Raw genomic sequence first — 144,179 nt, forward strand, 5'->3', positions numbered from 1 at the left:
AATGTTTCTTACTTAATTCACTTGAAAACTTTTAAAAACAAAATATACATAAGTTTAAATTGGCAGAGTGCTTGGCAGAATACTCTATTCATCATTAGATGAGTAAATAATTTAAAAGTAGTCAGGAATAAGAAATAGATTAAAATATGAAAAAGTATAGGTAAATAATTTTTAATTAGCCAATTTTAAACAACTGTAATTAATAATTATTAATTTTGTATTTTTTAAAAAATAAAATTTAAATAATAACGAATTAATAATAATTAATTAATATAAAATGCAGTTCAAAAATATTTGTTGACTAGACTTCTTATTAATTAACTAGTAGAATTATTTAAATATAAATCAACACATTACTAAATGATAAAATTGTGGCGGAAAAATCCACCAATAGTGACAATTTCACTAAGCAAAACAACACGTTTATGTAAGTAATGATAAAATTTCGCGCCATTTAAATTATTTTGGTGCCACAATTTTGTGATAAATTTAGCTGTCATATATATTTTTATGTCCGACGGTAAAATTTTTGAGAGTTTTAATTTTAGGTATTATCGTCGAATCCTCCCACACAAAATCCAACGGCAACTATAATGGAAACAACCAAAACAAAATCCAATGATATTGAATATATTTTTGGTAGTGATCATCTTGGTTTGCTCCTAAAAATGGATTAATCGAGCCAATAAAATCACAATTTGTTTTTAAAAAGTTCAATTTAATTCAGTTAGGATAACTCACGAGTTAAATGAGTTTAGATTAAGATCGCATAGATTTGCTCATTTGGCCTTTCTTTTTTTACTTTGTATATAAAATTTCTCTTTTCAAAAACACATACTATACTTGTGTCCCTAATCTTAAAATCAATGTGACTCCCAATTAAGCATTATCAATCAAGTAATAGAATTCATTCCCAGGAAAATATACTTTTATGAGATTCTAAGGTTTGTTGTTGGAGTGGGGAGCTGGGTAGAAGAAAAAGAGGATCATAGTATGAAGGTTGTTTACTTCAGTTTTATAATTTTTATCTAATCCACATCTTATCTGAAAGTAACTTGCTATCTTATAGTATGTCTTTATTTAGTATTAAAAATTCGAACCGAACCAGTCGATTCAACCAAAAAATTAATAAATTGGATTTCAAATTGAGAAAGTTTAGGGATTTAGTATTTTTATTAAAATTTGGCCAGTATTTAATCAGTAAAAAAAAATGGCTAATTTGGCCTGTAACACTCCTCTTCTAAATCAGTCCAATTTAGATCTAGGACCATTTTATTCATTGAAGTAGTAAAATTCGAATTGACCAATCAAACCCATCGAGAGCCGGCCAAACTCGGTTTGAACCGAATCCGTGGGTGACCACGCGCCTGGTAATGTCACGCTGATATTAGCACTTGTATTCATAGTTATCAAATCCAGACCGGACCGGCCGGTTCAACTGAAAAATTGGCAAACCGAATTTTGAACCGGTCCAGATTAACAATTTAACCGAATAAGCATACGAACCGATCAAATTCGGAAAACCCGATCAAATCCGGTCTAATCTGAGAATCAAACCGGACCGGTTACTCAAATTTCAAAAATTTGATGCATATGCCAGCACTGGGGTTCGAACTTGAATCAGTCAAGTTATAAAAGGAGGCTGCTACCGCTAAGACAAGCTTACTTTTTTGTGTTATATTCTATCTTTTTATGAATATATTATTAACTATTAGATATATCCTAATTAATAATTTATATATTAATTCTTTTAGTCATGCAAATTTAATATATTTTTTATCTTTTTGTTCTAATGAATAGTGTTCATATTAATTTAATTTATTTTTATTTTATATTTACTCTTTCTTAGATTAATTATTTTTAATTATATCATTATTAAAATAAAAATTAAACTTTGTTAAATATCTATAAATTAAAAAAAAATAAGCAAAATTTTTTTTTATTAATCATGACATATTTTTGTTACTGATAATTATATAACATCTATTAATATTAATATTTTTTAACATATATTTGAATAATGTAATAGATACTAATTAATTAATGAATTAGAAAATAAGTTAATTTGATATAAAAAAATTATATAATTATTTAATTATGACCGGATCAACCGATTGAACCAGTAATCCACCGGTTGAACCAATGACTCAGTGACCCAATAACTTGGCCGGGTCGATTATCGGTTCGGTTCTAATAACTATGCTTGTATTATGCTTGCCACTAGGCTAGTACATAATGTATCATCTAAGATATTGTATTTTATATCAATCCCGCTACGTTACCAACAGCATTTCTGCTAATTTCTGCCAACTCTTATTTATAACTGTGTTTAATAGAAGTGTCTTTATGGATGTATCTAATAAAAATATTTTTTTATAGCTGTGTTTAATAGAAATATCTTTATAGATATATTTTTTAGATGTGTCTTTTTATATATGTGTTTAAAATATAATAATTAATCATTATTGACAATAAATTAACAGATAATATGTTAGTACCCTATATTTTTTCATATATATAATACGTAAAGTTGATTAAATTATATCATAAATATAAAAAACAAAAAATATCCTTTTATTAATAACTAACTTATTTTATTTATTTATTTATTATTATTATTATTATTATTATTATTATTATTATTATTATTATTATTATTTAGTCTAAATCTAATTTCAATAAAATACTTGAGGTGAAAAATTTTAATTTGATACAAACATACAAAAACAAAACTAAAAAAATACTTATCTTATGAAAAAAAGAAAGATAGAATTTTATATAATTATTTAATTATATCGATCAAGTGAATAAATTCAATTAATGACTCAATAGTTGAATCAATAATTTATTAATTCAATAGTTTAACTGGTTTGATTTTAACAATTATATATCTTTACTCTAACAGTTAACTCAACAGGACTTTAAATATAAAAAATAAAAAATATTATTTTATTAATAACTAATATATTTTATTTATTTATTTATTTATATTATTATTATTATTATCTCTAAATCTATTTTCAATAAAATACTTGAGATAAAAATTTTTAATTTAATACAAACATATAAAAACAGAACTAAAAAACACTTATTATATGAAAAAGAAAAAGAAAAAAATAAAATTTTATATAATTATTTAATTATGTACTCACTTCAACCAATAATTCAAGGGTTGAATCAATAATTCGATAATTTAATATTCCAATTAGTTTGATCACTGATTCAATTACTATCTCTTTACTCCAAAAGCTAACTCAACGGGACTTTGCTTTCCTATACAAAAATATATGATTGTATGATAAACCTTTTTGTTTGTACAGATATATATCAGGTAAAAAAAATTGGCTAAAATTTTATAGTAATTGTTTTTAAGGTTTTAAAAACAAATCGGTCATCAAATTGATGGAATTAGAAATTCAAAAGTTTAAGTATTCAACAGAAATTAAACTAGATTTAATAAAATAATATATTTATATATATTATATATAAATTAAAAATTAAATATATTTTGTGTGTTTTGTTATTTTTAAACCAATTAATTGCTAAAAAATAAATCGATTCATCCACTTTGTTGGTTTTTTAGGTTTTTGCATTGATTGGTTCGTGCTAATCGATTTTTACATATTGAATGGGATTGATCTGCTGGTCGGTTTTGATTAACCAGTTTAAACCAACTAATTTAATTTTCAGAACCATGATTTTTTTCATTCTGGAAGGAGAAAAAATGAGTCAAACAAATCAACTGTTTAACTCGTTTAAAATACAGAAAAAATTGTCCTTTTGACTCATCACTTGTGTCGAGTCGATTCCAACCCAGCATCCATCTTCTAAGGTTTGAAACAATAGTTTCAACTGCAACTTTTGTGCAAATTGCAGTGATGCCATGTATGCCTTCAATTATGGCTAGCTTGTTAATTTAGTCTCCTTTGTAAGAAGTATTTCATCATGTGTATCGTAGTTCTATGTGTTTCAATGTTTTTGGTTATTAATTTCAATTATGAAATTGATTTTAGTCACTAATCTCAATCATAAAATATGTACATGATGATTGAGATCAATAGCTAAAACCAGAGGAACATTTGAAATTATGGTTCACCTCTCTTGAGCTTTATGAACTACTGCTACAATGGGCATGAGAATATGTAGTTAAAAAATCAAAGAAGGAAATCATGAGAGATGAAGGCTTAGGTTTGATGACATAATTGTTTATTTTGTATTACGTATTGGGTTCCATGAAAAGGCACTATATTAGTGCATTACAGTGAATGGTACATTATTAAAAAGAAAAGAAAAAGCATTACACTGCACGCAGCATCATAATAGATGAATTCAAAGACCACCACCAGCAGCAGTGGCACCGGTAAATCCTTGACCCACACCTGCACCAACTGCAGCTCCACTGGCAGCACTGCTGAATCCTAACCCGCTTGCAGGTTCTGATACGACAACAAAATTTGTTCCAACTGCTCCAACTCCAGCTCCTAACCCGCTTGCAGGTTCTGATACGACAACAAAATTTCTTCCAACTGCTCCAACTCCAGATCCTAACCCGCTTGCAGGTTCTGATACGATAAAACCACCGCTTGCAGGTTCTGATACGATAACATAGTTTCTTCCAACTGCTCCACCTTCATTCCCACTTGCTCCAACTCCAGAGACTACTTCGTCTTCTTTCAAGTTTCGACATTCTGCTATCCCTATCACCAAAACAAATATCATTACAACTGCACCCACATTCTTATGTGCTTTCCCCATCTTATCTTATCTTTCAACAAATAGATATTCCCCAAAGCACTTGCTTTGATTTTTGCTTCTAGTTAGAAATAAATTAAAGCTTGGCAAGCAGCTATTTATAGAGGGGAAAAAGAAACGGACAGATCTACTAGACTACTACCAATACATGCCGTTAATGCAATACGTACACTTATAATAATTGATAAATATCAAGTAAACTTGCATGGCCGAAAGATTGGAAAATTTTCAGAAATAAATTAAAAAAATTATTTATTTTTCAATTATTTATTTTTCAATATAAATATTTTTATTTTTATTTTTTAAAATATGTTTTTTTTTTTTTTTAAGTTAGAGCAAATTTGTTCGTTACATCGACGAATTCTCACCCACTGCATCACATCAGCGAACTTCATGCAAAAATACAGAGTTCGTCCAGGGGGCATGACGAATTTCATGTATGTTGAGTATAAAATTGCTAAGTGATCTCTCTATTTTTTCACTTTTCACCCGCAGCAAACTCTTCCTCATTTTTACTCTTTCTCTCTTTTTCACTCTTACCCTCTTTTCTCAAGATTTTTTCCGTAGGTTAAATTTTAAGTAAGTCATCTAACCTATTTTTTTATTTTTAAATTATATTATTTTTATATAATTAGTTTAGAATAGAATTTTTTATATAATTAGTTAGCATTAGATAATATTAAACTTATAATTATATAGACTTAATAATTAAAAATGTGAAGTTTATTATTTAAAATAATTTATTTAAAAATATAAAGATAATAATTTAGAATTAATTATTAAAAAAATATAAGGATAATTATTTTTAGATATTTACTTAAAAATATAGGAATAATTATTCAGGGTTACTATTTAAAAATTTTTGTAGCCGGTTGCCTTGAGATTTAACCATTCTTGCATGATTGTACTACTAGATGTGTCGTGCTATGGACTTTAGGCAGCGAAATTTGAATGGATGCGGAGGGTTACTTCTATCATGGACATATCATCGCATCCTCAGTTGTCTACCCTCTAGTTTTGAACAGCGAAAATTTCGTTGATGGAGAGGTATATCATGTATTTAGGAAGTGTATTTTTTATTTTATGTAAGTTAGTGTAAATAAGTATTTATTGTTGTGTGAATTTTAATCCTACAATGTATGATAAGTGGGTGGGTTACGAGCCGCGCAATAACACTGCGGAGATTAGACTTTGATCTTGGAGATAGATTCTGAACAACATCAGTATTTATCTGGTATGTGATAAGTGTTAACAAGAAAGTTAAATATGTTGTTAAGTCTCAGCATTTCTCTGGTATGTGATAAGTGTTAACAAGAAAGTTAAATATGTTGTTATGTCGAATGAATTTTTTAATTTAGAGATATTTAACAACATTTAATATTTTTTAATAATTATGTAAAATTAAAAAATAATTAATTTAAGTGAATAAATATAAAATAAAAATTCAATTAAATTAAATATAAAAACTACTCGTTAGAATAAAAAGACAAAAGGATAAGAAGATTTTAAATTTTATATGACTAAAAGAGTTAAGAAAATAAATTTATTAATTAGGATATATCTAATAAGTTATAATATATTTATAAAAAGACATCTATAATATTAAAGAGCATCTTAGCCTGTTGGTTGCAAGATCTTTTATGTTCTAATAGTTCGAGGTTCGAACTCTAATAGTAACACGAATTTTTGACGTGACTAAATTTGTTAAAAGACCTTTTGTATATTAAAACGTCGTTCACTTCTATCAAATATATGTAATAGATTTTTTTGATCATTTTCATGTGTTGTTGACCAATCACATGTACTATAAAATTTTTAACGTCATCACATCTCTTACTTTATTCGGCAAGTATACAAAAGTCGATTGTGCAAAACTAAACACAAAAGATCCATCTTGATCAAACACAATTTCATAATTATAATAGATTGATAATAATTGTATTTCAGACATTATACGAAGGATAGTAATGAAAAGTATAAAAGAAGAAAGGTATATGTAGACGTGAAAAAAAGAAATTTGGTGCATAGAAATTTATGTTACGCTTCGAAACAAGTTTACCGCTGGGAAAGACGAACTTCATATAGTTCGCCGATGTAGTGGGCAAATTTCATAAAAATCAGCAAATTTGTCCATGCACTGAACAAACTTGCTCCAACTTAAAAAAAGCGTATTTCAAAAAATAAAGATGAAATTATTTATTGTGGAAAATAAATAAATTTTTTAAATTATTAAAAAAAAAATTTTTTAAGATTATTATTATTTATTTTATTTATAATTATTAGCCGGTGAGTTCATAATGTCATGCCCCAACGTAAACATCAACTACTTCAATAAGTACCATTATTATTGAAGAAAGTTAAGTAGTATTGTTTACTACATACAGTAATTAATTGCTAATAAAAGTATAAAACTATCGAAATGATAACTATTGGCAACGTTATGTTGAATTAGTAAACAAAAAGTAGTACGTATATTCTTGCCATATATTTAGGTTAAAGTTATAGCTAGATTTAATTAACTTTCTTCTAAAAGCTAAGGAGTAGTTTAATTTTCACATCCAAATTAAATTTGATCTCATTCAATTTTTTGGAAGAGTGGAATCCAATAAAAGTGAATTTTCCGAAAATTTATTTAATGTTAAGTTATACTATAGATTAGCAAAACTAAAGAATTGATTTACTTTGCTTATTAATATATAAATGATAAAACTGACTTATATGCTTAAAGTATAGATGGATTTCTAATAGATCGAAATGATTCATGTACATAGCAGGTAAAAATAGTGAATGCTGGTTGTTGGAGTTGATGTGTCAAGATCAAGGAGTAAAATTGTAAGTGGCCATAAGATCTCCACAAGTAACCGGGAAATACAATTATGATTTCATGAAAAAGGCTCGTATTATAATTTTATGCGTATAATATTTATAATTATATATTTATTGTATATAATATTATTCAATTATTCATATAATAATTAAAAAATATATAATAGAATAATTTTAGATTATTTAAAATTAATATTTTATTATTTTTTTAGGCTGCATTTATTTACTAAGATAGAACACTGAAACAGAAACATAAACACACAAAATTATATTTGACAGATAAAATATGAATATTGTGTATATTTTAATTTGTATTCATTCTAATAGAAAGAGCACAAAAATACTAACAAATGACATAATTTATTTTTTATTTTTTTTATTATTTATTATTTCTTTATAATTATATTTTTTATTATTATATTTTTTTATTCAAAATTTTTTAATAAAAAATAAAAATAAATTAAATTTTTATAATTTTTTGTTCTACTCTATTATTAAATAAAATATGAAAATACTAAATTTTAAATTTTTATCTTTTTATGTCTTGTTTTCATAATTAATATTTTGGCTTATTCTATTTATATAAAAAAACACAGTCTTAAATATTTATCTTATTTATTATTTTATATATGTATTTGGTCTTGTTATCCATAATTGGCAAGCATTATTGTCCCACCATGCGGACGAATTAGTTTTAGGAAAGGAAAGGTTTAGCGGCAGCAACTTTTGTGTTTTGTAGCCAATACTTAACCATTAAAAAAAAAGTGAATAATCTTTTACCATTAGATATAATCTCACATCTTTAAAAAGACTATTAATGGCCAATTGATGGTTACAAAACATAAAAATTGCTGTCCCCCTAACATTCTTCTTAGGAAAGAAAAAGTCTAGGGGCCAGTAACTTTGTTAAATTCTGGCTAGCATATAACCAGTAAAAAAAAGAGAGTTATTGGATAAAATTTCATACCAATCTCACACCATTAAAACCATTATTCATGGTTATTTGATGGTTACAAATCATAAAAATTAATGTCCCTAGCATTCCTCTTAGTTTTAATTCCAAAACTATTTCTTGTAATTTGCATGTGAGATTTATTATTTTCAGTCAGCATCGGACGTTCACAATTTCACATATCATAATAACTTGTCGTGTTTAAGTGTTTAGCTATTTTTATTTTTTTTTCTTTTGGTATGGAGAAACATAGCATTCCTAGCTAATAGGCATACATCAACGAAGCAGATACGGAATCCGTTTGGTTATTTACTTATTTAAAACTTAGAGAAAATGTCTGTTCTTGGTTTTTTGGTTTACGGATATTTAATTTTTTTAAATTTAAAAATATATTTAAATTTTTAATTTTTTAAAATATAGACTCATTGATTTATGGGTCTAAATGTCTATTTTATTTTATTTTAAATTTTTTTATGTATACATCTATATCAATTATATTAGTATAATAAGAGTTATATTTAATTTTATTATTAAGTCTAACAGATCAAAGTAAATATAAAAGATGAATATGTCAAAATTTAAAAAAAATAAAAAATTTAAATATATTTTTAATTTTTTAAAAATTTAAATATTCGCAAGTCAAAAAATTAAAAACCTATTTATCTTTTTTTATAAAACTTAAAAAATAAGCTAAACCATTGTCACAAAAAGCGCTCTATATATATATATATATAATGAAAATCTATAATATATAATCTCTATTTCTATGCTGTATATAATAAGACAAAAGAATTTGATCTCTATTTTTTTTTAAAAAATATCCTTTGTAATATAATTTATAAAAAATATTATTTTTGAAATTTAAACTCAGGATCCTTTGTTAAATTTTAAATTATTTACCATCTCAACTAATTTAATTTTTATTATCTTTATATATATATATATATATATATATATATAAAAGATAAGAGTAAATTAATAGTCACGTTAGTGCCTATTAATACACAAATATATTTAACCTGGCTTCGATTTAAATGATCTCAAAACATTTTAAGTTTTTATTAATCTTACTAAAAGAATAAATTTTACAACTTTTAATAATTTCACAAAACAGATTTATTACACATTCAAATAATATTGTTATCTAAGTTCAACTAAGTAGACCTAGCACCAACAATAATCACTCTCATTAAAAAGAGTCTGATTACACTCGCACACATCATTCTTCTAAATAAGTCATTTACATTTACGCGCAGGACTTTACACTATCGTCGTCGTCTTCTTCTTCTTCTTCGCGTTCCTCCTCCTTCTTACTCCTTTTCCTTCTCCTTCTCCTTCTTCTTCTTCGTGTATTTTATCCTCATCGTCATTCTTTTGTTGCTGTTGTTATTGCAGTAGAAGGTGAGGAGAAAGAGTTTTAAATTGTGCAGGACAACGAGTCCAAATGCACCTTAATTCACTCAGAAATGAATCAAAATTATATAATGATTGCGACACAATTAACTCAGAAATTAGAAGTTACATAATTGATTGCAACACAATTAACTCAGAAATGAACCGAAATTACATAACTCAGAAATGAACCGAAATTACATAATGATTGCGACACAATTAACTCAGAAAGAAAGAGAAGTAGAGAACAATGGTAAAGAATTTGCAGATTCGAAAAGCAATGGATGGTAAAGAGAATTTGACACCACTATGTATTTTGATTTAGCTAACTACTTAATGTCATATAACCAACGTCTAATCTCTACCACAATAATGGTAGAATTTCACTATAATTTTAAAAAAATTAAAAACTTAATCCATCTAAAAATTTTTTAAACTTTTCACTAAATTTATCAATTCCTAAGATCATCTAGCCTAGTTTCACTTAAGTGTTATCCCAACTTAAAAAAAAAAAACTACCTAGATTCATCCACAAGAAAATACTATATCAAAAATGACATAAATAGCTTTTCACAAATCTATCTCTTGCCTTTTTTTCTTTTGATTTTTTTTCTATTTTCTCAAATAATGCCTTTTCTTTTACAAAAAAATTAGAAAGAAAAACATGATTTTTTTTAACGAATAAAAAGTGAAGAACAAGATAAATAGAGAATGTTTTTAGAACCTTCAGTGTATGTGCTCTTTTCTTCGAATCTAAAATCTGCTTGATTTCTACTTTATATGAGAGGCAATGCTTTTAAAGATTTAATCTTACATTATTCTAAAATTTTAGAGGTGTTGCTGTAAAGCTGTTGGAGAATATCCAATCAGTAGTATCTGATGATGAGGAATGCTAGAAGACAGTAGAATTTATGATGTTTAGCCATCAATTAGCTATCATCAATATTTTTAATAGTATAAGATGATATCTAATAGTGTAAGATTAATTATTTTTCTTTTAATGGTTAAGTGTTGGCTAGATTTCAACAAAAGTACTAATTCCCTAGACTTTCTCATAATGATCATATGCTGTTTTTGCACTACTCTTTTTGGTTGCCAAGTGTGTAACCATGATTTAAGAGTAATATTATAATAAAAAGAGTAGTTAGATGAAGAATGAAGATTGTTTGTTTAAAAATAAAAAAAATATTTAAAAAAATAAAAGCATCATATGTAAGGTAACTCTACTTAAAAATTTAGTTATAATCTTCGCTCTTCATTCAATTTCACTCTTTACTAAAACGTAACACGTTATTATCTAATCTACAGAAAAATTAATTTGACTTATGATTATATCTTTTAAAAATTAAAAATTTTTCAAAGATCAATTTAAAAAATAAATTTTAAAAATGAATTTAAGTATTAACTCTTTCAAAAATTCTGCAACTATATAGACAAAGTTCTTCTATTATAGAGAGAGAGAATCTAAAGTAGTTCTTCCTTATTATAGAGAGAGAGAGAATCTACAATTATATTTATGTACGATACATTTGTCTAAAATTTGTATTCAAGTTAATTGATTCTATTTCTCAACTTTCTTTTAGACATTATTGAGTAAGAGGAACACATTCAATCTCAATCTCTAACACACCACTCTCAACATTTTGTAACCTAATTGAGAAATGTTGTTTCATCTCTCCTTTGTGATTGGCATTAGCATCATCTTCACAAATGGAAGTGTTTTCTGTGGTTGAACCACATCCCCCATGTTGTTGCATATGCTCATAGCTTTTAGACTCCTCATATTCTTTTGTAGCTATCACTAGAGGTTCAATGTCTATTTCAGCCTCACCCATAAAATCATCGTTTGAAAATTTGTCCTTATCATATACACACTGCAGGGAATATTTACCTTTTTCTATCAATCAGAGCAATAATAAATAAATATTTAAATAGTTATACTAATTACCAAGATCTGTACAATGTTATTGTTTAATTATAATTATGTTTTTGTTCTCAAAGAATTGAGGAAAAAAAACTTATTATGGTCACATATTATTTTCAAAAAAGAAGAATTAATTTTATTTCTTGCCTATTCTATGATATTTACATTTTCAAATTCTTATTGAATGGATTAAGTCCTAATTTCATTTATAACGTTTTATTTCGTTATATTTTTATCCTTTAATTAATTTTTTTAAATATCTTTTTTCTGTTATTATATATTTTTCGTTTATTATTCTGTCACTTTTACTATCAAATTATTATAACTATTATTACGGCTACCACAATTAAAATTGTTGTCCCTGTCTAGAAGAAGATGATAATATAAGAAATGAATAATTTTAGAAGAAAAATAATTAATTTTTACTAAATAATTAAAATAAAAAGATCAGAAATGACATTTTTGAATAAAAATAAACAGTTTTAAATGTTAGAAACTAAAACTACTTTACTTTATCTAAATAATTATTATGCATTTCCATATTGAAAACTTTTAAAAGAAATATTTTAACTTGAATCCCTCGAATATTTTAAAATTTAACATATTGTATGAGTGATGTCTAATTTTAAATATAGTAAACTTGAAGTACATCACATATACAAGTCTAATAATAAAGACAGTTCAATTTCACTTGAAATTTTGTTGGCTTGTAGTTATTTAATTCAATCTGGCCACGTCTACATTCTTTTATAGTAAATATTATTTTGACATTCATATTGTTTTAAAAACCAACACATGCTTTTTTGTTTTGTTAATTAAAAATAATTTAAATACAAACCAGAAATGTTTAATGTGTAAATAATGTTAATGTATTGTATTTCATTAATGAAACTACGAAAATAGTTGTACCAATGTGCTCAAATATTCTGTGCATCATGAGTTATGTAGTAAAAAATATCTTAAGATAAATCAATCGTATTGTATAGTAGATACCAATAATACATGGTCACCTATGAGAATTATTTTTGTTCATTATTTTTATGTATCAATTTATTTTTTTAATTTAATAATTTAATAATATATTTTAATTTATATTTTTAAATATTATTGTAAAGTATAATTTTTTGTTTTTGAAGTTTGGCAAAAATTTCAAAAATATTCCTAAATTTTATTTTGTTTTAATTTTGTCCTAAAAATTTTCGATTTGTATCAAATATATTCTCGACGGCTAAATTTTCAAAAAATTTAAGATCAATCTAACAATAATGCATGAAAATTATTCTTGATTTGCTTGTGTTGAGGAGTTGTTCTTATAAAATTGTTGTTGAATCGGTCTTAAATTTTTTGAAAAATTAGTCGTCATGTGTATATTTGATGCAAATCGAAAACTTTTAGGATAAAATTGAAAAAATAAAAGTTAGAGATATTTTTAAAACTTTTCTCAAATTTTAGAAACAAAAAATATATTTTACCCTAAATATTAATAGCTAATTGATAACTAAAAATAACAAATTCTAATAATCTTCTACCATTCATTTATATATTAAAAAAATGACCACATATTCATACTATTAAACTTTATAAGTAATAAAATTAAATTTGATTCACAATTATAATTAAATTTCATAAATAATATAATTAAACTAAATTTATATCTGTAGTCAAAATACAAATGAGAGTATAACAAATATCATAGCGGTTGATTTTTTTGGTATTTATTATACTTTGATTATACTATTATAAAAAAAATTAATTATATTTTTGTAATTGGTTATTTTGTTCAAAGAATATATATATATATATATATATATATATATATATATATATATATATATATATATATATATATATATATATATATATATATATATATATATATTGTTTATGGTGCCATAAGTAGGAAAACATTTGAACGAAAAAATATTCGGTTTAATCCTCCAAGTTACACTTAAATTTTAATTTAATCTTTAAAATTTTAATTATTTTAATTTAATTCTTAAATTTTTTAATTAATTTTGTGATAAAAACTACCATAAAAATTAACATGATTAAAATTTAAAAATTTAAAAAATTAAATTAAGACAATTAAAATTTTAAGAATTAAATTAAAACTTAAATATAACTTTAGTCTTTAGGTCCAAATTAAATATTTTCTCCTTTTGAACTTACCACTTTAAGGGGAGGAATATTTTCTGGAATTGACAACATTAGGCTTTCATTCCACACTGGATTCAAACTCTTCTTTATGACACGTGTTTTTACTGACTACAAGAATAAATATTGAAAGTGTTAAAATATAATAACTCTTTGTTAGAAGCAAATTCCATTTGTTTTTAAGATAAAAAAAAAATGCTTACTTGGTCACCCAAAGAAAGGACAACATAAGGGTCACTAGACACTACATCTCGAACAACCAAGTTAGTGCCTTTTACCACATTAACCTTAATTAATCCAACAAATTCAACCATACCTGCCTATATATATATAACAATAAAGAAGCTAAGAAACCACATGATTAAGTTGAATTAAAACCAATTAAAGAGGTTTAAGAATATAAACTTTACCAATGATGAGTTGGTTTTCTTTGGAGTTTTATTCTCGTGATCTTTCTTTCCCCAATTATGTCGCAATGCATTCCCAATTCGATGTTTATGTTTTTCGTGTTGCTTCTTGTCCATCGGAGAATCACTGAATGAAGGAGAATCACTTTGAACCGGTGATGAATTACTTGCTTGACAAGGTTGTGATTTGTTGTCACCACCCGTAAATTGCAACAACTCATACTTTCGCCTAACATGTCAAAAATTGAACAAAATCTAATTGCTAGTACAAGTATACTAATGACTATATATCTATCACATTCTTTATCTAAAATTCTCGTTTTAATTTGAAGCATGAATTATGTATAGTATAGGTCTATTTTACTTTACTTTATGCTAAAAGAATCGAACTCTAAAAATTTAGGTAATTAAGTAGGAATTAATACTCATCATATTCCTTCTTAAAAGATAATTCATTCTTCAAATTTTTTCGAAAGATTTTATTAATTATATTAATCACTGAAAGATATAATTATAAGTCAAACTGATCCTTCAATAAATTAAACAATGATGTATCACGGAGCATGTCGACAGTGGCTGAACCACATTAGAAGGAATAGGACAATGACCTCCTAAAATTAATAATTTGTATGTATAAGTTCTTAATTTTTAGTTTGGCCTCCTTTTAACTTTTAATTTTTTTCTCTTCTTAATTTATATCTTTCATGTTGCCTCTCCCAAAAAAATTTCTAACTCCACCTCGGCATGCCAATATGGCAAGTTAATGCCATATATCACAAAATGATTGATCAACAAATTGTAACCATGAACATGTCAACCAAGTTTTTTGTGCATGTGTCATTAACTTACTATGTAGTCATACCACGTGGTTTTTAATGTGATATGTCATCACTTAACGGATGGAATAATTGATTTGACTATAATGGTATCTTTTAAGGACTAATATAATTAACAAATTTTTCAATGACCAGTTTAAAGAATAAATTTTTTATCAAGAAAAAATTTGAGTATCAATTCTAAACAGAAGAGACACGTGAATAATTATATATCTAATAATGATAAGGGTTAAGTACGATTTTGGTCCCTAATGTAGAGGTAAAAAATTTGTTTTGTCTCCGGCCTTTTTTTTTGTTACAAAATGGTCCCGAAAGTTTCAATTTGTTTTAAAATTGTCCTTTTTACCAAATTTTTTATTTTTATTACCAAATTACTCCCTAATTAAAAAAATTATAAAATAAAATAAAAAGAAAAAAAAAGAAAGAAAGGGATGAAAGGGGAGAAAGAGAATGAGGGGTGTTGTTTCTAGGGAAGAGGGAGAAGGGGGAAGGGGGAAGAGGGGGAAGGGGAAAGGTCGCTGTTTCACGCCGCCGCCGCGCGCTGCTCCTTTCTTCCTCAACACATACACTAACGGCAAGAGAGGAGAGTGTAGAGGGAGAGAGAGAAAAAGAAGAGAGGAATGAAGCCCTCCACAGTGCCGCCGACCACCACAGCGTTCTCCTTGTGGCGATTTATAGCCCACCAACACCGCATCGCCGTTCACCGTCGCAGCCCCTCTTCCCCCACCACTGCCACAACCCTTCCCCTCTGTTTCAATTTTTTATTCCTTTTTTTCTTTAATTTTTCAGATTTAAAGAATTTTATTGTTGTTGTTGTTGATGATGTCCTTCTGTTTATTCCTTTTATTCCATTGTTATGTTGATGCTTTTGGTTGCTTCTGTTTCTGCCTGCTTCTATTTTTGTTTCTGCTTTTGGTTCTGTTTTTGTTGTTAAAAGATTTTATTGTTATTGTTGTTGTTGTTTGATTGTTATTATTTTGCTTTTGGTTTTTGCTTTTGCTTGTTTCTGTTTCTGTGTTTGCGCTTCTGCTTCTGCTTTGGGTTAATGTTGAGGAAGAAGAGGGAAGGGAGGGGTAATTTTCGTCCGAAGGACGATTTTAAAACTAAGTTAAATCTTTGGGACTATTTTGTAGCGGAAAAAAGGCCAGAGATAAAATAAATTTTCGACCTTTATATTAAAGACCAAAATCGTACTTAACCCTAATGATAATGGCATGATTCCGATCGTTCATACATAAACAGTTATGTAAATTGTTACGTTTTCTCCATTCTAAAGATACCTTATAAAATCAGAGCGTTCCTCAATTGATGAATTTGGGTCCGGTTTTTTAATGTTAGGTGGGAGGCAAGCTTCATACTTCTTGTTTAGTGTTGTGTTTCCACCAAAATTGAGCAATGTATCAACTTCTTCATCTGTCCAATCATCGAGCTTCAACGATAGAACCTAATATTTGTTTCAAGAAAATGTTACAATTAATTTTAGTTAATATTATAGTAAGTTATCAAATAAGTTTAATATGAAGTCCACTAAAAATAAGCTTTTATTGAGTTTAAATTTTGGATGTTTTATCCAATTGAGTTTTAGATTTTTTGTTTTTAAGAATTTTGAATATTTTTTTTTTCTTGTATTGAATATTAGCAAATTTGTTATTTCTTACAATCTTGGAACAATAATGTGTTATGCAATATTCAGGCTTTTTTTTTTTTACTTTTTTTTTCTAAGAAGCAATAAGATTAAAAATAGAAGATACTAATAAAAAGGAAATAAAGAAAACTAATTAGAATCAACAAACTATGTTAAAAAGGACACCTTTGTTATGTGGACTCCTAAGCTTCGATGAACGCCAGAACACTTGATGCAAATAAATACTCCAAGACTTGTAGATCTGAAATTCAAAAGATGCAATCAATAAAAAAGTTATGCGTTAGTAATTGTTAATTAGACAATTAGTTGTCAATGAGTTATAACTCAAATGACATAGTCTTTTCATATTCAATTAAAAAGTTGCGGATAATTCATTAGTTAGTTAATAATTTTTAAATAAAATTTTAATTCATAATAAATTAGTTCTTAATTTACTGAATTAGGAGATACTATAGGAGAAAAAAAACCTTAGTATAGTGTGTGTATAGAGCAACGTGATTATCCCTAAAATCTAAGAAGAAATTACAATTTGGTTGATTGTGCTAGTTGCTTGTTATGGCAAGTTGGTTTGATGACTTGCTAGAGTTAAACTATGGTTAGGTAGATTGGTTAACTGTGCTGGACAAATACTAAAAGTTAGCCACAAATAAGTCGTTCTATATATATGTATAAAAGTACCTAATAGCTATTTTTTTGTTTTTGAGATTTTTGTTTTTCATATTCTAAAAGAGTTATCAATCAAATTTTGTTATTTATTAACTAGAAAACAGTAATCTTTGCTCCCTAAATATTATCAAAATGGTTGGTTACCGTTTACCACACACCAGCGGCACTTTTCTTTCCCTCCCAAATGAATGAAATATTTTGAGTAAGGAAAAGTATAGGTAGACAATGAGAACACTAAACAATGTGAATAATGGATATGTCGGATGTTCAATTCAATAGGTATGCAAATGATTATGTTCATTATTTTTAATTAAATGGTTATTTCTTTTGATTCGATTTACTTATACACAGTTAACAATGACTGGATGTTCGATTCATTAGGTGTGCAGATGGTTATCCTAATATTAAGGTTTAAGAGATAATTTGAGGTGGAATGTTTTTTTACTTTATTGGGTCAATTCTAAAGTCTATTGTTCACATTGTTTACAAAAGTCATTGTCTATCTAGCAAAACTAATTGAGTAAATAATCATTTCAAACCAAAAAACTTTTAAACATTAATAAAATTAACTACAAAATAACTAAACTAATGTTATAACAAAAACATATGAATTCTATTTAACAAAATATTCAATTATTAAATTTAAAATTTATTAAAATTTTTCTAAAATGTATAGCTAAATTACTATTTTTTTTTAATATCTTCCAAACTCACAAACTCCCAATAACAAGGATGTGAGGCGAAGTCTAACTACATAACAGGAACCAACATATAGCTTGGGATTAAGATTTATATAATTAGAAAAAAAATTAAATTAGTAGATTTTTTACATTTTTTATTAATATCTAATTAAATATGTCAGATATTATGTATGCTATTAATTAAATATTTTACATCATCAATCGTTAATAAAAATTGTTTATAGAGCGATAATAGTACAAACATGATTAATTTATAATCTTTAAAAGATTAATTTAATTGATAAAATTTTTTAAAGATTAATTTAAAAAATAGCCTATTTTTTAGGAACTAAGTTGATGATTAATCTTTTGTTTAGTCCATATTGCAGCACAATTGATAACCTTATTTTTCAATGAAACAACGTTTATGTTTTCTCCTCTAAAAATCTTATTATTTATCACCTTCCAAATATACCATATAATGGCAAAGAATAATGTCATCCACACTTCTTTGTCATCTCTTCTTAGATTCTTTTACATCCATAATTCAAAACAAGTTTTTGCATCACTGGCACACACCCAACACACCCTCCATTGATTTAATATACTCCCTCTACAATCTACGATTTATCACATCCATTGATTCAATTTTTCTAACACCATGAACCACACAAAAAGCTCAACACGCAGAGGAACTAACCTCTTCCACAACTTTTCTTGTAAAGTTAAACAAATTAGGTTCGACTCATAATTCCTTGTTCCTATACATAACATGCAAAAAATATTTGAACAGAAAGTACTTTTTTTTTTAATCATGCCTCCAAACAAGAGAGCCTCTTCTTGGTGCCTTATCCCCTCCTTTGCTAACTCCGCAAGCATTTCGTCTAAGTGTTAGTTTGGATTGGCTTTTTTAGTAAAAAAAATATTTTTTTTAATAAAGTATTTTTATTCAATTTAAAATATATTTAAATACATATTTTTTTAAAAAAATACTTTTATATAAATTATTTTTTAAAAAAAAACTAGAAATATCTTACTTTAAAAAAAAATAAAAACAAAAGACATTTTTAATACTTAAAAACTCTTTTAAAAAATCTATCTAAATATAAAATAATTTTTATCGATTAAAAAAATATCTTTTTTATAAAAATAAAAAAATAAATACTTTTTTCAAAAGTCAATCCTAACTTATCCTAAATCTTCTTCTCACCTATTTTCTTAGAGGTCGTCTCCATTACAAACTTCATCTCTACGACAAATCATCCAAACACTGCAATCACAAATAACACACTTACCGTCTAGGGCCGCTTTATAGTCTTGGATATTTCTCTTTTAATCTTCCAACTTCATCTACAAATCGTGCCAAAATTTAATTTTTGTCCCATCACCAACCTGAATCTCTAATCCCTTCTTATATAATCCAAACATATTCGGTTTCTTATGCTTTAAGCCACCAATATCCGCCCACACTTCCCCATTCTTTTCTTATCAATTGATTTTCAATAGGCCTACTTCCATCCAAGCCATTACATAAATACTATTTTCTTTCACAATAGACATTTCTCTTTATTAAACCTCTACTATTACTTAAACAAGAGACTCTGTTCTTCAGCGTTACATTCCTCGCTCCTAAATATCCTAAATTTTTTAGTCTTTGTATAATAGACCACCTCACAGTTGATATTTCTTTTGTTAGAAATAAGAGACTAAACTAAAGAAAGGATTTATGTATTATTAAATTGTATTCAAGTTATATGTAATGACACAATATAAAAAAATATTTATAGATACTAACAGAATCGAAATAATAAAAACGTAATATCGATCCTATAATAAATATTTAAATATACTAAATAATTAATATTAACTGATCTAATTGATCCTATTTATATTCTAACACCTCTTCCACAAACTTTGCTGTCAATGCTTTTGGAATCTTAAAAATACTTAAGTAATATATTGGCAAATTGTTAAAAACTGATTTAATCAACACTAATTGACAAGTAACAAGTACCTCCCTTTCCAAGCCTTTAGAGTTTAGCCCCTTCTCCACCTTTTTTATTACCGAATCTCATGTTTCCACCCTCTTTAGATTTGCATCCAATAGAATTCTCAGATAACGTATCGGTAAATTAACTAACATACATCCTAACATGTTATGTGCCAATTTAATCTCTTCTGCTCTCCAATTCAAATCAATGACTATCGACTTACCATAACTGATCTTCAGACTAATTCATACCCTCGAATGACATTTTTATAAGAGAAGTGTTAGGGACTAAAAAATTTTATAATTTATAACTATCAATTAGTCATCAGTAATATTTTTAATAGTGTGAGATTACATTTAAGAGCCCCACTGTTAAATGTAATCAGTATAGTATCGTCAACAAACTATAAACATACAAGAGATTTCAATTTCATGGCTATCCTACACCTCCAATCTCTCTCTCTCTCTCCAATGGACTCGCCGCCTCGACTCGCTTTTCCAGCTCACCGACGAGTTGCGTCATGTTAACAATCACTGAATCTCGTGCTGGTAGACATGTCGTATGCAAGGCCCAAGACATTGCCATCGTCCAATATGGATAGGTTTCAATTTAGATTTCTATTTTTTGTTTTCAAAAATGGGGTATGTTATATTGGTGGAAATAATGTGGGGGGAAAATGTGAAAACTCGTGTTAGCTTATTTGAATTAAAAGTTTGAACTTTCGGGTATGTGAATGTTATTATTCTTTGGCTTTTGGAAGCTGAAATCGTTCTAATTAGTTGTACATGTTAATTATGGTTGGGCCTATGACCGAAAGCATAAAGGGTAATGGTGATCACTGTGAAGGTTGAGTGTAAAAGAAAAAAATACTTTTACCTAAAGGAATTCATAAAATATTTTTATTTCAGATTTTATATAATATTATTTAAATGACATGAGTGTTGGACATAGAAATTATTTTACATATGGAAAAAAGAGTGGTGTTTTATTTTAATATAGATGTTTGGAGTGTTTTACAAAATTGTAGATCTATCAGAAAAGGAGTCTATCAGAAAAGGAGTCCAACATGCAGGTAATGTGTTGCTCAACACGCATCCTGTATTTGTTTGATGGGACACAGACACTAATACATAGACATGGGGTACATGTCCATCGTTTGTTTGCTGAGACACGGATTTTTGAAGGACACGGTGACACACAAACATACATAAAATACATGTATTTGGTGTCCTTCAAAAAAGATGAGACACGGAGACACATTGATAAGACACAAATTTTTACTCTTTTATCCTTAGTAATTTACTCTTGTTCTTATTCCATTGGTGATAATGTAGGGGTAAAATTAATATTTAGTTTATTCTGGTGTGTCTTGTCCAATATCACCAAACACAATAAAAAATTTGTGTATCTTTGTGTATGTCTCTTTGTGTATTTGTTTTTGTATCTATATATTTGAAAGACAATAAACAAATGCAGCCGCAGGTAACGTGTGGACGTGTCCACCAAAGACGCAAATGCCACGTGTCAACATCCACTCAGAACGCAGGCTACGTGTAATCTTCGTCCAGCCACGTGTCCAACATCTGTGCAGCACGCAAACTGCGTGTTAACAGCGCTGCGCCACGTGTCGCACACGCAACATGCGTGTTGCCGTGTCTCGTCGCAAGAGGCAGGCCCCGCACCAGGAATAACAGTCATTAATGATAAACGTTGGGGTTGGTAGCACGGATGTATAAGATGGTGGTGGAGCTAGGGTTGTTTTCATTGTTTTCTTTGAGAGTAACAAAGGAGTGGTGGGATTTGAAATTTAGGAATGTTTTGAATTAGTTTACAAGTTGAGAGTGAGATTAATATATTATAATGATACGTGATTATACGTCTCTTGAAAATCATGTTATCAATTATCTGGAACATTTTAATTATGTAAGTTTATTATTTTTTATTAATTTATTAGTATTTACTTGATTAATTCACCAAAAACGTCCATATGCCTATATATACACCAAAAACATCCATTTAAAAAAAAACACACACATCTTTTCTCCATATTTAAATTCTTTAGGCTAGTGGACAATCTAAACAAACTAAATTTTTATAAAAGATTAAGGCATTACTTACGCCCATTTCGGATCTGGAGTTCCACAATCAGCACAAAACTTGTTTTCAGATCGATTCATCAGATTCATTAGTCTCTCCTTTGGACCTGGTATAATGAGCAAAATGAAATATGATGTCAATTGAAACTAAACAAGTAAAGGGCCAACTCGAAATAGAATTTCTTTATCTTAAGAAGACAATTGAGGTTGAATTTTATACCAAATAATATATAAACAATTACCCTAGACTATACATTAAAAATAAGTCATTAATCAATTATATTAAAAAAAAATTTATATATAATACACATAAAAAAAGAGGCACTCAACGGTTGCCTTATAGCCCTCCTTCCAACAAACAAAACAAAAATCAAAATCTACTAACATGATATTCTCCTAATCTCCTTCTCCATTTCTATGCCAAGTTTTTAACGTGTTTTTTGTTTATTTTTATTTTTATTTTTTTTTTTCAAAAACAATGTAAGAAAGTTTGGCACTGATGAGTGATGAGTCCACTAAAAGTAAAATCAAGATATGCTTCTACGTTCAACGATAACAAATAACCACAAGTCACTCATATTTTTCCTTTTACTTAGCTTGCAGGCTTCCGTTGGCATACAACCGTTTTTGTTCTTTTAAGCAGACACGAGACAGAGAACCGATTGAGGGTTCAAATAACCGATGCTATCAAACAAAGATGGGAGGTTCTGTACAACCTTTTACCAAGAGAGCAACCGCCATTAACACAGTTTCGGAAGGAAGACATTCTTTTAGTGTTAGGTTAGATTAGGGGTAATTTAAAAATTTTTAATAATTTTTTAGTATTTGAATAGTTGCGACTGCTGGCACAAAGTTAGCCGATGCTTCTTCTCTAGATACTGTTATTGCTTCTTTTTCGAAAAAAAAAAAAAAAGTTCACGACCCTTAGGTCTTCTGCTAGGCTTCTACCTCCAAGCGGTATTGTTTCGTCAGGTTTTCGTTCATGGCAGAAAATTTTCCATTGTGATCTCAGTTCATGGCAGAAAATTTTCCATTGTGATCTCAGTTTTAATGTGGCTGATCATCATCTCGAACCAGTTACTAATCATTAAAGGTATTATTTTCTTTAGTTATAACTAAATTTTAATTTTTTTATAATTAAATTTGTTGATTATATCATAATTTTTCATAATTAATTTTAGTATTTTATTTTTAATATATTACTAAAAATAAGTGAAATTATTTTTTTATTATAAAATTATAATATAATATTATTATTAAATGATAATTAAATTATAAATTTAATCATCACTCTTATATATATAATATATAATTTTATTGGTACATAATAACATAAAATCAAGCTTGGTTGAGTGATATAGAGCGCTATCGTAATAAAAAAGATGGTTCAACTTCCGTCACCAACATTTTTTTGAGTTTAAATCCAAAAGATTAGTATATTATGGACCAACGGATAGAAATGATAATGGTAAGATATAATAGAATTTGGACTCTTTTAATTTTATTTGTGGGTTTGAAATTTTTTTTAAACCTCAATTCTATTATATTTGTGAGTTGAGAATCTCTCAATTTTAATCCTACTCATATCCTAAAGTTTTAAATTTTATCCTATTTGACTCTATTCGTAAAATAATTAAATTTTTTAAAACAAATATAAAATTTAATTATTTTAAATTTCATACATATTAATAAAATAAAAAATAAAAATTAAGTTTAAATTAAAATTAAAAACAATAAAATTTTTAAAAAAATCTAACATAAAATTACAAATAATATGACAATCAAATTTTTAATAAAATAAAAATAACACAAAATCAAATTTTTAATAAAATAAAAATAAATATTTTGTCACACTTATTATTCTAAGTTTTTATAAGAGAGAAATTGTGAATTCAACACCCACTTATTTCATTATATATATATATATATAAATCCGCATCCTATCCTACCCTACTTTACTCCCGACAGATCAGATAAACAATCCTATTCGAATGCTTATGAGTGCACGGTAGATATGACACCAAGTCTAACGGAGTTTGTCCAATTCAAAAGCCTAAATAGTCCAGAATTTGGACTGGATTAATTTAAAATAAATTCACCTGTTTTTTTTTTTTAATTGAATCGATCGATCTAATCCAAATTTTACAACTATGACAAAATACTTAGACAATTTTTAGTAAACTGAATGATACTTTATAATTCATTTTTAAGTTATAATCCTATGTAAACTTCAAATTTTTAACATTAATTTTTTTTTAAAATTCTCAAATTATAATCCCTAATTCCAATATGAATCTAAATATAGTGTGTAAGGTATTTTCAAACCATCACCATTGCTAACAATTCTTAACCATTCACAAATTCAATCCAATAAAACAAATTAAATCACGCTAAAAAATAATAATCCAAATTCTAATAAATAATTAAAGAAAAAAAAGATAAATAACTAAAAGAGGGAGACTGCAGTGGGAAGAGAAGTAGAGGAGGAAGATGACGGCAATGACAGCATAAGAAGTAGAGCAAGATAAAGACAACCGCAGGTGAAAGTATAGAAAAGAGGTAGAAACGGAGATGAATATTAAACCACTCTTCCACCTTAGCCCATGACAACAATAAAGAAGTCTCACAGTCCACAAATTCAGCCCAACAGAATACACAAATTAAGTTATAATTTTAGTCTTTATTATTATCTTATCTTTATCTATCCTTATCTTATCTTTATTTGCTTTTATTTTTCATAGGACAATGCTCTATATATATTTAGTTTTACCTTCATAGTTTACAATTTTCAATCAATCACCAATCAATAAAATCTCTTCATCTTTTCTTTCTTTATTCTTTCATAATTTTATTATCTTTGCGTATTCTTTATGTACTCTTTTCGTTTTATTATAGTATCAGAGCTCCTCTTGAGCTCTGCTGACATCCATGGATAAACCAACCAATTCAGATCCTAAAATTTCTTCAACCTCTCCTCCCACTATGAATAATCAACCTTCCTACTCTGTCCTAGGTCAAGGAGAAATGACATACGAGCAACTTCATCAAGAGCCTCTTTTGGATCTTTCGTTGTTAAGTCCAACTACTCATTATCTTTGTTCTTTCAATACTTTTTCTATTGTTAACAATTCTTCAAATCGAGATTCAATCTTGAATACTTGGATCATTGATTCTAGTGCCACAGATCACATTGCATCAAATTTATCTTAGTTTATTTCTTACACACAAATTTCTCCTATCATTGTTCATATACCAAATGATTCTCAAATTACTATTTCTTATAAAGGGGTTGTTCAATTTTCACTATTCTTGATTCTTCGTGATGTTCTTTATTTACCTCATTTCAACTTTAATATTATCTCTGTCTCAAAAATTACTTCAGCACTCATATGTGAACTCTTTTTTTCATCTTCTTCTTGCACCTTACAGAGCAACAATTTGGGGACGATTGATTTGGGTAGAATGAGAGAGGGATTATATCTCCAAAAACCCAATTTCGGTAAAAATCAATCCATTACACATTCTATAAATTCTAACCAATCCCCATCCATCACATCTTCAAATATATGACATTTTCATTTAGGACATCTTTTTGGACAAAGACTTAATAATTTACATGAACATTTTCCTTTTATCTCTATGCATCATGATGAGGTTTGTGATATTTGTCATCTTTCTAAGCAAAAGAAACTTTCTTTTTCACAATGTTTTAACAAAGCCAATGCAAGTTTTGATTTATTACATTTTGATATTTGAGTTCCATTTCGACAAAATTCTATTCATAATCATAAATATTTTTTTACTATTATTGATGATTTTAGCCGCTTTACATGGGTTATTTTATTAAAATCAAAAGGAGAAGCGCAAAATCATGTAAAAAATTTTATTACTTTAGTTGAAACACAATTCAACTCTAAAGTCAAAACTATTCGTTCTGATAATGGACCAGACTTGTTTTACATGATTTTTATGCTTCCAAGGACATTATTCATCAACGTAGTTGTGTTGAAACTCCTCAACAAAATGGAAGGGTAGAATAAGCATCAACATATTTTGAATATAGCTCGTGCTCTTATGTTTCAATCTAATTTACCATCATCTTTTTGGTCTTATGCTGTTAAACGTGCTGTTTATTTACTTAACAGAATTCCATCATCTGCAATTAATTTTAAAACACCATTTGAGATTTTATTCAATCATCCACCAAATTATCATGACCTTAAAGTTTTTGGATGCTTATGTTTTGTTTCTACCCTAATGGCAAACAGATCAAAATTTGATCCAAGAGACAAAAATGTTGTGTTTATTGGCTTTCAACATGGTTTTAAAGGATATATTGTTTATGCTTTAGAAGAAAAAAGAATTGAGATTTCTAGAAATGTAATTTTTTATGAAATGATCTTACCCTTAGCCACAAAAAATGTCCAATTTCATACACTCAGCCCAACATTGCCAAACACACCTTCTCAAAAACAAGATTCTGTTAGTCTTCCAGTTGAACCCTCACCTATACCCATTGATCCAACTCCATCTAATTCTTTATTTGCTCCACCAACCTCTCCTTCTTCCTCATTGTCGTTTCCTAACCAAATTGAACCCAGGACTACCGAATCTCTTTCAACACACACACCCATCTCTCCTTCCGCACTAGACACCAGTCCACCATCACCTCCTCATCCCCCGTCACCTTCTTCACCACCTGAGCAACCCAATCCTTGTCATTCCGAACGGCCTCACCGACCTCCAGCATATCTCTCTTATTACTTGTGCAATTCCTCTCTCATCTCTATAAATTAATCTCTCTCAAACTGCAAGTATTCTTTATCTTCAGTCATGTCTTTTTCTTCTCTTTCATCTTCACATAAAAGTTTCTTTTATCTCTACATTCTGACGTAGAGCTAATGTCTTTTAAGGATACCAATCAACATTCTAATTAGCGTAGTGCTATGAAAGATGAGCTGGATGCTCTTGAGCTGAACAAAACTTGGCATCTTATTGATTGCCCTGTAGGTTGGGGTGGAAACTGGTTAGGCCAGGCCAGGCTTTACTCTTAACAGGCCTGGCCGATCATGTAGTTGATTGGCTTGAGTCTAGCCTGCAGCCTGTTATAGACTTTTTTCAAAGTACTAAGCCTGGCCTGTTATTCAGCCTGGCCTGCTAATTTTTTTTTACAAAAATAAAAATAATATTTTAAAAAATATTTTTTAATAAATATATTTATATATAAAATATCATATTTAATATTTATAAGAATGTTTAAATTTTAAAGTATTTAAAATATACAAAATTATTTATAATTAAATATAGTAAATTTAAAATATCTCATTATTTTGTTAATAATAAAAAAATTATTTATATATATAATTATGAGGGATATTTCTGAGGATGTTTATATGACTCTGCCACTCAGATTTACATCTTCTCAACCGAATCAATGCTGCAAGCTACTAAAGTCACTGTATGGTTTACGACAATCTAGTCGTATGTGGTATGACAAACTTTCTCATCTTTTGCTATCTCATGGATATCAGCAGACCTTATCTGATTATAGTCTATTTGTTAAATTCACTGGTGCTCAAATTTCTATCTTCTAGTCTATGTTGACGACATCATTCTCACTGGTAATTCCATTTCTGAAATTGCTGTCATTAAGTCTATTTTGCACTAACATTTTCGAATTAAAGACTTGGACCCATTAAAATATTTTTTGGGTATTGAGGTTGCTCAATCAGCGAAGGAAATTTGCTTATCTCAGAGAAAGTATTGTCTTGATCTTTTGGAGGATTTTGGTTTATTAGGTGCTAAGTCTACCTCTATTCCAATGGATAGTACCACAAGACTACATCAAGACAAAAGTCTCCTACTATCTGACCTTTTTGTATATCGCCGTTTAGTTGGGCGTCTTATCTATATCACCACTACTCGACCGGATATCATGTATGCCACTTAACAATTAAGTCAATTTATGGCATCTTCTACTGAATCTCATCTTCAAGATGCCAAACATGTGTTACGATATCTAAAAACTAGCCCCGGCAAAGGACTTTTTTTTCCAAGAGAATTAGAAATTCAGCTTCTCGGTTTCAGTGACTCTGATTGGGTCGGATGTCCTAACACTCGACGATCTTTAACAGGTTATTGTTTCTTCTTAGGTAGTTCTTTAGTCTCTTAGAAGACCAAGAAACAAACCACCGTTGCCCGCTCATCCACTGAAGCAGAATATCGTGCATTTGTTAACACAACTTGTGAACTTCAATGGATACTAAATGTGTTACAATTTTTACGCATCTCTCCTATTCGCCCACCAGTTTTATATTGTGATAATCAGAGTGTTCTTCATATTGCTGCTAACCCGGTTTTTCATGAACGGACCAAACATTTAGAGGTTGATTGTCACTTGGTTCAACAAAAAGCTCAAGCTGGAGTGATGAAACTTCTCCTCATTCCCTCTTCTGGATAACTAGCTGACATCTTTACCAAACCTTTGTCTTCTCAACCCTTCCATCTTAATTTGAATAAGCTTAGTGTTCTTGACATCTTTCATCCTCCAGCTTGCGGAAACATATTAAACTACTCTTCCACCTTAGCCCATGACAACAATAAAGAAGTCTTACGGCCCATAAATTCAGCCCAACAGAATACACAAATTCAGTTATAATTTTAGTCTTTATTATTATTTTATCTTTATCTTATCTTTATTTATCCTTATCTTATCTTTATTTATTTTTATTTTTCATAGGACAATATTCTATATATATTTAATTTTACCTTCATAGTTTATATACAATTTTCACTCACCAATCAATAAAATTTCTTTATTTTTTCTTTCCTTATTCTTTCATAATTTTATTATTTTTGCGTATTCTTTATCTACTTTTTCCGTTTTATTAATGGAGATAGAGACAAACTGAGAGAGGGAGAGGGAGGCACGATGGTGGCAAAGACCATGCGGCCGTGGATTTACATACTCACGACATTGGAGAGAAATGCATACGTGATGCAAAGTAGAAGCTTCATCAATGGTAGTGAATCTTGTATAAGTAAATGCTAATGGGAAGAAAAGAGAAGCGGAAAAAATGCAGAGACAGACGCGAAGGCAAAGAAAAGGAAGACGATACATAGTAGAGGTAGTGAATAAAGGGCAAAGTTGTCAATAACAACCACTGAAGGACATGGGAGAAGGGATATTGCCATGTGTATACTTAGAAAGTGTCTTCTATAGTACCTAATTTTTTAACTATTTGATGCAAAAATAAAAGGTGGAGTCCATCATTATCTTTTTCACTTTTTTAGACAAATTAGACACTAATATTTTAGACAACATAGGACTTTTCTATTTGGAATTGAGTTATAATAGTTTCATGTTAGTTTAACAGATGCCACCTAAATATTTTGTCACATTATTGTTTCTTCATGGTTGAGTATTTTTATTGTTAAGATGTGTTTTGAGATAGTTTAAGTGTATTTTTATTGTTAACAAAATTAGAAGGTTTTTTTGGTAGTAAATTACTAATTCATGCGCATCTTTTATTCTTAACTATTTACTTTATCTTGACTGATTAGAGTTTTTGTTATACAATTTTAGTAAAATATGGGCTAGTCAATTATTATACTACACACATAAATATTCTACTAACTAAATTGGTAATAAAAAGACCAACTTAAATTCGTAGTGCAACTGCAATCAGGTTCGAAAATTGGTGATGGCCTTAAATGTTGTATGTGAGAGTGTATAATATACATGAATTTGTGATATAATATTTAAAATTGGGAGTTGTTCAATCTCACTAAAAAAATCATAGTTATAAAGCTTGATGCCCAAATTAAAGATGTTTAAAATTCAAAATGTAAATTGATTAACTGGTCAAAACACACGAAACAAACTGAAAGTTATATCCCATTTTAACGTGATTGTTCTTATTTTATGTTGTGTAAAATTTCTGTCATTCTATTCTTGTTAGGAAAAGGCCTAGGAAATTAAAAGGGGGAAAATGTGATATTATATTTGTTTGAAAATATAAAATAAAAACCTAACCTGTTACATCTATATCAGAGTTTTCAGAATCTGTAGACATTCTCTATCCTCCAATAATATTCGAAACCCAAATGAAGAAGTGGTGCTACAAATTGTAACCAGCCATATGCAAACGCTACTTATCTGTATGAAATTATAGAACACACAAAATTCTTAAGGCGTTGCAGAGAGATGCTGAATATGAGGCACAAAAAGAATTGGAATGGATATTCAAATCAAAATTCTTACACATATCAAAATATAATTTATATCTCTCCTCTTATATATAGTTTTGGCATTGAAGGATCGGAGGAGTTAATGGCAGCTTCATCTATGTGGCATTTTGGCAAATTAAATCAAAATTGTAATATTAAAACAAAAGGAAACAAATCTAATTAAGTAGGTGATGGATCAAATAACATACCATTGGTGATTGTCAACCATTAAAGGTAGAAGAAGCCTTACAATGTTTGAGATAATTGCATCTAAAAGAGATTGGGATACTTGAAAAGCCAAATTTGATGGGATTGTATGTGATAGAGACAACAAATCAAAGGTTCAAGAGAACGAGATGGATCAAGATTCTTGATCATGTACATTGAAGTTCGTTGTGGGAATTTCATATTCTCACATTGAAGGTTAGGTTTTGTTTTGTTTTATTTTATTTATTATTTTTTTTTTTTGGGTTAGGTTATTGTTATATTGACAATAGATACATTCACCAAATAAAGAGCATGTGCCATGAGAGTTTAAGAGGCACATTTGGCATTAAAAATAGTTGCTTTATTTGGTCGCTTTCCAAAAATAGTTGCTTTGGTCACTTTCCATGTCAAGCATTTTTTTTTTTAAAAAAAAAACTAAGTTAAAAAAATCGATTTTGTTAGGTAGATAATGATCTTTGTGAATAATGTGAACAATGGGTTCTAGAATTAGCCCAATAAAGTAAAAAAACACTCCACTCCCCAAATTACCCCATAAACCCTAACATTAGGATAACTATCCGTACACCTAGTGAATTATACATCCAGTCATTGTTAACTGTATATGAGTAAACCGAATTAAAAGGAATAACCATTCAATTAAGAATCAACATAACATACCTATTGAATTGAATATCCAGCATATGTTACTAGTAACTACTTAATCAAACCAGCCACATAAGTATTAGACTAACCATCCACATATCTATTGAAGTGAACATCTGCATAATATCCATTGGTGACTAAGTGTAAAATGAGAGGAATTGTCGTAGGTGAATGACGATGGGACATCACAAAACGGTTCATCCAAGTTGGACTCCATTTACGTGCATGTGATGGTTATGCACGTATGAAAATGTAGCAACGTATGGCGCTGGATGTCGACGACACTACACACGGTGAGGTTGCGATGGGGCTTACACAGCTGGCGGCGGTGGGCAGTGGGAAGGAGGATGCACGGGACTGCTGCGGTGCTATCTCACATTGCAACGGAGTGCAAACCGGACGAGGAAAAGCTAGGCGGTGTAGGCGGGAGGCTTGGTCGGCAACGGCGGGAGGCTGGTCGGCAACGGCGGGAGGCTGGGCGGCGTCGGACCGGACAGCGAGGAAGTGCAGCGGTGCCGGAGTGACTCTGCAGACCAGAGATCGTAAATAAAAAATGGGAGATTAGCATGATATTGAGAGTAACTGTACTAATTATAATTTTGTTTAATTACAAATCTTTATTTTTTAAAAAAAATTCCATAAAAAAATTGTCATGAATGCCATAGCAGCTTTTTTTTTCTTTAAATAAAAAAATTTCATTATTTATGCAAATAAATCAGACTACAAAAATATATCAATATACACATTCAATTATATATTTATATTTTTGTAGGTTAAAATTGTAAAAATCGAAATTATATGATTTTTGCTGACACTGACAGCAAATTAAAAATAAAACAAAACAGATTAGTCATTTTCACACATACTGTAAGTGAAAATAAAATATTTTTTCTCCCACATTTTCATTGGAGTTGCCAGCAAAAATAAAAGAGAGCTTATGATAAGGATAGAGTTTTTTGAGAAATGGGGTTACATTCAATTACATTTGAAATGGGATTGCTCTTAACGGTTGATATATCTTATTGTGAGCTATTAATTAAATAATTATTTTGTAAGATTAATGTAGCAAGAGCTTAGTTAGCAATACCCAGAAAACCTCTCTGTCCTTTTCTTCTATTTTCTCTGCCAGCTTCACGGAAAATGTGAAAAAAATATATTTTATTTTTACTGGCAGTTTGCACGAAATGACCAATTTATTTTGTCTTGTTTTCGTTACTAGTATCAACAAAAACTATGTAATTTTGATTTTTTCGTATTTTTAACTTGTAAAAATACAACTAAATATATATATTAGTAAATTTCTGTAGTATGATCGTAAATAATCGAATTTTTTATTTAAGAAAAAAAAAAGCCCCATAGCAACTGATCCACCAGTGAGACTTTCTTATCAACTAAGTCATAGAAAAAGATTAGAGAGTCATTGATTTAGTCGTTTTCCTTTTCATTTCCAGAAAAAATGAAAAACTAATTTTAAACATACGATTGGTTATACACTTTTTAAAATGTTTTTATTGAAAATATTTTTAAAAATATATAAAAATTTGAAAATGTTAAATATTTAAATCTATCTTTCCAACAATTTCAATCATTTTAGTTTAAAATTGTTGAAGATGTTCTCTGTTAAAAAGACCATGTTTTTAACCTATCTGTCTTCCAAATCTAATCTTAGATGCATTCTTTTTTTTTTTAATTTAGAATAAAGTATTATTTTAGTTCTTAATATTTGGACTAAGTTCTAATTTAATATTGAGTAAACTACCATTTCTACTCACGAAAGTTAAAAACGCTGACATATCTACTCATAAAAAAAGAAAATTATCATTTGTATTCATAAAAAATGGTTTTTACAAGCAAAATTATACAAACCCTAAAAAATTAAATAAAATTCCTAAATTACCCTTCTCTCCACCACTACCACTACCACTATCATCTCCTCCCTCTCTCTCTCTCTCTCTCTCTCTCTCTCTCTCTCTCTCTCTCTCTCTCTCTCTCTCAATGTTCTCATTTTTTCCCCACCACTGCCACCACCACCACTAACCCATCCTCTCTCTCTCCTTCCATTTTCTGAGCTCGTTGCCGCCGTCATAATCCGTCAACTCTGCCAACTCCTTCCTCTTTCTCTCGCTTTCCTTCTATGTTTTGCTTTTCTCTTTCTCTTCTGCTTCTTCAAATTCTCAACCCAGAAAAAGGGCTTCACCATCATCAACAACAACAAAACCATATTTAGATTCTTTGCCCTCACACTCTCTCTTACCTGCAAAATCCCTTATCTTCACCACCACACCACCTCCTTCACCCAATCACCTTTCTAACCCTAACCCTCTTCACCCAGCCACCACCCCTCTTTCCCTTTCTAATCTCAAATCCCACCACCACCCCCTTCACCAGCCACCACCCCCTTTCCCTCCAAAACTCACACACGGAGACATTACACACACACCCCCACCCGAGGAAGAAGAAGAGAAGAGGAGGGGGAACAAGACCGCACTGACAACGTGGGGACTCGCTGCTGCTATCGCATCATCGTCGCCATTGTTGAGGGAGCCCAAAGAGGAGATGCGAGCCAGAACCAAGGAAGGGGGAGCTGTCGCCGCCGTTGCGCCCTGCTGCTGCCGGCTCCGTCACATCTGTCGCCGCCATTGATTGAGTCCGTCGCTGTCGTTGTCGCTGGTCTAGAAGGGAGAGAGCGCGCAAGAGATCGGAGAAGGAGGAGAGGGCGACGACGCCGGTGGGTGTCATTTCCACCATCGTCGTCGACCCTGTTCAGTGAGGAAGAACCATTTTTCTCTGCTTTTTCTATTGTTGTTATTGTTGTTGTTGTTGCTGCTGCTGCATTTGAAGAAGATGATGATGGAGGTATAGTGGTGGTGGTGGTGGTGATGGTAGTGATAAAGGAAATGAGATGGTGGTGGGATTTGAGATTAGAAAGGAGAAGGGGGTGGTGGCTGGGTGAAGAGGGTTAGGGTTAGAAAGGTGATTGGGTGAAGGAGGTGGTATGGTGGTGAAGATAAGGGTAATTTAGGGATTTTATGTAACTTTTTAGGGTTTGGATAATTTTGCTTGTAAAAACTATTTTTTATGGGTACAAATGGTAATTTTTTTTATGGGTAGATATGTCAGCATTTTCAACTTTCGTGGGTAGAAATGGTAGTTTACCTTTTAATATTTAACGTTTTAAATATATTATTTTAGTCTTAAAAAGTTTTAAATTTTTTGTTTCAGTCTCAAAAGTTTCAAATTAAACGTGTTCAATATTGTCTCACAATTAAATTTGACACGAACAATTAGTATATTAAAGAGTCAATAACGTTTAATTATGGTACATAAGTAAAATCAATACATTAACAATCATCAACGTAAAAATTTTTATCCTTTAATTCTGAAGTGTTGATGATTGATTGATAGGATTTGAGATCTTTTTTTATAAGAGGGAGATCAATAAGGAGAAGTGTGACGGAGCAAAATTGTCGGTAAAGATTTTCACAAAAATATCGCGTTGCAAGTATAGTTCTAAACCAACAAATTATCCTTGGTCAACGTTTAAATTGTTTGTCACTTAAGCAAACCCAATAAAATTAACCGAAGTATTTAAACCTCTGGTCGTCTCTCAAGGAATTGCAGGGAAGTATGTTTATTAATGGCTATGAAAAAGTATATTTTTGAGTTTTGTAATAAGAAACAAGAAAGTAAAATGGCAAGAAAATAAACTAATAACTAAGAAAACTCTTAGCAAGGAAAGAGAATTAGAAGTCCTATCCTCATTATCATCGTCAATTGTGATGGTAAATGTAAATTGCTTTCACTTAGTTATCCTCTAACAAATGAAGGAAAGTCAAGTGAGCAAAATCGACTTAAGTTAACAAGTCCTAATCAAAGACTAGATTTAGTGAGGCTCAAGCCAACTAGCAACTTTCAATCACCAATCAACAAAAGAATTTTGATAACTCAAAAGTCTCTAATTAATCAATCCAAGTCAAGAACATAAAAATCTAAATTAAAATCCACCCAAACATTTTATCAAACACTTGGAAGACATAAAATAAAAATATAGAAAATTGACAAGATATAGAAAATTCTAAGACTAACCAAAGCAAAGAAATAACAATAACAAAGCAATTGAACAATAAGAAACATAAAATATAAATTGAATTAATAAAAATTGAGAATAACAAATGAACTCATAAACTAAATTAGCAAAATAAAGGAATCAATAAGAGAAGTAGATAACTATAGTGATAGAACAAATAAAAGTAAGAGAAAACTAAATTAAAATAAGACTGAAACCTAAACCTAAGGAGGAATTGGAAGAAGAAACCCTAAACCTAGAGAAAGGAGAGAGCCTCTCTCTCTAGAATTCTACATCTAAAACCTAAAAATGTGAATGAATGAAAAGTGAATGATCCCTTCTTCTAGCTCCACTCTGCAGCCAGAGTCTAATTTTCGGGCTTGAATCTGGGTAAAAAACAATCCAGAAATCGCCCCCAGCGTTTTCTCGTAACTAAGGCACGTGATGCTTGTCATGCATAGGTGTCGCTGGATATTGAACTGGCCACGCGTACGCGTCATCCACGCGTGCGTGTCATTTGTCTGCTGCACCAGTCACGCGTACGCGTTGTCTATGCGTGCGCATCGACTTCAGCTTCTCAAATCCTCAATTTCTTGTGTTCCACTTTGGCATGCTTCCTTTCCATCCTCTAAGCCATTCTTGCCCTATAAAACCTGAAAATACTTAACACACATATCACGACATCGAATGGTAATAAGAGAAGATTACAAATTAGCAATTTTAAGGCCAAAGAAGCATGTTTTCAATCATAGCACAAAATTAGGAAGGAAACCTAAAAACATGCAATTTATATGGATAAGTGTGAGAATAATTGACAAAATCCACTCAATTCAATACAAAATAAACCATAAAATAGTTGTTTATCAATCTTCCTACACTTAAACATTAGCATGTCCTCATGCTATGCTCAAGGGAACTAAAAGAGTGAAAAGGAATGGTAGGATTTATGAAATGCGACCTATCTATATGAATGCAACTACATGCTAAATGCTTCTACCTACTTAGTTAAAAGTAGATCAATCTTCCAAGAACAAATATGAATTGAATTCCACTAATTCAAATCTCGAAATGAAGTACAAATAGACTTGCAAGAAGAAAGCTCGTGAAAGCCGGGAACAAAGAATCGAGCATCGAACCCTCACCGGAAGTGTATACACTCTAATCAATCGAGTGTTTAAGGGTCGATTCTCTCGGTTCTCTAGTAATCTTACTTTCTAAGACTTGCTCTTCTTCTACCAATCAACATAAATTTAATGCACGAATACACATATCAAGAGGTCTTTTCAAGGGTTGTAATGGGTTAGGGTCAAGGTAGGAATGTATTTGGTTAAGTGGACTTAAAATCTGAATCCTTGATTAACCTAAACTTTCCACCTAACCTAAGACATTCCATGTGATTAAAATACAAAATCTAACTACCCATTAACCATGTTTTCCATATATTCATGCATCCTGAATTTGAATACAACTCATTGCATTGCTATCGCCACTTACTTCGGGGCATTTTGTCCCTTTTTTATTGTTCTCTTTTTCTCTTTTTATTTTCTTCTTTTTATTTTTATTTTTTTATTTTCTTATTTTTCTCAATTCATATGATTAAGGTATTGAATGTAAGAATATGTGCTCAACTATCTTTTTCACATTTTCACAAGAATATACAATACCCAATTCCCAATCCAAATATTCCAAACCCAATTTCTCCACACTTAAATCATGAACATTCTCACTAGTCTAAGCTAACCAAGGATTCAAATTAAGGACATTTATTGTTTTCCACTTAGAGTTAATGATGTGCTAACATAGAGAACAAATGGGATAAAATAGGCTCAACATTAGTTTGCAAAAGGTAATAACAGGGGTAAGGCCATATGGGTATGTGAGCTATAGAGAAACAAAGGCCTCAATCACATAAGTGCATGCATACATCAAACAATGGAAATATAGAATCAAGCAAGACAAAGATCACAATTTTGGAGAGAACAACACACAAAAAAAACAAAATATTGGTTGATAAGATGCAACCAATCAAATAAGCTCAAAATCTTACTGGGTTTGTGTGTTCGAGTTCTAAAACCATGTTCTAAAAATAAATTTCTTCAAACAAGTTCAACAAAATTTTTTAAGTTCAAATTAGTGAAATGCTCTAAAATAGTTTCTTGGAGAAAAAATTATTACTTCAACCAAGTAGTACATAAATGCAAGCAATTAACTACACATGTAATCTATCATGCAATGCAATAACTAATCTAACAAAAAAGATTAAGAATTGGTGTTGGAGAAGGAAGTGGTTACCCACGGAAGTCGGTCCTCGACCTCCCCACACTTAAGATTGCACCGTCCTCAGTGCATGCAAAGATGAGCAAGGTGGATTAGGGTAGTGAGCTACAACTGCTGAGCTCCTTCAAAAGCTTATGCAGAAAAACTTGCGTGTATCCCCATGTAGAAGCTTTTCCTTTCTCTTCGGGGTAGCTAACCTAAAAGGAGAGAAAAAGGAATAAGAATAGCCCACAAACAAAGATATGAAAATAGATAAAATATAGGAAGGGCTAATGCCAAATAAAAGTGGGATTCTCACTACATGGTAGCTACAACAAGTAAGTGAGAAAATAATATAATCAAAGGGCATATCAATGGTGCAAGAATTGCAACAATGAGGGAGAGACAGTGGGTCTTGAAGGACAACATAAGTTCATATCAATGCACAAGGATTACAAGTGTTATAAAAGATTAGCATTGACCTATAAATAATATCACCCAACAATATAAAACAAGTCATGAAGCACCAAAATAATGCAAGAAATATTCAACAGTTGAATAAGAGAATTTAACACCAATATTAAAACAACAAATATAGAAAAGAAAAGGGAAACAAATAACAAAGTTAAAATGCAATGAATGCAAGTATACAAATGTAATAAGCAAAAAAGAAGAAAGATAAGAAAAATGAGAAGTAAAATTTTGAAAAGTGGGAGAAGAAGAAAGTAAGAATGGGAGAAAAGAAATGGGAGGAGGGAAGAAGAAGAAGAAATGAAGAAAGAAAGAAGAAGAAGTAGGAAAGAAGTGAAGAAAGAAGAGAGAAGAGAGAAATGGGGAATAGAACAGCGCGGGGATGCGACGCACACACGTCACTCACGCGTACGCATGTGGTGCAAAAGAAGAAGGTCCACGCGTACGCGTTGGAAGTAGAAAAGAGAAGGTGACGCATACCCATGGGTGTGAATTGTGCTCTTCGCACACCACTCGCACAGTTCCAGCGTAAGTCTCTGGTTTTTGTACCTAGGATGGCAACATGAAGATACGACGCATGCACGTCGTCCACGCTCACTCGTGGGAGGCAAAAAATGCAAATGACGCGTACGCGTCAGCGACGCGCACGCACGGGTTGGGTTGTGTGCCTAGCACCCCACCCGCATGGTTCCAGCATAACTTTTGGTTTGGTCATGCGGGCGAGTCGTTCCAGCACCATTTTCGTATGGTGCATTTTCGGGGGTCTCACGCGTGCGCGTCAGCCATGCGCACGCGTGACATGCTTTTTTTTAAGCCAAATATGCATAAGTGAAAACTATCATAGACACCTAATGAAACAAAGATAAGCAAATAAATAAAAAAAACTATAGAAAAGGAAGATCATACCATGATGGGATGTCTCCCACCTAGCACTTTTAGTTAAAGACCTTAAGTTGGACATTTGGTGAGCTCCTTGTTATGGTGGCTTGTACTTGAACTCATCTTGAAACTTCCAATAAGCTCCAACATTTCCAAATAAATTCACCAAGCCTTGATGAAGTTCTTCACAAGTTTTGAGCTCCCAAAGTTGATCCTCATATATTTTCGGATCCAAAATCTTGTTTCTACACTAGTTTTCAAGTTGATCATCATTGTTCTAACTGGGTGGCAAGCAATCCAAATTCTCTATGAAGTACCAAACTTTTCTCTTAGACCCATTCAAATAAGCACTAAAACAATCCTTACATCTAGTTCTTGAAATCTCAACCTTGATGAGCCTTGATTTGCAACTCCAACTATTAAACGTCCTTTTTTTACGCTTCATTCCACAAAATCTCCTAATTGGACCATCCGTTTCAAGCATACCATACTCAAGTGGGACAATAAAGCTAAGAGAGATAAGTTTTACCCACTCAAATGAAGGATTAAATGGCAACTTAGGTAGAGAAGTCCCCAACGTTCTTGACAAAGCATATTCAACTCCCGTCTATCCTTTTCGAAGGATTTTCACCTTTTGATAAGATTCTTCACCTTGAAGCTCTTCCTCACCGAATTCATACAACTCTTCTCCGTCACTCAAATCATAAATATGAGATTGAGAGAAATCTACCTCAAGGTTACTTTCAATTTCATTGGGAGAAGGTTCTTTAAACTAAAGGGGTCCACTTGTGGATGCAAATTCATTACTAGGATGGCTTGATTCAGGATCATCATCACCAAGGGAACTTGCCTCTTGATCTATCCCGTCCAATTCTTCAAAGGGAACATGCCTTGGAGGTTGTGCACTACCCTCCTCAACAGTAATTTCAAGCTTCTTGGAGGAATACTCTACAACTCTAGATTCCCATGGAGGTTCAGCATCTCCTAAGTTTTCGACCACTTCTTCCTCTTCAACAATTATAGCTTTCTCCAGTTGTTCCAATACAAAATCCCACTCCTTGTTCTCCACCGGAGTTTCTAATCTCTCCTTCATGATACACTCTTCTATTGATTCTCCACAATTGGTAATGGGAGTGCTTTGAGTGAATGAGTATTGAGAGGACAAAGTGTTTACTACCTCGGTCAAGGTAGCCACGAATTTTAGTATCCTCCTTTGAGTTTCACGTTGCTTTTGAAGTAATAAAGTGAGAGAATCATCCATTGGGATTTGGGGTGGATAGGAGGGTTCATTATTTGGGAGAAAGGGTTCATAATAGGAAGGTGGTTCTTGGTAGAAATATGGAGGTGGTGTATATTGAGGTGGTAGTTCTTGGGAGTAATTGTGTTGGAATTGTTATGGGTCTATAGATTTTCTTTCATAATGGTCACAAGGGTGAGGTAAGGAAGGTTGGTTGTATGATGGATATGGGTCATAGGATGGTGTTTGGTAAAATAGGGCTTGTGAGTATGGTGGTTGAGGGCTATATTGAGGAGGGGGTTCATAGGTGTATGGTGGTGGTTGTTGATTATCACAAAGAGGTCCACCATAACCATTATCTTGGTATGCATCATGGAATGGTTGTTGCTCATAGTACATTGGAGGAGGTTGTTGCCAAGAGGGTTGATCAAATCCTTGTGGCTTCTCCCATCTTTGATTGTCCCATCCTTGATGCAAGCCTTCATTGTAATCTCCACTTCCTACAACATAATTGTAACCACACTCATAGCCAAATGGGTGAAAATTCATAATGAAAAGAGAATAAAAACAAGAACTAATAAGAAATGAGTAAACAAAGTCCTAAAACTAGCAAAAACTAACAAAGAAGCACAAAAGCAAACATATTTACAATATTAATAATAGCCAATAATAAGGCACACATTTGCAATTCCCCAGTAATGGCCCCAAAAACTTGACAGAGGAAAATTGTCGGTAAAGATTTTCACAAAAATATCGCGTTGCAAGTATAGTTCTAAACCAACAAATTATCCTCGGTCAACGTTTAAATTGTTTGTCACTTAAGCAAACCCAATAAAATTAACCGAAGTATTTAAATCTCGGTTTGTCTCTCAAGGAATCGCAGGGAAATATGTTTATTATTGGCTATGGAAAAGTATATTTTTGGATTTTGTAATAAGAATCAAGAACGTAAAGTGGCAAAAAAATAAACTAATAACTAAGAAAACTCTTAGCAAGGAAAGAGAATTAGAAGTCTATCCTCATTATCATCGTCAATTGTGATAGTAAATGTAAATTGCTTTCACTTAGTTATCCTCTAACAAATGAAGGAAAGTCAAGCGAGCAAAATCGACATAAGTTCACAAGTCCTAATCAAAGACTAGATTTAGTGAGGCTCAAGCCAACTAGCAACTTTCAATCACCAATCAACAAAAGAATTTTGATAAATCAAGAGTCTCTAATTAATCAATCCAAGTCAAGAACATAAAAATCTAAATTAAAATCTACCCAAACATTTTATCAAACACTTGGAAGGTATAAAATAAAAACATAAAAAATTGACAAGACATAGAAAATTCTAAGACTAACTAAAGCAAATAAATAACAATAACAAAGCAATTGAACAATAAGAAACATGAAACATAAATTGCATTAATAAAAATTGAGAATAACAAATGAACTCATAAACTAAATTAGCAAAATAAAGGAATCAATAAGAGAAGTAGATAACTATAGTGCTAGAACAAATAAAGGTAAGACAAAACTAAATTAAAATAAGACTGAAACCTAAACCTAAGGAGAAATTGAAAGAAGAAACCTTAAACCTAGAGAGATGAGAGAGACCCTCTCTCTAGAATTTTACATCTAAAACCTAAAAATGTGAATGAATGAAAAGTGAATGATCCCTTCTTCCAGCTCCACTCTGCAGCCTCTTGTCTAAGTTTTCGGGTCTGAAACTGGGTCAAAAATAGCTCAAAAATCGCCCACAGCGTTTTCTCATAACTGAGGCACGTGACGCTTATCACGCGTATGCCTCAGCCACGCGTACGCGTCGCTGGATATTGAACTGGCTACGCGTACGCATCATCCACGCGTGCGCGTCGGCTTCAGCTTCTCAAATCCTTAATTTCTTGTGTTCCTTCCACTTTGGCATGCTTCCTTTCCATCCTCTAAGCCATTCCTGCCTTATAAAACCTGAAAACACTTAACACACATATCACGGTATCGAATGGTAATAAGAGAAGATTACAAATTAGCAATTTTAAGGCCAAAGAAGCATGTTTTCAATCATAGCACAAAATTAGGAAGAAAACTTAAAAACATGCAATTTATATGGATAAGTGTGGGAATAATTGACAAAATCCACTAAATTCAATACAAAATAAACCATAAAATAGTGGTTTATTAAAGTGTTACAGAAAATTTTGGTTATTTTTTTCTAACACACAGAAGAAGATATGACTTAATAATAATGTTGTTAATGTTCATATAAATTATTTTGTTAATTATTCATGTTAAATTTAATTATTGGACAATATTAAATCTGTTTGAAACTTTTTGGAATAGAAATAAAATATTTAAAACGTTAGGAACCAAATTAAAATTTTGCTCAAATATTAGAGATCAAATAGTATTTTACCCTAGATTTCATCAAGATTAGAGATCACTACTCACTTTAATAAAACAACATTCTTTTGACATTTTTTTCACACTACTTAGCAATAGGTTTAATGATTGTTAAAATGTTCGCAATAGTTATAAAAAAAACTATTGCTAATTTATAATTGCTGGTATATTTAACAAGGTTTTTAGACAATTGTTGGTAAAAATATCACTAAATAATTTACGACAATTTTAAAAGTACCAAGTTATCGCTAATCTGATTTTTCTTATTATATTTAGCGAATTATCGCTAAATTACTAGTTTTATTTACAGTTTCTTATGTTATATTTGACAACAGGTGTAATCCATCACAATTTTTTAAAGTATTATTTTGAAATTTCAAGACATTGTTAATATTATTTTTTATTATGTTGCTAATTTTTTATAATTTCAAACTAAATATACTCCTTTTTCAAAAATAATATTATATATAAAAAATGTATATAATCAATGACATAATTCATTGCTTATCAAATTCATAGTTCATATATCTAAAAGAAAATAAGTACAACCAAACACCATTAATTCTAAAAGGGTCATTTTGTCTTTAATTTTTTTTTTCTTTTTAAATGAATATTTTAGAATTTTAAAATTAATCTTCAAAGGGATAATCTTTATTTTTTTTAGATCAAATCCAAGTTTCTAATTTTATTAAAACAATCAAACAAGTCTAATCGTAAAATAATATTTTTATCCTTTTAAAATGAATTAAAATGTATCTTAGTTGTTATAAAATTAAATCAAATTTTTTATTCCAATTAAATAATTTTAATCTTAAAAATATTTTATTAGTCTTAATACTAAAAATATATTCTTGTTTTTTACAGTTATTTTAAAAGTAAAGTATTAAATTGGTCCATTATGTTTGGGTTTAATCCTATTTTGGTCTATAAGGTATAAAATGTCATATTTGAATCTAAAAAAATTTCATTTAACTTTAATATAGTTCTACTGTATCAAAGTTAAATAATTAACGAAACTCAATTTTCAAATCTGAAAAACTCATAACCAACCTCTCTTTGGTTGTCGAGGGAAGTTCCCACGGTGGAGGTGACGATAGCCTTGTCCTCGTTGCTACTGGCAAACTTCTTTGCAGAAAGTGAGTTTCCGACGATGTTCTGCATGTGCTTGAATCAAGGCTAGCGGCTCACGGGGATGCATCCGCGGCTAGTTCTGTACCTCTCGAGCTTGTACATCTTCTTCAAATTATCGACCTTGTTCTTGCACTACTGTCATGTAGGACATTCTGTTAATTATTTAATCTTGAACTCATAGTAGGACTACATTGAAACTGAATGAAACTTTTTTGGATTCAAATAGGACTTTAAACTTTAGGGACTAAAACATAATTAGGTCCAAACGTAAGGGACTAATTTAATACTTTACCCTTATTTTAACTATTTTATATAATTTTATAATAGTCCAATATCAATTTCAAAATAAAATATGTTGAAATTGAAACAATAAATTTAAAAAAATTCTTAGTTTGAACAAATTTTAGATAAAAATTATAAAATAAATATAAACAAGAAATTTTTTAACATTTATAAAAAAGTTAATACTTCAAATTTTAAAATAGTAAAACCCATTTGATCAGAATTTGAATACTTCAAATTTAGAAATAAAAGAAAGTCAGAATTATTTATGTTCCATGCGGAATATACTTCCGAGGTATAGCTCGGGTGATGATGAATCAGCAACTCGAAAGCGTTTTTCCTGGAGCCGTTGACCTCGGCGTGGAACCTGCAAAAGGGACTCCAACGCTCAAGTCAGTAAGGTGTGTATTAAATGTAAGAGCAAAAATAAAAGAAAGTATCACCGAGACGAGGCTGTTATTGCTTTGTTTGATCGGGAATCTCTTAAGTTGTATTTTTCTCCTCTCCCCTGATAAGGTTTACTCGTCCGTTTAAATAGATGGTGTGCTAGGGAATATTCGTAAAGTAAACGTTCGAGTAGTGCTCGGTTTTTTAGGGATTGCGGATAAGGATCAGTTTACGTGCTTGAGTGGTACGAGATTCTCGGCGTACGTAGAGTGTTTGTTTGGAGAGTTTGACTCATTCTCGATTGTTACTTTTGTTAGCAGAAGATATTGGTATGGTACACACCACCCCCCAAGCTCGGCATGGGAAACATGTTGAGCTTCTATATCCTCGGCTCTTAGAAGTTTGATGTTTTTGGAGTGGATTTGTTATTTGGAGAGCCCCCAAGCTCAACATGTTTCTATTGCTGGGCTTTCGTGTCACGGGCCTTATAGTTTAGGCTGTATTTTGTGTGCTGGGTTTGAGTTTTTTTTTTTTAGCAAAAAATGGAGTTACGAAATTTGTGTGGTTAAGGGGAGGTGGGGGGGGGGCTTCATGGGGTTGTGTGTCCTAGTAACTCCCTGTTTCCTGACTGTTAGGCTTCTTCGAAGTTGTTGTTTTAAGGAAAAGAATGAGTAAAAAAGGTAAGTACTTTCGTGTGTTTTTTGTTTTTACTTCTGTTTGTCTTTGTCGTTTTCTACCTATGGGGAAGAAAGGTGTTGCTGTGGATGAAAATGATCCATACAGCTGGGTTGATGGTGATGTTAGGTCCCGGGTTTCCATTTTTAGTACTACAAAGATGTTGTCTCGATTGAATGAGGCTAGGTGGGTAAGGGGTTCTGAGGGGTTGGAAGTTAGGTTTTTACCGTGTGGGAAGAAAGATAGAGTGTGTGAGAGGAGAGATCACTGGGCCTATTTCTATGTGTATACCTGTATTTTAACAGAGTTGGGGATTCGGTTCTCTTTTACTGACTTTGAATGTGGTGTTTTGTCGTTGTTGAACTGTGCTCCAACACAACTGCATCCTAACTCGTGGGCTTTTGTTCATGCATTTGAATGCTTAATGGAGTATTTAGGATGCTATCCTTCCTTGGGTGTTTTCTTTTCCTTATTCCAGGCGAATGGTATGTGGAAAGGAGATTGGGTGAATTTGAGTAGTCACCCTGGCCGAGCTGTATTCAGCTTGTATAAGTCCTCTTTTAAGGACTTTAAAGAGATGTTTGTAAAGGTTCAGGTTTGTGAGAATTTTTATCCGTTTTACGTTGATTCCTTGATGGAGGAGAGGTTCCCTGTTTTCTGGCCTTCTGAACCGAGGCAGGTATTGGAGTGTGAGGATAGGGTAAAAAGTGAAGATTACGTTATTGGGTTCTTGATGTCTGCTATGTCTTCATCGAAGTTGTTGTCTATTCCTGTTTTGTTGAAGCTTGAAGGGGACAGGGAAGCTTTAGAGGAGTATTTAGGTATCCTTGTTTTGCTATGATGCTGTTTGGTTGTTTTACTGGGGTTTCATTTGTGATTATAGTTTCTTGTTTTCAGGTGAGAAAGTGTCGACTCTGACCATGACAAACTTGAAGGCCTTTGTTTCTAAGGCTAAGAAGAAGGAGAAAGAGGGGTCGTCAACTAATGTGGTGAAGGAGGGAGGAGGTGCTGTGGATCAGGAGGTGCTGTTGAAGAAGAAGAGGGGTGGGGGATCCTCGAGGGTTGTTGACTTAACCAGTCCGAAGGGTGATGATGCTGTCTTTACAGCTGAGGAGATTAAGGCTGCTCATCAAAGCCAAGTGATTTTGCATGGTTACAAAGATGGGCCGAGGAACTCTATATGGTCGGCCGGGTATCCCTTTATGGCTGTTGCGGACGAGGTTGCTCAAGTTGATGCTGACATGAAGATTATTCATGAGGTGGGGAAGATAGGTGTCGCGCGGTATCTGCAAGTTGGTTGGTTTTTGTTTTTGGTAGAGGAGTTTGTTTGCGGTTTTAATTGTTGCTTCTGCGTTGCAGGTTATTGGTACCCGCTTGTTGTCTATAGGTCGTACATCTGAGCTTGATGCCATCTTGGAAGGGGATAACATTGCTGCTATTAAGAAGCTTAAAGAGTCATTGCAAGATAGGGATTCTAAGTTGGAAAGACTTAGAGTTGATATTAAGAGTTTGAAGGAGAAGGTTAAAAGTTTGGAGGTGGAGAATAGTAAATTTAAAGGAGATTTGGAGGCTGGCATTGCTGAAAATGAAAGCTTGAAGGTGAGAGTTCCGGAATTAGAAGAAGAGGTATTGGCAGCCTTTACTATGGGTTTTGATCGAGCTGTTGCCCAGATTGGTATTGTCGTCCCTAATGTCGATGTTAGCCACCTAGATGTTACGAAGATTGTTAGTGATGGACGGCTCATGGATGATGAAACATTGGCCGAGAACCAGGATGAAAGTGTATCGGTGTAGAAGAAGGTAGATTAGACTATATGTTTGTGTTTTGGACTTTTTTGAATCATAGTTGTAGTTTGTTTGACTCTGTTCCATAGAACTTATGTGAACGACTTAAGCGTTATTGACTTTTTGTTATTGGCTAACTTGGCTTTCGCGAATAGAAATGATAATATTTGTATTATTATTTGTAGATTTGTATACATGAAAATGATATAGGTTGGGGGACCTCATTAAAACCTCTTCAAGAAAAACTCAAGGTGGGAAAAACCTTGTGAGTAGAAAAAAGAGCGCCTCCCTTGCCTGTATCATTTTATAGTAAATAACCTTTTAAAGATGACACATTCCAGATGCTAGGGACGTCTGTCCCTTGTACTATTTGGAGCTTGTATGCTCCTTTTCTGACGATTCTCGAGATTCGGTAAGGGCCTTCCCATACCGCGGCTAGCTTTCCATGGGCTTGTGGTTTCCTTGCTTCTTCTGTTCGTCAGAGGATAAGGTCTTGTTCGGCAAACGATCTTGGCTTGACATTTTTGTTGTATTTCCTTCGTACTATAACCTGCATTGCTTTATGTCTTAATTCTGCATTGCTTCTGTCTTCATCTATTTTATCCAGCTCTATTTGCCTTATGCTGTTATTTTCGGCTGTTGATGTGAGTTCGGCTCGTCTGGATGTCATGGCGATCTCTACCGGAATCATGGCCTCTGCCCCGTAAACAAGTCAGAAAGGTGTTTCTTGTGTTGTTTTTTGTTTTGTGGTATTGTAGCTCCACAATATTTCAGGGATAAGATCGGCCCATTCTCCTTTAGCGTCGCAGAGCTTCTTCTTTAGTGCATTAAGAATGACTTTATTAGCAGCATTGGCGAGTCTATTTGTTTGTGGGTGTTCCACTGATGAGAAATGGTGCTTAATCTGAAATCCCTGTAAAAATTCTGCCAGGCTTTGGTCAGTGAATTGCCAACCATTGTCAGTAATGATAGCATGAGGCAGTCTGAAACGGCAAATAATATGTTTCCAAATAAATGATCTAACCTTATCGGCCCCTATTTTTGCTAAGGGTATAGCTTCAATCCATTTTGAGAAATAGTCAATTACTACAAGTAAATATTTTACCTGCCCGGGGGCTCTAGGGAATGGACCGAGGATGTCGAGCCCCCATTTGTAGAATGGCCAGCTTACCTCCGAGGTGTGCAAGAGTTCGTCTGGGTTGTGTATTAGTGGGGATTGTTTCTGGCAACTATCGCATCTTCTTACTTTTTCAATGCAGTCTTTCTTTATTGTTAACCAATAATATCCTGCTCGGGCTATCTTTGTTGCTAAGCTCATTCCACCTATGTGGTTCCCACATACTCCCTCATGGACATCATCCATGACAACTTTAGCTTCGTCTTTGCCTAGACAGCGTAAGAGTGGCTGGGAGAAACCTCTTTTGTATAGGTCTGCCCCGATTAATGTGAAGTATGTGGCACGCTTCTTGAATACTTTAGGATCTACGACTGTTGTTGGTACATCCCCAGTTTTTATGTACTATTTGTATGGATCCTGATCCTGCGATATGGGTAAGATAGCTTTGTTGCTGAAGCTTGGTTCAGCAAGGGTTAATTGAGATATAATAGATACATTCATGTTCTTCCTAGTTGTTGCTAATTTGGATAACACATTGGTACACGAAATTGTGATCTCAACGGCGCCGAAAACTTGGTACGACGTTCATAATCTCAATTGTTTTTCGCAACTCCGCACAACTAACCAGCAAGTACACTAGGTCGTCCAAGTAATAAACTTTACGTGAGTAAGGGTTGATCCCACGGAGATTGTCGGCTTGAAGCAAGCTATGGTCATCCTTGTAAATCTCACTCAGGTGGATTCAAATGGTTATGGGATTTTGATAATTAAAATATAATTAAAATATAAAATAAGATAGAAATACTTATGTAATTCATTGGTGAGAATTTCAGATAAGCGTATGGAGATGTTTTGCTCCTTCTGAATCTCTGCTTTCCTACTGCCTTCATTCAATCATTCATACTCCTTTCCATGGCAAGCTTTATGTTGGGGGGTCACCGTTGTCAATGGCTACCGTCCGTCCTCTCAGTGAAAATGGTCCAAATGCGCTGTCACCGCACGGCTAATCATCTGTCAGTTCTTGATCATGTTGGAATAGGATCCATTGATCCTTTTGCGTCTGTCACTACGCCCAACACTCGCGAGTTTGAAGTTCGTCGCAGTCATCCCTTCCCAGATCCTACTCGGAATACCACAGACAAGGTTTAGACTTTTCGGATCTCAGGAATGGCCGCCAATAATTTTAGCCTATACCATGAAGACTCTGATCGTGAACCAGGAGGCTAAGAGATACACACTCAAGCTATTGCAGATAGAACGGAAGTGGTTGTCAGGCACGTGTTTATAGGTGAATGATGATGAGTGTCACGGATCATCACATTCATCAGGTTGAAGTGCGAGTGAATATCTTGGAATAAGAATAAGTTTGAATTGAATAGAAAAACAATAGTACTTTGCATTAATTCATGAAGAACAGCAGAGCTCCATACCTTAATCTATGGGGTGTAGAAACTCCACCGTTGAAAATACATAAGTGATGAAGGTCCAGGCATGGCCGAATGGCCAGCCCCCTAAACGTGATCAAGAGATCAAAAGTGATACAAAGATAGTCTCAAAGATGATCAAAAGATCGATCAAAAGATGTGAAATAAATCACTAAAAGTAGTTTTTATACTAAACTAGTAACTAGGGTTTACAGAAATGAGTAAATGATGCAGAAATCCACTTTCGGGGCCCACTTGGTGTGTGCTTAGGCTGAGCATTGAGCTTTATACATGTAGAGACTTCTCTTGGAGTTAAACGCCAGGTTGCAGCCTGTTTGTGACGTTTAACGCTGGTTTGTAACCTGTTTTTGGCGTTTAACTTCAGAATAGGGCAGGAAGTTGGCGTTTGAACGCCAGTTTGCGTCATCAAAACATGGGTAAAATATGGACTATTATATATTTCTGGAAAGCCCTTGATGTGTACTTTCCAACGCAATTAAGAGTGCGCCAATTGGGTTTTTGTAGCTCCAGAAAATCCACTTCGAGTGCAGGGAGGTCAGAATCCAACAACATCTGCAGTCCTTTTTCAGCCTCTGAATCGGATTTTTGCTCAGGTCCCTCAATTTCAGCCAGAAAATATCTGAAATCACAGAAAAACACATAAAATCATAGTAAAGTTCAGAAATATAAATTTTGCATAAAAACTAATAAAAACATGGTAAAAACTAACTAAATTATACTAAAAACTACCTAAAAACAATGCCAAAACGCGTATAAATTATCCGCTCATCACAACACCAAACTTAAACTGTTGCTTATCCCCAAGCAACTGAAAATCAAATAGGATGAAAAGAAGAGAATATACTATAAATTCCAAAATATCAATGAAACTTAGCTCCAATTAGATGAGCGGGACTAGTAGCTTTTTGCCTCTGAACAGTTTTGGCATCTCACTTTATCCTTTGAAGTTCAGAATGATTGGCATCTATAGGAACTCAGAATTTAGATAGTGTTATTGATTCTCTTGATTCAGTATGTTGATTCTTGAACACATCTACTTTATGAGTCTTGGCCGTGGCCCTAAGCACTTTGTTTTCCAGTATTACCACCGGATATATAAATGCCACAGACACATAACTGGGTGAACCTTTTCAGATTGTGACTCAGCTTTGCTAGAGTCCCCAATTAGAGGTGTCCAGGGTTCTTAACCACACTCTTTTTGCTTTGGATCACGACTTTAACCGCTCAGTCTCAAGCTTTTCACTTGACACCTTCACACCACAAGCACATGGTTAGGAACAGCTTGGTTTAGCCGCTTAGGCCAGAATTTTATTCCTGTGGGCCCTCCTATCCATTAATGCTCAAAGCCTTGGATCCTTTTTATTTTTCCCTTGCCTTTTGGTTTAAAGGGTTACTGGCTTTTTCTACTTGCTTTTTCTTTTTCTTTTATTTTTATTTTATTTTCGCCATTTTTTTCATATAATTTTTTTCGCAAGCCTTGCTTTTTCACTGCTTTTTCTTGCTTCAAGAATCAATTTTATGATTTTTCAGATTATCAATAACATTTCTCCTTTTCCATCATTCTTTCAAGAGCCAACAGTTTTAACATTCATAAACAACAAATTCAAAAGACATATGCACTGTTCAAGCATTCATTCAGAAAACAAAAATTTATTGTCACCACATCAAAATAATTAAACTAATTTCAAGGATTAATTCGAAATCATGTACTTCTTGTTCTTTTGTGGTTAAAATATTTTTCATTCAAGAAAGGTGATGGATTCATAGGACATTCATAGCTTTAGGGCATAGACACTTAAACACTAATGATCATGTAATAAAGACACAAACATAAATAAACATAAAGCATAGAGAATGAAAACAGAAAAAAAATAGACAAGGAGATTAAGAAATGGGTCCACCTTAGTGAGGGTGGCGTCTTCCTCCTCTTGAAGAACCAATGGTGCTCTTGAGCTCCTCTATGTCTCTTCCTTGCCTTTGTTGCTCCTCCCTCATAGCTCTTTGATCATCTCTAATCTCATGGAGAATGATGGAGTGCTCTTGGTGCCCCACCCTTAGTTATCCCATGTTGGAACTTAATTCTCCTAGGGAGGTGTTAATTTGCTCCCAATAGTTTTGTGGAGGAAAGTGCATCCCTTGAGGCATCTCAGGGATTTCATGATGAGGAATTTCCTCATGCTCTTGTTGAAGTCCATGAGTGGGATCTCTTGTTTGCATTGAGCTTGAAAGGGACCTCAGGGATCACCTTCTTCTTGGCCACAACTTCATAGAAGTAGTCTTGATGGACCTTTGAGATGAATCTTTCCATCTCCCATGATTCGGAGGTGGAAGCTTTTGCCTTCCCTTTCCTCTTTCTAGAGGTTTCTCTGACCTTAGGTGCCATAAATGGTTATGGAAAAACAAAAAGCAATGCTTTTACCACACCAAACTTAAAAGGTTTGCTCATCCTCGAGCAAAAGAAGAAAGAAAGTAGTAGAAGAAGAAGAAAATAGAGGAGATGGAGGGAGATATGTGGTTCGGCCAAGGGGTAGAAGTAGTGGTTGTAATGTGTGAAAAAGAGAGTAGTGGTTCGGCCAGACTGCTGCTTGTTTCTGGCGTTAAACGCCAGCTTTTCTCCCTTTATAGGTGTTTAACGCCAAGTTGGTGCTTGTTTCTGGCGTTAAATGCTAGACTTGATGCTTCTTTCCAGCGTTAAATGCCAGTCTGATGCTTCTTACTGGCGTTTAAATGCCAGTAAGCTTATCCTCCAGGGTGTGCTATTTTTAATGCTGGTTTTCATTCTGTTTTTTATTTTTTAGTTGTTTTTGTGACTTCACATGATCATCAACCTACAGGAAACACAAAATAGCAATGAAAAATAAATAGATATAATTAAATAACATTGGGTTGCCTCCCAATAAGCGCTTCTTTAATGTCAATAGTTTGACAGTGAGCTCTCATGGAGCCTCACAGATAATCAGAGCAGGGTTGGAGCCTCTCAACACCAAACTTAGAGTTTGGTTGTGGCCTCCCAACACCAAACTTAGAGTTTGAATGTGGGAGTTTTATTTGACTTTGTATTGAGAGAAGCTTTTCATGCTTCCTCTCCATGGTTACAGAAGGAGAACCTTGAGTCTTAAATACAAGGTAGTCCTCATTTAACTGAAGGACCAACTCTCCTCTGTCAACATCAATCACAGCTTTTGCTGTGGCTAGGAAGGGTCTGCCAAAGATGATGGATTCATCTTCATCCTTCCCAGTGTCTAGGATTATGAAATCAGGAGGGGTGTAAAGGCCTTCAACCTTCACTAGCACGTCCTCTACTAGTCCATAAGCCTATTTCATTGATTTGTCTGCCATCTCTAGTGAGATTCTTGCAGCTTGTACCTCAAAGATTCCCAGTTTCTCCATTACAGAGAGTGGCATGAGGTTTATCCCTGACCCCAGGTCACACAGAACCTTCTCAAAAGTCATGGTGCCTATGGTACAAGGTATGAAGAATTTTCTTGGATCCGATTTCTTCTGAGGTAATGTCTGCCTCATTAATGCATTCAGTTCATTGGTGAACAAGGGGGTTCATCCTCCCAAGTCTTATTACCAAACAACTTGGCATTCAGCTTCATGATTGCTCCTAGATACTTGGTAACTTGCTCTTCAGTGATATCTTCATCCTCTTCAGAGGAAGAATATTCATCAGAGTTCATGAATGGTAGAAGGAAGTTCAATGGAATCTCTATGGTCTCTGTATGAGCCTCAGATTCCTTTGGTTTCTCAAAGAGAAACTCCTTTCTATCCAGAGGACGTCCCATGAGGCTTTTCTCACTGGGACTCACGTCCTCCTCACTCTCTCCAGGTTCGGCCATATTGATCATGATTATGGCCTTGCACTCTCTCTTAGGATTTTCTTCTGGATTGCTTGGGAGAGTAGTGGGAGGAGTTTCAGTAATCTTCTTACTCAGCTGACCCACCTGTGCCTCCAAATTTCTAATGAAAGATCTTGTTTCATTCATAAAACTTAGTGTAATGGCTCTGTTCAGAATTCTCCGTCTGTTGCTGAGAAGATGATGGAAAAGGCTTGCTATTGCTAAACCTATTTCTTCCACCATTATTGTTGAAGCCTTGTTGAGGCTTCTGTTGGTCCTTCCATGAGAAATTTGGATGATTTCTCCATGAAGGATTATAGGTGTTTCCATAGGGTTCTCCCATGTAATTCACCTCTGCCATTGCAGGGTTCTCAGGATCATAAGCTTCTTCTTCAAAAGATGCTTCTTTAGTACTGCTGGATGCAGCTTGCAATCCATTCAGACTCTGAGAAATCATATTGACTTGCTGAGTCAATATTTTGTTCTGAGCCAATATGGCATTCAGAGAATCAATTTCAAGAACTCCGTTCTTCTGAGGCATCCCATTATTCACAGGACTCCTCTCAGAGGTGTACATGAACTAGTTATTTGTAACCATTTCAATGAGTTCCTGAGCTTCTGTAGGGGTTTTCAGATGAAGAGATCCTCCTGCAGAATGGTCCAATGACATTTTTGACAACTCAGACAGACCATCATAGAATATACATATGATGCTCCATTCTGGAAGCATGTCAGTAGGACACCTTTTGATCAATTGCTTATATCTTTCCCAAGCTTCATAGAGGGACTCACCTTCCTTCTGTCTGAAGATTTGGATTTCCACTCTAAGCTTGCTCATCTTTTGAGGTGGAAAAAATTTGGCCAGGAAAGCACTGACCAGCTTTTTTCAAGAGTTCAGGCTTTCCTTAGGTTGTGAATCTAACCATGTTCTAGCTCTGTCTCTTACATCAAAGGGGAAAAGCATAAGCCTATAGACCTCGGGATTAACTCCATTGGTCTTGACAGTATCACAAATTTGCAAGAATTAAGCTAAGAACTGATGAGGATCTTCCAATGGAAGTCCATAAAACTTGCAATTCTGTTGCATTAGAGAAACTAGTTGAGGCTTAAGCTCAAAGTTGCTTGCTCCAATGGCAGGAATTGAGATGCTTCTTCCATAGAAGTTAGAAGAGGGTGCAATAAAGTCACCAAGCATCTTCCTTGCATCTCCACCATTGTTATTGGGTTCGGCCATGTCTCCTTCTTTTTCAAAAATTTTTGTCAGGTCCTCTCCAGAGGGTTGTGCTTTAGCTTCTCTTAGTTTCCTCTTAAGAGTCCTTTCAGGTTCAGGATCAGCTTCAATAAGAATATCTTTGTCCCTGTTCCTGCTCAAATGAAAAAGAAGAGAACAAAAAAGAATAGGAATCCTCTATGTTACAGTATAGATATTCCTTTATGTAAGTAGAAGAAGAGAAGAATAGAAGAAGGAGAAGAGAGAGAGAGAGAATTTCGAATTTTAAAAAGAATAAAAGGAAAATATTTTTGTTTTTATTTTAATTATTAGTTAGAATTTGAAAATTAAAAAGAAAAATAAAAATAAAATTAAAATTTGAAACAATTAGTTAATTAAAAAGAATTTTGAAAAAGTGGGTAGGAGTTTTCGAAAATTAGAGAGAGAAAATTAGTTAGGTAGTTTTGAAAAAGATATGATTGAAATAGAAAACTTTTAAAATCAAACCAAAAAGTCAAGTAGTTAATTGAAAAAGATTTGAAAATCAATTTAAAAGATTTGATTTTTGAAATTAAAGTTGATTACTTGACTAACAAGAAACTAAAAAGATATGATTCTAGAGTTTAAAGATTGAACCTTTCTTAATAGACAAGTAACAACTTGGAAATTTTTTAATCAAAATATTAAATGTTAGTGAGATTTTTGAAAATATGAAGTAAGAATAAGAAAAAGATTTTGAAAATCAATAAAAAAATTTCGAAAAATATGTAAAAAATAAATGAAAAAGATTTGATTTTTGAAAAAGATTTGAAAAGATAGAATTTTGAAATTGAAATTGATGAGTAAAATAAGGAAAGATATATTTTTTTATTTTTGGATTTTTAGTAAGGAGAGAGAAAAACACCAAATTGAAACAAAACATAAAAATTATGAATCAAAACAACTAATGCATGCAAGAATACTTTGAATGTCAAGATGAACACCAAGAACACTTTGAATGTCAAGATGAACACCAAAACTTATTTTTGAAAAATTTTAAGAAAAGAAAAACATGCAAGACACCAAACTTAAAAATTTTTAAACTTTAGACACTTACAAATTGAAAATGCATATGAAAAACAAGAAAAGACACAAAACATGAAAATGCAAAGATCAAACAAAGAAGATCATCAAGAACAACTTGAAGATCATCAAGAACACCATGCCTGAGTTTTCGAAAATTTTCAAGAAATTAAAAGGATGCAATTGACACCAAACTTACAATTTGGCACTAGACTCAAACAAGAAACACAAAATTATTTTTTTGGTTTTATGATTTTATTAACTTTTTTTTTGTATTTTTCGAAAATTATTTGGAAAAAAAAAATAAGGATTTCAAAATTTTTAATGAGAATTCTAGGAATCATGCAATGTCAGGCTAAAACTCCGGTCCAGGAATTAGACATGGCTTACTAGCCAGCCAAGCTTTCAGTGAAAGCTCCGGTCCAAAACACTAGACATGGCCAATGACCTGCCAAACTTTAGCAGATCATTACATACAACAACTAATTTGCTGAGAAAGACAAAGAAGCTCTTCTAAGGATAGTTGAAACCTCGGTCCAAAAGATTAGACATGGCTTAACAGCCAGCTAGGATTCAACATATCTCATGAAACTCTAGAATTCATTCTTAAAAGTTCTGAAGAACATAGAATAATTTATTTTTTTGAAAATTTTTTCGAAAATAAAAATAATAAAACAAAAAGCTTAAAATAAAAATAAAATTACCTAATCTGAGCAACAAGATGAACCGTCAGTTGTCCAAACTCGAACAATCTCCGGCAACGGCGCCAAAAACTTGGTTGCACGGGGATTGTTTGTTCTCTGGCAACGGCGCCAAAAACTTGGTGCACGAAATTGTGATCTCAATGGCGTCAAAAACTTGGTACGCACGTTCATAATCTCAATTCTTTTTCACAACTCCGCACAACTAACCAGCAAGTGCACTGGGTCGTCCAAGTAATAAACCTTACGTGAGTAAGGGTCGATCTCACAGAGATTTTTGGCTTGAAGCAAGCTATGGTCATCCTTGTAAATCTCAGTTAGGTGGATTCAAATGGTTATGGGATTTTGATAATTAAAATATAATTAAAATATAAAATAAGATAGAAATACTTATATAATTCATTGGTGAGAATTTCAGATAAGCGTATGGAGATGCTTTGCTCCTTCTGAATCTCTGCTTTCCTACTGCCTTCATTCAATCATTCATACTCCTTTCCATGGCAAGCTTTATGTTGGGGGGTCACCGTTGTCAATGGCTACCGTCCGTCCTCTTAGTGAAAATGGTCCAAATACGCTGTCACCGCATGGCTAATCATCTGTCGGTTCTCGATCATGTTGGAATAGGATCCATTGATCCTTTTGCGTCTGTCACTACGCCCAACACTCGCGAGTTTAAAGCTCGTTGCAGTCATCCCTTCCCAGATCCTACTCAGAATACCACAGACAAGGTTTAGACTTTTCGGATCTCAGGAATGGCCGCCAATAATTCTAGCCTATACCACGAAGACTCTGATCGTGAACCAGGAGGCTAAGAGATACACACTCAAGCTATTGCAGATAGAACGGAAGTGGTTGTCAGGCACGCGTTCATAGGTGCATGATGATGAGTGTCACGGATCATCACATTCATCAGGTTGAAGTGCGAGTGAATATCTTGGAATAAGAATAAGCTTGAATTGAATAGAAAAACAATAGTACTTTGCATTAATTCATGAAGAACAGCAGAGCTCCACACCTTAATCTATGGGGTGTAGAAACTCCACCGTTGAAAATACATAAGTGATGAAGGTCCAAGCATGGCCGAATGGCCAGCCCCCTAAACGTGATCAAGAGATCAAAAGTGATACAAAGATAGTCTCAAAGATGATCAAAAGATCGATCAAAAGATGTGAAATAAATCACTAAAAGTAGTTTTTATACTAAACTAGTAACTAGGGTTTACAGAAATGAGTAAATGATGCAGAAATCCACTTCCGGGGCCCACTTGGTGTGTGCTTGGGCTGAGCATTGAGCTTTACACGTGTAGAGACTTCTCTTGGAGTTAAACGCCAGGTTGCAGCCTGTTTGTGGCGATTAACTCTAGTTTGTAACCTGTTTCTGGCGTTTAACTTCAGAATAGGGCAGGAAGTTGGCGTTTGAACGCCAGTTTGCGTCATCAAAACTTGAGTAAAGTATGGAATATTATATATTTCTGGAAAGACCTGGATGTCTACTTTTCAGCACAATTGAGATCGCACCAATTGGGTTTCTGTAACTCCAGAAAATCCACTTCGAGTGTAGGGAGGTCAGAATCCAACAGCATCTGCAGTCCTTTTTCAGCCTCTGAATTAGATTTTTGCTCAGGTCCCTCAATTTCAGCTAGAAAATACCTAAAATCACAGAAAAACACACAAACTCATAGTAAAGTCCAGAAATATAAATTTTGGATAAAAACTAATAAAAACATGGTAAAAACTAACTAAATTATACTAAAAACTACCTAAAAACAATGTCAAAAAGCGTATAAATTATCCGCTTATCACGCATCTGCTCGGGTATTTTTTTCCTGGGCTATGTGTGTAATTTGTAATGAATGAAATTGAGGAATAAGATCTCTTACCATCGCATGATACTTTTCTAACAGTTGATCTTTTACCTGAAAATGTCTTGTTACTTGCTGTACGACGAGCTATGAATCGCAATATAGCTGCAGGTCTATTATGTTTAGTGACTGAGCTAGCCTTAATCCGACGAGCAATGCTTCATACTTGGCTTGATTGTTACTTGTTTGGAATGTGAATCTGATCGACTGTTCAGTTTGTAGGTCTTGTTTGTTGGTGAGCAAGACACCTGCTCCTGATTCATCTGCGTTTGAGGCCCCGTTGACGTAGAGTTCCCAGGTATATTGTTGCTCTGGATGGTCCGTTAGTTTGGCTAAGAAATCTGCTAAGAATTGAGCCTTGATAGTTGTTCTTGGTTCATAGGCTATGTCAAATTTGGATAGTTCTATCGACCATTTGATGAGCCTTCCCGAAACCTCGGGCCTTGTGAGGATCTGCCGTAGATGTTGGCTTGTTTTGACTATGATTTTGTTATTTTGAAAGTAATATCTTAATCTCCTTGCTGTTAGGATCTGTCAAATTGTGATCTCAATGGCGCCAACAACTTGGTACGCACAATTGTAATCTCAACTCTTTTTCACAACTTCGCACAACTAACCAGCAAGTACACTGGGTCGATCCCACGGAGATTGTTGGCTTGAAGCAAGCTATGGTCATCCTTATAAATCTCAGTCAGGCAGATTCAAATGATTATGAGGTTTTGATAATTAAAATATAAATAAAATATAAAATAAAATAGAGATACTTATGTAATTCATTGGAGAGAATTTCAGATAAGCGTCTGGAGGTGCTTTGTTGCTTCTGAACTTCTGCTTTCCTACTGCCTTCTTCCAACCATGCGTTACCTCCTTCCATGGCAAGCTGTATGATCCTCTCGAATGAAAACAAATCCATATGCGCGGTCACCGCACGGCTAATCATCTGTCGGCTCCCGCTAGTGTCGGAATAAGACCATTGTCTTTTTGCACACTGTCACTTGTGCCCCACATTCGCAGGTTTGAAGCTCGTCACAGTCATCCCTTCCCGGATCCTACTCGGAATACCACAGACAAGGTTTAGACTTTCTGGATCCCAGGAATGGCTGCCAATAATTCTAGCCTATACCACGAAGGTTCTAATCTTAGATTAGAAACCCAAGAGATACGCACTCAAGCTATTGCAGATAGAACGGACGTGATTACGAGTGGATATCTTAGAGAAGAAGTAGGCATGAATTGAAGAGAAAAACAATAGTACTTGTATTAATTCATGAAGAACAGCAGAGCTCCACACCTTAATCTATGGGGTGTAGAAACTCCACCGTAGAAAATACATAAGAACAAGGTCTAGGCATCGCCGAATGGCTAGCCTCCAAACGTGAACATACAAGTTCCAAAGATCAAAGATAGATCCCAGATGAAAATACACTAGTAAAAGGTCCTATTTATAATGAACTAGTAACCTAGGGTTTACAAAAATAAGTAAATGATGCAGAAATCTACTTCTGGGGCCCACTTGGTGTGTGCTTGGGCTGAGCATTGAAGCTTTCAAATGCATATGCTTTTCTTGGAGTTAAACGCCAGCTCTGATACCAGTTTGGGCGTTTCACTCCAGCTTTTATGCTAGTTCTGGCGTTTAACGCCAGAAAAGGGTAGAAAGTTAGCGTTTAAACGCCAATTTGCGTTATCAAAACTCGGGAAAAGTATGGATTATTATATATTGCTAGAAAGCCCAAGATGTCTACTTTCCAATGAAATTGAGAGCGCGCCAATTGGGCTTCTGTAACCCGAGAAAATCTATTTCGAGTGCAGGAGGGTCAGAATCCAACAGTATCTGCAGTCCTTTTTCAGCCTCTGAATCAGATTTTTGCTCAGGTCCCTCAATTTTAGCTAGAAAATACCTGAAATCAAAGAAAAATACACAAACTCATAGTAAAGTCCAGAAATGTGAATTTTGCATAAAAACTAATAAAAATATACTAAAAACTATGTAAAAATAGTGCCAAAAAGCGTATAAATTATCCGCTCATCACAACACCAAACTTAAATTGTTGCTTGTCCCCAAGCAACTAAAAACAAAATAGGATAAAAAGAAGAGAATATATAATGAATTCCAAAAACATCCATGAAGATCAGTCTTAATTAGATGAGCGGGGCTATTAGCTTTTTGCTTCTGAACAGTTTTGGCATCTCGCTTTATCCTTTGAAGTTCAGAATGATTGGCATCTATAGGAACTCAGAATTCAGATAGTGTTATTGATTCTCCTAGTTTAGTATGTTGATTCTTGAACACAGCTACTTTATGAGTCTTGGCCGTGGCCCTAAGCACTTTGTTTTCCAGTATTACCACCGAATACATAAATGCCACAGACACATAACTGGGTGAACCTTTTCAGATTGTGACTCAGCTTTACTAGAGTCCCCAATTAGAGGTGTCCAGAGCTCTTAAGCACACTCTTTTTGCTTTGGATCACGACTTTAACCGCTCAGTCTCAAGCTTTTCACTTGACACCTTCACGCCACAAGCACATGGTTAGGGACAGCTTGGTTTAGCCGCTTAGGCCAGGATTTTATTCTTGTGGGCCCTCCTATCCATTAATGCTCAAAGCCTTGGATCCTTTTTACCCTTACCTTTTGGTTTAAAGAGCTATTGGCTTTTTCTGCTTGTTTTTTTTCGCATAAAATTTTTTTTCTATTCACTACTTTTTCTTGCTTCAAGAATCAATTTTATGATTTTTTCAGATTATCAATAACATTTCTCCTTTTTTATTATTCTTTCAAGAGCCAACAATTTTAACATTCATAAAAAACAAATTCAAAAATATGCACTGTTCAAGCATTCATTCAGAAAAACAAAAAGTATTGCCACCACATCAAAATAATTAAACTATTTTAAAATTCGAAATTCATGTACTTATCTTTCTTTTACAATTAAAAATATTTTTTATTTAAGAAATGTGATGGATTCATAGGACATTCATAGCTTTAAGGCATAGATACTAGACACTAATGATCATATAATAAATACACAAACATAGACAAAACATAAGGCATAATTTTTGAAAAACAGAAAAAATAAGAACAAGGAAATTAAAGAACGGGTCCACCTTAGTGATGGCGGCTAGTTCATCCTTTTGAAGATCCAATGGAACGCTTGAGCTCCTCTATGTCTCTTCCTTGCCTTTGTTGCTCTTTCCTCATGGCTCTTTGGTCTTCTCTAATTTCATGGAGGAGGATGGAATATTCTTGGTGCTCCATCCTCAGTTGTCCCAGGTTGGAGCTCAATTCTCCTAGGGAGGTGTTGATTTGCTCCCAATAGTTTTGTGGAGAAAAATGCATCCTTTGAGGCATCTCAGGGATTTCATGATGAGAAATTTTCTCATGCTCTTGTTGAGGTCCATGAGTGGGCTTTCTTGTTTGCTCCATTCTATTCTTAGTGATGGGCTTTTGAGATGAATCTCTCCATCTCCCATGACTCGGAGGTGGAAGCAATTGCCTTCCCTTTCCTCTTTCTAGAGATTTCTCCGGCCTTAGGTGCTATAAATGGTTATGGAAAAACAAAAAGTAATACTTTTATCACACCAAACTTAGAAGGTTTGCTTGTCCTCGAGCAAAAGAAGAAAGAGGGAAGTAGAAGAAGAAGAAAATGGAAGAGATGGAGAGGTGTGTTTATGATGTGTGGAAATGAAGGAGGGATGAGGGGTATTTGGGGAAGGGTGTTATGGGAAGGTGTGAAGAAGAGAGAGAGAGAGAGTTGAGGTAGGTGGGGATCCTGTGGGGTCCACAGATCCTGAGGTGTCAAGGATTTCTCATCCCTGCACCATTTTGGTGTGTAAACACCCCTTGGAGTGCCAATCCTGTCGTTAAACGCCAGTCTGGTGCCCTTTTCTGGCGTTGAATGCCCATAATGGTGCCAGACTGGGCGTTTAACGCCCATTCTGCTACCCTTACTAGCGTTTAAATGCCAGTAAGCTCATCCTCCAGGGTGTGCTGTTTTCAATGCTGTTTTTTATTTTAGCTTTTATTTTTGTGACTCCACATGATCATCATCCTAAAGAAAACATAAAATAACAATAGAGATTTAACATAGATAAGTAAAAATTGGGTTGCCTCCCAACAAGCGCTTCTTTAATGTCAATAGCTTGACAGTGGGCTCTCATGGAGCCTCACAGATACTCAGAGCATGATGATGGCCTCCCAACACCAAACTTAGTTTGAATGTGGGGGCTCTGTTTGACTCTGCATTGAGAGAAGCTTATCATGCTTCATCTCCATATGTACACAAGGAAATTCTTTAGCTTAAAACACAAGGTATTCCTCATTCACTTGAAAAACCAACTCTCCTCTGTCAACATCAATCACAGCTTTTGCTGTGGCTAGGAAGGGTCTGCCAAGGATGATGGATTCATCCTTATTCTTCCCAGTGTCCAGGATTATGAAGTCAGCAGGGATGTAAAGGCCTTCAACCTTTACCAAGACATCCTCTACAAGTCCATAAGCCTGTTTTCTTGAATTGTCTGCCATCTCTAGTGAGATTCTTGCAGCTTGCACCTCAAGGATCCCTAGTTTCTCCATTACAGAGAGGGGCATGAGGTTTATACTTGACCCAAGGTCACATAGAGCCTTCTTAAAGGTCATGGTGCCTATGGTACAAGGTATTGAGAACTTTCCAGGATCCTGTTTCTTCTGAGGTAATTTCAGTTGAACCAGATCATTTAGTTCATTGATGAGCAGTGGTGGTTCATCCTCCCAAGTCTCATTACCAAATAACTTGGCATTCAGCTTCATGATTGCTCCTAGATACTGAGCAACTTGCTCTTCAACAATGTCTTCATCCTCGTCAGAGGAAGAATACTCATCAGAGCTCATGAATGGCAACAGTAAGTTCAGTGGAATCTCTATGGTCTCTATATGAGCCTCAGATTCCTTTGGTTCCTCAAAGGAGAATTTCTTTTCATTCAGAGGACATCCCATGAGGTTTTTCTCACCGGGAATCACATCGTCCTTACTTTCTCCAGGTTCGGCCATGTTAGTCATGGTTTTGGCCTTGCACTCTCTCTTGGGATTTTCTTCTGTATTGCTTGGGAGAGTGCTAGGAGGAGTTTCAGTAATTTTCTTACTCAGCTGACCCACTTGTGCCTCCAAATTTCTAATAGAGGATCTTATTTCAATCATGAAACTGAAAGTGGTCTTAGATAGATCAGAGACTATAGTTGCTAAGTCAGAGTGGCTCTGCTTAGAATTCTCTGTCTGTTGCTGAGGAGATGATGGAAAAGGTTTGCTATTGCCAAACCTGTTTCTTCCACCATTATTATTATTGAAGCCTTGATTAGGCTTCTGTTGATCCTTCCATGAGAGATTAGGATGATTCCTCCATGAAGGATTGTAGGTGTTTCCATAGGATTCTCCCATGTAATTCACCTCTGCCATTGCAGGATTCTCAGGGTCATAGGCTTCTTCTTCAGAAGAAGCCTCTTTAGTATTGCCTGATGCAGCTTGCATTCCAGACAGACTCTGAGAAATCATATTGACTTGCTGAGTCAATATTTTATTCTGAGCCAGTATGGCATTCAGAGTATCAATCTCCAAAACTCCTTTCTTCTGAGTTGTCCCATTATTCACAGGATTTCTTTCATAAGTGTACATGAATTGGTTATTTGCAACCATTTCAATGAGTTCCTGGGCTTCTTCAGGCATCTTTTTCAGATGAAGAGATCCTCCAGCAGAGTTGTCCAATGACATCTTGGACAGTTCAGACAGATCATCATAGAATATGCATATGATACTCCATTCTGAAAGCATGCCAAAAGGACACCTTCTGATCAACTACTTGTATCTTTCCCAAGCTTCATAGAGGGATTCGCCTTCCTTCTGTCTGAAGGTCTGGACTTCCACTCTAAGCTTACTCAATTTTTGAGGTGGAAAGAACTTTGCCAAGAAGGCATTGACCAGTTTTTCCCAAGAGTTCAGGCTTTCTTTAGGTTGTGAGTCCAACCATGTCCTAGCTCTGTCTCTTACAGCAAAAGGGAAGAGCATAAGTCTGTAGACCTCAGGGTCAACCCCATTAGTCTTAACAGTGTCACAGATTTGTAAGAATTCAGCTAAAAACTGATGAGGATCTTCCAATAGAAGTCCATGATACTTGCAATTCCGCTGCATTAGAGAAACTAATTGAGGCTTAACCTCAAAATTGTTTACTTCAATTGCAGGAATTGAGATGCTTCTTCCACAGAAGTCAGAAGAGGGTGCAATAAAGTCACCAAGCATCTTCCTTGCATTGTTGGCATTGTTGTTATTTTCGGCTGCCATGTCTTCTTCTTTTTCAAAAATTTCTGTTAGGTCCTCTCCAGAGAGTTGTGCTTTAGCTTCTTTTAGCTTCCTCTTCAAGGTCCTTTCAGGTTCAGGATCAGCTTCAACAAGAATGCCTTTATCCTTGTTCCTGCTCATATAAAAGAGAAGAGAACAAGAAAGTATGGAATCCTCTATATCACAGTATAGAGATTCCTTAAGGTGTCAGAGAAAAACAAGAATAGAAGGATGAGGTAGGTAGATAAGAATTCGAACATATGAAGAGAGAGAGAGAGTTCGAATTGCTAATTGAAGAGGAGTGTTAGTCCTTAAATAGAAAGGGGTGAGAAGGGGAAAATTTTTCGAAAACAATTTTTTTTTAAATAAAACTAAAAATTTTAAAATAATTAAAAAGGATTTTGAAAAAGTGGTTGATGGTTTTTCGAAGATTAAGAGTGAGAAAGAGGTTAGGTTATTTTGAAAAAGATTTTGAAATTAGCAGTCAGCAAGATATGATTGAAAATTAATTTGAAAAAGATGTGATTGAGAAGATATGATTGAGAAGATATGATTGAAAAATAATTTAAAAAGATTTGATTTTGAAAAAGATATGATTTGAAAAAGATATGATTTGAAAATGATTTGATTTTGAAAAATTATGAAGATGTGAAAAAGATTTGAATTAAAAACTAACTTACCTCTTTTGGGCGTTTAACGCCCAGCCAGGTACCCTGGCTGGCATTTAAACGCCAGTTTTCCTTCCTCACTGGGCGTTTTGAACGCCCAGCTTTTTCTCTGTAATTTCTCTGCTGTATGTTCTGAATATTCAATTCTTTGTATTATTGACTTGAAAAGACATAATTTTGAAATTTTTTTTTTGAATTTTTAATAATGAGAGGGAAAAATAACAAAATGAAACTAATTATAAAAAACTAAGATCAAATAAACAATGCATGCAAGAACACGTTGAATGTCAAGATAAACATCAACATATATTTTTAAGAAAAGAAAGACATGCAAGACACCAAACTTAGAAATTTTCATATTAGAGACACTAACAAATTGAGAATGTATATGAGAAACAACAATAGACACAAAACAAGAGAATTTAAAGATCAGACCCAAGAAAATCATCAAGAACAACTTAAAGATCAATGAAGAACATAATGCATATATTTTTTTTTCAAAAATTTTTAAGATAATTTAAAGTTATACAATTGACACCAAACTTAAAATTTGACACTAGACTCAAACAAGAAGCACAAAATTTTTGGTTTTTATGATTTTATGAAATTTTTTGTATTTTTCAAAAATGAATTAGGAAAAGAAAATAAAAGAAATTCAAAATTTTTAATAAGAATACTAGGAATCATGCAATGTTAGTCTAAAGCTTCAGTCTAAAAAGATTAGACATGGCTAGCCAAGCTTTAGCAAGACATTACATACAACAGCCAAATTGATGGGAATCAATTAGCTCCTGTGATGATAAAAGCATCATCTGAAACTCTAGAATTCATTCTTAAAAATTCTGAAGAACATAAAATAATTTATTTTTTTGAAATTTTTTTTTTCGAAAATAAAAAGCTTAAAATTAAAATAAAATTACCTAATCTGAGCAACAAGATGAACCGTCAGTTGTCCAAACTCGAACAATCCCCGGCAACGGCGCCAAAAACTTGGTGCACGAAATTGTGATCTCAATGGCGCCAACAACTTGGTACGCACAATTGTAATCTCAACTCTTTTTCACAACTTCGCACAACTAACCAGCAAATGCACTGGGTCGTCCAAGTAATACCTTACGTGAGTAAGGGTCGATCCCACGGAGATTGTTAGCTTGAAGCAAGCTATGGTCATCCTTGTAAATCTTAGTCAGGCAAATTCAAATGGTTATGAGGTTTTGATAATTAAAATATAAATAAAATATAAAATAAAATAGAGATACTTATGTAATTCATTGGTGGAAATTTTAGATAAGCGTCTGGAGGTGCTTTGTTGCTTCTAAACTTCTACTTTCCTACTGCCTTCTTCCAACCATGTGTTACCTCCTTCCATGGCAAGCTGTATGATCCTCTCGGATGAAAACAAATCCATATGCGCTGTCACCACACGGCTAATCATCTGTCGGTTCCCGCTAGCGTCGGAATAAGACCATTGTCTTTTTGCATACTGTCACTTGTGCCCCACATTCGCAGGTTTGAAACTCGTCACAGTCATCCCTTCCTGGATCCTACTCGGAATACCACAGACAAGGTTTAGACTTTCCAGATCCCAGGAATGGCTGCCAATAATTCTAGCCTATACCACGAAGGTTCTAATCTTAGATTAGAAACCCAAGAGATACGCACTCAAGCTATTGCAGATAGAACGGACGTGGTTGTCAGGCACGCGCTCATAGGTGAGAATGATGATGAGTGTCACAGATCATCACATTCATCAAGTTGAAGTGCGAGTGGATATCTTAGAGAAGAAGTAGGCATGAATTGAAGAGAAAAACAATAGTACTTGTATTAATTCTTGAAGAACAGCAGAACTCCACACCTTAATCTATGGGGTGTAGAAACTCCACCGTAGAAAATACATAAAAACAAGGTCTAGGCATGGCCAAATGGCCAACCTCCAAATGTGAACATACAAGTTCCAAAGATCAAAGATAGATCCCAGATGAAAATACACTAGTAAAAGGTCCTATTTATAATGAACTAGTAACCTAGGATTTACAAAAATAAGTAAATGATGCAGAAATCCATTTTCGGGGCCCACTTGGTGTGTGCTTGGGCTGAGCATTGAACCTTTCACGTGCATAGGCTTTTCTTGGAGTTAAACGCTAGCTCTGGTGCCAGTTTGGGCATTTAACTCCAGCTTTTATGCCAGTTCTGGCGTTTAACGCCAGAAAAGGGTAGAAAGTTGGCGTTTAAACGCCAGTTTGCGTTATCAAAACTCAGGAAAAGTATGGACTATTATATATTGCTGGAAAACCCAAGATGTCTACTTTCCAACGCAATTGAGAGCGCACCAATTGGGCTTCTGTATCTCAATAAAATTCATTTCGAGTGCAGGAGGGTCAGAATCCAACAACATCTGCAGTCCTTTTTCAGCCTCTGAATCAGATTTTTGCTCAGGTCCCTCAATTTCAGCCAGAAAATACCTGAAATCATAGAAAAATACACAAACTCATAGTAAAGTCCAGAAATATGAATTTTGCATAAAAAGTAATAAAAATATACTAAAAACTAACTAAAACATACTAAAAACTATGTAAAAATAGTGCCAAAAAGCGTATAAATTATCCGCTCATCAAAAAGTTTACCTAAGCTTGGTTTCTGTCAGATCGGGGGAGAGGATAGAATTGTTTTCAACTTCTGAAAAGCTGTTTCGCACTCTGGGTTCCATTTTAACTTTTGTTGCTTCTTGAGAATGTTGAAAAAGTATTGTGAATGTGTGGATATTGCTGGTAAGAACCGAGATAATGCGGCTAGTCTGCCGTTCAGTTGTTGGACCTCCTTAGTTGTCCGAGGACTCCTCATGTTGATAATTGCTTCACATTTCTCGGGGTTGGCTTTGATGCCTCTGGAGATGAGCATGAAGCCAAGGAATTTGCCTCCTTTCACCCCAAAAGCGCATTTCTCGGGATTGAGCCTCATATTGTACTGCCTTACTTGTTTGAATATTTCCTCCAAGTCGGCCTCGTGGTTGTGGACTTGTTTTGACTTGACGACCATGTCATCAACATAGACCTCGAGGTTCCTTCCGATTTTCTTATTGAAGACCTTGTCCATCAGTCGTTGATATGTGGCACCTGCGTTCTTAAATCCAAAAGGCATAACCTTATAGCAATAATTTTCGAGTTCAGTGATAAAAGTTGTTTTATCCTCGTCTTCAGGATGCATTAGAATTTGGTTATATCCAGAGTATGCATCGAGAAACCTTAGAATATCGTATCCTGATGCATTATCCACCAGTTTGTCTATGCACGGGAGGGGATAAGCGTCTTTGGGACACGCTTTGTTTAAGTTAGTGAAATCTACACACATTCGCCATTTACCTAAGGCTTTCCTTACCATAACCACATTGAAGAGCCAAGTTGTAAATCGCAATTCCTTTATGAATCCTGCTTGTAGGAGCTTTTGGGTCTCTTCGAGGCATGCTACTCTTTTCTCATCCCCCATGTTTCGTTTCTTTTGTGATACAGGTCGAACTTTAAGGTCAATTTGTAGTTTGTAGCATATAAGGCTCGGGTCAATGCCGGGCATGTCTGCTGCCGTCCATGTGAAAAGGTCGGCATTGTTTCTGAGTAGGTTGATGATTCGTTGTTTAGCTCTTGAAAAGAGAGAACGACTTATGTAAGTGCAATGATTGTTATTATCGTCTATTGTTACCTTCTCTAGGTCATCTGTTGGGGCGGGCCTGTCTTGGAGATCTCCTCTTGGATCAAGCTCAGCCGCATTCGAGACATTTGCCACATTGTAGGTTTCCTTTTGAGGTTTTGTCTTCTGGTCGGTTTCTGATCTTATCTCCAGGCTCTCATTGTAGCATTGTCGAGCTTCGATCTGGTCAGAATGTATAGTAGCTATCTGGTTGTCTTGTACCTGAAACTTGACACATAGATGAACAGTGGATACAATAGCGCCAAAAGAATTTAGAAAAGGTCTACCAAGGATGATATTGTAAGGGCTAGTGCAGTCAACCACTAGGAATTGTACGTCTTTTGTTTTACTTAAGGGGTGGTTGCCCATGGTTATTTTCAACCATATACTGCCGAGGATAAATACTCGCTCCCCTGAGAATCCCACAAGTTCTCCCAAGGATGGTAGCATTGTTTGCTCACTGAGTTTCATTTTCTTGAAAGTAGAGTAGAAAAGGACGTTTGCACTGCTGCCGGGGTCGAGTAGGACTTTCTTCACCAGGAGATTTCCTGCCTGGATAGTCTAAGTTGGCGGTTCTTGCTTAGTAGTCGGACTGTTTGAAAGATATGTGGGGTGTCTATGGTGCGCAGGCGGTAGCCTCGCCTGTCCTGTAGACCATTAGCATTGCTCGATAATTTTGTTTTCTTGCCGAATTTGTTTGTCCACCACTCGCGAACCCCCTAGAGATGCTATTAATAATTCCTCTTGTCGGTGGAGGTTGAAATCTGGTTTTCTCTGAGATATTCGGGGTTTTTTCTTGTTGAAGGTCGTTCGTGTTCTGCGTAGTTGGCCTTATCCTGCCACATATGTACTTGTCCAGGTGTCCTTGTCTGGCCAATCTTTCTAGTAGATCTTTGGCGATCACGCATTCATCGGTTGTGTGACTGTACTTTTGGTGGAAGGCGCAGTGTTTCGACTTGTCGACGTGCCTCTGGTCTTGGTATAAACCGGCTCTGCTCGGCGGCTTTATTAGCTTGTTGTGTAATATCTCCTTAATGATGTCTTCTCTTTTGGTATTGAACCTAGTGTATGAATCGAACTTCAGAGTTAGCTTGAAGGGTTTTTTAGAATCCTTGTTATAAGGCTTGTCTTCTTCCTTTCTGAATGGTTGTCTTTCATTCCTCCGAGTTTCGCGTAGTTCTTCTATTTCGATCTGTCCGGTTGCTTTGTCCCAGAACTCTTCCAATGTCATCGATTTTGCAACAGCGATAGCTTCCTGGAATTTCCCAAGTCGGAGGCCACTCTATATCTTGATGGCATGCAATTGCACCTCTGGATTGAGGTCAGGGATCTCCATGGCCACTGTTGTGAAGCGTGTCATATAGTCTTTCAAGCTCTCGTGCTGCCCTTGCTTTATCGTGCTGAGATAATCTGAGTCTCGCACATAGATTTTAGATGCTACAAAATGATTGATGAATAGTTTGGCAAACTCATCGAAACTGGTTAAGGAACCTGCAGGCAAATTAGAAAACCATAATAGGGCAGCTCTATCTAAAAAGGTTGGGAAGGATCGGCACAAAATGGGATCGGAGTCGCTATTAAAGAACATCATAGAGTCAAATTTTGTGACATGAACTTTAGGATCTCCGATCCTTTTGTATGGTGCCAAAGTCATAGGGAGTGTAAAATTTTTAGGCATTTTGAAACTCATTATTTCTTCAGAGAAAGGATTAGTTCGTCGTCCCCTGTTTTTGGGGGGTGTTTTCCCTGTCTTTGCATTAGACTCTGACTGATGTTCCTCGTGTTGATCAGCATTCATCTTCTTGTTGACATTCTTCCTCTCGCCATTGTCCTGCAGCGTGGCTAACAGCTCGGCCATCCCCTGATTTTCTGCAAGCAGAACAGCGTTGACGGCCATGAGGTCGGCATTGGTTCGATGGGGTTGTTGAGTATCTGACTAGTCCGTCATGCTTCAACTTTTGAAAGAAATAGAGAGAGTACAAGGCGGATATGAAAGTTAAAAATGAGGTGGGACCCACGGTGGGCGCCAAATGTTCCGTGCGGAATATACTTCCGAGGTATAGCTCGAGTGATGATGAATCAGCAGCTCGAAAGCGTTCTTCCTGGAACCGTTGACCTCGGCGTGGAACCTGCAAAAGGAACTCCGATACTCAAGTCAGTAAGGTGTGCATTAAATGTAAGAGCAAAAATAAAAGAAAGTATCACAGAGACGAGACTGTTATTGCTTTGTTTGATCGGGAATCTCTTAAGTTGTATTTTTCTCCTCTCCCCTGACGAGGTTTACTCGCCCATTTAAATAGATAGCGTGCTAGGGAATATTCGTTAACTAAACATTCGAGTGGTGCTCGATTTTTTAGGAATTGCGAATAAGGATCAGTTTACGTGCTTGAGTGGTACGAGATTCTCGACGTACGTAGAGTATTTGTTTGGAGATTTTGACTCGTTCTCGATTGTTACTTTTGTTAGCCTAAGATATTGGTATGGTACACAAATATTATGTTAATCAAATATTATGTCTCTTAACAATTTATAATTCTTTATAGAGAATATTTTTTTAAAAAATATAAATCTTGTACTTCTTTTAATCGGGGTGTGTCGTTTGACCGCTTTTTAATTTGTATATGGAAATTAAGTTGGTGCTAGACTCGGTTATGAGAAGGAGAGGGGCTTCACATGAATGTGGTGTCAGGCAGTAATGGAAATCGGACCGTGCGAGATCTCAATACCTACACGGACGGTCCGAGTACTAGCAACCAAAACGAACGGTCCGTTTTGTATAGTGTTGGACACTTGTCACGCAGAGGCCACTTCCCAAAGGGTACCCTGAATTATTATTGTTAGGAAGTGAATTATTAATATTTAGAAAATAAATTTTAAAATGTAAAATGAATTATTATTTTTTTTATACAACGTTTTTTTTTTGAAATTTTTTTAAAATTTTTAGTTATAATTGTTAGGAAATTAAATATTATTGTTGTTGTGAATAATTGAATTTAATAATAGTAAATAAATAATTAATATTACAAATTATAATTTTAGATATTAAAAAAATTTGAGTACTAGATCATAAGCTTGAGTACTAATTTTTAGCTATCATACCAAGCATGGAAGAAAGAGAGAAACAAAAAATTAGAAGAAAGAAGTCATTGAAGAAGGAGAAGAAGATGCGGGTTGCTCTGATCCAGCATTCACACACTTTTATATAAAGTCACAAACAACTCAGACCCTGCGATTAGGTTTAGTTCATTCAAAAAAAATTATAAATTATTCAAATCGCACCCTGCGATTTCATAACCCATTTCACAAAAAAATTACACATTACTAACTACACAGAGGGTCCGATTTCCATCTTCTAAAAATTCAAAATCTCACCAATTTCAAATCGGACCCTACGATTTGTTGAGCCAAACTTAAATTCAAAGAACTCGCACGGTCCGAGTTCTTCAACCTAACACTCACAAAAAAGCTGTCCCACATATTAGTCTAATACTCCAATATTCCATATCTGGAAAAGACATGTACAAACCTTTCATATCGAAAAAATTTAGCCTCGTTTGACTCCGGGAAAAGTTTTTCCTTCCGTTAAAAAAAATTTGAAAATGGGTATTTACTCTTTTTTAAAAATACCGGAATGGGTATTCTCGTATTTCAGTTGTGAACCCGCCTCTGTCTCAATTCTGGGGACACCGCTCACCAACTCAACACAGAGCATCTAGAAACCCTCACAGTCACAGACTCACAGGCATCTCTCTTCTCTTCTCTCTCTTTCTAGCTGAAGCTCTTGACTAAGGTTGTTTTTTTACCTCTAATATTCGTTTCTTTCTTTGTGTAATCCCTTTAATTTTCAATTTGCTTCGGATAGTCTTGAATTATTTACATATATAATATGAGTTACAGCATTGGGTTATGTTTTGTTTATGAGCTAATTTTATTGTAGTTTATCCAAAAAGAAAAAAGAAAAGAAGAGAACTTGTTTCACTGGTCAAACCTCGTGATCATTTTGCATGTCATTTATTGTGATTATTTTTTTCAGTATTGATTAATACTTTTTATTTCATTTTCATAGGTTTTCTGGATTGCTTCATTGTGGCTGAAATTTGTTTCTGATGATGAAACAGCCAATTATTTTTTTTCTTAAATATTATCGGAACTGCATCGATTGTTTGAATCTATGTAATTTGGGTGCTGATTTTGTCACTTTAATTTCTGTTATATTTGTTAGCTCTTTTATGCCCTTTTCTATGCTTTTTTAAGTTTCACTGTAATATAAAGGTTGTTTACCATTGTACCAAAAAAGGTAGTTTATGTTTCTGAGTTGAAAATCTTTCAAAGCACCTTTCATAAATTGCAAGGGCTGCAAATCTTGGTTTTGTTTTGTTTTGGCACATTCTATTTAGCAATTTGTAAATTTATTTGTGTCCACTATGTTCAATAACAACTAAATCTTACCCCCGCTATATTAGGTCATCTAATTGTGATCATTTTGAAAGCCTTTGTTTATAGTTCTAATGCTTTTTATATAAGAAATGATATCTATCCATTTCTAACTCGTCATGAGGCAAGAATATTGTGATACTTTTTGTGCCAGTTTTTGTCATCCTTATTTCTATAACTTCCATTTCAATTAATTATGTCGCTTACCTTGTCACAGGTTCTCCCTAGGGTCTTACACGATTGTTGAAGAACACGCTAAAAGGTACATTATCTGTTAGGGAATATTATTGTCAACCCTGCTATTAATGGAGTCTTTGGTTCTTCGACTCCATGAAATCTCAGCTGTAAAATTTGGCAACTTCAAACTCAAATCTGGCATCTCGTCACCAATCTACATAGATCTCCGTCTTGTTATATCTTACCCTTCTGTCCTCCGGCAAATTTCTCAGACCTTGGTTTCCTCAGTCTCTTCTACTTCATTTGACTTTGTCTGTGGTGTTCCTTACACTGCTCTTCCTATTGCCACTTGTGTATCAGTAACTCAAAATATCCCTATGGTCATGCGCCGCAAGGAAATCAAAGACTATGGAACTTCTAAAGCCATCGAAGGTGATTTTACACCCGGCCATAGTTGCTTGATAGTTGAGGATTTAGTTACTAGTGGCACTTCGGTTTTGGAAACTGCTGCACCACTGCGTGCTGCAGGGTTGAAGGTCAGTGATGCTGTTGTATTGATTGATAGAGAGCAAGGTGGGAGAGCGAATTTGGAAAGCAATGGAATCAAGCTGCATTCAATTATTAAATTGACAGAAATGGTGAAGATTTTGAGCGAAAAGGGGAAGCTTGACAAAGAAATGGTAAGGATTGTTATGAGGTTCTTAGAGGAGAATCAGAATGTTGCTGCTTTGACAACTCAAGCTAAGCTAAAGAAGTTGTCATTTTTGGAGAGGGCTAAGTTGTCGAAAAATCCAACAGGAAAGAGGTTGTTCGAGATAATGGCTGAGAAAGAGAGTAATCTGTGTTTGGCTGCTGATGTTGGAACTACAGCTGAATTGCTTGAAATTGCTGAAAAGGTGAAAACTTCTTTCATCTGCAAAAGCCACCCCACCAATTTTTACATTATGGAAGGTTTCATTTGCTTAGGTCATTAGCTTTCAGATTCCTTTTATTTAAAAAGAAAAAATATATTTTTAATTAGTCCATGACAATTAATTTCATCTCTTATATACAACACAAATGTTCGGTCTTTGTATTACTATGATTAGTCAGATTATAGTGAGAAGTTTGCCCTTGATAAATAAAATATGATACCCTGTTTGGCTGTGTTCATTTTTCTTTATTTATTTTGTTCACATCAGGTTGGGCCTGAGATATGCTTGCTGAAAACTCATGTGGATATATTACCTGATTTTACTCCTGATTTCGGTTCTAAACTTCGCACGGTATAGTACTACTACATAAGCTAAGATTTCCCTTCAGTATAGCAGAAACTTTTGCACCATCATTCTTCTTACATGATTGTAGGCATCATGTTCAATAGAATCTTTTACATTTCTGGTCTAATTGTCTCTAACTATGCTTTTTGCTGTCGAAGATTGCAGAAAAGCATAACTTCTTAATCTTCGAGGACCGTAAATTTGCTGACATTGGTAACACAGTGACAATGCAGTATGAAGGGTAAGACTTTATGCTCCCACCTATTTTTTATTCTTTCAAGTTTCCTTTCATCCATTTCTTCTTTAGTTTGACATGTTTCGGCTCTGCTTTCTACAGAGGGATCTTTCGGATACTGGATTGGGCCGATATAGTAAATGCACACATCATCTCTGGTCCTGGAATCGTGGATGGACTGAAATTAAAGGTCTATAATACTAGTTGTGACATTATCTTGAATGTAGCTGGACCTAAATTGCTTGACTAACATGCCTCTTGAACCATAATAAGGGTTTGCCTCGTGGAAGGGGTCTGTTGCTGCTTGCCGAGATGAGTTCAGCTGGTAACCTTGCTAAGGGAGATTATACCACTTTTGCAGTTAAAATTGCTGAGGATCATTCTGACTTTGTTATCGGCTTCATATCAGTTGATCCAGCATCATGGCCTGGTGCACCAATAAATCCCTCTTTCATTCATGCAACTCCTGGAGTTCAAATGGTGACTGGTGGTGATGCTTTAGGGCAGCAATATAACACTCCATATTCTGTGAGTTTCTGCATCTTGCTATAGCAGAAAATAGCCGTGAATGAAAACTTGGTGCCTGTCTTGTTTGTGAAGACGTTTTCTATTTTCACTATTTTCTTTACAAAATCTTGAAAACAGAAAACGTCTTCACAAACCAAATAGACCCATAAATATAAATAGGAAAGAAAGGAGGGGGAGGGTGAATACTAAATACTTGTCACACTTACAAGTAGTTAGGATTGTACTCCAAGTTGCTCCAACCTATACTATATTGAACTCAATTGACCTGTGTTGTTTAAATATAGTATTGGTAACTAGACATCATCGAATTCAGTTTGGAATAAATGGTCAAACTTGAAAGAATTATTTATATCCAATGCTAATATCTAGTTATTACCTTTATGATGGAAAATAAAGGGCAATAATGCAAACATCTTCGTTTACTTCCCTTGGAAAGTGGCAGATATCATATACAACAACAAAGAAAATAAACAACGTAGCCTTATCCTGCCATAACTTGGGTTTCTTTTTTCTTTTGTTTATTTGCTCAAACTTGTTTGTTTGAGTTTCAAACCATCTTTATTTTCGTTTAAAGTATTATTTGTTCTGAGTTGATTTTAATATCATATTTTGCTCCTTCTAATATTGTGATGAAAACGCCTCTATGCAATATTTCTTTTTCTGATTCAATCTTGTGCTTTTCACTTCTGCATATTTGAGCTTACTGCAATTGAAAATTCTCCATATGGAATTTCAGGTTGTCCATGACAGGGGTAGTGACATTATCATAGTGGGCCGCGGGATAATCAAGTCAGGTAATCCAGCTGAAACGGCTCGCAACTACCGACTTCAAGGATGGAATGCATATTTGGCCAAGTGCAGCTGAGGACCCTATATTATGAGGAAATTTTGTTTCTGCACGCTATTTTTGGCCAACAATTAGGATACATTCTAGGAAATAAGACTTCCATTGATGAGAAACAAATAAAAGGCTTTCATAAAATACTCTCGGAATAAAAAATGAGGTTTTCATTCTGTATAAATGTTAAAAAAGTAGAAGCAGCACTTGGGGGGAGTGGCTTTGTTTTCTGTTTCTTTGATAGAGACGTTACATTTGTGGTTCTGCAGCACATTCAACAACAACAACAAAGCCTTGTCTTTCTAGGTGGGGTCAGCTACATGAATCAAACGACGCTATTGAGCTCTGTCATGTATCATGTCTACAGAGAGACCGTTTATATGTAGATCTCGTTTGACCACCTCATGGATGGTCTTCTTAAGTCTTTCTCTGCCTTTCACCCATTGTCCATCTTCCATCTCATCTATTCTCTTGACTGGGTATTCTGTCGATTTTTTTCTTATATGTCTAAACCACCTGAAACGCAATTCAACCATTTTTCTACAATAGGTGCTACTCCAACTCTCTGTCTTATATCTTCGTTCCTTATTTTATCCAATCGTATATGACCACTCATCCATCTCAACATCTTTATTTCTGCAACACATTATTTTATCTTTTTCTTACTAGTGAAACAGGACTAGGAAAATATATTCACCCTCTTTAGTTTAGCTATTCAAATCTCAAGACCCAACTATCTAATGGTGGCTAAGTACTTCGTTATAGTATCTCATGTTATTATCAAACAACAAAACTAAAAAATGACATGTTTAGTTTTAGAGCACACAACCAAGCATTGATAATTACAAAAAGAGATTGTTTTAACTAGAAACAGTTGAATCCAATCAAGCAATCAATATGCCTAACAAGAACGTTTGTTCAGCTTCTCTTAACCATTGACTACTATAGATGAAAAAAAAAACATAGACAGAGCAGGCTAAGGTTCTACATCTCTATTGGCAATTATCATAGTGATCGTACATTACACCATTACTTCTTGTTCATGTATTTGATACAAGGATTAGCAAAAGAGTGTTTGCCCCCAAAATGACATGACAAAACAAAATACATGACCAGAATATTCATCACTATAAGAAATACGCTGCGCTACAAACTACTTCACTCTAATACCATTGCTGCTAGGACACAATCTCTCTAATCAGTCACTGTTCTTTCCAGATCCTACCGGTAACCCTTAGCTTTAATTCTTTCCTGTCGCCGCCGGAGAAGAATAGAGCCATATTCCGCTGAATTATGAGACCGTCAAAACTGTCACGAACCTTGCGATGGCTGTCCCTAATGCTTCTAGGAACACCCTGCCAAATCATCTTCCTCCCATTTCCACCCACTTCTAGACTGTAGCTATAATTCTTTGCCTCATTATCATCACCCATAAATCGCAAAAAGGCTATGTAGACAGGAGCCATTCCTAGCTGAAAAGCTTCAAAGTGTAGACAAAAATACTGACCAAAGCAGCTGAAAACCTATAAACCAATGTGAAATCTATGAATCAGCTAAACCCCAAATTTGACGAATGCCACAATTAAGTGCATAACTGGCCCTTGTACAGACTGCGGCAACATTTGCAACTTGCACACTAATTGTTGATTACAGCTTTAAAAATACAATTCAGCTTTTGAAATGTTTCATTATTGAGAAGTCTAGTGAAAACATTTTTGTTATTAATTAAATAAAAGCCTAATCAGTTTGCATAAATTCTATATTTCCATAATTTCTTTGCTGTAACGAAAATTAGCATGTTTGGTTCTGCTTAATTATAGGAGGAATTTAATTTTTTATCATTGCAAAAATGCTCCATGAAATATATCTATTATAAGATTTTTTCACAAAAAATAACGTAAATTCAAACACGCATCCATTCAAATTTCAAACATGCACTTAAATAACACAATCTACTGTCTAGTGAATTTCCTGAGAAAATAAGAAGGTAGTTCGGCAAAACAATACCGTGAGCATCCATGTGGCATTTTCAACCTCTTGTGGATTTGATTTGACATAACGATGGTTAAAAGTGCTACCATTGTGCATGTCCACTTTGTGATCATCTTTCAAATGGGCCACTAAGTAGGGTATATCACCCATAGCTGAGCATTCTGAACCAGCATATGGACAGTTATATGGTCTATATGCACACTGGGATTCGTGTTTCAGCTTGCTATAATATGGATAGATACCAATACACCCAAAACCTTGATATTTACAAGGAAGTTCCAAAGATGCAGCCACCTTCTCTAGTGCTAAACATCTGATATTGCCAAGTTCATGCCTACAAGTAGGGCACCGATTGTGGACCCTTGGTTTGCAACCTGAGCATATCGTGTGGCCATTTGAACACTGCAACAATAGTATGAATATAAGTTTCCTAATTTCTGAATTGAAAATACTTTGCTATATAAGACGATATTCAATTTAAATCTTCGGTAAAGCCAACAAATAAATAAACTAAACAAGTTATATATAGCAACGGTATAGTGTTCTTGCTAGGAGAAATATCAAATCTTCTGAAAATTGGATCATATACGCAAGATCACAGAATTAATATTGATCTTGAATAAGAAAACTAGCACCTCAACACTTAGCTTTTCCTTGTGACATACCTAACAAGTGTAAGAATCCCAAGTTTTTCTTTGTTTTTTCTTAATGCAATCTTATTGATTAGCAGCAACACCATTATTTCCTACTTAATTGCCAGATTGCACAATGACTCCCACAACTTTTTATAATACTATCACTTGCTTTCTCATCAACCCAGAGAACAACAATAAAACATCACAAATACATAAACAACCTGATGGATTGGAGGGTACATTGCATTCAGGCATACAGGACACTCTAAAAGCTCACGAACACTGCTTGAAACAGTCCCATTAGGTTTGAGAGAAGTTAGGGCAGGATCATTTACTAATTCACTAACATCTGTTGCCTCCTCATTTTGAGGGGGATCAACTTCAGTTTTGGTCCTTATATCGTCAAAGAATGGATTACTTGATGCCATGCTATTAAAAGCAATCTGCAACAGCCCTGTGAGTAGTAATTCAAAAAGAGAAAAATTTTAGAACCAACCAGGAAGGGAGTAACCAAATTCAATACATAACTGATTTTCCTTTTTTTCACCACAGTTGAACATAATTAATTAGGTATTACATGCATACCTTATGCACATCTCCTCAATTACAACCAATGAATTATACAAGTAAACACTCATATTGCCCCAAAAATTTCCAAAATGGACACTTTGCTCCATAACAAATTTTTATTACTCTAGAAGTCCCTCAGAATTTGTTAGGGACTTCCACAGTAATGAAAGTTTGTTGGGGACCAAAGTATTTGATCTGAAATTCATTGGGAACCAATTTTGGGTGTTTACTCTAATTACACCTCTCTAGTCAAAGAATGAATTCTGCCTTTATATGGCAAATGTTCCTACATTGAGACTTGAGAGTATCAAATATGCATGGTGTTCATCTAATTTGATTTTAAAACCAATTTACATAGCACACAGTCATTGTATGCTTAACAAATTACAAATGTTTGATAGCTAAGTTTATGAAAGAAAACAAATTACAACAAACATCCAAAAGCATGAGCATTTGTCATTCAAACATTTCAATGATTTGATTCTAAAATCCAATTTTATATTGACCAACAGGAATGCTTAGTTCTTTTCCAACAAAAGGTAATCAACTGTTCGACTTATAATGAGAGATAAGGACACTTTCAACCATAAAAAGACATGAAGATGATTGATCATTGACATTTCAAAAACTAAAAAGTTAAGGCCTTAATCTCAGTTCCGGCCAAAAGGGATTCCTCCACTTACTCAACCTATATTCCCAGCCTCGGTTTCTACGTTTGCTTATCAAGTAGATAAACAACAGCGGCCACAACAAAAGCCTTTTCCAGCCCCTGCGAGATATTAGGGATGGATGCATGGATCAAACACTACTAGTTCTCTGTGTTTTCTCCAATCTGTCTACTACTATGATTCAAGATAGGCATGGAGATAGACCAAAGAAACAAATGCAATCTGAGTTATTATGAAACATTATCACATGGTTTGATTCATTCTACCAATCCCACCTAGTTGGAAGAAAAGGGCTTCGCTGCTGAAAAAGCAGAGATCACATTTCAAACCTTGAAAAGAACAAACTGTTCCATACATTTCCAAATGCCACACAATTAAAACCCTAAACCTTGAAAACAATAAATAAAAGCACAATTGATTCAAGGCAAAACCTTCCACAGATCTACAACAAACACTTAAAAAAGAACCCCAACAAGAATAACAGGAATCCCTAATCTTAATCAAAACGTGTCAACAGGAACGGCCTAACAACAAAACTTAACGGAAAAACAGAGATGAAGAAAGGAATACCTGAAATGACTGAATGATCAGAAGCTCATTACAGAGAGGAATAAAAGGAATGGAAAATTCAAAATAAGAAAGAGGGTTTAATTTACCGAAAACAAAAAGGGAAAGAATGATGTTATTGTTACGGGTGGGTGAGGGGGGAGAGGGTTCACACAACAAACTAATAAATGAAAAGGAGTCACGAGTGCGCGTATGCAGATGCAACAAGAATTTTCAAATTAAAGGGAATGAGAGAGAGTGAGAGGAGCGTATAGAGGAAGAGAGAGAGAGAGAGTTCTCGATTCGATGGAAATGGCAAAGGGATTCAAACTGAGTTGATCTGTATCATGCACCTTAGATGGCAAGGTGCATCACATACTTCCTCGTCTAACACACTCAATTAATGCCTTAATGGCCATATTCAATTTATTTATTTCATAAATAAATAAAATTTATTTTATGAACAAACTCCAACAACCATTCATACTCGGCTTAATGTTCGATTATTGTTCGGTGAATCATTTTGGTCGTCGTATGTTTACGAGTCAAGATCATAGACAATAAAATTGATTTGGTCAAATTATTAGATTATTGGATTAGTCATAGAATCAACTCAACCAAAATTAATTGAAAAAACAGTCTTGTTATATATATAAATTTTTTTAACAAGCTTGACAAAGAGCAGGGAAGGCGAGGTCTCAGGTGTAGACGTGCAGTTGAGATTCAGGAACGGGTGGTAGATTTGGAAAATATATCCTCTCAATTTTTTTTTTTAACAACAAGTGTAATTATTCGTGCGATATATGTGCTATGTACGTGATAAGATTGAATAAAATATCAAAATGATAATTAAATAAAAACAGAAAAATAGTATTATAAAATTTATAAAAAACAATAATAAATAAAAAAGATCTCTAATAAAATTTTCATTAAAAATTTAAATTGTAAACAAATAAAAAAATTAGAATCAGAGGAGCTTTGAACATTGCATTCCAATTGTCCATCACAGTTGGGATCTTAGTGGCAAATATACTCAACTACTTCTTCGCAAATATCAAAGGTGGATGGGATGAAAGCTTAGCTTGGGTGGTGCAATGTCTCTGCACTCATCATCATAATCGGATCATTAGTCCTTCCAGACACACCCAACTCCATGATCAAGCGTGGAGAACACGAAAAGGCCAGGCAACAACTGAGGAAGGTTCACGACGTGAAAGACATTGATGAAGAGTTCAACGATCTTATTGCCGCAAGTGAGGAATCGAAGAAGGTGGAACACCCTTGGAGAAACCTGCTGCAGCTCAAGTACAGGTCTCACCTCACAATGGCAATCATGATTCCATTCCTCCAGCAATTCACGGGCATTATTGTCATCATGTTTTATGCGCCTTTGTTGTTCGGCTTCATTGGCTTCAAGGACAACTCTGCTCTCGTATCAGCCGTCATCACGGACGTCGTAAATGTGGCTGCCACCGTTGTGTCTATCTATGGGGTTGACAAGTGGGGTAGGAGAGCCCTTTTTCTAGAAGGCGGAAACCGGTGATTTGCCCGTGTGGTATGCTATTGTGGTGATGATGTTTATTTGCATATATTTCTAATATATTATAATCTATTCAACGAATGAGATCAGACCCCACATTTTAAACGTTTTTGCCTGAGTATTTGTCTCTAGCAAAAATACCAAAACAAAAAATTATTGTTACATTGGACGATTTTAATATGAAAAAAAAACGTTAAGGAAAATTATAAATTAAAAATTATGTTGGGGACGGTTTCGATTTTAACCTTCAACGTTAGGGACAAAACAATACTTATCCCTATAATTATCATATTATTATTATTATTATTATTATTATTATTATTATTATTATTATTATTATTATTATTATTATTATTATTAAAATATTTTCGATTGATAATTGATAAGTAGTTTAATAATGCATTAAATATTGATTTTATATAACTATAATAAAGAAATTTTTCTAAATTAGTATAATTATGCATTATTACTTAAATGCTAATTATAGTATAAGTATAATAAAGATATTTTTATAAAATAAACTTAGAAGAGAAAATGTGCATTCATTTTGGCAAGAAAATGGATTCATGAGGAATCGACACCTCACTTTTATTAGTTGGGGAAAATCCAGTTTTAGTATATTAAGTAGATAGATATGTTTAGGTAATTAAAGTGATGATAGACACCTTTAAGTTACTCAAATTAACAAAAATGTGAGGAACTTACAAAGACGAGTTAATAACTAGAAAATCAACTAATAGCTAAATTTTTATAATATTTTGGGTAAAGTATATTTTTTGTCCTTAAAATTTGGCAAAAGTTTTAAAAATATCCCTAAGTTTTATTTTGTTTCAATTTTGTCCCAAAAGTTTTCTATTTGCATCAAATATACCCTAAACTGCTAAATTTTCAAAAAATTTAAGACTAATCTAACAATAATATATGAAAATTATGTTTGATTTGCTTGTGTTGAGAGTTGTTCTTATGATATTGTTGTTGAATTGATCTTAAATTTTTTGAAAAATTAGCTGTCAAGGATATATTTAATGCAAATCGAAAACTTTTGGAACAAAATTGAAACAAAGTAAAACTTAGGGATATTTTTGAAACTTTTATCAAACTTCAGGGACAAAAAATATACTTTACCCTAATATTTTTTATTATTCTTATAGTTATCATTTTCTTTTTTCCTTCTTTTTAAAAATTATTATTCTTTCATTACAAACTTTGCCAATTTTAAATAATTTTTTTATAAAGTGATCCACGTTATTTTTTTTTATGATGAGAAAGATTTTCGAACAAATTGAGTAATGGACCCTTTGGTTGATTTGATTCCTAGTATAACCAAATTTAGTTTGTGTATTTTATTTTAAATTTTGTAACAGAAAAAGTATACATAGAAAAATAAAAAGTAAATTTTTATATTTTTTTCTTAAATTTAAAAGAAAAAATACCCAAAATAAAAATAAAAAATATTTTTTTTAACTATTAGAGTGTTAGTAATTTAGTATCTTTTCTATTTAGATAACAATAAAAGGACAAATTTTATTAACATTAAAATTGATAGATTAAATTGATCAAAAAGTAAAAATTAGAGGAATAACAAGTGTAATTACCAATGCGATGCACGTGCGATACGCGTGCCATGCGCGTGTCATGCACGTAATAAGATTGAATAAAATATCAAAATGATAATTAAATAAAAACAGAAAAATAGTATTATAAAATTTATAAAAAACAATAATAAATAAAGAAAACCTCTAATAAAATTTTCATTAAAAATTTAAATTGTAAACAAATTAAAAAATTGGAATCAGAGGAGCTTTGAACATTGAGTTCCAATTGTCCATCACAGTTGGGATCCTAGTGGCGAATGTGCTCAACTACTTCTTCGCAAATATCAAAGGTGGATGGGGATGGAGGCTTAGCTTGGGTGGTACAATGGTCTCTGCACTCATCATCACAATCGGATCATTAGTCTTTCCAGACACACCCAACTCCATGATCAAGCGTGGAGAGCACGAAAAGGCCAGGCAACATTGATGAAGAGTTCAACGATCTTATTGCCGCAAGTGAGGAATCGAAGAAGATAGAACACCCTTGGAGGAACCTGCTGCAGCGCAAGTACATGCCTCACGTCACCATGGCAATCATGATTCCATTCCTCCAGCAATTCACGGGCATTATTGTCATCATGTTTTATGCGCCTGTGTTGTTCGGCTCCATTTGCTTCAAGGACAACTCTGTTCTCATGTCAGCCGTCATCACCGGTGTCGTAAATGTGGCTGCCACCGTTGTGTCTATCTATGGAGTTGACAAGTGGGGTAGGAGAGCCCTTTTTCTAGAAGGCAGAAACTAAATGATCATATGTCAGGCCGTAGTAGCTGCTGCTATTGGAGCCAAGTTCAGAATTGATGAAAACCTCGGTGATTTGCCAGTGTAGTATGCTATTGTGGTGATGATGTTTATTTGCATCTATGTCTAATTTCTTATAATCTATTCAACGAATGAGATCAAATTCCACATTTTAAACATTTTTGCCTGAGTATTTGTCTCTAGCAAAAATTCCAAAACAAAAAATTATTGTTACATTGGACGATTTTAATACGGAAAAAACGTTAAGAAAGATTCTAAATAAAAAATTACGTTGGGGACGGTTTCGATTTTGACCTTCAACATTAGGGACAAAACAATACTTATCCCTATAATAATAATAATAATAATAATAATAATAATAATAATAATATTATTATTATTATTAAAAATATTTTCGATTGATAATTGATAAGTAGTTTAATAATATATTAAATATTGATTTTATATAACTATAATAAAGATATATTCTTAAAGTAGTATAATTATGTATTATTATTTAAATACTAATTATAGTATAAGTATAATAAAGATATTTTTATTAAATAAACTTAAAAGAGAAAATGTGGACTCATTTTGGCGGGAAAATGGATTCTTGAGGAATCGACACCTCACTTTTATTAGTTGGGGAAAAACTCAGTTTTAGTATATTAAGTAGATAGATATGCTTAGATAATTAAAGTGATGATAGACACCTTTAAGTTACTTAAATTAACAAAAAAGTGAGGAACTTACAAAAATCAGTTAATAACTAGAAAATCAACTAATAGCTAAATTTTTATATTATTTTTTATTATTCTTATGGTTATCATTTTTTTTCCTTCTTTTTCAAAATTATTATTCGTTCAATACGAACTTTGCCAATTTTAAATAATTTTTTTGTAAAGTGATCCACGTTATTTTATTTTTCTTGTTGATGAGAAAGGATTTCGAACAAATGGAGTAATGGTCCCCTTTGGTTGGTTTGATTCCTAGTATAACTAAATTTGGTTTCTATTTTTTATTTTAAATTTTGTAATTGAAAAAGTATACATAGAAAAATAAAAAGTAAATTTTTATATTTTTTTCTAAAATTTGAAAGAAAAAATATCCAAAATAAAAATAAAAAATATTTTTTAAACTATTAGAGTGTTAGTATCTTTTCTATTTAGATAACAATAAAAGGACAAATTTTATTAGGCTTAAAATTGATAGATCAAATTGATCAAAAAAAAATTAGAGAAATTATAAGTGTAATTACCCGTGCGATGTACGTGCGATGCGCGTGCCATGCACGTGATAAGATCGAATAAAATATCAAAATGATAATTAAATAAAAACAGAAAAATAGTATTATAAAATTTATAAAAAAAATAATAAATAAAGAAAACCCCTAATAAAATTTTCATTAAAAATTTAAATTGTAAATAAATTAAAAAATTGGAATCAGAGGAGCTTTAAACATTGGGTTCCAATTGTCCATCACAGTTGGGATCCTAGTAGTGAATGTGCTCAACTACTTCTTCGAAAATATCAAAGATGGAGGCTTAGCTTGGGTGGGGCAATGGTCTCTGCACTCATCATCACAATCGGATCATTAGTCCTTCCAGACACACCCAACTCCATGATCGAGCGTGGAGAGTACGAAAAGGCCAGGCAACAACTGAGGAAGGTTCACGGCGTGGAAGACATTGATGAAGAGTTCAACGATCTTATTGCTACAAGTGAGGAATCGAAGAAGGTGGAACACCCTTGGAGGAACCTGCTGCAGCGCAAGTACATGCCTCACCTCACCATGGCAATCATGATTCCATTCCTCCAGCAATTCACGGGCATTAGTGTCATCATGTTTTATGCGCCTGTGTTGTTCCGCTCCATTGGCTTCAAGGACAACTCTGCTCTCATGTCAGCCGTCATCACCGGCGTCGTAAATGTGGCTGCCACCGTTGTGTCTATCTATGGGGTTGACAAGTGAGGTAGGAAAGCCCTTTTTCTAGAAGGCGGAACCTAAATGATCATATGTCAGGCCGTAGTAGCTGCTGCTATTGGAGCCAAGTTCGGAGTTGATGAAAACCGCGGTGATTTACCAGTGTGGTATGCTATTGTGGTGATGATGTTTATTTGCATCTATGTCTAATATATTATAATCTATTCAACGAATGAGATCAAACCCCACGTTTTAAACGTTTTTGCCTGAGTATTTGTCTCTGGCAAAAATACCAAAACAAAAAATTATTGTTACATTAGACGATTTTAATACGAAAAAAACGTTAAGGAAGATTCTAAATAAAAAATTACGTTGAGAACGGTTTCGATTTTAACCTTCAACATTAGGGACAAAACAATACTTATCCCTATAATAATAATAATAATAATAATAATTATTATTATTATTATTATTATTATTATTATTATTAAAAATATTTTTGATTGATAATTGATAAGTAGTTTAATGATACATTAAATATTGATTTTATATAACTATAATAAAGATATTTTTCTAAATTAGTATAATTATGCATTATTACTTAAATGCTAATTATAGTATAAGTATAATAAAGATATTTTCATTAAATAAACTTAGAAGAGAAAATGTGCATTCATTTTGGTGGGAAAATGGATTCATAAGGAATCGACACCTCACTTTTATTAGTTGGGGAAAAACCCAATTTTAGTATATTAAGTAGATATGCTTAGAAAATTAAAGTGATGATAGACACTTTTACGTTACTTAAATTAACAAAAAAGTGAGGAACTTACAAAAATGAGTTAATAACTAGAAAATCAATTAATAGCTAAATTTTTATATTATTTTTTATTATTCTTATGGTTATCATTTTCTTTTTTTCTTCTTTTTCAAAATTATTATTCGTTTGTTACAAACTTTGCCAATTTTAAATAAATTTTTTGTAAAGTGATCCACGTTATGTTATTTTTCTTGTTGATGAGGAAGACTTTCGAACAAATGGAGTAATAGTCCCCTTTGGTTGGTTTGATTCCTAGTATAACCAAATTTGGTTTCTATTTTTTATTTTAAATTTTGTAATAGAAAAAGTATACATAGAAAAATAAAATGTAAACTTTTATATTTTTTTCTGAAATTTGAAAGAAAAAATATCCAAAATAAAAATAAAAAATATTTTTTTAAACTATTAGAGTGTAAATATCTTTTTTATTTAGATAACACTAAAAGAACAAATTTTATTAGCCTTAAAATTGATAGATCAAATTGATCTAAAAGTAAAAATTAGAGAAATAACAAGTGTAATTACCTGTGCCATGCACATGCCATGTACGTGATAAGATCGAATAAAATATCAAAATGATAATTAAATAAAAACAAAAAAATAGTATTATAAAATTTATAAAAAACAATAATATCTAATAAAATTTCATTAAAAATTTAAATTGTAAACAAATTAAAAAATTAGTATCAGGGTCAAATTAATAATTTTAAGAATATAACTCATTTAATCTATGTCACGTGTCAAAAATCTAATATATTATAATCTATTCAACGAATGAGATCAAACCCCACGTTTTAAACGTCTTTGCCTGAGTATTTGTCTCTAACAAAAATACCAAAACAAAAGATTATTGTTACATTGGATGATTTTAATACGAAAAAAATGTTAAGGAAGATTCTAAATCAAAAATTACGTTGGGGACGGTTTCGATTTTGACTCTCAACGTTAGGGACCAAAACAATACTTATCCCAATAATAATTAAAAATATTTTCGATTGATAATTGATAAGTAGTTTAATAATGCATTAAATATTAATTTTATATAACTATAATAAAGATATTTTCCTAAATTAGTATAATTATGCATTATTACTTAAATGCTAATTATAGTATAAGTATAATAAAGATATTTTTATAAAATAAACTTAGAAGAAAAAATGTGCATTCATTTTGGCAGGAAAATGGATTCACGAGGAATCGACACCTCACTTTTATTAGTTGGGGGGAAAATCCAGTTTTAGTATATTAAGTAGATTGAGAGAGTAAAGTGTAATCTCTTACCATTAATTGTTATAAGTGGGACCAAGAGAAAACATGAGAGAGAGTGTATTGAAGGGTTATAAATCACACTTTTCTCCCTCAATTTTTTTCAACAATTGAGAGGATCCATTCCCGTAGATTTGGACCTAGGTAATGATGACATTGGGAGGACTTCACAAGGTCTAGGTAATGCGACCTGTGATGATGGAAGTGAAGCTGGATCTGGAACGTCGGAAAATAAGTGGGCATATAATATGCAAGAAAATAGGGAGGCGTGGGAGCTTGCAGTGGAGTCTAGAGCAGTGCAGTACAATGAGAAGGACGAAATTATGACCATACTCCAAGCACAGAATGAGGTACTAGCATAGAAGAAAAAATAAGCTAAGCAGAAGGAGAATGCTAGAAGAAGTCGCCCAAAAATTTGAAAAAAGGTGTGTATAAAAGCGTTAAAATGATTTTTAGTTCATGGAATGTTAGGGGGTTGGCGGGGGTTAGAAAATTGAGTATGGTGAAGAATTTTAGAAGAATTTTTAAACTGAATATGCTACGCTTGGTAGAGACAAAAAAAGTGGTATTGTCTAAATTTGATGTAGTGCAACTCTGGAAAAATGATGCAGTTGGCTGGGAGTTTGTAGGGGCGAAAGGTGCATCAGGCAGACTCCTGTTGATGTGGGATGAAACGGTTTTTAAGATAAACAACTGCTACAAAGGGGATAGATACTTGTGTGTGGATGGTATACTGTTAAAAAATAATTTATGTTGTGCTTTTTGTCTGGTTTATGGTGCGCACACAAGGGAAGAAAAGCGTTAAGCTTCTTGTCTGGGTTATGTCAAGTTCTGGTTTGTTATCTGGGGGATTCCAACGAGATTACTCAGGTGGAGGAAAGAAAAGGAGCTACTTCCTTGCCAGGGTCTACAGTAGAGTTTAAATCATGGATTCAGGATATGGAGTTAGTGGACCTAGCACTAACTGATCGTATATTCACATGGTTCAGGGGCCAGTCGTGCAGTCGCATTGATAGAGTTTTGGTTAGTTTGGAGTGGGTGGAGGAGTTTCCAGAATCTAGGCTAAGGGGAGGGCCTAGAGGTTTGTCAGACCATTGTCCACTAATTGTGGATGTCACAAGGGGAAGAGGGGTGCTGAGATCTTTTCGGAGCCTGGATTCCTGGTTTACTCACGAGGGGTTCTTGAGAATGGTAAAGGAGGAGTGGAGGAGCTTAGGTGGGATACAATTCATGGACAAGTTAAAGGTTTTGACGGCTCCGCTGGGCAGATGGCATAGGGAGAAGTTTGGGAACATGGATTTGAGGATTAATCAGTTCGAGGACGAGATCAAGAAGGTCAACGATTTGGTGAGTAATGGCATATATGATGGGACTCTAGAAGCAAGAAGAAAGGCACTTGTGAGTTCTTGCAAGAAATGGTATATTAGAAAGGAGCTACACTAGAAGCAGATGTCACGGTCTAGGCATGCAAAGGAGATGGACAAAAATACTCGAGACTTTCACAATTTAGCTTCAGCTCGACGAAGGAACAATCAGATTGATGCCTTACTTATAAATGGAAGGTTAGTAAGGAATCAAGCCAGGATTAAGGTTGCTATACGAGACTTCTATAAGGACTTGTACCATCAGGAGACCTCGCCTGATATAGGGTTCCGAGATGGACTGGTAAAATAGTTAAGTGAGGTAGAGGCAGCGGAGCTAGAGGTAATGCCTTCAGTTGAAGAAATAAAGGACGCTGTTTGGGACTGCGAATCAACTAAGGCACCGGGTAGCGATGGGTACAATATGAATTTCATCAAGAGGTGTTGGGAAGAAGTGGGAAGGGATTTTACTGCAACTGTAATGAGTTTTTTCCAGTCATCTACGCTACCTAAGGATTCTAATGTCACTTGGGTGGCGTTAGCGCAGAAGCTTGTTGGGGCAAAAGAAATAAAAGATCTTCGACCGATTAGTATGGTGGGATGTGTGTACAAGGTCATATCTAAGGTGTTGGTTCGAAGGATGCGGAAAGTCATGCCAGGATTAGTAGGAGAGACTCAGAGTGCTTTTGTGAAGGATAGGAAAATACATGATAGGGCGCTGATTGCTTGTGAAATTGTGCATTGGTTGAAGTCAAGAAGGAAGAGCTTAGCGATTATTAAGCTAGACTTTCAAAAGGCTTATGACAGGGTGAAGTGGTGGTTTGTGGATATTGTGTTACACAAGATGGGATTTAGCTTCAGGTGGAGGAACTGGATCAAAGAGTGTGTTTGCTCTGCTTCCATGTCGGTGCTCATAAATGGATCCCCCTCTAAGGCCTTCAACATGGAAAGGGGGATTAGACAAGGCGACCCGCTGTCCCCTTTCTGTTTGTGTTGGTTGTGGATGTTCTTCACAGAATGATCGGGGAGGTGGTGAGGAATGGACGTATATCTCTGCTTTTGGTAGGTCGGGATAACATTGAGTTGTCACACTTGCAGTTTGCAGATGATACTATCCTGTTCTGTCCTACTAAGGAGAAGGCCATCAGGAACTACAAACGGCTGCTGTGATGTTTTGAGTTGATGTCTGGGTTGAGTATTAACTTTGAGAAGTCCAGCTTTATTCTGATTAATTGTGAGCGGCGCTGGACGCGGAAGATGTGTCTTTTATTGGGCTGTGCGGAGGCATCATTACCAGTCAGATACCTGGGCATTTCTTTGGGAGCCAATCCGAGGTTGGTTAGGACATGAAAACCAGTGATTGACAATGTGGAAGAAAAGCTGAGTCTGTGGAAACAAAGACCCTCAGTAAGGCGGGTAAGCTGGTGCTCATTAAGTCTGTTCTCAATAGCCTGCCCATCTACTATCTCAGTTTATACAAGTTGCCAAAGGCAGTGGCGGAGAAGCTGATTTTCCTACAAAGACGATTCTTGTGGAGTAAAGAGGATGGGAGATACGGAGTGCCGTTAGTGAAATGGGAACTGGTTATGGCGCCAAAAAAGGCAGGTGGCTTGGGAGTTGGCGATGTAGTGGTTCAGAATACAGCTCTACTGTTTAAGTGGTGGTGGCAGTTCTCAAAAGAGGATTGTCCATTATGGAAGAAAGTTGTTTGTTACTATAATAACCTGAATCCTTCTGAGATGTTGAGTGGATAACCTATATCGACAAGAGTGAGTCCTTGGAAGGATATTTGTCAATTACAGATCATGAAGCCACATGTGAGGGAGATGATTATTAGAGGCCTGTCTATGGAGGTAGGGAATGACAGAACAACCCGATTCTAGGAGGATAGCTGGTTACCTAGTGGGGTGTTGAAAGATGTGTTTCTAAGACTGTTCTCGGTCTCAAACCTTAGGGGACTGTGGGTTCTGGGATGGGTTAGAGTGGATTTGGAGTTTCCAATGGAGGAGAGAGTTATTTCAATGGGAGTTGGAGCTCGTAAACCAACTACATGAGAGACTACAATCAGTTAAGCTTACAAATGAAAGAGAGGATAGAGTGGTCTGAAAATTTGATAGAATAGGTATTTTTTCAACTAACTCTTTTGTGTAGGTGCTGCAAGCGGAAATTCTCCCAGAGAAAATCACAAGTTATAGCTTCACTAGTACTATTTGGAGGGGCATTGTTCCACCAAGAATTGAGTTGTTTTCTTGGTTTGTGTTTGTGGGCAGGGTGAATACTAAGGATAGACTGTGTAGGTTAGGTGTTATCGGCCATCATGATAACATGTGTGTGTTATGTAATAAGTCTGTAGAGTCTGCCTTTCATTTGTTTATTGGCTGTGAGCTAACTTGGCAGGTGTGTGACGATCGGATTTCTGCCGGTAAAGAATTTTATAAAAATAATTGCGTTGTAGGTATAGTTTCTAAACTGACAAAAAATCCTTTCGTACAAAAAACTTTGGTTGTCACAAGTAACAAAACCCAATAAAATTTATAACTGAAGTATTCAAACCTCGGGTCGTCTCTCAAGGAATTGCAGAGAGGTGTATTTATTATTGGTTATGAGTTTTCTGGGAAATTTGGAGTTTGGGCGATAGGCACAGAAAATAAATAATTATGAATTAAAGTAATGAAAATTAACAAGGGGTTTTATGTAATTAAAATAAAAAGCCTTGACTGGGAGAATGATTAATTGGAAGTTCTATCCTTGTTGGATTTTCTCAAGTGTAGTATCAAAAGGTTGTTTTCACTTAGTTAACCCTTACTAAATAAAGGAAAGTCAAGCGATTGAGCTAACTCTTATTCGCAAATCCTAGTCCTCTCCCTTGGGAAGGTCTAGCGTTAGTAAATACAGAATTAGCCAACAACTTCCAATTTAACTAATCACTTGAGCATTCCAACTCAAGTGTCTCCTTTTAATCAACCCCCAAGTCAAGTTGGGAGTCTACTCTGCAATCTTGCTTGCCAATTTCACATACATATTCAAGGGATAGAAAGAAGACATACTAAATGACTAAATAAATACTTGAAGATAATCAAACAAATAATGAGGTAAATAGAAAAATACTCTTTGCATTAATAAATTCTAAAAACAATCCAATTGTAACTCTGAACAAAGATTAAGGATATGGAAGAGTAAGGGAATAAGAAAACAAACTAAATAAGATAAAAGAAAATTAAAGGAGTAAGGAAATAGGAAACAAACTAGAATAATAAAGACTTCACGGAGGTAGTAATATCCAACTCAACAACATAAAAGTAGGAATTCTAATTCCTAGAGAGAGGAGAGAGCCTCTCTCTCTAAAAGCTACATCTAAAAATCTAAAATTATGTGAATGAAAGTTGTGTTTTTGAATGAATGGACTCCTCCACTTTATAGCCTCTAATATGTGTTTTCTGGGCAGAAAACTGGGTCAGAAACAGCCCAGAAATCGCTGGGGTCGAAATCTGCCACGCTGGTTTTTCTGCAGAACGACGCATATGCGTAAATCACGCGTGCGCGTCTTTTTTCTGTACGGCCACTATAGCAAATTATATATCATTTCGAATCCCCGGATGTTATCTTTCTAACGCAACTAGAACCGCATCATTTGGACCTTTATAGCTCAAGTTATGACCGTTTGAGTGCGAAGAGGTCAGGCTGGATAGCTTAGCAATTTCTTCAACTTCTTATATTCCTTCCACTTTTGCATGCTTCCTTTCCATCTTCTAAGTCATTCCTGTCCTATAAAGCTTGAAATCACTTAACACAGGTATCAAGGCATCAAATGGTGTAAAGGGAGAATTAATATTTGGTAATTTAAAGGCTTGGGAAGCAAGTTTTTATCCACAGAATAACACTAGGAAGGAATTGTAAAATCATGCAAATCATATGAATAAGTGGGTAAGGACTTGATAAAAACCACTCAAATGAGCACAAGATAAACCATAAAATAGGGGTTTATCAACCTCCCACACTTAAACATTAGCATGTCCTCATGCTAAACTCAAGAGAAGCTATAAGAGAGTGAAGAGGAATGGTAGAATGTATGAAATGCAACCTATCTATATGAATGCAACTACATGCAGAATGCTTTTTCCTACTTGGTTAAAAGTAAACAAATTTTTCAAGACAAACATAAATCAGATTCCACTAATTCAAATCACACAAAGAGACAAATAAACTTGTAAGAAGATAGCTCATGAAAGCAGGGAACATAGAATCAAGCATTGAATCCTCACTGGTAGTGTATGTGCATTCTAATCTCTCAAGTGTCTAGGGTTAATTCACTCTACTCTTCTCTAATCATGCTTTCTAAACTGTGTTCTTCATCTAACCAATCAACAAAAATTAATGTACCTATGCAAACATCATGAGGTCTTTTCAGGGTTGTAATGGGGCTAAGGTAAGGGTGAGGATATATGTATGGCCAAGTGAGCTATAATATGAATCTTTAATTAACCTAAGCTCTTCACCTATACACACACTCTATGTACTTCTAAAATCATGCCTAGCTACCCAAAATTTCCATTTTTGCATATCATACTCATGTATCAACGTTTCTTTAATTTTATCACATATGCATTGATTTTTCATTACCTTAACATTGGAGTAATTTTGTCCCCTTATTTAATTACTTATTTATTTATTTATGCTGGATATATATATATATATACTTTTTTTTTATTTTTTTATTTTTTTATAAAAGCAAACCATAATATATCAATGCACATGGATATTTGATTTTTTTGGTTTCCCATGAGTAGGTACCCAAATTTCTAATATTTTATCATTTAAAACACTGTACACTTTCATCAACCCAAGTTTCCATAGTTCTCCACACTTAATTAACACACTATCTTAAGCTAACCAAAGATTCAATTGGGGTATCTAATTTGTTTTTCTACTTAAGGCTAGTGTCGTGGTAAAATATAGAACAAGGAGGATAAAAAGGCTCAAAGTGGCTAACAAAGGTGACATAAAAGGGTAGGTTGTTTGGGATAAGTGAGCAAAAACAAGTAATGGCCTCAATCATATGCAAGCATGTAAATACACTAAATAGTGGACATATAGAATGGAACAAAGTAAAGATTGCAATCATAGAGAAGGAAATACACAAGAATTAAAATATTATGGTTAAATAATGTAACCATGTAATTAAGCTCAAATCTCACAGGTTGTGTGTTCTTTAGCTATAATTCATGTTCCAATTTACAATCTTCAAACAAGTTTTAGCACAAAAATTTTTCAATTTAATTTAGTGAAATATTATAAAATAGAGTCTTGAAAAGAAACTCATTATTTTAACCAAGTAGTAGCTAAATGCATAAAATCAAACAAATATGTAATCAAACATGCAAATGCAATAATGAACTAACAAATAAAGTAAAATATTGGTGTTGAGAAGAAAAATAACTAACCCATGGAGATCGGTATCGACCTCCCCACACTTAAAGATTGCACCATCCTCGGTGCATGCAGAGATGTACAAGTGGACAGGTGGCTTCGCAGCTAGTGCTCTTTTTGTTCCTTTCCTTGCCGGTGGTTTGGGAGTAGCTTTCTCTTTACCCTTCTTGGTGGCCATCCTGAAAAGGGGAAAAAAAATAACTTTTAAAGCTAAGGGTTAGAGCAAGGAAGGGGATGGTACAAGTGATAATCAATGCACGGTAAAGAAGGATGTCGTTAACACATGGTCATGACTACATGTGAAAAATTCATCAATGGAAATATAGGAAGTACATGTGATAACAATTAAATGCAAGATATTTATTGGCATACTGGCAAAGGCATGAGTAGCATAGATCAAGCATTAAATGTCCAAGTTAGATTATCAACTCTTTCAAACTAACAACCTGTTTGTATTGACAATTATATTTAATCAATAAAATATAAAAGGAATTTTGTGAAAAACAGGCATTAGAGTAGTAGAATGACATAAAAGTAATGCATGATGCCATACAGATTTTTTCACAAACACTTAGCATGCATGGTAAATATGTTATGAAAAATATTAAATTGAATATGCAAGCAACCCTTTAAAAGGTAATATGTAATTGTCAAACAATTCCACAATAATCCACAAGCAAAATATAGAAGAAAATAATCACCCAAATAAATTTCTAACACCAATTATAGGAATAAAAAGAAAAAGAAGAAAACATTAATAAAAATAGTAAGAGAAAAGTAAAAAGTAAGGAAAGAAAGAAAAGAACCTTGATAATTGGATGTGAAAAATAAGGAAGGAAGAAAGTAAAAAGTGAGAAAGAATAAAGAAGGAAGAAGAAAGAAGAAAGAAATAAGAAGGAAAAGAAAAGATTTTGATTTGGGGAAGAAAAGATAAGATATTTGGCGCTGATCTGTATAAGCTGTGTGTCGCATGTGACGCAGACGCGTGGGTCACGCGATAGCATGGTGTGTGATAATTTTCAGGTGACGCGGACGCGTGGGTCACGCAATTGCGTGGCCTGATTTGTGCTACTAGCGCGAGTGCAGCCTCACGTACGCACAACTCCCTGTTTTAAATGCATTTTGCCAAAAATCTGGGTGACGCGTTCGCGTTGGTGACGCGATCGCGTGAATGGCCATATTTTGAAAATGACGCGGACGCATGGGGCACGCGTTCGTGTGATAGGGCTTGTGCTTCTAGCATCATTCCAGCCCAGCTCTATCATAAATCTCTGCCATACACCTCTTTACGTCGATTTTGCAGGGCCACGCGTTCGCGTGGGTGACGCGGTCACGTGGGAGGCTCTTTTTCAGAATGACGTGGATGCGTCATTGACGCGGTCGCGTGGGAATGGTTGTGCCTAAGGCATGCCTCCAGCCACGCTCTCGCGTGACTCTCTACTTCTTTTCTTCCTTGTCTATAATGCACTAATGATGCGGACGCGTTTGATGCTTACGCGTCGCATGCATTTTTTTATGCAATATGCAGAATGCAAAAATGCAGATGCTGATGCAGACATTAGGAATGAACACTAAAAAAATAGAATAAGATAAAACTAAGAATAAAACAAAACAAAATAAAACTAAGACTAAAAAAGAACGATCATACCATAGTGGGTTGTCTCCCACCTAGCACTTTTAGTTAAAGTCCTTAAGTTGGACATTTGGTAAGCTCCTTGTCATGGTGGCTTGTGCTTGAACTCGTCTTGAAACTTCCACCAATGCTTGGACTTCCAATAAGCTCTATCAATACCAAGTAAATTTCTCAAGATTTGATGGAGTTCTTCACAAGCTTTGAGCTCCCAAAATTGATCCTCATATATTTCCGGATCCCAAATCTTGATCCTACACCCGTCTTCAAGTTGATCATCATGATTCCATCCGGGTGGTAAGCAATCAGAATTCTCACTAAGGCATCCAAACAGCCTCCTAGACCCATTCAGTTGTGCTTTACACCAACCTTTGCATTTAAACTTTGATCCTTTCACCATATTGAATCTTGTATGACAATTCCTACCACTAGCCATCTCCCTCTTACTCGTAAAGCCACAAAGAGCTCGAAGTTGACCATCTGTCTCAAGTAACCCATATTCAAGCGGAAAGGTAAAGGTAAAGGATAAGTATTTTACCCACTTGAATGTTGTATTGGATGGTAATGGCTTTGGGGGAGAGGTCTCCAACAACTTTGGCAAGGTGATTTTAAGCTCCATTCCCTGGTGCTCTTCCTTGATAACTTCCACCTCTTTGCAAGCTTCTTCAATTTCAACCTCTTCCTCTTGGTAGCTTTCTTCCAATTCAATATCTTCTTCATTACTCACCAAGGGCATGGGAGGTTGTGCTTCTTCTTCTTTAATCTCCATCTCTTGATCAACCTCTTCAAAGTCTTTAGCCATGATATGCCTTGGAGGTTGTACACCCTCTTCAACATCAAATTCAGACGTCTTGGAAGGAGGTTCTATGACTGGACTTTCCCATGGAGGTTCAGCATCTCCTAAGTCTTCAACCATGATGATTTTATCCAGTTGTACACCCTCTTCAATAATTACTGCTTTATCCAGTTGTTTTAGTATAAAATCGTACTCATCCTTGATGATTTTCTTTCCATGATAACTCCTTTCAACTATTCCTTCATCTTCAAGGGTCTCTTCTATCTCCACATTTTGGGCCTCCTCCTGCTCTAAGACAAAATTAGACTCCTCCTTGATGTCTTCCTTCACTAATTCTTCAACCACTCCTTCGACTTCAAGGGTCTCCACTACCTTCATCTGTAGGGCCTCCTCTAGCTTCTTATGAAGTATGGATTCGCGAAGATGATTCCTTATTTTTTGTTCCATATCAATAGCATAACTGTGATCATCTTGCTCTTGGATTGATGGATGTGGGTGCTCTTCCATGGAGGGTGGTGATGGGATGGGAAGATTATTATGTGGTTGAAAAGGAAGCACACTGAAGCTTGAGGGTTGAATATTGGAGGTAGAGGGTTGGTCCATGCGGGATATAAGATTTTGGAGTGTAGAGGCGAGACCAATAATATTAGAGATGAGTGTGTTGTTATCCAATGGAGGTTGGGGTGGATGGGAGGGTTCATTTGTTGGGAGAAAGGGCTCATAATGCGGAGGTGGTTCTTTTTGATAAGGATATAGAGATGGTGAATATTGAGGTGGTGGTTCTGGGTGTGGTTCATGTGGTGGTTGGTGTGGTGGATAAGGATTAGGGTCATATGGAGGTGAATGGTGTAAAGGGGCTTGTGAGTTTGGTGGTTCAAAGGTATGTTGGAGAGGTGGTTCATAAGCATATGGTGGGGCTTGTTGGTAACTACAAGGGGGTCCACCATATTCATCATCTTGGTACGCTCCCTGGAATGGCTCTTGATCATAGTAATTTGGTGGAGGTGGTTTGTCACGAAAGGGTCCACCATAACTATTGTCTTGGTATGCATTACAGAATGGTTGTTGGTTATAGCGCATCAAAGGGGGGTGTTGCCAAGAGGGTTGATCAAATCCTTGTGGCTCCTCCCATCTTTGATTCTTCCAACCTTGATGCCTATTTTCATTATAGTTTCCATTCCTTACAACAACATTGGAACCAAACTTGAAACCAGAGGGGTGAGAATTCATAGTAGCAATTAAAGACAAAAATTAATAAAAATTAATGAAAATAAACTCCTAAAACTAGAAACACTAAAAAAAGGAAACAAAAAAGTAAATATTTACAATAACTAATAATAAGGCACACGTTTGCAATTCCCCGGCAACGGCGCCATTTTGACGATCGAATTTCTGCCGATAAAGAATTTTATAAAAATAATTGCGTTGTAGGTATAGTTTCTAAACTGACAGAAAATCCTTTCGTACAAAAAACTTTGGTTGTCACAAGTAACAAAACCCAATAAAATTTATAACCGAAGTATTCAAATCTCGGGTCGTCTCTCAAAGAATTGCAGGGAGGTGTATTTATTATTGGTTATGAGTTTTCTGGAAAATTTGGAGTTTGGGCGATAGGCACAGAAAATAAATAATTATAAATTAAAGTAATAAAAATTAACAAGAGGTTTTATATAATTAAAATAAAAAGCCTTAACTGAGAGAATGATTAATTGGAAGTTCTATCCTTGTTGGATTTTCTCAAGTGTAGTATCAAAAGGTTATTGTTTTCACTTAGTTAACCCTTACTAAATAAAGGAAAGCCAAGCGATTGAGCTAACTCTTAGTCGCAAATCCTAGTCTTCTCCCTTGGGAAGGTCTAGCGTTAGTAAATACAGAATTAGCCAACAACTTCTAATTTAACTAATCACTTGAGCATTCCAACTCAAGTGTCTCCTTTTAATCAACCCCCAAGTCAAGTTGGGAGTCTACTCTGCAATCTTGCATGCCAATTTCACATACATATTCAAGGGGTAGAAAGAAGACATACTAAATGACTAAATAAATACTTGAAGATAATCAAACAAATAATGAGGTAAATAGAAAAATACTCTTTGCATTAATAAATTCTAAAAACAATCCAATTGTAACTCTGAACAAAGATTAAGGATATGGAAGAGTAAGGGAATAAGAAAACAAACTAAATAAGATAAATGAAAATTAAAGGAGTAATGAAATAGGAAACAAACTAGAATAATAAAGACTTCACGGAGGTAGTAATATCCAACTCAACAGCATAAAAGTAGGAATCCTAATTCCTAGAGAGAGGAGAGAGCCTCTCTCTCTAAAAGTTACATCTAAAAACCTAAAATTATATGAATGAAAGTTGTGTTTTTGAATGAATGGACTCCCCCACTTTATAGCCTCTAATATGTGTTTTCTGGGCCAAAAACTGGGTCAGAAACAGCCTAGAAATCGCTGCGGTCAAAATCTGCCACGCTGGTTTTTCTGCAGAACGACGCATCCGCATGATTCACGCGTGCGCGTCATTTTTCTGTACGGCCACTATAGTAAATTATATATCATTTCGAATCCCCGGACGTTAGCTTTCTAACGCAACTAGAATTGCATCATTTGGACCTCTGTAGCTCAAGTTATGACCGTTTGAGTGCGAAGAGGTCAGGCTGGACAACTTAGCAATTTCTTCAACTTCTTGTATTCCTTCCACTTTTGCATGCTTTCTTTCCATCTTCTAAGCCATTCCTGCCCTATAAAGCCTGTAATCACTTAACACACATATCAAGGCATCGAATGGTGTAAAGGGAGAATTAATATGTGGTAATTTAAAGGCTTGGGAAGCAAGTTTTCATCCATAGAATAACACTAGGAAGGAATTGTAAAATCATGGAAATCATATGAATAAGTGGGTAAGGACTTGATAAAAACCACTCAAATGAGCACAAGATAAACCATAAATTAGTGGTTTATCTGTGTGGGGCACTTGACTGTTTGCTCTTGGGAGGAGCTGGACTATACCAGGAATACTAAAGCAACACTTTAAAAGCTGGACGTCTGCTCAAGTGAGAAAGGCTAAGAAAAAGCGGTGGTTCATTGGTTTCTTTGATGTTATTTGGACAATTTGGCAGGAAAAAAATGACAGAATCTTTAAACATGAAGCCTCAAGTGTGGAGGATATTATGGACAGGTCTTTTAGTTTTTTCGATGACTGGTCTAGAGGTGACTCCTTTGGTTGTTGATGGCAATGCCGAAGATGACTAGGGGTTGTTACGCACTTTAAGTTGTAAGCTGGTATTGTGTTTTTATGTTTTTACGTTCCACCTAGTTGTGTTGAGCTCTTTCTACTTAAAAATAAATAAATATTTTTAACAAATAAATTCATACAAATTAATCTTAATCCAACAAAATTTATTTATAAATCTTTTTACGTTATGATCTGGTTAATGGTGTGCATGAAAAGACGTGGACTGATTTGAAAAGAATTTCCATGTGTGAGAGGGTAATTGATTTTGGGTTGTTGGGATGTAGATTTATTTGGTTTATTGGTGAACAGTTTTGAAAAGCTCTTGAGAAGGTTTACTAGTGTTACTTTTATGGTTGATTTGTTTGGATTGATTTCAGGTTTAGTAGGATTTGGGTTTGAATTTTTCTTTTGATCATTTACTCTCTATTCTATGTACGTAGCTCTCAATTCTGAATTTCATACTTTTTTTTACACCTTGATCTGTTGCTGATTTTTCTAAAAAAAGAGTACAGTTTCTGCTCTCATGTCCTATGAAACCACAATAACAACAGTATAATCCAATCTTCTCATATTTTAGATTGATTTCGGATATGGATTTGTCAGGGCCAGATATTTTGATAGTCTACCTCAAAATTTTAGAGACATCTAAATTCACTCTCACCTTCATGATTCAGTCTTTTTTTGCTTTCATAGAAAATGTGTCAGCATCAATGATCTCACATAGTCTTTTTTCTCTATTGCCTCTTTTATTTTGCAATACTCTAATGTCCCCACATTTGTACCTAGATTAGAATACGTGTGAAATCTTCCTCTTTTATTTTGACATCCGCATTCCAACGGTTAAAAGAGTCAGGGAGATCCTCTCTCTATCCTTATAACATCTGTTTCATTGGCAAGAAAAACTGAAACACATTATCTCCATGAGCCTTGACTATTAATCCATCAGATTTGTTCCAAATCGCACATAATGTCAGTTTCATTGTACCCCCACTAAAACTTCAATTTGCCATAAGTCTTTCTATTAGGCTCCTTGAGCAATTCTCAATTTTAGCCTGCATATCATTCTCCTTTAGGCATATGATCTCCTCTAGGCATATGATCTCCTATTCCTCTGATTCGAGTAAATCTGGATTCTGTGTCCCCCTAACCTCCTCTAATACTATTGGATAATTAGTAGAAAACTGTTTGTGTTTGAAAAATGATTGATCTCTCACATTTTTTTGTTGTTTTCACTGCAGAATGAATACCACATTAATACTCAATATGACATAGTATGGAACAGGAGTTCACAAATTAGGAGTCTACAAAAAGTCCTAACAGAGCACAAATTTGCCTTGGCGACACAGCTAGAATCAAATATTTTACAATTTGAAATAACTTTGACAGAGTGAGTAAACTATTTGACCAATATCTAACTAGGGTACCAGCTAATAATAACCCATTTTTAGTTGGACTACAATTTGAAAAATACTTGAATACTACATAAAGATAATATTTATTTGCCCCATTAATAATTAAATTTGATCCCATTGTATTAAATTATTATAAAATTAGTTGAGATTCAAAAGGATATTGTTTATTTCTTGGTGTTTTTTTCAGAAATTAGTTTAAATTTTGTCAGTAGCAACTGTATTAGTTGAAATAACTTTTTCAGCTATAAATATCATAAAGAGTTGGCTTTATAATCATATCGAAGATGAATTTTTAAATAATTATTTAGTAACTTATATAAAAAGAGAGATATTTGATTGTACTAACAATAAAAAAATTATTCAATTTGTTTAAAATATGAAATCTAACTAGAGAATAAAATTTTAAATCATATATTATTATTTAAATTACTATTTTAATATTTTAATTTGTTATTAACTAATTTGAAGATTAATACGATTTTAGAATAACAAAACATAATTATAATAGTTATTTTCATATTATGTTTATAGATTGGCAACCATACTACATGTATACAAAAAATCTGCTATCAAATTAATTTCATATTGGAATATAAAATAAACATTAAAAATAAATTTATATATATATATATATATATATATGATACTAGATGTACTCGAAGTGGATCTAGGAGGGATAAGAAAAAAGAAGGAAGATATGTTCAATAAATGTTAGATATTATAAATGTAGATGCTAAGACAGAAAGTAAATATGAAGTTAGATGCGGCGGTAGTCTGCACACATATGTAGATGGAGATGCTTAAAAGATGTACAGAAATGCAAAAACGAAAAAATGTTTATTGAAGAAAATTTTGAAGAACAAAGAAAGAAAAGCTTATAGAGAATCTCAGAGTCTGTCTCTCTAACTTCTCTCTAAGTTGTTGTATCTAAAAACTCTACCTCAGAATGATGCTAAAGCATGCTTTTATAGTCCTAAAAATCTACTGTTTCTACAATACAAGTAATGTTAGTCTAGACTATAGCTACAGTACCCGTTGACAAATTTAGTACAAATTTTTGAATTTATAATTAATTTACATTGTGAGTAACTCTTAATCTTCTTGTAGATTAATTTCGAAATATACAATCATCTTTATTTTGATTGTAGTCACTTGAAGAGGCTGTTGAGGAATTTGGATCTTGTATTCTTTCTTGGTTTTCAACTTGGAGCAACTGCAGGATTTGCTGCAAATTTTTGGTAAATAATTCTTTGGATTGGGACCCTATGAGAAATGCTGCAATCTGGACTTTCTAATTAAGAAAAATCGATGTTTCTTGATCCATTGCCTTGACAAATTTAGGGTGTTCTTTGAATCATTTTCTAACCTCATCAGGATGAGCCATGGTTGAATCGAATTGGGACCACCATTTGATGTATGAATTTATTTTTAAAGCATTGGTAGTGCTTTGGGATGGTCTTGTTTACCATACTTGTATTGCCATGAGAATACTCATGCCAATGCAAATGTAGAAAAGAATTTTAGGTCAACAGGAACACTAGATTCCTGCTGATTGAATTTTTGTTTTTGAAAATTTTAAACCCCTTATCAGCAGGTGGGGGTAAAATTTCAAGTAGTGGACTAAAATAGTCTCACCACTGAGAAAATCAGTTTAAAAAGTGATAATTGATATTTCTTTTGAAATAAATGAGCCAAGAGTGTCTATTTTGTTTGTTTTGTAACCTGAAAATCCTTGTCCATGCATCCCAATAAGAGTATCCCATTGGATCAAATGGTTGAAAAAATTTTGTAATGTTGTTTGGATTTTTTTCATATTGGGTTATCGAATGGGTTGTATTTGTGGAATTTTTGGGGTCTTTGTAATGTTTTATTGACATGAAATCAGAATCTACGAGTATAAATTCGTAGAATTGTCTTGTTTTGTTAAGGGTTGTTGGTTTGAAGTGAAACTGTGGTGGGAAGACTTTACGAATTGCCTTATAGAGTATTTTTTTCCAAAATTTCGGTTCAATTAAGAGAACAAATAAGAATTTATTTTTTCAAATGTATGTGGTTTGAATTTTTGAAGTTGAAGATGAATATTTGGGGTTGTGTTTGGATGAGCGATTGGGGTAGTTTAGTTTTCGTGACTGCTTTGCCTTTTGGGTCTTGGTAAATTATTTGTTGGTTTACTGTTTGGGTTATTAAGTTTGAGATATCAATTTCTTTATCTGAACTGTCACATATATCAGTCCAAGACTTGTGATGGAGTTTTGTCAGTCTAGCATCTTGTAGGGCTAATAAAGTTTGGATTGAAACAACATAATCTATTTTTTTTTGTTATTTGGGTGGTTTGTTGTTGAATTGATGACTCAACTATATCTTTGAGTTAGAAAGATGACCTAATTGGTTGTTAGGTTGATGGTGTGGGTTGGTGGGTAGAAGACCCTGTTGGGGTACTTGTTCCCGAACGTTTAATTAACCTTGTTAGAGCTAGGCGGATGCCTCTGCCTCTCAAGAAGGCTATAGATGCCTATCCAGACATTTGAAGTTTGTCCCTGCAAGAATACACGTGTAAGATAGTAAGGGAGAGAATTTGAAATTCTTTGAATGTATTCAATTTCCAAATCGAAAATACTTAAAATTGCTTGCCATCGAAAAAAATATGTTAGGATGTTAAGTTTTTTACATCCTTTTGTAAAACAGTTTTGGCTAATTTACAGTCTACTCTAACTAAAAATTTTTATTTAATAAATCATATTGAAATTTGGTAATGTATAAAACTATTGCCAAAATCTCTTTTTTTATTGTAGAATAATTCTGTTGAAAATTATTCTAATATTTGGATGTAAATGCAATTATGCACTCTCGATTATTGAGTGTTTGTTTTAATATGCCACCACATCCTAAATCGGAGGCATTAGTTTTTACAATTTTAAAAGCTTGTGGAATCGGAAAGTAAAGGCAAAAAAGTTTCTTGACACAAATTTTGAGTTGCTTAATAATGTTTGTATGGTTATTCGTCCATGGAAGGATTTTTTTCCTAGTCGGTTATGGAGAGGTTTGATAATGGTGCTTAAATTTGAAATGAAATCTGCTACATAATTTAGTCATCCAAAAAATCTTTGGAGTTTTGATTTTTTTTATGATTTGATATGAAAATTTGTCATTAAACTAAATTACTCTTTCTATGAGAGTAATAGTTCCTTGGTGGATCATGTGTCCAAGGAAATAAATTTTAGTTTCAAACAGAGTAATCTTTGGTTTAGACACAGCTAAACCATTTTGTTTGACTATATGCATAAAAGTTTTGACATGCTTGAAATGGTCATGTAGAGATTGTGAAAAAATGAGCACATCATCTATATAAATAATGACAAAATTGGAGTAAGGATTAAAAATGTCGTACATAATTTTTTGGAATTTTGAAAGAGAATTTTTTAAAAGTCATTACATTCCATTCATATCGTCTGAATGGAATAGTGAATGCCGTTTTATATCCGTCAGACTCTTTTATCTAGATTTGCTAGTATCCAAATTTCATATCAAATTTTGAGAAGATATTAGCAGAATTTAGCCTATTTGGCAAATCCTTTTTATTTGGGATAGGATATCTAATCCATTGGAGAGCTTGATTTAAGGGTTTATAGTTAATTACCAATCTTGGCGTACCTCTTTCGAGCTCAAGTTGTTTATTAACATAGAATATCGAGCACGACCAAGAACTCTTGCTAGGTCTGATTAAGCCCTTTTTTAAGAGATCTGTGATCTTTTTTGGCAATATTAAAGAAGTTGTTCATTCATTTGGATGGGTCTTTGGTACGCGGAATCGTGATCTCACACTTTTCTCATAACTCCGCGCAACTAACCAGCAAGTGCACTGGGTCGTCCAAGTAATAAACCTTACATGAGTAAGGGTCGATCCCACAGAGATTGTCGGCTTGAAGAAAGCTACGGTCATCCTTGTAAATTTCAATCAGGCGGATTCAAATGGTTATGAGATTTTGATAATTAAAATATAAATAAAACAGAAAATAAGATAGAGTTACTTATGTAATTCACTGGTGGGAATTTCAGATAAGCGTCTGGAGATGCTTTGTTGCTTCTGAACCTCTGCTTTCCTATTGCCTTCCTCCAACCATGCGTTACTTCCTTCCATGGCAAGCTGTAAGATCCTCTCAGTGAAATTGGTCCTCTACGGTTTCTGCACGGCTAATCAACTGTCGGATTTCTCGTCTCGGATGAAAAATACCAGGTACAGTTACCGCATGGCTAATCATCTGTCGGTTCCCACTAGCGTCGGAATAGAATCCATTGATCCTTTTTCACATTGTCACTTGCGCCCAACATTCGCAGGTTTGAAGCTCGTTACAGTCATCCCTTCCCGAATCCTACTCGGAATACCACAGACAAGGTTTAGACCTTCTGGATCCCAGGAATGGCTGCCAATAATTCTAGCCTATACCACGAAGATACTAATCTCACGGACTCGGTCCGTGTATTAGATATCCAAGAGAATATACTCCGGCTGTCGTCCAATGACTACGTTGAACATCATGAAGACCGCTTTGTGGTTGTCAGGCACGCGGATCTTGGCTAAGCGAGTAACGAAGATTGGGTGATTGTCACGGGTCACCCATTCATTTTGACTTAACTGAATTAAGTACGAGAGTATATCTTGGAGAAGAAGCAGGCGTTAATTGAACAGAAAACAGTAGTAATTACATTAATTCATGAAGAACAGCAGAGCTCCACACCTTAATCTATGGGGTGTAGAAACTCCACCGTAGAAAATACATAAGTGAAAAATGTCTAGGAATGGCCGTGAGGCCAGCCCCCAAACGTGAACAATGGTCTATGATAGCTTAAAAGTAACCAAAAGATATAAAATAAATCTCTAAAAGTAGTTTTTATACTAAACTAGTAGCCTAGGGTTACAGAAAATGAGTAACTAAGTACAGATAGTGCAGAAATCTACTTTTAGGGCCCACTTGGTGTGTGCTTGGGCTGAGCATTGAGCTTTATACGTACATAGGCTGTTCCTGGAGTTAAACGCCAGCTTTGGTGCCAGTTTGGGCGTTTTACGCCAAGATGTTTTAGGCTGGCTTTGGACGCCAGTTTGAGCCATCAAATCTCGGGCAAAGTATGGACTATTATATATTTCTGGAAAGCCCAGAATGTCTACTTTCCAACACAATTAAGAACGCGCCAATTGGGCTTCTTTAGCTCCAGAAAATACACTTCGAGTGTAGGAGGGTCAGAATCCAACAACATCTGCAGTCCTTTTTCAGCCTCTGAATCAGATTTTTGCTCAGGTTCTTCAATTTCAGTCAGAAAATATCTGAAATCACAGAAAAACACACAAATCATAGTAAAGTCCAGAAATGTGATTTTTGAATAAAAACTAATAAAAATATAATAAAAAGTAACTAAAACATACTAAAAACTATATAAAAACAATGCTAAAAAGGGTATAAATTATCCGCTCATCAGTCTTACCTTTGTAGGAATATGACTTTTTCATAGGGAAGATCCACAATATGTTATTTTCTATTCCAGAAAGCATGAGGCAAGTTAGAACATATAGTTATTTTAATTTGGTGTAACAAAGATTGAATTTTCTTTTGATTTTCTGGTTGTTGTGGCTGAGTTTCTAGAGTTTTGAAAGAGACTTCTTTTAAAAAATTGATTTGATTTGTTTTATATTCTAAAAAATTGAGTTTTTTAGAAAGATTTTTCCATGAATTTGAAAGTTGTTAAAAAACCTCCTAGATAAGTTGTGATCCCTGTAAAATCCATCAGCAAATTAAGGAAATAGAGACCAGATAAAAGGTGTTCCCAAAATAATTTTATTTTTTTAAATCTTTTACTAAAAGAAAAAGGTCTGTGGCTTTAAAAAATTCATTTTCGATAACAGCCTTAGGTAACTCGTAATTGATTTTTAATCATTCGCCATTAGCCGTGCTAAGACGTTATGAGGGTTTTTCAAAATATTTTGTTGGGATTAGACCTTCCAAAATATAATTTGAATCTACCCCTTTATCAAACAGAGCTACTGTTTCAAGCACAAAGTCTTAAATAACAACTCTAAGGTTAACATAAAATTTTTGAACAGTTAATTGGTTAATTAATTTAGGAATTTCGATCATCTCATTATTTTGGTTCTCTTTTGAGAGTTGAACAATTTAATTATCAGTTAGAGTTTGAATAATTTGATTATCTTGAGGTTCTTCCTCAGTTTCACTAGAATCGTCATCCAGGATGCAGGATAGAATATTCTGTTGATGTTGTTGTTGTTGCCTAATTTGGTGGATCTCTTTTTTGAAATTATTGATCTCATTTTGGAGATCCTGGACAGTTATAGGTTTAGTAGTTTGTTTTTCAAGACGTTTGAGGATTGGTTTAATATCGTATTTATTTTTTATTATTAGATCTTAAGATTTGTTTTTTCACCTCTAAAGAGTGTTTAAGCTTGTGAAGAAAGTTTTTCCTTTCTTCAGGGTTAGAAATAGCATTGATAGCTTCAAACAAAAGATCTTGTTCCCTGGTCAAGACGTTGATCTTATGGATTTCTTCTGATGAGGAAGCATCATCTTCTTGAATATTATTTAGATCCTCAGAGAACTCATGGTCCGATTCCTCTTTAGAGCTATCAATAAGGAGGTTGCTAATTTGTTCCTCGATTTGAGGATCCAAATTAAGACTGTTTATTTTTCTTTTGAGCCTACAGTATCTACTGATATGGCTAGGGTTTTTGCAGTTGTAACATACTACTTGATTTTTGTGAGGTTGTTTTTCGTTATCTTTTCTTTGTCTAGGAGGGGGCTTATAATTCTTTGTTAGTTTCCAGCATTTTTTGTTATGATCAGGCCATTGTTTGTTATGACAAGTTGGTTTAGTTCTTTGTTTGTGGCATGCGGGTAGACCAAATTGCTCACAGAAAGAACCGAGATCTTTTTTGTTTTGAGCCTTCTCGCGGGCTAATTGCCTTTGAATTTTGTCATCTTAGACAACTTTTTAAGGCCACCTTTTGGACATAGAAAATTAAATATCCGTAGCTTAAGGAGTTATATGGAATAATTCCGTCCAGAGTCAAGCTACGAATTTTATCCCTTACTTTATCTCCTAGGAATTTTGGGAGTCTAGCTAAGATTTTTTTTTTCAGAAAGGTTGTTGGCTATTTTTTCTTGTATAGACTCTTGTTAAGAAGGTATCTTTATACTATCTAAAGTTGGATAAAATTTTACATTTTAGATTGGATAAAAGTTTAGCAGATCAGTCCTTCCATAAAGACAGATCACCAATAAAATGGTTTGCTATGCTAAAGATTAGGGTATTAACTGCATCAGGGATAGTTTTTCTGTTACCATTAAGAATGGGTTCAGCATCATCATTTGTTTTGATCGCTGAAGAATTGAAGATTTTTTATCTTCTGTGAGATAATTATCCCACCATCTTTTAAGCTGTCCTGAGAAATCGAAAATAATGACATTCACTATTAATTCTTCAGAACTATCATGGGCAGTTTGATAAGTTGTACAAACCATGGTCATATGTTGTAACATATCTATGATATTATACTCTGTTTTTTCGTCTATAACATAGACATTATTGGAATTGAAACTGTTGAAGCCTAGTTCTCTATCTTCGAAAGCTAGATCCGACACAGTAGTGCGGGATTATGCAAAAGGTTTAGTAAGACCTTTCCATTTTGTAATGGAAGTTGTCATGATGGGATTGACTTTTGGTGAATATAAGCTTTTCTCAGAGTCTTGTGACTCTTCTTGGATGACATTGATGACTGTTTTTACGGATTACCTAATGACTCTTGTGGATGACTCTGTGGTTTGAGGGATCTCAGGAATAGTCATTTGACTAAGGAGATAATCAATTTTTTGTACAAGTTTTGATGTCCCTGACTCTTGCTTTAAAACAGTAGATTTGAGACTTTGTCTAGCTTTATGGCTAATTTTAAATACACATACACACATTCTCATGCATGACCCTTTGAGCATTGTTTCCAGTTGTACTACATTTTCTTCCCCTCGTACCCTTTCTCTTGGACATCTCACTTGAAATGCAATTTTTTTTCGCATTTGCTTGGTAACATCGAGCCACCCTACTAGAATTTTTCCTATTTACAAGTCTTTAATGCATGCATCTGAGAAGTCCAGTCAGGCAGAAAGGAGGACGACCTAAGAGCCCGCCACTAGAACCCAACCCTTAAGAGGCTAAGGTCCAAGGGGCTCGGGGGTAATCGGCGTACTCCGATCAGTGGGGGGATCTTTGGCTCAATCGACCTTTTCTCATCCTTTGATTCTATGTCCAGTGAAGTTCCAGATAAATTATTGTAAAATAGGTTCTTCTGCCACTTCATTATAAGATCGGCATACGAGGGTGGGTAAGCGTGTGAGTCATAGACTTTATACACGTTCGCTTGTCACTTCACTTACTGAACTTACCGAAACTCGCTACCATAAGATCATTGGATGGATGCCCAGGCATTGAGAAGGAAGGATGCTTTTAGAGGCAAAAGCGGCTGAACGAGGGCTTTTTAGCATCGACAACATTAGCCTTCTATGATTAGCTTTCGAACTTCTTCGTCTGAGTTTGGTCTCTTGCTAAGTGGTTATAGGTTTAACTATCTGCAGGAAGGCAAGGAAATTTCCTGAAAAGAAAAGAGGACATTCACAGCCTATCTATTTAGGAAGTAAAAAACCCCTTTGACATCTCTCTCATCCCTTGCAGCTAACTAATGGCAACCCCTTTCTTGCTCCTGTTTACCCCATTTTTGACCTATGGGTCCTAGTCTCATAGTCGACCGAATGGTCGCCCCCTAATTACTAGACCAACCTGCCATAATTCCATAAACACCTAACGAATACACTCCTTCTAGATTTTCTGTTGCCTTTTCCAAATTTGTAGCTGGGCGAATATCTGTCTCTTACCAGCACCAGCCTCGGTAGATTGCGATAGTCTACCAGGGGAAGCTTTCATAAAGGGCTACTATAAGATATCTCTGCATTCCTTCGAGGCAATCATAGTCAAGCTCTGAGACTTTTGAGCTTGCATTGCCCGTTGGCATCTTCAGGTGTCTACTTCCAGCGGATCTGTGGGTATTCAAAGTAGATTTTTGGAGCTTTCTTATTTGTGGTGGAGTGCTTCGAGTAGGATACGACCCCATCCCAACAGTCAAACTCCTTCCTGACCCCGCTTATGCTGCTTGGTGGTTCACAGAAGTATCCAACTCACTCCCACTAACGCTGCCATGGAAAGGTAAACCAACAATAAAGCTTCAAAGACAGAATCATTCATAAATTAAGGGATTTAAATTACCTTTCTTTTGATTAACAGTCACTCACTTTTGACAATTATACAAAAATCTAAGAGGATTACCTCGTTGCATCAGCTTCTGAATAGTCAGACAGAACTGCAACTGTTAGCTTAGCTTTAGTCCTTTTAAGGAGATTCATACTTATCTTTCTACTATAAAAATTTTTTGAATTCGTCACTGTTTCTATCCTTCTTCCAAATTCTATTGGACATGCACATGTGGATCTTTAATCTTGCTAATATGTCTATGAGAAATTCTTGGAGACCAACATTTTTTTAGTAATTTTGACCATTATTTAACTAGTACAAATATTAAATTGTCTTCAACAAATATATTTTACTAATTCATGTGTGAAAATTCTAAAAAATGTGAGTGCAAACTGTATTAACTATGTATGCAAACTCTGAAAAATATAAGTACAAACTATATACTTTTTGTATGCAAACTCCTGTAAATATGGGTGAAAATTATTGCTGACCAAGCACTGACCCAAAATGATAATATTTGTTGGTTATTGCAATACTGACCAATATCTCGTTTTGACATTCTTATAAACTTTATTGTCTCAATAAGAACCAATTCATTTTTGTTTCTAAACTTTTATGATCTAAGTTGTCTATGTTCTTGGTAATGAAGAATATATTCTATGTTGATATTTTATTAGAGTAACACCCCAGTCCTTGACCTTTACCTCGAAGGACAATGCAATCCCTAAAAATTTAAAAATTTCATATCGATCCCTGTTTTTACAAATTTGGGACAATGCGATCCTTCTACCGAGTCCAACGTTAAAAGAAAACGGAGAATGAATACGTGAAGCGTTAAAGGGATGAGGTGTCTGTTATCTCGTAAGCTGGCAACCCCAAATTGGATGGGGACTAACATGATACACAGATGAAATTGGATAAGGATATAGTTGTCACTAACTCTTAAATTGAAAATAGTGCTGTAGTGGATTGATTGTTGGTATGAAAACTCTTCTTCTTTTATTTGTTGCTTTGAAAATTACAAAACCCTAAAAAATAACAAGGGTGGAGTTAAAGGAGATAGAGGTGATGGCAGAGCTAGAATGGCAAAGAAGCATCTACTTCAAGTGTAGGTAATCGAACCAGAAGAAGATTTGTTGCCTCTACATGTAAATATGGAGTTCGTGCAATTTTGTATATGTCTGGAACAGAGAAATATTCAGATAGACTATTTTTTGGATGCCCATTTAAGGTACTCTTAAGCATGAGGTTCATTATTTGTTAAACGATTTCTATCTCAATATTGCTGATGTGTGGTTATTGTTAAACGATTTCTATTTCAGTGTTACTGATGTGTGGTTATTGTTATTGCAGATTGCATTATCCCATTGCAGTTTTTACACACAGCTTGATGAATATGTCTCCTTTATTTATCAAGATTCTAGTGTTACTACTCCAAATGGAGTTCATGGGAGATCTATCAGAACCAAAATTATGTGACGGTAGAGAAATTGATGAAGCTTGAAGAACGACTATTTGGGCTAGAGCTAAATTTAAAAATTCCTGGACATGGGAAGGGAGTGAGCAATAATAGATTCATAAGAGTTTGTTTTGTAATTCTGTTATTTGTAATTGGAGTTGTGATAGAAAAGCATTGTATTGTTGTTTTAGAGTGCCATTACCAAAACACTTGTTATATTTTCTTGTAGAAAATCTTGTTATAGATCACACATGTTTTTAAATGAAATGAAATGTTACTGTTATCGTTAATAAATTATTTTTATCTTCTTCATAATTTCTGTTCAATTATGTCTGTTCATAATAAGGCCAACCTAAACAAACAATCAACTCTATTTCGAGTAGACAATATGATATGTGTTTCAAATATTCGTGATATAAAAAGATCAAATATTATTTAAAAGTTATTACTTTATTTTAATGTATTTTGATTGTTATTTATTTAGTTACTAGATTGTGCTTTATGTTTGTGGACTTTAGGATTTTCTTTGTTTAATCTAATAAGAGGTTATAAATACCTCCTTAGTTATTGTAGTCGAAGAAGTGAGTGATTAGAGGTGTCAAAGTATTTTTTTGGTTTCATGATGAAACCATGGTGTAGACAAGTGAGGTTGAGTGAGTCCCACTCTTGTTGCATGAAAAATTGGGTAGAAGGTTGAGGAGTCCCTTTGATTCAATTTCCAAAATATGGTGTAAACAAGATAGGTTGAGAAGTCCCTTTCTTGCACACAGAAATTAGATAAAAAGTAGAATGATTCTCTTTGTATCCAATTTTAATTTATCCCTTTTATTTTCTATTTTAATTTTAATGTATCTTTCTTATTCAATTTCAATTCATGTCATTTTGTTTATCTATTATTTCGTATTGTTTAGTATTAGAGCTCAGGTAATAGATTAATCCTTATTAATTTATGTTTGTTCTTCTTGTATAAAAAAATAGTCTAGTGTCTCTCACGTCCTTCTTTATGTTTTTTTCTTTCTTGATTGTATTTTATTATTATCTTATCGTTCTTATTGATTTTATATAAAAAAAAAAAGATAAAAAAAATATACAGTGCAAAAAAATAAAAAAAGAGAAAAATCCAAAAATACAAAAAAAATATTTTATATATTTGTTCCTTTTCATATACTATTTTTTCAACTACAAGATTCAGGACGATTCTTTTTTGAACAAGAGAAGAATGATACGTGTTTTAAATGTTCGTGATATGAAAAGATCAAATATTATTTCAAAGTTATTAGTTTATTTTAATGTATTTTGATTTTTGTTTATTTAGTTACTAGCTTTGGACTTTATGTTTGTGGACTTTAAGATTTTCTTTGTTTTAACCTAATAAGAGGGTATAAATACCTCCTTAGCTATTATAGTCGAAATATTCAGTGATTACTGATTAGAGGTTTGAAAATCCCCTTTTGGTTTTACGATGAAATCATGGTGTGGACAAATGAGATTGAGTGAGTCCCTCTCTTTTTACACGGAAAATTGGGTAGAAAGTTGAGGAGTACCTTCGATTCAATTAACAAACTATGGTGTGAACAATATAAAGGTAGATAATAATCTTTCATTTCATCAAAATAAACATTTAACATAAACATAATCTTGCAATCATATACATTCTTTGAAGAAGGCAAGCTGCTACCACACTAAAATACCACATCAAAATATCACATCAAAACATGTTCTAATATCTAATACCATATCAAAATGTATCATTAAAAGATTTTGAACCCAGTCTCAAATACTAATAACATACTACTAGTATCCTAAACCATAATAGGACAATTTATCTAGTCTTTCTAAGAGGCCTGAACTTAGGTGTAGGGATGAAGTTGAAAATTCTTGATGTAGTTCTAGCACTAGCAGCTGCCATTGTCTTGGATGACACACCATGTGGAGTAGATGGTCTTGCATTTGCTGGAGGAATAGATGGTGCCATAGTTGGTGGAACAGATAAGGGTAATGCTTGGGGAGTTGGGGGCCTAAAACCTTTCTGCTTCTTTCGAAGGAGAGCTGGGTTAGTTGGCTGTTGTGGCACCTCACTAGCAGATGTAGATGGATTCAATTGAGAGGTATTAGCTGTCTTGTCTTTACTACCATCTTCAAACCTGTGTACAGAATTAATTAATCAATAATCGCTCAGTAATAAGAGGAAGAAGGTCAATAATAATAAGTGTTACACCTCTGGTTGGGGAACAAATTGAGACAAATGGATCTCTTGGACTCAACAGAAGGATCACATTGTCCCAAATTTGTAAAGACAGTGCCTTTTTAAGATTTTTAAATTTTTAGGGATCACGATATTCTTCAAAGTAAAGGTCAAGAACTGGGATAGATGTTTACTCATTTTATTATAATATTTTTAATTGCGTATTTATACATTCAAACAATATCACTTTCAAGCCTAATTAAATATTGTTACGGCCCGGCCCAAACAGAACATGGACCAACCCGCCCCGCGAACCACCCGACCCGAACGGTCGGGTGCGAGATGCTCAAACACCGACCCGGACACGCTCCTGGACAACTCACTATTATAGCTGTGTAGGGAAGTTTCGAGGAAGGTGGGTTCTGCCTTTGTGGAACCCGCCTCTGACACAGTATAAATGGGGAGGGTTCTACCCCTCCCCCAAGGTACGTCACATACCATTCTCACATATTTTGCCTGTACACTTGACTGACTAGAGCATCGGAGTGTCTTTGCAGGTGACACCCCCGTTCTCACACGAAGAGCTCGGAACATCGGCTACTCCAACCCAGTAACCCGGAATCAGGCGAGACCCCCTCTCATCAATCGAAGTATCAACCCGAAACGTCTGGTACCCGACCTACCGTACATTGACTTTACCTGAATGGACGTTGCACTGGACCCTGGAGGACACGGCCACGAGGCTGAACACAGAGGGGAAGCCTCTGTAGCTTCCTCCCGGGAGCCCACGAGGTCCCCTCCACGACGAACTCCACGATCTCCAGAAAAGCGCCCCTTCGGGGGAACTGGTGACAACAGCGCCAGAATAATGCAAGAACTGCGTCACAGGATGCAGGACCTGGAGCATCGGCTGGTAGATCGGGAACACCGCCAACTAACACCCGAATCAAGCTACTCCCGTTCCCCTCTAAGAAGCCACTCTCGGCGAACGGCTAGCCCACGATCTGAGCCCGAGAGCGCCAGGGAGGAAGGACGCCCAAGAAGACACTGCGACCCCATCATTAACACCAGGCGCGAAAGGAGACGCACCACAGATCGAGACCGGGAAGAAGGTCGACGGGAAGATGGCGAGGGAAGAACAAGGAGAACGCGGGTACCAGTGATAATGGGCGCAACCCCATTTCATCGTTCCATCCTCGAAGTCCGACTGCCGAAGCACTTCGACAAGCCGACTGATATGAGGTACGACGGAACCCAAGACCCGCAGGAGCACCTTACAGCCTTCGAGGCCAGGATGAACCTGGAGGGAGTGGAAGATGAGGTAAGGTGTTGCGCTTTCCCGGTCACTCTCGCGGGACCTGCAATACGGTGGTTTAACAGCCTTCCACAGGGCTCGGTGGCCCGGTTTTCGGATATTAGCCATGCCTTCCTAGCCCAATTTACTACCAGAATTGCAAAGGCAAAGCACCTGATCAATCTGCTTGGGTTGACGCAGAGGTCCGGCGAACCGACCAGGAAATATCTAGACCGGTTCAACGATGAGTGCTTAGAGATCGACGGGCTGACTGATTCGGTTGCAAGCCTATGCCTGATGAATGGACTTCTAAACGAGGACTTTAGGAAGCACCTCACCACGAAGCTGGTGTGGACAATGCAGGAGATCCAAAGTGTAGCCAAGGAATACATAAACGATGAAGAAGTCAGCCAGGTCGTGGCTGCCAACAAACGGCAGCCCTCCTACAAACAAACCTGGCAGCACGGAAGCAGAGAAAGACAGAAGGAACACGCTAGAGACGGCGGTCCGAGCAAGACACCCAGTCCGTTTCCTCGAGTCGGGAAGTTCACCAATTACACCCCTCTCACTGTCTCTATCATAGAAGTTTATCAACAGATAGCAGAGAAGGGAATTTTGTCGAAGTCCCGACCTCGAAAGGACCGGACCGGGGGAAACAAGAGCCTCTATTGTGATTATCACAAAGGCTATGGGCACAAGACACAGGATTGCTTCGACCTGAAGGACGCGTTGGAACAAGCGATCCGGGACGGAAAGCTGGCCGAATTCTCCCACATCATCAGGGAGCCGGCAAGATTGCGACCGCGAGGGAGAGGAATAGACCCACACGGCGAAGCGACGTCACGAGCCGGAGGACAACGAACACGACCTTACCATAGTGAACGTGGTAACGGCAAGAGACACACCTCCAAGGTCGAGGTCGGAACACAAGAAAGACGCCAAGGTCTTGGCGGTCTCCTTATCCTCTGTGCAAAGTTTCAAGAGGCTCCCACCCATCTCATTCGGCCCAGAGGACCAATGGTTCGATGAGACCGCGAAAAACCCTCCCATGGTCATCACAGCCAGAGTGGGAACCGGCCTCATCAAGTGGATCCTCGTGGACACCGGGGCTGACTCGAATATCATGTTTCGTAACGTGTTCGACGCCTTGGGCCTATGGGATGCCGATTTAAAGACGCACCAGCACGGTGTGGTAGGTTTGGGCGACCACTTCATCAAGCCAGATGGGATAATCTCCCTACCAATATCTGTAGTATCAGAACAGGGGCGAAGGTCGGTAATCGCCGAGTTCGTAGTTTTACGAGACTCTACGGCCTACAACGTCAGCCTAGGGAAGAAGACTATCAACGACCTCGGAGCAGTGATAAACCCATATTTTATGATATATTTTGTGCTCAATTTAAGTGATTTATTCAATCCTTCACCCACTTATTCATGTGAAATTGCATGGTTTTACTTTCCCCTTCCTTATTATGTGATATATGTGAAAAAACATGTTTCCTATGCTTTAAAAATATTTATTTTTAATTACTTTTTATTACCATTCGATGCCGTGATTTGTGTGTTAAGTATTTTCAGGTAGGAATGATTTAAAGGATGGAAAGGAAACATACAAAAATGGAAGGAAAGCACAAAATGGAGTTTTTGAAGAAACTGGCAGCGACGCGAACGCATGGACGACGTGGCCGCATGCCTAGCGCGAAAAGGCAGTGACGCGAACGCGTGACTGACGCGGATGCGTGCCTTGAGGAGAACACAAATGACGCGTACGCATGACCGAAGCGAACGCGTGATAAGGAAAACTCCAGGTGACGCAACCACGTGACCCACGCGGACGCGTGACAGACGCCACACACCAGAAACTGTAGAAAATGCTCCCAGCGATTTCTGAAACCCTTTGGCCCAGATCCAAGTCTAGAAAGCACAGATTAGAGGTTATAAAGTGGGGAAATGCATCCATTCAGAGGAGGTCGATCATTATTCACTTTTCATAGTTTAGATGTAGTTTTTAGAGAGAGAGGTTCTCTCCTCTCTCTTAGGTTTTAGGATTAGGATCCCTCTTAAAGGATTTAGGATTCAACTCTTCATCGGGTTCAATATTTCTTTTACTTTATATTTCTCTTTTACTTTCAGATACTTTAATGCTCTCATTTAATTACTTATGTTGCCAAATTAGTTTATGAACTCTTTATATTTTTGGATTAATTTCCTTTTATTAAATGTAATTGAGGTATTTCAGACTTATGATTCTTATTTAGCTTTTTTATATTCTTGGCTTTAATTGATTAACTGGAGGCTCTTGAGTTATTAAACTTATCGTGATTGTTAATTAATTCCTCTAATTGACTGGAATTCCACTAACTCTAGTCTTTCCTTAGGAGTTGGCTAGGACTTGGGAATCTAACTAATTCGTCCACTTGACTTTCCCTTGCTTTTGTAAAGGTTAACTAAGTGGGGTTAAACTCAATTCTTATAAGAGTAACAAGGATAGGACTTCCAAATTTTCATACCTTGCCAACAGTTTTATTAGATATTAATTTATTAATTCCTGCAATTTATTTTCCTTGTTCAAACCTTTCAAAACCCAAAAACACTGTTTTCCATAACTAATAATAAGAACACCTCCCTGCAATTCCTTGAGAAGACGACCCGAGGTTTGAATACTTCGGTTTATAAATTTTACTGGGTTTGTTACTTGTGACAACCAAAACGTTTGTATGAAAGGACTTTTGTTGGTTTAGAAGCTATACCTGCAACGAGGATTTATCTACGAATTTCTAGACCACGGAAAAATTCTCTCTTCAAAATGGTGCCTTTGCCAGGGAACTGCAAACGTGTGCCTTATTATTGGTTATTGTAAATATTTTTTTCTTTTACTTGTTTATTTGTTTTTGTTTTTCCCTTTTATTTCTATTAGCTACTATGAATTCTCACCCCTCTCGCTTTGAGTTTGGTTCTAAATCTGTTGAAAGGAGTGGAAGCTATAACAGGAATGTGCATCAAGGTCTAAGCAATCGAAGATGGATGGAGCCAAGAGGCCCTGATCAACCCTTTAGGAAATAACACCCTCCAAGATATCATGGGCAATGACCACTCTACAATGCATACCAAGCTGATAGATATGGTGGACCCCCTTGTAATTACCAACAAGCCCCACCCTGTGCTTATAGACCATCCTCTCAACGTAGCTTTGAACCACTACACTCACAAGTTCCTTTTCACCATTCACCACCGTATGACCCTTATCCACCACAATTCCAATCCAATTACTCCCAAGAACCACCACATTCTTATTATGAACCCTCTCTCCCAACCAATGAACCCTCATACCCACCCCAACCTCCAGTGAATGACAAACTTCGTATTCTTCTTCAAGGGCAAGCGAAGATGCAAAGGGGCGTACTGGAACTCACTATTGCCTAAACTGAGGTAGTAAATATAATAGCTTCCCGACATCTGAGCACTCAAAGTACTCCAATTGCTACATGTGGAGAATCTAAAGAAGAGCGTAGCATGAAGGAGACACTAGAAACTTCGGTGGACAATGAGGAGCATGGCTTTGTATTGGAACAAGTGGAGGAAGCCATGATAGTTATAGAGGAAGAAGTGGTTGAAGATTTAGGAGATGCTGAACCTCCATGGGAATCGAGAACTGTAAAGGATTCCGCTGAGAAGTTCGAAATTGATGCCAAGGAGGATAGTGCATAACCCCCAAAGCATTTACCTTGTGAAAAATTGGATGGAACAGACCAAGAAATTGATTCCATAGGCAGTGATGACCATGAATCAAGCTCTCCTAGTCATGAACTTACATCTGCAACTGAACTCCCTGAGCCTGAAGAACCTCATCCAAGTGAATATGAAGATGATGTCGAGGTAGATTTCTCTCAACCTCCAGCTTATGACTTGAGTGACGAGGAAGACATAGAAGACTTTGATCAGGACGCAGTTGCAGTTGAAAAATTTTGCAAAGAAGTGGAGGAGTTCACAGAAGAATACAAGGGAGTAGAGCTTATAGAACCACTGGAAACATCTATCCCAAGGCCATTACCACCTAATACAAGCTTCAAGTGGGTACAATCCTTAACCTTTATCTTTACTTTTCCACTTGAATATGGTTTGCTTGAAACAGATGGCCAGCTTAGAGCTCTCTGCGGCTTTAAGAGTAAGAGGGAAATGGCTCGTGCTCAGAGCTGGTGTGCAAGATTCAATAAGGTTCCACGCTTTAATTTGAAGTGCACGGATTGGTACCAATTTCAATTGAATGGGTCTCATAAGACGTTTGGTCATCTTGGTGAGAATACAATTTCTAAACTGCCCGGATGGAAGAATATAGATCAAGACGAAGGCGGATTTAAAAACAAAGTTTGGGATCCTGAAAAATATTCTGACATTCGTCACCCCGGGAGCCTGAGAATCTGTTTGAAGCTGCTCAAAAGCTTCACATGCCTAGTTTGGGACCCCGGAGGCTGTTGGCATACCAAACATTTGGTGGAGATTTCTGGATCAATTTAAGCATAAGCCACCATAACAGGAAGCTCATCAAATGTCCAACTTAAGGACTTTAACTAAAAGTGCTAGGTGGGAGACAACCCACCATGGTATGGTCGTTTCTTTTTCAATTTTATTTCGTGTTGTTTGTTTTTTTTATTACATTATTTTCATTGAACCTGGATATTATTCACAGCATCTACATTAGCATTGCATATTGCATAATTGCATAATTAAAAAAAAATGCACGCGACGCGTAAGCATCGCTGACGCGTCCGCGTCACAAAGTGCATTAGGAAGAAAAGGAAAGTGAATAGAAAGTCACACGAAAGCGTGGCTGGAGGCGTGCCTTTGGCACAAATTGTTCCACGTGACCGCGTCACTAACGCATTCGCGTCAGTTGCAAAAAATACCTCCCACGCGTCCGCGTCACTCACGCGAACGCGTGATCTGGAAATCGGCGTAAAAATCCAACGATCAGAAATCTGGGCTGGAATCATGCGGCTAGTGTGCGTTTAGCACAAAACGGCCCACACGTTCGCGTCACGTCACTTGCAAAACACTCATCCCACGCGAAAGCGTGAGCGACGCGTCTGCGTCGCATGGATATTATGGCCCCTAAATGAAGACAAAGAGTTGCGCTGAAATGACGCTGGAAGTGTGCGTCTAGAACAAATTTCAGCGACGCGGTCGCATGCCTCACGCAACCGCGTCATTCATCTTTTACCCATTCCACGCGATCGCGTCAATCACGCGACCGCGTCAATCCCATTTCGCCCTATCCACGCGATCGCGTGCCCCACGCGTTCGCGTGGATTTGAATCCACTAACCCCAAGTCACGCGAACCCTAACCCCATCGCGCCCCCATACCCCCCTCTCCTCCCCTTCTCTGTAACTCTCTCGTCTGCAGCCATCACCACCGCCGACCACCTCCGACCGCCGTACCACCACCAACCACCTAGACCCCACCGCGACACCCACCCTCTCTCTTCTTTCTTTTCTTCCTCCACCACTCCCAACCCTCCCTCTCACCCACTGCCGCCCTTCTCCACCACTGCCCCCCCACCGCGGCCAACCTCCGACCGCCTCCCACCATCACAACCCCCCTCCAACCCACAACCCTCACCCCCTTCTCCCTTCCTCTCCCCCTCACCCAACCCAAACCCTGCCACCGCCCCTGCTCCACCACCACGCCGCCGTGCCCCCCCAGCGCCGCCGCAGCACCATCACCTCTGCTCTTACACATACCAGGTTCCGCCGAGCGCCAATTTCTCTATCACTTGTAGTTATTTGCTTATTTTTTAGATTATGTTCGGATTAGGCTAGTTAGAGATACATGTTTGTAGTGGATTCTAGGTGGTTAGGTAGCTAGGATGTGGTTAGTGGCTTTAGGCCTGATAATTGTGCCGTTCTTGCTACCTGTTTTATCTATTTCGTAATTCTGATTTTGTTGTGATACTCATATTGTTCACACATTGTTCTTCCATGTTTCTTGCTGCTGTTAAGACTGTTCTTTACTGTTCCTACTGTTTGTGTATATTTGTAGCTTTATTTAAATTCATATGAACTGTTTTCCTTGCTGTTTGTTTCTGGGATCATCCAATTTCAGCCGAAATGCTGCCCAATTTTCTACATATTGTTTCATTTTCATTCATGTATTGGTTTTGGCAATTTTTCATTTTGCATCACTTAGCTATAACCACACCAATTCATGAATACACAGGCTCGCATTCTTATTCCTTTCGATTCCCTGGTTACTAAACTTGCATTATTGATTATTTCATTTTAATTTTTACCAACTTTTGTATCTATCTGAATTATCATCAATACACTGAAATTTTTGTTTGAATATGAGTTGATTATTCTTTAAAATTCTGAATTTATTGTTACCTAGGAAACATTTATCAATGCCCCTCACTTTAATTTTCTGTCTCCTAACTCACTGATTTCCACCTTCTAACCTCTTTTTCAATCCTAACCGATCTAACTTTCAAACTTCTCTTTTTGGTTTTTAACTATTTACTTTAACTTTCTAACTCAAGGCATGATTATTATTTTTCCTAATTAACATGATTTCTACTTAGATTACATTTTGGATTGTGATTTTTCATCTCAGATTTCTAACTCAAATACATTCCATAATGCACATATACTTAACTCATTTCATAATTCTACTGCTCTTTTGCCACTATGTGCTTATATTGTTATTATTCTATTTGCCTACTTGTTTTCCTGCTTTGTTCTTCAATTATACCCGGGAATTTCTGCTTTTCAGGATGTCTGACCCTCAGCGCAAAGGAAAAGGCAAAGCAACCACTGGCAAACAGAAAAGAGGCGAATCCTCTATGTCCATCATCGACATTATGCATGATGACTCCTAGCGAGAGAAGCACTTTACCCCGCAGGAGAAGGCTGACCAGCTCCTCACTGGCAATGATCAAGTTAAATTTGCAAACAGATACTATGAGCTGAAGTATCCAGTGTTTGCCACCTCCAGGAACCTATACCTGGAGAGAACTCTGAAAATTCCAGAAGAACTACAGCAGTACACCTCCGAACAGATAAAACAGAGAGGCTGGTTCTTCTTGGAGAGAAACTTGACAGAGGTCAATGCTTCCTGGGTCAGAGAGTTTTACTGCAACTATTTCAAGACTACCCTGGATGCAGTGCACCTCAGAGGGAAACAGATTTTGGTCACTGAGGAAGCCATTGAGGACATCCTCCACCTTCAGCCTAAATCAGATCAGCCTGACGGTTACCAAAAGGCTGAAGAGGACATGCGCTTTATGAGATTTGACTGGGATGCTGTCAAGTAGAGGATCGCCCTTGATCCTACTGTCCCATGGGTCATGGGAAAGAACACAGTGATGCCTAAGGGAACCAAGCTGATTTATCTGAATGATGAGGCTCGGCTCTGGCACTAGATTTTGAGCAACTATGTGATGCCGAGCACTCATGAGACGGAGCTGCCCGCTGCTATGATCACCCTCATCTGGTGTGTGATGGAGGGTAAGGACCTGTATCTTCCACAATTCATCCAGTATTACATGGCCAGGGTCCATGTCAGAGGCACTCTCCCTTTCCCTTATCTGATCACCCAGCTCGGCCGTCGAGCTGACGTGCCTTGGGAGCTTACTGATGAGAAGCCACCTGTTGCGAACTACAAGAAGATTATCCCTCACAGCAGGAAGTTTCAGGCTTTAGGCCAGAGACTCCCATTCCTCACCGCTTCTGATGAGACTGCCACACCTTCAGCTGCCCCTTCTTCATCCACTGCTGCACCAGCTACCACCACTGCACCTCCACCTGCCTCAGAGCCCATTTACCACCTCGTGCACCGCCTATTTCAGCAGCTGGACCAGATGGAGCGCCGCAACTGGCGGCGATATGAGAGATCTGAGCATCGCAATATGCGACGCTATGAGCACCTCAAGTTGATGATCCGATCTGACGGCGACATCCCCTCCGAGCCTGACACACCATCAGAGCCATCTGAGGAGGAGGCGGACGAGCATGAGGAGGAGACACATGCACAGAGAGAGGCTGAGCAGGCAGGACCAAAGCAGGCTGCACCACAGCATGCGGAGCCACACCAGATTCAGGCCGCAGACCCAGAGATTTCTCTACAGTCAGCACCTCCACTACAGCAGATAGACCCTCCTACACTCATCCAGTCTGCAGACCCTCAGGCCACCACAGAGACTCCAGCAACCCACCCTTCCAGTGATGACACCCCTTCATACCCAGCTTGAGTGAGCATCGAGGACGATGCTATATTTTAAGTGTGGGGAGGTCGCCATCCCTGGCGTATCTTTTTGGTGAACCACTACAGACTCTTTTTATCTTATTTTGTTTATTTTTCTGTATTTTTATCTTTATTTTTATTTTTATCTTTCAGTACTTGCACATTGTTCTTTTGCTATATTTTTACTTTATTTCCACATTTTGTACTTTAGTCTATATCTTAGACATTTAGTTTAGTTTGCAATTCCAAACTTATTAGTTATAGAATATGTGGATTAATTAGTATAGTTTACCCTTTTAGCATATAATAGTTTAGTTTAATTGAAAATAAAAAGGAGTAAACTAGAAACTTTAGTAAATTAAAACAATCCACACACCTTGTATATATAGCATTACATGTTAGTTAGTTAACAATATTTCATCAAGGAGAAACACTAAGATTTTAAGGGCCACCCTAAGATTTACAATGAGAATAATGGGAACTCTTGAATTCTATTTGCATGACATGTATAACTGATATATGATTTTTGAGCTAGAGAACACACAGCCCGTGAGTTTTGAGCCTAATTGTATGGTTACATTCAAACCATAAATTTTATTCCTGTGTGTTTTACCCTTCTTTTTCATTCTGATGTTCTTTACTTTGTTTTAATCTATATGTCCAATATAGAATATAGATACATACCAAGAGATGATTGAGGCCATCATTTGAATTTTTCCTCACTTATCCCAAATTAGCCTACCTCTTACATCACCCTTGTTAGCCCCCTTGAGCTTTTTAATCCCCTCTTGTTCTATAAACCACATTACCAGCCTTAAGCAGAAAAACAAAATAAAAATCCCAAGTTGAATCCTTGGTTAGCTTAAGATAGATATTGTGTACAATTTAAGAGTATGAAATTTTATGGGAACATGGGATGATAGAAACAAAGTAAGAATTTAAAAAGAATAAGTTGTTTCAAAAACAAAATTTGGGAAGCATGCTCATGTGAAATCAAAACGATTGAATTACCATGTGCATTGATAAAATATATATATATATAAAATTTTTTTTCAAGTATTTAAATAAAGGGGATACAAAAATTCTCCAATTGCAAAATAAAAAGAATCAATGCACATGAGACAGAATTAAATCTAATGCATGAGTCTGCAATACAAAGTGGGAAAATTTGGACAAATAGGTTAAGGAACTTTAATTTATATGAAATATGTATGTTAGGTGAGATCTTAGACTAATCAAGAATTCACTTATTAACTCACTTAGCCTTATACATATACCCTTACCTTTACCTTGGCCCCATTACAACCTTGAAAAAGACCTCATAATTTTTGTATGTCTGTATTCCATATTTGTTGATTGATTAGATGAAGAACAAAGTTATAAAAAGTAAGGATAGAAAAATAATGGAGTGATTAACCTAATAAACACTGAGTGACTAGAGAGTAAACACAAAATTCAGTGAGGGTTCAATAGCTCATCACCATATATCTCTGTTTAATTGTTAAGTGTCTTGCAAGTTTGTGAAATATTTTTACCCATCTCAATTGTAAAAGTGCTTTAACATTATCTAAGGTTTGGCTATGCATATATGATTCCTTGAGGATATAAATTAATTTAACTACATGTAAGTTTTACATACAAGTGAATAATAACTAGAATTGCATGATTCATTTAGGTAGTTTGCATTTAGAATAGATTGCATTGCATGAAATTCCACCACTTTACCTTACTCTTTATCTTGGATTTAGCATGAGGACATGCTATTGTTTAAGTGTGGGGAGGTTGATAAACCCATATTTTATGATATATTTTGTGCTCAATTTAAGTGATTTATTCAATCCTTCACCCACTTATTCATGTGAAATTGCATGGTTTTACTTTCCCCTTCCTTATTATGTGATATATGTGAAAAAACATGTTTCCTATGCTTTAAAAATATTTATTTTTAATTACCTTTTATTACCATTCGATGCTGTGATTTGTGTGTTAAGTATTTTCAGGCAGGAATGATTTAAAGGATGGAAAAGAAACAGACAAAAATGGAAGAAAAGCACAAAATGGAGTTTTTGAAGAAACTGGCAGCGACGCAAACGCATGGACGACGCGGCCGCATGCCTAGCGCGAAAAGGCAGTGACGCGAACGTGTGACTGACGTGGACGCGTGCCTTGAGCAGAACACAAATGACGCGTACGCGTGACCGAAGCGAACGCGTGATAAGGAAAACTCCAGATGACGTGACCACGTGACCCACGCAGACGCGTGACAGACGCCACGCACCAGAAACTGCAGAAAACGCTCCCAGCGATTTCTAGAACCCTTTTGACCCAGATCCAAGTCCAGAAAGCACATATTAGAGGTTATAAAGTGGGGAAATGCATCCATTCAGAGGAGGTCGATCATTATTCACTTTTCATAGTTTAGATGTAGTTTTTAGAGGTTTTAGGATTAGGATCCCTCTTAAAGGATTTAGGATTTCAACTCTTCATCGGGTTCAATATTTCTTTTACTTTATATTTCTCTTTTATTTTCAGATACTTTAATGCTCTCATTTAATTATTTATGTTGCCAAATTAGTTTATGAACTCTTTATATTTTTGGATTAATTTCCTTTTATTAAATGTAATTGAGGTATTTCAGACTTATGATTCTTATTTAGCTTTTTTATATTCTTGGCTTTAATTGATTAACTGGAGGCTCTTGAGTTATTAAACTTATCGTGATTGTTAATTAATTCCTCTAATTGACTGGAATTCCACTAACTCTAGTCTTTCCTTAGGAGTTGGCTAGGACTTGGGAATCTAACTAATTAGTCCACTTGACTTTCCCTTGCTTTTGTAAAGGTTAACTAAGTGGGGTTAAACTCAATTCTCATAAGAGTAACTAGGATAGGACTTCCAAATTTTCATACCTTGCCAAGAGTTTTATTAGATATTAATTTATTAATTCCTGCAATTTATTTTCCCTGTTCAAACCCTTCAAAACCCAAAAACATTGTTTTCCATAACTAATAATAAGAACACCTCCCTGCAATTCCTTGAGAAGACGACCCGAGGTTTGAATACTTCAGTTTATAAATTTTATTGGGTTTGTTACTTGTGACAACCAAAACGTTTGTATGAAAGGACTTTTGTTGGTTTAGAAGCTATACCTGCAACGAGGATTTATCTGCGAATTTCTAGACCACACAAAAGTTCTCTCTTCAAGCAGTGATCACCACAAAGATGTTGATAATGAAGTTCATCGCTGATGACAGATCCGTGGGATCCATAAAAGGAGACCTGAAAATGGTAGTCGCTTGCGACAATGCCAACCTCTCCTTAAGAAAGAAATCTAAAGAGGCATCGGGGGTGTTCCTTGCCGACTTGGACGCCAGAGTCAGCGACAAGCCGTGACCCGAGCCGGAAGGGAACTTAGAGAGATTCAGGGTCGGGGACACTGAGGAGAAGTTCACCTACATGAACAGAAACCTCCCACACGACCTAAAGGGACCCCTAATAGAAATGATCAGAGCTAATGGCGACCTATTTGCATGGATGCCAGCCGACATGACGGGGATAGACCCCCAAATCATGTCACACCACTTGGCCGTGATGGCGGAGGTCAGACCGGTGGCTCAAAGGAGAAGGAAAATGTCGCAAGAGCGAGCGGAGGAGGTGGCCAGGCAGACGGCTAGCCTACTCGAAGCAGGATTTATTCGAGAACTCGACTACTCGACATGGCTGTCGAATGTAGTTCTAGTGAAAAAGCACAATGGGGAAATGGAGGATGTGTGTGGATTACTCTGATCTCAACAAAGCATGCCCCAAGGACTGCACTCGTCGACGCGGCGGCGGGGTATCGGTACCTGAGCTTTATGGACGCTTATTCAGGCTATAATCAGATACCGATACACCGGCCTGACGAAAAGAAGACAGCGTTCATAATGCCGGGAGGGATATACTGCTATAATGTAATGCCATTCGGCCTGAAAAATGCTGGGGCGACGTACCAAAGGCTAATGAACAAGATATTTAGTGACCTCATAGGCAAAACGGTGGAGGTGTATGTAGATGATATCCTCACAAAGACCATCCGGCCTGAGGACCTCTTTAGCGACCTGGGAAATGTGTTCGCCTCCCTCCGACGACACGGTATGAGGCTCAACCCACTCAAATGTGCCTTTGCCGTGGAAGCAGGAAAGTTCCTAAGGTTCATGATAACCCAAAGAGGGGTCGAAGCCAACCCAGAAAAGTGCCAAGCAATACTCCAAATGAAGAGCCCGGGCTTTGTCAAGGATGTTCAGAGGCTATCAGGTAGACTCACCACCTTATCCCGTTTCCTTGGAGCGTCGGCGGCTAGGGCGCTGCCATTTTTCAACCTCATGAAAAAAGGGATAATGTTTGAATGGACCCCGGCGTGTGAGGAAGCATTTAACCATTTCAAAGAGATCCTCGCAACACCACCCGTGCTCGAGATGCCCAAAGTCGGAGAACCGCTCTACCTGTACCTGGCCATAACGGAGGAAGCGCTGGCAGCAGTTTTGGTACGGGAAGAAGGGAAAGTTCAACAACCAATTTACTTCGTGAGTAGAGCACTGCAAGGAGCAGAATTAAGATACAGCAAGTTAGAAAAGCTGGCTCTGGCACTGCTAACCTCTTCCCGAAGACTCCGGCAATACTTCCAGGGTCACCAAGTGGTCGTGAGAACGGACCAAGGAATCCGCCAAGTGCTCCAAAAACCCGACTTAGCGGGAAGAATGATGACTTGGGCCATCGAGCTATCTCAGTATGATTTGCGATATGAGCCCCGACATGCGATTAAGGCACAAGCAATGGCAGACTTCTTGGTAGAAGTAACGGGGGACTCAACCGAGGAGGAGGACATACGGTGGAGGCTCCACATGGACGGAGCCTCCAACCAAACATCCGGAGGTGCCGGGATCATCTTGGAAAGCCCTGCCGGGGTCATATACGAACAATCAATCAAGTCCGAGTTTATCGTGTCGAACAACCAAGCAGAGTACGAAGCCCTCCTGGGCGGCTTGATCTTAGCTCGGGAAGTCAGAGCTACGAAGCTAGAAGTGTGCAGTGACTCACAGGTCGTCACCTTGCCAGTAAATGGAAGCTACCAAGCCAGAGACTCGCTATTACAAAAGTACTTGGAGAAGGTCAGAGAGCTGAACAAACAATTCGAGGAGGTCGCAGTCCAACATGTTCCAAGGGAAAGGAACACACGGGCAAACCTCCTATCCAAGCTAGCGAGCACAAAACCGGGAGTCGGAAACCGGTCCCTCATTCAAGGCATGATAAAAGAACCAACAGTTGCCCTCCACCTAACAAAGGTAGGCCCCTCCTGGATGGACCCCATCACTGATTTCCTAGAAAACGGCAAACTCCCCGACGACGAGAAGGCAGCCAAAGCATTGAGAAGGGAGGCAGCCAAATATGCGATTATACAAGGTCAACTGTTTAAAAAGGGACTCAGTCAGCCCTTGCTGAAGTGCCTGCATCCCGATCAAACGGACTACGTACTCAGAGAAGTCCATGAGGGGTGCTGTGGTCACCACATCGGGGGAAAAGCCCTAGCAAGGAAGCTCATCCGAGCTGGATATTACTGTCCATCGATGATGATGGACTCCAAAGAATTCGTGAGGAAATGCGTCAAGTGCCAAGAGAACGCCAACTTCCACAAAGCGCCGGCAACCGAGCTAAGCCTATTGACGTCCTCCCGACCTTTTGCACAGTGGAGAGTCAACCTGCTCGGACCTTTCCCGGTAGGCCCGGGACAAGTTAAATACCTCATAGTCGCTATCGACTACTACACCAAATGGATAGAGGCTGAACCACTGGCCAGTATATCCTCAGTCAATTGTCGAAAGTTTATGTGGAGGCAGGTGATAACTCGATTCGGCATCCCGGAAGTCGTTGTCTCTGATAATGGGACACAGTTCACCGACAAGAAGTTTGTGGAGTTTCTCACCGGTCTAGGCATAAAGCAGAAATTCTCCTCGGTAGAGCATCCCCAAACGAACGGTCAAGTTGAGGCGGCAAATAAGGTTGTATTGTTGGGCCTCAAGAAGCGGCTGGATAACAAAAAAGGTGCATGGGCCGACGAACTCACCTCGGTTCTCTGGTCTTACCGAACAACTGAGTAGTCGTCCACAGGAGAAACCCCTTTCTGCCTGACGTACGAGGTAGACGCAATGATACCTGTAGAGATTGGTGAGCCGAGCCCACGACTACTCCTGAAGGGAGTAGAGGAAGCGGTGGAAAAGGACCTAGCAGATGAGGCTAGGGAGACGGCCCATTTGTCAGAAATAGCACTAAAGCAAAGAATGGCCCTACGCTACAATGTCAAAGTGCTCAAGAGAGAATTTGAGCAAAATGACCTCGTCTTGCGACGCAACGATATCGGGCTACCGACCCAAGGGGAAGGTAAACTGGCGGCAAACTGGGAAGGCCCCTACAGAGTCAAAGAGGTGATTGGCAAGGGCGCCTACAAATTAGAGAAGCTTGATGGCAAGGAAGTCCCGAGAACCTGGAACGCAGGTAACTTGAGAAGATTTTATTCCTAGCTCAAACACGCCGATTAGGCGACCTGACGAGCTCAGCGATTTACTTTTGTTAAATACTTATGGCAATAGACTTGTTTAATTATCGATTAACGTTTACTTGTCAAAATTACTTTCCCATTTGCTCTTCTCTATTTACACATCCCACGACAACAAGTTCCTTATAATACATGTTAAACGGGACCACGATACGGTGCCCCGGGACTAATCACCCCGGGAGCCAACTAAGCTAAAGCCATAACAAATGACTACAGCAATAGTAAAGCCATGACTTGGCTTCGTTAAACTACCAGCATAACGGTAAACGAACGCAAGCGACAAGCCTATACCAACAAAACGGTAACAAAACAAAACAAAAACGTTCTACCGATAAGCAGGGAAAGATGATAATCACAAGCCGACCAAGCGACTACCAAAGTTATTAAAAAGTTAGTTCCACAAGTTCTACAAACAAAAATACAAAAGGTACAAGAGATCATTTCTTGGGCATATCAACGATTTTGCCATCCTTAATTGTCTTAAAAACCCCAATTGCCGACGTATCGAAGTCAGGGGCCACGATCTTCACCTGGGCTTTAAGAGCCTCTTCGGTCATCAGGATCGCGCCTTTCCCCTGCTTCACGGTCTCTTTATGCTTCTTCTTAAACTCTTCAGCTTCAACTTGAGCGGCCTTAGCTGACGAGACGGCCACATCACGCTCCTTTTCCAAAGCGACCACCCGACCTTGCGCGGCATTGAGATGACTTTCCAAAGTCATCACCCGCTCGGTTAGATGGGATACGGTAGCATCGGAGGTCTTTAATTTTTCTTCAGCAGATGCGACCTTCTCCTCGGCAGCCCTAAGCTTCTCCTCCGCCTTGGACAGCTGCTCCCGAAGCGTCTCAACTTGAGTTTTGAATTGATTATTGGATGTGACAGCAGATTCGAGCTTCCTACGCAGCGACTGCATCCCCGACAACTTGAACTCGGCCTTCCGAGCTATAGCAGCACCACGGAGGAGGGTACGGTACATCCACCTTGTCTGCCCTGAAAGGTCGGTACCATGGAAGTGCTCCTCCGTGCCGGGAAGCAACTGAGAGTCTATGAAGGTTCCTGCGTCAAAATTCCTCTCCATCACGGTGAGGGCTCCTTCAGGGCTGGAAAATGACCTCTGCCTCTTGAGGGTAGGGATAACCTTCAAGTCGTCATCATCATCGACTTGTTGAGCGGAGGACGAATGCCCGGTACCGGCCGCCTCCTCGTGAATAGGAGAGACGCGCGCCCCGTCAGAATATTTGTCCGACATCTCAGCATCATGGGGCGAGGGCACCGCCTGATCCTCCTTATTCTCAGGAGGAGCCTCTGACTTCCCGTCAGTCTTCTCTTCGTCGCTCTCCTCCAAAAAATTCTTGAACAAATTCTCAAGGCCCGTCATCTCGGCAGACATTTCCACTGCAACAAAAATAAACAAGTCAGTCGTGAAATCGGCATGACCAACCAAAGCAACAGTAAAGTAAGAAACATAAGTCAAAAGCTGCTCACAAATATAATTTCTGGCGACCTTCCGGTCACCCATAAGAAGGTGGGGATTCACATTATTCCTCCCAAAAATGGCCAACAACACGTCGACAACCTTTTTGTCCACAGCGGACATCCCCTTGTAAGTCACCTTAATAAAAGTGTTGGACCCCGCCTTGAAACTCCAATACGTCGGGATGAGGCGTTCCCCTTCTAACGACAACCAGAAGGGATGGCGACCCTTAACTGGACGCACCTTAAAATATTTATCCTTATACCCATGATAAGAGTCTTCAAACAAGCCAAAAATCCTTCGACCCTGGGCAGATCGGAAGAACATGAACCCTTTCCTCGCTTTCCCTTCCTTGGAAGGATTCGTGAGGTTGAAAAAATAAAGAAAAACGTCTACGGACACCGGCAGCTCTAGGTATTCACACACCATCTCGAAACAGCGGATGGAGGCCTAACTGTTCGGATGCAGCTGCGACGGTGCCACGGAAATCCGGTTGAGAAGCGCCATTTGAAAGGCAGAAAAAGGAATACGGACCCCTACTTGGGTGAACATGTACTTATAAAACCAAATCCAATCGGGAACCCGGGGGGAGTGGAAGTTGAGCTCGTATAGCCGCTCGCCGGGGGCAGAAACGAAAACGTCATAGTTGGCCTCCTCGTCGGTTCCACCGCACAAGTACTCGACTTTGCGGAACTCGGTAAGCTCCTCCTCGCCCATCTGGTTCGGGGATTCTTTCACATCGGAAGTCACCCAAGCGTACGGGTCATAACCCGCGATGGAGGTGGAAGCTCGTGAGACGATGCGAGGCATACCTACAGTGGGGTACCACTCGGTTAGTCTACGAGGTCGGGAGCTCGGAAAAATCCCAGAAACTACATTAAGCCATTCAGTAACTAGAATTAAGCATGGCTAAAGCAGAATCCAAGCAAAAGCCTAAAAAGCTAATACCCTGGAATGGTAACCCCCCTAACTCACCTACTCAACACTAAGGTCATCTAGCATACAATTCAGACAAGCAGCATACATACAGAAGAACCAATAATGAAGGTAAAATGAACATGAAGAAGAGAGCAAGGAAATGAACGCTTACCTGGAATAATCGCAAAGATTCGAAAGAGAAGGGAAAAGAGCGAAAGCACAGGGACGCAGAAATGATACTCTGGGAAATTCAAGGGAGAAGAAGATGGAGATAGAAGGAGTGAAGAAATGGGGTGAAAACCAAAAGCAAAACTGGTTAAAACTGACAGACTCGAGAAGCGCGAAAGACCAAGGGGTAAAATAGTCTTTACACGCGGGATTTTGAAATAACCCATTATGAGCATTTAATGCTCAGCGCGAGTAACGAGGCGACGAACGGTTATCTCCAGAAACGAACAGACACGCGCTCAAGAGGCACGTCCTCTCCACGAGCGGCCGACTTGGCGACAATGCACAAAAGAAGAGATAACATGCCACTCACGACCCTCACGATCATCACTGGCGCGTTGGGGCACTGTTACGGCCCGGCCCAAATAGAACATGGGCCGACCCGACCTGCGAACCACCGACCCGAACGGTCAGGTGCGAGACGTTCAAACACCGACCCGGACACGCGTCCTGGACAACTCACTATTACAGCTGTGTATGGAAGCTTCGAGAAAGGTGGGTTCTGCCCTTGTGGGACCCGCCTCTGACACGGTATAAATGGGGAGGGTCCTACCCCTCCCCCAAGGTACATCACATACCATTCTCACATATTTCGCCTGCACACTTGACTGACTAGAGCGTCGGAGTGTCTTTGCAGGTGACACCCCCTTCTCACACGAAGAGCTCAGAACATCGGCTACTCCAACCCAGTAACCCGAAATCAGGCGAGGCCCCCTCTCATCAATCGAAGTATCAACCCAAAACATCCGGTACCCAACCTACCGTACAAATATAAACCATTATCAAGTCCTAAATCATTTTCAGCCCTATAAAAATTCTTGAAAGTAATGTACCTTAAATCATCCTTAAATGATTCCCCTCCTCCCATGAAAAAGATATTCAGTATTCCTTTATTTGGCTCTTTTAATTTTTGACATCTCTCATCCCATATATACCAGAACTCCATTGCATTTCTCTCAAAGTTTTTTTTATGATGATACAAAAATAATTATAAAGTTTGACATCTGTTAACAAAGTTTATGAACAAAAATTTTCTCAATGAGATGTGATTAAATAATTAACCCATTACACTAAAAAAAAAAAACTCTATCCTTTAAAAAAAAAAACTTATTGGGAAGCTAAAAACTCTATCCCTATTCTTTTCAATCTGATTTTTACCTTGTCGCCTGAATTGTCACATCATCGATATATTGTACCAATTAAGAAGAGAATGTGCCACGTGTTAATTTTCTTTGAAAGTAACAAAGTTCTCTGGACGGATGAGTAAATATAAACAACAAAATTTATTTTTTGTTGTGATAAGGATTCTATCACACCTTACGTGGATGCCCATTTTTCATGAGGTGTAGTTTCTCAAGGATGACTTAGAAGACTACATTTAATATGAGCTTGAAAAGCTTTCTCATGTACGTGTATAAATAGAGGCTTAAGCCTCTGAATGGAAATACACTACAAGCAATAACAAAATACTATTCTCCCTTCCTTTTCATACAAATCAATCTTATTTTATGCTGCAATCAAATACTCTTCTTCTTATATTTCTACTACAATTCTTTCTCTTCTTTTATTTTATAAGTATTTTAAATTCTATTTTCTATTACTCTTTACATATAATATTAATAGCAATATTAACCATCTTTATTATATTGAGATTGCAACAATAAACAGATGCGATTCTCTCTCTCTTTATTTTTAATACTTCTTTCTATCTTTGTATATATATACACATTACAACATATAATATTATTATATATATATAAATTATTATTGGGCTAATTATTTTAATACTAGAGTCTTCTATTTATACAACTTTATTATATATATCTTTTATTTCACAACACGTTATCAGCACGAGACTCTGATCAAATTTTTAGGAAGACTCAGGTAACAAATTTTCATTATGTCAAAACTCTCTCATCTTGAATTCAATGCTCTTGACATATCTGGAAACAATTATTTATCATGGATACTAGATGCTGAAATCCATCTAGATTCAATGGATCTTGGAGATACCATTAAGGCTGAAAATAATGCATCCCAGAAGGATAAAGCCAAAGCCATGATTTTTCTCCGTCGTCATCTTGACGAAGGATTGAAAAATGAATATCTTACATTAAAAGATCCTGCAGATCTTTGGAAAGACCTTGAAGAAAGGTACAATCATCAGAAAACGGTGATACTTCCTCAAGCCCGGTATGAATGGACGCATTTGCGTTTACAAGATTTTAAATCTATAAATGAATATAATTCTGCAATGTTTCGGATCACCTCACGAATGAAATTGTGTGGGGAAAAAATAACTGATCATGATATGTTGGAGAAAACTTTCTCAACCTTCCATGCCTCGAATGTGCTCCTGCAGCAGCAGTATCGAGAGAAAGGGTTTAAGAAATATTCTGAGTTAATTTCTTGCCTTCTTGTTGCCGAACGCAACAATGAGTTGTTATTGAAAAATCATGAAGCGCGCCCAGCTGGCGCCGCCCCATTTCCTGAAGTAAATGCGGCAAATCATTACCCCAGAAGAGGTAAATGGCAAGCTTTTAATAACAAGAAAAATTATGGAAGGAAAAAGAATTATGTTCAAAAGAGAGGATCTCACCAGAAGTGGGACAAAGAAAAGAATATCGGGCAGAATAAATCAACCGAGGAGAAGTGTTTCCGCTGTGGTGGAAAGGGCCATTGGTCACGTACCTGTCGTACCCCAAGGCACCTAGTCGATCTTTACCAGGCATCTTTGAAAAAGAACGACAAAGGAAAGGAAACAAATTTTGTTTCAAATGATGCTGAGAACTCCACCACTCATTATGATGTATCTGATTTCTTTGAGGACCCTGAAGGAAATATTGGCCATTTGATCAATGATGGAATAGTTTAATATGTAAAATTGTGAAGTATCTATGTAAATAAATAATGTAAAAAAATTTATTGTTAAAGTTTTATTTTCTATGTATTTAAGTTTCAAATGTGATGTACATAAATAATGAAATATTAATATTTATGAATTTTGAAATTATTAATTGTGTCAAATTTTAAAATAAAATTTTGGTATATGACATTATTTTATGTACAGTGTTTCTTAGAAAATAATTCTGATCAAGTATTCAATTTAACTGTGCATACTACTCATTTTATTATTATTTGTTTTTGAAGAGAATGGCAAGGATATGTAATGAAGATGTATGCCTTGCGGATAGTGCAAGTTCGCACACTATTCTCAAAAGTGATATATATTTTACCCATCTTGTGCCAAAAGAGGAATATGTTAACACTATTATTGGCTCAGGCAATGTGATAGAAGGCTCCGGAAGAGCTATAATTTTGTTTCCTGGAGGAACAAAATTTATAATAAATAATGCACTATTATCTACCAAGTCTCTGAGAAACTTGTTGAGTTTCAAAGATATTCGCCGAAATGGATATCATGTTGAGACGATGAATGAGGGAAATCATGAGTATTTATGTATAACAACTCATGATTCAAATAAGAAAGTTATATTAGAAAAATTACCCTCACTTTCATCTGGGTTGTATTATACCAAGATTAGTGCAATTGAATCACATGCCACTGTAAACCAGAAGTTTACTAACTCAAATGAGTTCATAACTTGGCACGACCGATTGGGTCATCCGGGAACAACCATGATGAGAAGAATTATTGAAAACTCTCATGGACATTCACTAAAGAACCAGAAGATTCTTAAATCTAGTGAATTTTGTTGTGCTGCATGTTCTCAAGGGAAATTAATTTTAAGGCCATCACCAGTAAAGATTGGATTTGAGTCCCCTGAATTCCTAGAAAGGATTCAAGGTGATATATGTGGACCTATTCATCCACCATGTGGATCTTTTAGATATTTTATGGTCCTGATAGACGCATCTTCGAGATGGTCACATGTGTGCTTATTATCTTCTCGCAACCTGGCGTTTGCGAGATTACTGGCTCAAATTATTCGATTAAAAGCACAATTTCCAGAAAATCCAATTAAAGCAATTCGTCTTGATAATGCTGGTGAATTTACTTCCCAAGCTTTTGATGCTTATATTATGGCTAATGGAATAAGTGTTGAACATCCAGTAGCTTATGTTCACACACAAAATGGGTTAGCAGAATCACTTATTAAGCGCCTCCAATTAATTGCTAGACCCCTGCTTATGAGAACAAATCTCCCAACTTCGGTTTGGGGGCATGCTATTTTACATGCCGCAGCACTTATTCGTTTGAGGCCAACGAGTTATCATCAATTCTCTCCTATACAATTAGCTTTTGGCCAGCAGCCAAATGTTTCCCATTTAAGAATATTTGGGTGTGCGATATATGTTCCCATTGCACCACCTAATCGCACCAAAATGGGACCCCAAAGAAAATTGGGGATATATGTTGGATATGATTCTCCCTCTATAGTGAGGTATCTTGAGATACAAACTGGTGATGTGTTTAAAGCCCGGTTTGCCGATTGTCATTTTGATGAATCAAAATTTCCAACATTAGGGGGAGAGAATAAGTTTCCTGAAAAGGAACTTAATTGGAATGCATCATCGTTGATGCATTTAGATCCTCGATCAGCGCAATGTGAACTAGAAGTTCAAAAGATTGTACATTTGCAAAGAATAGCAAATGAATTGCCTGATGCATTTTCCGATACAAAGAGGATAACCAAATCTTATATACCAGCGGAAAATGCCCCAATTCGAATTGATGTCCCAGTAGGACAAGTAGCTACTGAAGTGAATTCACGCCAGAAGCGTGGCAGGGCGGAAAATGTCCCAATTCGAATTGATGTCCCAGTAGGAAAAATAGCCACTGAAGCAAATACACGCCAGAAGCGTGGCAGGCCTGTCGGTTCTAAAGATAGAAATCCTCGAAAGAGAAAAGAGGTAAATACTATTCCTGTTGAAAAAGACATAGTAGAGACACCCGCAGTTGTCCAAAATTCTGATATAACGCCAGAAGACGTTCAGGTACCTGAAAATTGTGAAAATGACGAGATCTCGATAAATTATGTCTTTACAGGAGAGAAATGGGACCGAAATAAGACAATTGTCAATGAAATATTTGCATATAATGTGGCATTAGATATCATGCATGAAAGTAAGGATCTTGAGCCAAGATCAGTCGAAGAATGTCGACAAAGAAATGATTGGCCAAAATGGGAAGCAGCCATGAAGGCTGAATTAGACTCACTTGCAAAACGTGAAGTCTTTGGACCTGTAGTCCGTACACCTGCAGATGTAAAACCTGTTGGATACAAATGGGTATTTGTGAGAAAACGAAATGAGAAAAATGAAGTTGTGCGCTACAAAGCCCGACTTGTGGCACAAGGTTTTTCACAAAGGCCCGGTATAGATTATGAAGAAACGTATTCCCCTGTAGTGGATGCGATAACATTGCGTTATTTGGTCAGTTTATCTGCATATCATAAACTGCATATGCATTTAATGGATGTGGTAACAGCCTATTTGTACGGCTCATTAGATCGGGATATCTATATGAAAGTCCCTGAAGGACTAAAGATATCTAAACCATCCAATGAATATTCGCAAGGGTTATACTCAGTCAAATTGCAAAGATCTTTATATGGTCTAAAGCAATCTGGACGAATGTGGTATAATCGTCTTACTGAGTATCTGGCCAAAAACGGATTCAAGAATGATGATATCTGCCCGTGTGTTTTCATAAAGAAATCTGCATCCGGATTCATTATAATTGCTGTGTACGTTGATGATTTAAATATCATTGGGACTCCTGAAGAGATTCCAACAATTATAAAAACTCTAAAAGAAGAGTTTGAGATGAAAGATCTTGGAAAGACTAAGTTTTGTCTCGGCCTACAGATCGAGCATATAAAAAGTGGGATCTTTATTCATCAAACAACATACACAGAAAAGATCTTGAAAAGATTTTACATGGATAAGTCACATCCATTAAGTACCCCAATGATTGTAAGATCTTTAGATGTGAAAAAGGATCAATTCCGTCCTAAAGAAGAAAATGAAGATATCCTTGGTCCTGAAGTACCATATCTTAGTGCCATTGGAGCGCTAATGTATCTTGCTAATAATACGCGACCTGACATATCATTCGCGGTGAATTTACTAGCAAGGCATAGTTCCTCTCCAACCAGAAGACATTGGAGTGGAATCAAACAAATTTTTCGATATCTTCATGGAACGGTTGATATGGGATTGTTTTATCCCTATGGATCCAAGTCACAACTAGTTGGCTATGCAGATGCCGGATACCTGTCTGATCCACATAAAGGGAGGTCTCAAACAGGATACCTATTCACATATGGTGGTACAGCTATATCATGGAGGTCCACGAAACAGACGATAGCAGCAACCTCCTCTAATCATGCTGAAATACTGGCGATTCATGAAGCTAGTCGCGAGTGTTTTTGGCTGAGGAGTCTGATTCAATATATTCTGTCATCATGTGGACTAATTGATCATAAGATAGCTCCAACTGTCCTGTTTGAAGATAATACAGCATGCATTGCTCAACTTAAGGGTGGATACATCAAAGGTGATAGAACAAAGCATATTTCTCCCAAATTCTTCTTCACTCATGATCTTCAAAATCAAGGGACAATTGATGTCCAACAGATCCGTTCAAGTGACAATCTGGCAGATTTATTTACAAAGTCACTCCCAAAATCCTCCTTTAAAAGATTGGTACATAAGATTGGCATGCGCCGATTTTGAGACATTAAATGATGTCGGCAAGAGGGGGAGACTGTACTCTTTTTTCCTTGGTCAAGTTTTTTTTTCCATTGGATTTTTCTTGACAAGGTTTTTAATGAGGCAGCCCCATCATTAAAGGATATTGTACTCTTTTTCCTTCACTAAGGTTTTTTTCCCACTGGGTTTTTCTTTAGTAAGGTTTTAACGAGGCAATAATTCTAAATGGTCATCCAAGGGGGAGTGTTGTGATAAGGATTCTATCACACCTTACGTGGATGCCCATTTTCCATGAGGTGTAGTTTCTCAAGGATGACTTAGAAGACCACATTTAATATGAACTTGAAAAGCTTTCTCATGTACGTGTATAAATAGAGGCTTAAGCCTCTGAATAGAAATACACTACAAGCAATAACAAAATACTATTCTCCCTTCCTTTTCATACAAATCAATCTTATTTTATGCTGCAATCAAATACTCTTCTTCTTATATTTCTACTACAATTCTTTCTCTTCTTTTATTTTATAAGTATTTTAAATTCTATTTTCTATTACTCTTTACATATAATATTAATAGCAATATTAACCATCTTTATTATATTGAGATTGCAACAATAAACAGATGCGATTCTCTCTCTCTTTATTTTTAATACTTCTTTCTATCTTTGTATATATATACACATTACAACATATAATATTATTATATATATATATAAATTATTATTGGGCTAATTATTTTAATACTAGAGTCTTCTATTTATACAACTTTATTATATATATCTTTTATTTCACAACATTTTTTACGTGTATACTTGAATTATTAAATTTGTGATAATTTTATTTGTCGTAAATCTTTCATATATATATATATATATATATATATATAACTTATTTGCCTACTAATATTACTAGTAATAGCTTTTTTTTTAGGTTTGTCAAATAGGCTGAGTCGACCCAGCTAAACACGGCCCATTTAGATTAGATCAGTTTAAACTCGTTTTATTTATAGGCCATAATTTTTTAGTTTGGATTATTTATGGTCAGCCTGATGAATTAAACGAGTTGGCCTATTTACTCTTTTATGTTACTTTTTAAAAAAATATTTTAATAAAAAATATCATTTTTAGGTTAAAACCCTTGAACAAACAGTATTTTTTAGTTGATGGATTGTATTTTCGAATCGGATTAGGAGAAATATCGACTAAAATGTTATTTTTTTTTTAAAAAAATGTAAAAAAATAAACGAATCACCCGTTTAGCCCATGAACTAGTCCGTTTAGTCCGAAATTTAAATGGGTTTAAGTTTAGAGACAAAACCTACCCATTTAAATGTATAAACGGGCTGGTTCGATGGGTTTAGCCCATTTTAACGGCTCTACTTTTATCTCTTAATTATTGTTTCATTTATTTTATTACTATTTTTTATTTTTGTTTCTCTATCTTTAAATTAAAATTATATTTTGTAAAAATTATACACCTAGTAAGCAAAGTTTTATTGTTATTGTTAGTAAAAATTAATGCTTAAATGATTTTAAATTCGATATAAAGATATCTAGTAATTATTGATTTGTAGCATTCATTAAATATATTAAATGAATATCTAAGTAATTTTTTGAATGATGTAGATTATTGGTACTCTTTTATCTCAAGAATATACTTTAATAGCTATCATTCATGTGATTCTACAATCAGTGAAACTGACAACTGAGAGAAAGGACATAGTGATCTAAAAATTTGATAAAAAAATATTTATTCTACTAGCTTTTTTGTGCAGGTATTGCAGACAGAGATACTTCCAATGGATATCACAAGTTATAACTTCACTAGTACTATTTGAAGAGGATTCGTCCCACTAAGAGTTGAGTTGTTTACTTGGTTTGTATTGGTTGGTAGGGTGAATACAAAGAAAAGACTGTGTAAATTAGGTGTTATTGACCAGAATGATAACATGTGTGTTTTTTATGTCATAAGTCTGTTGAAACTGCTTTTCACTTGTTTATTGGTTGTGAGCTCACTTGGCAGGTATGATGTGTTTGGTTGTTTGCTCTTGGAATGATATGAATTATTCCAGGTACGCTCAGGCAACACTATGAAAGTTGGACGGAGATATCAGCAAAAAAGATGGAACGGAAGCGGTGGTTGGTTGGCTTTTTTGCGGTTATCTGAATAATTTGACTAAAAAGAAATGATAGAATATTCAAAAATCAATGTTCAAGTGTGGTAAACATTATTAATAGATTCTTTACAAGTTACGATGAGTGGATTGATGGTAAATCCTGTAGTTGTTGATGACAATATTAAAGATAGTTAAAAATTATTATTTTTAACGTTATAAATTTTTGTTTCTTTTCTTTTACTCCACTTATTGTATTGAATTTTTTTATTTAGAAAAAAAAGCAATCACTCAACTCTCATCGCACACCACGAGTTGAGTGGTATAAACTAGGGTGTAAGACAATCATTTAGGTCTAACTCTTTTATTGAATATGGAATACCGGCATAAAGAAATGGGGTAGTGAGTTAATGACTGTTCCCATATTCATATTCTTGGCAATATTGAAAGAAGACAATGATCAATGGCAAGACGACCTTATAAAGGGAAAAAAAAAAAAGAAAATGTTGCTTCATCTTTTGTAATTTGTTTGAACTTTTCTCAAAGTAATAGTGGAAACACTATATCAAATTTTATGGTCCAATGAATTAATTGCTATTGAGATAATATTTAATTTAGTTTTTAAATTGATATGTAAGACTCAATTTAGTCTTTAAAATTTTAATTATTTTTATTTAATTTTTAAATTTTGCGAACATGACTTGTGTTAGTCTTTAAAATAATTTTCAACGTACAAACGTTAACGGAACGTTGTCGTGAACAGTCGAATGCCACACTAAATTCTGTAAAATAATGTCGTTTTGATTTTGACATTAAATAACCAAAAATAATATCGTAAGTAGTGTTTATTGAAGCTTTATTTAACAAAACAAGTGATATGACATCATTTTAAACTATTTAAATGTCAAAATTAAAACTACATCATTTTACAGATTTAAGTGTGACAGTTGATTGTCTATATTACCATTCCATTAATATTTTGCACTGAAAATCGTCCTAAAGACTAATATAAAACACATTTACAAAATTTAGAAATTAAATAAAAACAATTAAAACTTCATAAATTAAATTGAGACTAAAAACCAAATTAAGTATTAACTCAATTGGATTCGGTGCTCTGTTAGGGTTAAAAGTGCTCTGTTAGGATTTTTTCAAACGGAGCCTCTCTGCCATCAAGGCTTATAGTAATCAAGGTGATTAACTTTTCACTCTT

The 144,179-nt window shown here is 35.4% G+C and overlaps 7 protein-coding genes, 2 non-coding genes and 1 pseudogene across 13 annotated transcripts; 6 read left to right on the forward strand and 4 right to left on the reverse strand.

The window, feature by feature from the left end:
• Positions 1-4,189: 4,189 nt before the first annotated feature.
• LOC107614167 (uncharacterized) lies at positions 4,190-4,834 on the reverse strand. Its single transcript, XM_016316395.3, has one exon. The coding sequence runs from the start codon at positions 4,753-4,755 to the stop codon at positions 4,330-4,332; it is 426 nt and encodes a 141-aa protein (XP_016171881.1). The 5' UTR covers positions 4,756-4,834; the 3' UTR covers positions 4,190-4,329.
• Positions 4,835-11,489: 6,655 nt separating this feature from the next.
• LOC107611604 (putative ADP-ribosylation factor GTPase-activating protein AGD11) lies at positions 11,490-30,440 on the reverse strand. The gene is made up of 8 exons (XM_021109778.2): positions 30,357-30,440; positions 22,344-22,428; positions 17,054-17,129; positions 16,524-16,687; positions 14,411-14,636; positions 14,204-14,320; positions 14,016-14,111; positions 11,490-11,796 (listed from the first exon to the last, which is right to left on the reverse strand). Exons 1-8 carry the CDS (start codon positions 30,394-30,396, stop codon positions 11,509-11,511), a joined length of 1,092 nt encoding a protein of 363 aa, XP_020965437.1. The 5' UTR covers positions 30,397-30,440; the 3' UTR covers positions 11,490-11,508.
• A 14,741-nt stretch (positions 30,441-45,181) lies between these two features.
• LOC148549812 (uncharacterized) lies at positions 45,182-46,983 on the forward strand. Its single transcript, XM_088496018.1, has 3 exons — positions 45,182-45,194; positions 46,087-46,481; positions 46,549-46,983. The coding sequence occupies exons 1-3, from the start codon at positions 45,182-45,184 to the stop codon at positions 46,981-46,983; spliced, it is 843 nt and encodes a 280-aa protein (XP_088352144.1).
• A 7,119-nt stretch (positions 46,984-54,102) lies between these two features.
• Positions 54,103-54,210, forward strand: LOC148549813 (small nucleolar RNA R71). The gene has a single exon (XR_015897269.1). It is a non-coding gene; the product is annotated as a small nucleolar RNA R71 (small nucleolar RNA).
• Positions 54,211-64,009: 9,799 nt separating this feature from the next.
• LOC148549814 (small nucleolar RNA R71) lies at positions 64,010-64,113 on the forward strand. The gene has a single exon (XR_015897939.1). It is a non-coding gene; the product is annotated as a small nucleolar RNA R71 (small nucleolar RNA).
• Positions 64,114-72,473: 8,360 nt separating this feature from the next.
• LOC107613672 (uridine 5'-monophosphate synthase) lies at positions 72,474-77,047 on the forward strand. 3 transcript variants are annotated; one of them, XM_016315772.3, is made up of 9 exons: positions 72,550-72,654; positions 72,931-73,037; positions 73,516-74,371; positions 74,657-74,740; positions 74,893-74,975; positions 75,072-75,159; positions 75,243-75,497; positions 76,234-76,607; positions 76,981-77,047. In XM_016315772.3, the coding sequence occupies exons 3-8, from the start codon at positions 73,604-73,606 to the stop codon at positions 76,360-76,362; spliced, it is 1,407 nt and encodes a 468-aa protein (XP_016171258.1). In that variant the 5' UTR covers positions 72,550-72,654; positions 72,931-73,037; positions 73,516-73,603; the 3' UTR covers positions 76,363-76,607; positions 76,981-77,047. The 3 variants fall into 3 exon arrangements, with proteins under 3 accessions (XP_016171257.1, XP_088352460.1, XP_016171258.1); XM_016315771.3 differs by lacking the exon at positions 72,931-73,037 and having other exon boundaries at positions 72,474-72,654; XM_088496334.1 differs by lacking the exons at positions 72,931-73,037; positions 76,981-77,047 and having other exon boundaries at positions 72,490-72,654; positions 75,243-75,294; positions 75,379-75,497; positions 76,234-76,564.
• A 101-nt stretch (positions 77,048-77,148) lies between these two features.
• On the reverse strand, positions 77,149-81,144 carry LOC107613552 (E3 ubiquitin-protein ligase DIS1). 3 transcript variants are annotated; one of them, XM_016315607.3, is made up of 5 exons: positions 80,771-80,809; positions 80,216-80,301; positions 79,184-79,416; positions 78,343-78,729; positions 77,149-77,858 (listed from the first exon to the last, which is right to left on the reverse strand). In XM_016315607.3, exons 3-5 carry the CDS (start codon positions 79,388-79,390, stop codon positions 77,538-77,540), a joined length of 915 nt encoding a protein of 304 aa, XP_016171093.1. In that variant the 5' UTR covers positions 79,391-79,416; positions 80,216-80,301; positions 80,771-80,809; the 3' UTR covers positions 77,149-77,537. The 3 variants fall into 3 exon arrangements, with proteins under 3 accessions (XP_016171093.1, XP_016171092.1, XP_088352461.1); XM_016315606.3 differs by lacking the exon at positions 80,216-80,301 and having other exon boundaries at positions 80,771-81,144; XM_088496335.1 differs by lacking the exon at positions 80,771-80,809 and having other exon boundaries at positions 80,216-80,501.
• A 5,037-nt stretch (positions 81,145-86,181) lies between these two features.
• Positions 86,182-86,754, forward strand: LOC107611603 (sugar carrier protein C pseudogene; annotated as a pseudogene).
• Positions 86,755-89,165: 2,411 nt separating this feature from the next.
• LOC148549815 (uncharacterized) lies at positions 89,166-90,073 on the forward strand. Its single transcript, XM_088495793.1, has 2 exons — positions 89,166-89,358; positions 89,460-90,073. Exons 1-2 carry the CDS (start codon positions 89,166-89,168, stop codon positions 90,071-90,073), a joined length of 807 nt encoding a protein of 268 aa, XP_088351919.1.
• A 41,922-nt stretch (positions 90,074-131,995) lies between these two features.
• On the reverse strand, positions 131,996-132,634 carry LOC148549816 (uncharacterized). Its single transcript, XM_088495794.1, has one exon. It carries the CDS (start codon positions 132,632-132,634, stop codon positions 131,996-131,998), a length of 639 nt encoding a protein of 212 aa, XP_088351920.1.
• Between the last annotated feature and the right edge of the window lie 11,545 nt (positions 132,635-144,179).

The sequence above is a fragment of the Arachis ipaensis genome, chromosome B8 (assembly GCF_059453495.1).
Source record: "Arachis ipaensis isolate K30076 ecotype BB chromosome B8, ASM5945349v1, whole genome shotgun sequence".
NCBI classification, from domain to species: Eukaryota; Viridiplantae; Streptophyta; class Magnoliopsida; order Fabales; family Fabaceae; genus Arachis; species Arachis ipaensis.

Coding starts and splice junctions, on each gene's coding strand:
- LOC107614167 (XM_016316395.3), bottom strand. CDS start 4,755: ATGGGGAAAGCACATAAGAATGTGGGTGCAGTTGTAATGATATTTGTT.
- LOC107611604 (XM_021109778.2), bottom strand. CDS start 30,396: ATGTCTACAGATTCTGAAAACTCTGATATAGATGTAACAG. Junction 22,429..30,356: donor CTCTGATATAGATGTAACAG/GTTAGGTTTTTA, acceptor TCATTATACCAG/GTCCAAAGGAGAGACTAATG. Junction 14,637..16,523: donor GAACGCTCTGATTTTATAAG/GTATCTTTAGAA, acceptor TTGACATGTTAG/GCGAAAGTATGAGTTGTTGC.
- LOC148549812 (XM_088496018.1), top strand. Junction 46,482..46,548: donor GTGTCGCGCGGTATCTGCAA/GTTGGTTGGTTT, acceptor TCTGCGTTGCAG/GTTATTGGTACCCGCTTGTT.
- LOC107613672 (XM_016315771.3), top strand. CDS start 73,604: ATGGAGTCTTTGGTTCTTCGACTCCATGAAATCTCAGCTGTAAAATTT. Junction 74,372..74,656: donor TGCTTGAAATTGCTGAAAAG/GTGAAAACTTCT, acceptor TGTTCACATCAG/GTTGGGCCTGAGATATGCTT. Junction 74,741..74,892: donor TCGGTTCTAAACTTCGCACG/GTATAGTACTAC, acceptor TTGCTGTCGAAG/ATTGCAGAAAAGCATAACTT.
- LOC107613552 (XM_088496335.1), bottom strand. CDS start 80,327: ATGCATCCATCCCTAATATCTCGCAGGGGCTGGAAAAGGCTTTTGTTG. Junction 79,417..80,215: donor AGGCTGGGAATATAGGTTGA/GTAAGTGGAGGA, acceptor TACTACTCACAG/GGCTGTTGCAGATTGCTTTT. Junction 78,730..79,183: donor TGTACCCTCCAATCCATCAG/GTTGTTTATGTA, acceptor CTATTGTTGCAG/TGTTCAAATGGCCACACGAT.
- LOC148549815 (XM_088495793.1), top strand. CDS start 89,166: ATGCTACGCTTGGTAGAGACAAAAAAAGTGGTATTGTCTAAATTTGAT. Junction 89,359..89,459: donor TAGATACTTGTGTGTGGATG/GTATACTGTTAA, acceptor GGTTATGTCAAG/TTCTGGTTTGTTATCTGGGG.
- LOC148549816 (XM_088495794.1), bottom strand. CDS start 132,634: ATGGAGAGGAATTTTGACGCAGGAACCTTCATAGACTCTCAGTTGCTT.